General features: G+C 41.3%; 4 protein-coding genes across 23 annotated transcripts; 2 read left to right on the top strand and 2 right to left on the bottom strand.

The window, feature by feature from the left end:
• Positions 1 to 16,726: 16,726 nt before the first annotated feature.
• Positions 16,727 to 64,272, bottom strand: lmo7a (LIM domain 7a). 12 transcript variants are annotated; one of them, XM_044049715.1, is made up of 34 exons: positions 63,677 to 64,271; positions 57,539 to 57,609; positions 55,617 to 55,686; positions 51,036 to 51,142; positions 42,217 to 42,247; positions 41,301 to 41,414; positions 40,114 to 40,324; positions 39,082 to 39,331; positions 38,555 to 38,833; positions 37,787 to 38,110; positions 37,325 to 37,471; positions 36,149 to 36,917; positions 34,684 to 34,712; positions 33,687 to 33,801; positions 32,810 to 32,949; positions 31,707 to 32,382; positions 31,241 to 31,474; positions 30,399 to 30,513; positions 29,086 to 29,247; positions 28,058 to 28,278; positions 27,912 to 27,975; positions 27,590 to 27,646; positions 26,618 to 26,643; positions 26,054 to 26,164; positions 24,412 to 24,507; positions 23,075 to 23,562; positions 22,832 to 22,870; positions 21,643 to 21,698; positions 20,840 to 20,998; positions 20,227 to 20,410; positions 19,640 to 19,957; positions 18,588 to 18,696; positions 18,035 to 18,137; positions 16,727 to 17,955 (listed from the first exon to the last, which is right to left on the bottom strand). In XM_044049715.1, exons 1-34 carry the CDS (start codon positions 63,743 to 63,745, stop codon positions 17,933 to 17,935), a joined length of 5,967 nt encoding a protein of 1,988 aa, XP_043905650.1. In that variant the 5' UTR covers positions 63,746 to 64,271; the 3' UTR covers positions 16,727 to 17,932. The 12 variants fall into 12 exon arrangements, with proteins under 12 accessions (XP_043905650.1, XP_043905569.1, XP_043905565.1 ...); XM_044049634.1 differs by lacking the exons at positions 34,684 to 34,712; positions 36,149 to 36,917; positions 37,325 to 37,471; positions 37,787 to 38,110; positions 38,555 to 38,833 and adding an exon at positions 34,480 to 34,509 and having other exon boundaries at positions 63,677 to 63,754; positions 63,965 to 64,270; XM_044049630.1 differs by lacking the exons at positions 34,684 to 34,712; positions 36,149 to 36,917; positions 37,325 to 37,471; positions 37,787 to 38,110; positions 38,555 to 38,833 and adding an exon at positions 34,480 to 34,509 and having other exon boundaries at positions 63,677 to 64,270.
• Positions 64,273 to 65,939: 1,667 nt separating this feature from the next.
• Positions 65,940 to 70,022, bottom strand: uchl3 (ubiquitin carboxyl-terminal esterase L3 (ubiquitin thiolesterase)). Its single transcript, XM_044020012.1, has 9 exons — positions 69,881 to 70,022; positions 69,690 to 69,701; positions 67,971 to 68,099; positions 67,684 to 67,840; positions 67,346 to 67,431; positions 67,085 to 67,132; positions 66,889 to 66,964; positions 66,717 to 66,775; positions 65,940 to 66,617 (listed from the first exon to the last, which is right to left on the bottom strand). Exons 1-9 carry the CDS (start codon positions 69,920 to 69,922, stop codon positions 66,528 to 66,530), a joined length of 699 nt encoding a protein of 232 aa, XP_043875947.1. The 5' UTR covers positions 69,923 to 70,022; the 3' UTR covers positions 65,940 to 66,527.
• A 462-nt stretch (positions 70,023 to 70,484) lies between these two features.
• Positions 70,485 to 73,676, top strand: commd6 (COMM domain containing 6). Its single transcript, XM_044049887.1, has 7 exons — positions 70,485 to 70,737; positions 71,750 to 71,808; positions 72,173 to 72,238; positions 72,350 to 72,426; positions 72,558 to 72,726; positions 72,827 to 72,979; positions 73,063 to 73,676. Exons 1-7 carry the CDS (start codon positions 70,710 to 70,712, stop codon positions 73,111 to 73,113), a joined length of 603 nt encoding a protein of 200 aa, XP_043905822.1. The 5' UTR covers positions 70,485 to 70,709; the 3' UTR covers positions 73,114 to 73,676.
• A 911-nt stretch (positions 73,677 to 74,587) lies between these two features.
• On the top strand, positions 74,588 to 101,031 carry tbc1d4 (TBC1 domain family, member 4). 9 transcript variants are annotated; one of them, XM_044012889.1, is made up of 25 exons: positions 74,588 to 75,094; positions 75,212 to 75,685; positions 81,163 to 81,291; positions 81,377 to 81,614; positions 81,799 to 82,043; positions 83,080 to 83,169; positions 83,554 to 83,658; positions 83,750 to 83,882; positions 83,984 to 84,075; positions 84,216 to 84,326; positions 84,887 to 85,009; positions 85,626 to 85,685; positions 88,164 to 88,381; positions 88,820 to 88,990; positions 91,892 to 92,049; positions 92,506 to 92,700; positions 93,416 to 93,418; positions 93,817 to 93,978; positions 94,074 to 94,232; positions 94,934 to 95,034; positions 95,137 to 95,280; positions 96,611 to 96,770; positions 96,895 to 97,064; positions 97,883 to 98,059; positions 98,551 to 101,031. In XM_044012889.1, the coding sequence occupies exons 2-25, from the start codon at positions 75,287 to 75,289 to the stop codon at positions 98,779 to 98,781; spliced, it is 3,774 nt and encodes a 1,257-aa protein (XP_043868824.1). In that variant the 5' UTR covers positions 74,588 to 75,094; positions 75,212 to 75,286; the 3' UTR covers positions 98,782 to 101,031. The 9 variants fall into 9 exon arrangements, with proteins under 9 accessions (XP_043868824.1, XP_043868838.1, XP_043868817.1 ...); XM_044012903.1 differs by having other exon boundaries at positions 74,588 to 75,685; positions 88,167 to 88,381; XM_044012882.1 differs by having other exon boundaries at positions 74,588 to 75,685.
• Positions 101,032 to 123,673: the final 22,642 nt, after the last annotated feature.

Raw genomic sequence — 123,673 nt, 5'->3', positions numbered from 1 at the left:
ATGATCAATTTTCTCTCTAATTGATGTTATTTTATTCACAAAAAAGTTCATAAAGTCATCACTGCTCAGTGTTAAAGGAATAGATGGTTCAGTGGAGCTGTGGCTCTGTGTCAGCCTGGCTACAGTGCTGAAAAGAAATCTATGATTATTCTTATTTTCTTCAATTAGAGACGAATAATAGGCAACTCTAGCTTTGTGTAGGGCTTTTTTGTAAGCTAAAAAAACCATCTTTCCAGGCTATATGAAGTTCCTCTAGGTTACTGGAACGCCATTTTCTTTCTAATCTACGTAACGTCTGTTTAAGAGCACGAGTATTGGAGTTCAACCATGTTGCTCGTCTCATCTGATTCACCACTTTCTTTTTCAGAGGGGCAACACAATCTAATGTAGTATGCAGTGAGGCCGCTGTACTATCAACAAGGTTATCTATGAGGGCGGGAGTAAAATCACAAAAGGTACCTTCAGATGTACTGACACATGGCACCGAGTTAAATAAAGGTTGCACTGTCTCTTTGAAAGTATTAAAATCATTATCAGACAGACACCGGCTTTAGCTGTATTTCTTATTTATGTTATTGTAGTTCATTATTGAACAGTTAAATGTGAGTAAATAATGATCAGTAAGGAGTAGGTTTTGAGGAACTATGTTTAAATTATCAATATCAATACCATAAGTTAAAACAAGGTCGAGGGTGTGATTAAGGCAATGAGTTGGTTTATTAACGTGTTGAATAAAACCTATTGATTCCAACAGCGAGTTAAATGCGCAGCTAAGACTATCACGGTCAACATCTACATGGATGTTGAAATCCCCTACAATTATGATTTTGTCTGTTTTAAGCACTAACTCAGATAAGAACTCAGAGAACTCTGATAGGAACTCTGAATAAGGTGCAGGTGGACGATAAACTGTGACTATTATAATTTGTTTCTGTAATTTACAACTAGGATGAGATAGATTAAGAATAAGGCTTTGAAACGATGAATATCCTGGTTTGGGCTTGGGATTGATTAATAATCTAATATTAAAAATGGCTGCTACTCATCCTCCTCGGCCTGAGCTTCTTGAAATATGGGTATTAGCATGAGTGGGTGGAGTTGACTCATTTAGACTGACGTAATCGTCTTCATGAAACCAAGTTTCAGTTACACAGAATAAATCAATACAATTGTCAGAGACAACATCATTTATTAAAACCTTATATTTGATAGTCCACATTTGAAAGTGGTATAATTTGACTCTTCTTAGTTAGAATGTCTAACTCCTCTTCTGTTTGTTATTGGTTTATTTACTTTATTTACTTTAGTTTTTACTTTAGTAAGTCGAGGGCCAGACACAGTCTCAATGGGTTTTTTTCAAGTTGGTGGTGGACAGGACTCTTAGGCTTAATACGACGCCTCTTACTGCGGACAGTCACCCAGCTGCCCTGTTTGTCTCCCGGCTGCACGGGAGCTACCAGGGGAGCTAATGCTATGTGGTCCGCACGACTACTAGGAACTGGCTAACTGATTTAGCTTCTATGGTGCGGAGCCGAGTTTCTACTTCACTAAGCCTCGCCTCCATCCTAGCCAGCAAGCTACATTTTAAGTACTTTTATCGCTAAAGGAGGCAGAGGAGTGACTAAACATGTGGCACACAACACAGGATCAGGCCTTACTATATGGAGTTTGTAATTACTCCCTGTGTGTGCGTGGGTTTTCTGGATTCCTCCAACTCTGTCGCAGCCATCATGTGGAGGAGAAAGAGGTATGAGGTATGACGAATGGATAATAATGAATTGGACATAGAGACATACAGTCATACATTCTAGAAACGTATCGGACATTTTAAAGTAATTACCAAATTGTCCAGCAGAGGGTCAGACTATGCATTGTCACAGCTTGGCTTGCGTACATGCCCTCTTTTCACATCAGTGGACAAGAACAGTGATGTTATGTTTGTTTTGGATGGACAATGGAGGATACAATCAAACCGCAGATTTCCTCTTGAGCGGACAATCAAAACATCAAAGCATCTGTGTGGACATTTTGTTGGATCTACTTCATCGTAGTAACCAACAAATGTTCTGACTCACCTGTTATGTGTGTGCAGAGGGTACAGGACACGGCATATATATTAAAAGATTGATCAAAGATATTATGAATCGACATCAGATCTTTCAAATGAAGACCAATATAGATTTTTTAGCCCAGCTGTTATGAAGTGTGAAGAAACATTGTGGATGATTTCAGAGGAGATTAGACGGCTGTCTGTGATGAGGCAATGTTCATGGTGGATTATAATTTCAAATGGTGGGTTACATGAGACAAGAAGAGGTGAAAGATTTAAGAGCACTGGGGAAAACATTGACAGTTTGGATTTCTCTGACTTTGAGGGGCTGCTGTGGAAGGAACTATAATACATTATTTGATTCATTAATGTGCTTGTTGACTATGTCTTTGTCTTTGGATATCCCATGAGAAATAGATACCTAAACCTGTAAATTATTTCTGATTAATGTGTAAAGGTGGTGTCAGGAACACCACTATACCTTTTTACAGCAAAGTGGTGATCACAGTGAAACAGTTGACATTTATATTATACCACTCCTTGAAATGTAAAGGTCATATGATGCAAAAAAAATTCAATCAATATTAACGCCGGTTGTTTATTCAGAGTTTGGATGGCTGTGAGTGAGTACTGATAACACAACTGGATATTTTGGAAGTATAATGAAATATTATTTCAATTTTTATAGTTCCTGCATGTTCTCCTGCATGAATTTGCGACCTGTCCTGGAAGTACCCTGCCTTTCACGCTATGTGACTGGTACCAGTGCCTCGGCGACCCTCGTGTGGAGCAGTAGAAGATGAATGAATGAATGAATTAATATTATGGTAATTAATTGGTATTATTGGTACTAATTAATGGTAGGTATCCCCCAACAAGGCATGGTATTATTAATTCTTGTTGTTATGGTAATAAATTGATTCCAAAATATATATAGTACACTTTTAGTAAGCTAAAGTAATTTTCATGATCAATCTATTACCTGGATATTACCATGAATACTACAATGTATTACAGTAATAGTCTCTCCTTAGAAATAAGATGTATTAACATAATACTACATCAACATCATGTTGTTACTGCACTGTAATATAAAGTGTTACCAAGAATTTAACTGAAAAGTCAACTTTGTGTTAAATTGTCAGGGTTTTCAACAAAGCAAATTTGCTTATCTTTCCAGTTTGCTCTGTCTTCTCATGACAGAATCCTACCTATATGAACAGGGGACAGTGGGAAAATATGGAGAAACAGGGGATAGAATAAAAAGGTGCTAAGTTCCCAAACTGAGAAGAAAATAAAAATAAGTAATGAATAACTTTTTGTAAATATGTAAATATCTGTCTTCTCGTGGTCCATATTCTTTATCTGACTATTATTCGCTGACATATTCTGGTATATTTGTGCCTCATCTGATAACGTTTAATTGTCTTTTGAAAGGTAGAGCTTCTTTTTTTAAAGGTCACATGCCAAAAGGTTGAAATTCAAGTATTTTCTCTTTATTGCCTTTCTTCTCTTTAGAAACACTTATGTCTATCATCTACTGCTGTCTTCAGGTCCATTAGATATAACTCCATGGGTCGCATTTTTATATTCAACACAATACAATCATCCATCCACCACTGAGATGCCTTGATGTTCATTTGGTCATCACTTATGTCAGGCATCAGGCATCTGTTCTTGCCTTTGTTGTTATCCACTCAACCATGTGCGTGGACCTTGAAGGGTGTGATTTTCCCTCTCTGATCAAAAGCAAGAGTCAGTCATGTGAACACAAAGGTTCACCGACTGCTGGGAACCAGTGTGACAGGAGAAAAGCATCATCATGGTAATATCAACTCTACAGTTTTCAGACACAGACACAGTCACGTATGTTTCTTTAAGATATATTGATAAATCATGAAAACATGTTGCGTTTCTCAAGATCAGTCCATTCATGTTACTGGACTTTTAAACCAACTTAATATAAAGTCTGTGTCTTGATATGCTGATGATCCTTGACTTTTCCATGTTCTACATGACACTGATATATGCATTTACATATGTTTCAATTTACTGTATTTATTGTATGGTGTGAACTGGTGTACGGTATACTTTTGCAAGCCTCAAGGGGACAAGAAACACTTTATAACTAATCCAATCTTGAGTTTCTGAATCCTTAGTGTTATTGAGTTTTTGCTGCATTTTCAAAAATGGCTATGACAAATTAAAAGAGTTTAAATTGTAATTCTAATTATATACAGAATTGTTTTATTTAGGAAAATCTTTTCCTTGCATTAAATTAACTCCACCTGCACAATAGCTGGCATTGCTGTTGCCTACTGCAACAGTGTTCTTACCAATAGATCACATCACATCTGTCTATCTGTCTGTCATAATAGTCCAACAGGTCACCTGACAGGCTTCAAACTTGGCAGGTGACTTACTAAGGGCAGCAGAGTGCAATACTGACTTTGACATTGAATGAATAAGAAATATAAGGAAACAGGTGAGGTTAATGCACGAGTATGCTGTTGAGGAAGCACGTGGATAAATCAAAATCAGTGTCAGCTAAGTATTACCCTCCTCTGCTCATCTTTTCTTGCAGGGAAAGCACAAGATACAAAGGGCATCACTGAGAATCAGTGCTGCAGCTCATTCTCAGCCATATGAGTGGAGCTGTGTCGATTAATTCAGGACAGAGAAGTTGGTCCCCTGTCACCCCAGGCATAATGAAGTCTCAAGCATATCAGGGTGCCCCAGCTGTGACCATGCAGTCTTATCATTTTAGAATCATGTTACACTTTCTGCACTCCTCTTTCTCTTCACTGCCGACTAAAAAAAATGGAACTCCCATTACGAATTTCTTTTTCTTCCTTGGCTGCTAAGCAGTGGAATGAACATATATCAGAGTGCTCTTAAAGGTCATGCAGCAAAATCAAAGATGGCCACATGGAATGTTCTTACACAAAGAGGACAGAAGAAGAAGACATTTTAGGTTATATTGGCTGTTAGACTAGTTGCTATTTAAATGGTGAATGCCGGAAACTGGAGAAGTGAATGACTCTCTGCCCATGAAAGTGCGCGGGTAGATAATCTACGGTTGCAGCAAGAACCCTTCATAGAAGCATCGGGACATGGTCCTTGGCTGGTGGACCATCTACCTCCACCGTCTACTGATCCTGAACTGAAGCACTGAAGGACGTCCCTGTGTGTACGTACATTGTGAACCTGCCCATGTAAGTGCATGAGCCATTTACATAAGCCTATGAAAAAATACTTGGTATATAAACATGCACGTGCACTGTGCTGTGTGCTGCTTTGCACCAGGTATAAAACAGAGCCCCAAGTGTGTCACATTCAAAACTTTCCCTGTGAACATGTGTTTCCCTGTGAAACATGCTTTGATGATCAATGCTCTCCGCTCTACCTGTTCTGTTGTTTGTCTGTCGCTGTAAAGTCTATGAAGCTCCTGGAGCACTGGATGTTCTTTTAACGAGGTACAGTTTGAATGTGGACGTCTAAGAGACTGATGCGTGTGTTGTGCAGTTAAACCCTTACAGTAAATGCCTGCTTCAATCGGTGTGGAAGTCAATTGGATTTGCAGAGACCTAATGACTGGCTTCTGTTTCCTTATACAAACTGTTGCAGGCAATTATGCTGCTTCATTTCCTTTCCCCCCTCCTTTTCCAAGTGATCACATTCAGGTCATATTATTGCCCTAAAATTTCATAGTATAGTGTTCACTGACATAATGACATTAATAATACCAGCAATGTTTTTTATACATATATCTATCTATATCTATCTATCTATCTATCTATCTATCTATCTATCTATCTATATATATATGTATATATATATATACATATGAATATTTTCCTTTTATTAAGGAAAGAAAGCAGCTTTCCTTGTATTTAAAGATGTCTCCAGATACATCCCCTTGCAGTTACAAGGAATCATTTTAGCTACAACGTCTTGATCCTTTATACATTTAGCCATGAAATATTGATCAAGAACAGACAAATGATATGTCACAGACTTTGAAGTGCAGAGGTGGGATAAGATTCATTACTGTGAGTCACTCACGACCTGCTGCTGTTATCAGCAATGATGTTATGTGTTCTGCATTGAAAATGTTTTCTTGAATCACAATAAGATATTTATGCAGATTTAAATAACAGGTACTGATTGGTACTTGGCCGTCAGCTTGGCTCCTTCTCCTCTGATGCCATTAGCAAACAAGAACAATTACATAATAAAGAAATTATGTAATGTACTAATGGCAGTGCCAGCAAATAAAAAAGAGCAGATGTGTCTGTGTCCTCATGCCGTGGTTGTTCTCTGATCTTCGAGGTTTTAAAGAGAGCGGGGCATCAGGTTTTCCCATTGGCCTCCCACCAGCCCATACTGAAGAAAACGGAGATATAGCAACCAGCCTCACGCAGGGTGGACTCATCGCTTCATCCTGTTCACTTAGCCAGCTAATCCTCATCTACCTGAGCAGCCATTGACCCAGTGTTAGACATTCACTATAGGCAGGATAAGGCCAGATGGGATTGCATATTAGTGGTATTGATTACTTATCACATTTGAAGGGGGTTTTTAGGAACACAGAAGGTGGTATTCTGGAGGAATTGCAGCATACAGCAGCTGTGCTCCAGCTGGTAAATCAGCAATAGCCGCTTCGGCATGACCTACAATTATAAAAAGAATCAACCGTCTCAAATCAGAGTTAAATCTGTCTCATAGTAGATGTCAACAGCTGCCACTCCTCAGTCAGTATACCACAGGCTGGCGGGCAGAGATTATTAAAGGGCAGGGGAGGATTAATGAGCACTAAAAAAGAAAGACGCGAACAACACAACACAGTATCGGCTGATCCACCAATGTTTGTTCCTCGCTCTTGTGCACAACATTGCTATGGGAGAAAATGTACTTATATGACTTACAAGTGACTGTAAATTTAACACATACTAAACTTATTATCTGTCAGCAATCCACTTAACCTTACAGTACAGTCATTTTATGATAATATCGTGGCAATAATTTAGTAGTAGGGGGGTAATATTATGGCGATACCATCTTCAAATGAACTTTCTAGCTCGGAAAGAGTTGAGAGAATATTAAATATCGCGATAAAAGCTTGGTAATGACAATTACTCTCAGTGTAACACCTTCCCATGAATTTGAATTACATTTAGTTATTTTTCGCAGACACACCAATTAGTGATAGTGAATTTGACCTCTGCATTTGACTCATCCTTTTTACACACCAGCAGTGAACACACACAAGCCTGGCACGGGAGCAGTGGACAACACTTATCTGCACCCAGGGACCTTCCAGGGATTTGAACCTGTGACCTTCCAGTTACAAGCCCAATTCCTTTACTGTTGGCCATGGGCCACCCAGATGAAAATGTGTTTCTCATCTAACAATCGCAAGTAGTGTTTATATTTTCAAGAAATACTGAACAATTCATTTTTAAAAGGATAGTGTTGTTTCACACTGAGATTAACTATAGGTATTTTCACCATCAGTGGGATTTGCAGAAATACTTGAAGCCATAAAGAGCTAAAGCTCTTGAAAATCAATCAGTGGTTTAGTGAAAAAAAAAAAGCTCTTTAAGTGGCATCCATTATAATAACATGTGGGAGTTTATCACAAACTGCCCGGCTTAGTGCTGCAGTTAATTAAGAAAAGGGATTATTTGTCAAAATAATTTGAACAGAACCAATGGAAGACAGGAGCCACAAGGAAATATTTGGAAGATGTTTCGGATTTGCTGTTTGTCTCAGAGCTGAGGATGTGAATGCTGTCCATACTGTTCGTGATAAGAGTGTAGGGGGGGCTGTGTCGAGGGTCTGGAAGTCAATCCTGTTAAAATCAAACTAAAGACAGAAAATCAACAGGGCTCCAAACATTCCACCTGGTAGCCATGACAACAACAAGGACGAGTTGAGGACTGTAAAGATGTGATGTCATGGAAGTTGATTATATGTTATATATGTTAAGAAGGAAGACAGAACATCAGAGAAAATAAAACTCCTGTTATAATAAAGAAGCCGTCCAATATGATGTAAACCATGCTGATCGTACTGTCTCGTAAATCAATGCAGGTAAATTAAGACTGTTTTATACGTTTTTTTTTTTTTTATCATAACTTGTATATATATGACTAAAAATGTACATACAAATACTTTTCTCGTTGCCTCAATACAAAATGTAAACAACTCTGACATGTTTTAAAGGTCCAGTGTGTGACATTTTGCAGAAATAAGTGACATAAATTGAACATACATATACTTCCAAGTGCATAATCACTCTTAAAAAAACAAAACATAATTTGTTTTTTGTAGCATTGTAATAAGCATTTTATATGTACTTCAGGCAAGGGCCTTGCCTTACAGTGGCTGTCATCTTGTGCTGCCATGTTACTACACCAGCCTGAATGGGCAAACCAGCCAGAGTGAGCATTTCACCTTTTGAAGTGGAAGCGTACTACGCAAATTAAGGAGAATGGCATCCTTTCTGTTATGCAAAGAATTTGAAGTCTCAGATATTCAATATCTGCTAATGCATCCTGCAAAAATGTATTTTACACACTGGACCTTTAAATTTATAAACATGTTAATGGAAGAAACACAATAAAAGTAATATTAAAGTAAACCATCACCTTATACAACTTGATATAAAATGAAAGTTAAAGATAAAATTGATTGCACAACTCTGCTATCAGTCCCATCCATCAAAAGTGTATTCTTTGGGGGAGTTAATCCCAGCTGACATTTGGCAAGAGGCAAGGTACAACCAAAACAGATTGTTATTCTATCACAGGGTCACTATATAGAGACAAACAAGCCTCCATGTTCACTGACAACCATGGTCATCTTAGAGTGGAACATTAACATAACCATGACTCGAATCTGCATGTGTCTAGAAGCTGGAACGCCCAAAGCAAACACACAGAAAGTCTGTAGTCAACCCAGGGCAAAACAAATCATTTAGTGATGAAGTGATTAATTAGTATCTTAGAAGTGAATACCTGCTTTTTCTTCCAAAGATGTTTTTCTCATACAGACAGTGTAGTGGCACATGAAGGGTGCGTGTCACAGGAATGATCCACTCTGCTCAAAACAACTCCTATCTCCTCCACCTAAGGACATAAAGAATCAGCTCAGGAGAGCATGAAATTGAGTTAAGTGACAAACGGGCTTAAGTGATGTTTTCATGATTACCTGGAGCAAATACCCAGGCCATTAAATAAGTTAACAATCCAAACACTCTAATAAGCTTAGCTTTTCTTTTGGCTTTGTGTATGACTCTGGAGCACTTACAGGGTTTAATGGTAAACCAAGGTAATGGCGAGATGGCAAATAGACAATAAAGAAGGAGGATTTATCCATGGCAGCTGGTGGTCGGAGTATATCACCTTGTTTTGCAACCATGGAATTTGTGGTCACATTTATCAACAGTAAAGCAAACTAAGTGAACCTGAACAAGAACACACTGCATTAACTAAACCCTGGTTAAGGCAGAGTGTCCTGGGAGATGTTGATTCAGAGATTATGGTGTGCATATGGACAGAGAGCACGGTGAGACGAGGCATGGGGACTAATAAAGTACAACAGAGTGCACATGATTTACTTTTTGTGCCTTAGGTGCAAAGGCTTTTATTCAGCTCGGTGTATTTTGTAGCAATAGGAAAGCTTTTGTATTCCTACAAAATTAACACTGATATGATAAGCAATGTTATTAAAATTTCATTTCCCTTTGTGTGGACAGCCTTCAGAATGTGAATATGAATGATGAGCATTCATCCAGAACAAACAAATCATCAAACAGTGATGTAGGAGCGCGGGCTTTAGTTAAATCCCTGAGGGGCGCCATGTCCCAGCTCCAGCTTCATTCCCTCCGGACCTACAGTCAAGTATGAATAAAATAGCAGCTGGCGTATCTGTGTCCTTTACGCCTGGGACACGAGGGCTAAAGTTGAAGTCACTGATTTGCAGCCTTAAAGTCCAAATTTAAGCTCTAACACTGAGAGAGGAATATCTGAAGAACGTTTTTGGTTTTTTTCAAACAGCGCAATCGTTACAGTTTGCGTCACCGTCCCTGCTGAGTGGTCTGCTGCTGATCATGGTTCTATAGAATTCTGTTCTCCACAGTAAATGCAGACCTGGTCAAGTATCCGATATGTCACTGACTATTAGGACAATTTCATCCCCTCACTCCTTATTGATGTCCACTTTCATAGCACAGGCACGGAATTGCTGTCGTAATTGTTAATATCAATATATTGACAGTAGCTGAGCTCCTCCATCGTAGCACAGACAAAACAAGGAGCTTTCAGAGCAGGAAATGATGGTTTCTGGAAAGCCATTCACTATGCTGTAATTACAGCTCTGTGAGGAAGATAATGATGTTGAATGGACCCAAACAAAAGACTCGACTGGCAGCTTCATGTTCTTGTGGCGCTTTTCAGATAAAATATTGCCTACCTGCTCTAGTAGCAACAGTGAAGTCCCGTCTCCATTCACTCCATAGTCTTGTGTTTCTTCATGAAGACACAAAGTCAGTGAGATGAGAGGTGAATTTAGCAAGTCAGGAGATTGTTTGATCTGCGGTTGCACAATGAAATACATAATGAGGAAGCTTCTGTCTTTATATGCACTGTGATATTTATAGTTAGCACAAAGTGCTACTGTATACTGGAATGATAAATGATGGTCAAACTCACTCTTGATTTGCCAGAATCACTGACTACCATCGTACCTGAACTTGTCAAGGCCAATCTAAAGTGCATACTGCAGACAAACTAATCATAATCACATTTTTGTGTATATATATTATATGTTTTTTCTTTCTCTTATAATCTTTCCACAGCAGGCAAAAAAGAGACTGTTGTTTGTCACAGCTGCAGAAGGCCAACAGCAGGGCTCTAAAGGAAAAGAAAAAAAAAAGACAAACAGCATGGGGATAATTATAAATATATATCTGTATTGAGAGCATCAATATATTTAGAATTGAATGAAAAGGCAGAAACCAGCTTTTAGCCGAAGCTGGATTTTGATATAATCTCTATTGCACGCAGGTGTAGGTGGACAGAAAATAAATATGGTGTATTTATGGTCGGGCAGCAGGATCTTTGTGCAGACATGCATCTGCATTTGTCTTCACATACACTGTTACATATAAAGAATGGCATTTACTTTTAGTCATAGTTGATAAAATACAAAATACTAGTGTTTTCTACAACAGTGCAGATGAAAATATCACTTTTAACCTATTTAAAATGGGTATACTGGTTTTTTTTTTATTTATATTACTGTTGAGTTATTATCCAGTACTGCATAGTTTACCCTCATACTAAAATACTCAAAATTGTAGTTGTCGAAAATGGTGTGGAAATGATATTCAAAACTAATAATGAATATCAATGAACACCAGTAACTAAATAGTGACATGTAAATATTCAGTTATAGTTATTGCTTTGTTGGTTTGGAAACTCTCCAAGTGGTTATGAGACCCATTGTTAATATTCAAATATTGACTAGCGGAGCTTTAAATGTTTATAGTCTGACTAAAATGAGCAAACCCAAGGATAGTTAGAATTTTTTATTTATTTGGAAGCCTCTGGTGACTATGAGACCATAAGCAGCTGCTTTGTTTGTTTATGCTCTGGGCAGCTGTGCGTGAGTGTGAACCATAACAGTGAGCTGAAACTTCCTAGAAGATTCCATAAAACTGTAGGGCGATGTAGACTTAAAAAAGTCTATACGGGTTGCTATGATCTACCACATCATTCTGAAATATTTAAAAACCAGCCGTGGTATTCAAGTTATGACCCATTGTTGCATTATCTGAGCTGTCAAACCACATCATCTGTTACACTGAGCTCAACATTTGTCATTACATAATCTGCATGACAGCCTGTTCTGTCTAAAGTGGTGGGAGTTCCACAAAAACATCTTATTTCAGGGCAAAAACAATGAAGACACAAATAAACAGTTTAAAACATTTTAGTGTCACGCGTTAAGTGAGACTAAACACAAGAAACAATATACTAACTAACAGATGCAACTGGTGGGGTCACACACTTCTATGAGGAGGTTCAAAAACAACCAAAAACACCAGTCAGACACATGTGGAGCTGCTAAACAAATTAAATAATAAGCAAACAGTGTTAAACAGATACATACCGATCCCTCCATCATATTACAGCCCTCCAAATAAGAAAAAGAAAATTTTAAAGAAAAGTAATATTAAAGACGCAATAGAAGTAATCTCATATCATCAAATCTTATATCGATGTCCATAAGGTGTCACACTTCCATGTCATTGCGATACATTTCCTAAAGCTCATTCAGAAGCTGTTCTTTTGGCGAGTGTCTTAAATGTGCTCCAAGTGCTGCAAACAATATGGATCGACTGGGAAAGTCGAGTACAATACATTTAGTCTTACTGTCACAGAAGGTTTTGTGTGCAGACAGGTCCAGTGTAAAAGTGAGCCCTGCTCTACATTCAAAACATCAGGTTTGCATTCATGCCCTTTCTGTGGAGTAAAATAAAATACAATAAACAGTTTGATTTACATTTGCATATATAAAAAAACAACAACTAATAAACTGTTTGGTTGCAGGTTGCAAAATACGTAAACCCTGAACCATAGAGCATATTTTACTTTGGCAAAAACGTTACATAGCCTGAGGCGATCAATTGGTGTGTCGTGTTTAAAAAAATCATTTGACACAAAGACACTAAATGGTTCTGCTCTTGGTCTGTTTTAATCAAGCTCTTCCAGCCTCAGGTTGGCCTCAGACTATTCAGAGGATTATTGAGTTGCCCATATGGCTACTCAGAGAGACAGAGACAGGGGGGGAGAGAGAGAGAGAGAGACAAAGCTGGGTGCTGGCATTTCTGCATCCAGTGGTGAATAAGTGACTCTCATGCACAGTCACACTCTCCACCACTCCTGAAGGCACACAGGGTGTGACAAATACACACACACAAGCATGCACAACCACATACACACCCGAAAAGCTCTTTGAAGTTAAAAGGGCCAACCAAAAAGTATGCATGTTTTGCACACACACACACGCACTTGCTCGTCTCATGGATATGACACTTACTGCATGTTTAATGGGCCCTTAAACTCACTTACTAACCTCACAGCACATTTTCCACTATATAAATATATATTTCCTTCATATCTATATCTTCATATGGTTGATTGCCCTTAATATATATCAATAATATAATAAATAAAAGCAGAAATATAGGCTAAAGAGTACATTCTTTATAGTACACTTCAGGTTAATGAGGGAAACCTTTGGACTATTATATAAGTCCTATAAAGTGTTGGAATGATGCGTGTGCATGTGTTTCCTTCTCTCAATAATGAAACCTTCATATATGCACATTATACTATTCAACCGACTCTCTCTTGTTGCGTTGGTTTCACCCTATTAACAAAATTCTAACTGTCTCGGTCTCGGACAACATTGTTGAGTAATATACCCTGCTGTAAAACACTATACAATATTTTATTCAGCATGATACAGTAAGTCTTGAAACCTGCATGCATCTTTAAATGGATGAGAATCTTTCTTTTTAAATACAAAATAAAAACTGATTAAGTTGAACAGTGTACGTCTTTGATACAAATGTTTTCTGTGAATGTGGTGTAAATATCCCTAAAATGGCATGAATTGGCTGGTAAAAGACATTTCCGTGTCTGCAGCTCCTGTGATGTGGGCTGGATGTTGTGGGTGGCAGGTACAAACAGGACATCCATTATGCGGTCTGACTCTGTAGTGATGTGTGCAGTGCCAACGTCAAACTGCATCTACAGATTTCAAATCAAGGGCAGATTTGAGAGTGTGTCATCCTGTCTTTTAAACTTACCCCTGAAATTCTAATTAACTTCAATCCTGGGTGACAAGGGGTAGAAGACAGAGGCAGGGGTAATGGGGTAAGAGATGACGTCTCAGGCAGATATATAAAAGTACAAGATATATATACTTTTAAGAGACTGGGAAAGTGGCATGGAACCAAATGTGGATGAATGGTGGCAGAACAAACAGAGCAGGCTGGAAGGAAGCTTGCCGCTTTCATGCTTACAGCTATAAAACACAGGCTTTAAATAGAAATTATGAATGGAGTGTGATGTTGAGGAGGCACGTGGATAAATTAAAATCATTGTCAGCAAATTATTATCTCCCTCTGTACATCTTCCCCTGCTGGAAACACAAAAATTACAAGATGGCCAACGCATCACTGAGAATCACTACTGCAGCTCATGTTCAGCTATGGAGCTGTATAAATTAATTTGAAGACAGAGAAGTTGGTCCCCTGTCACCCCAGGCATAATGAAGTCTGAAGCATATCAGGGTGCTCCAGCTGGGACCATGCAGTCTTATCATTTTACAGTCGTGTAACCCTTTCTACACTGCTCTTTCTCTTCCCTGCCGACTTCAAAATGGAACTCCGGTGGATTTGTTTTTTTTTAGCAGAGACTCTTTTCCTTCCTCAGCTGCTAAAGAGTGGAGCAAAAATAAACCGGGGTGCTCGCTAAGGCCACGCAGTGAAATCACAGATGTTCTCATCCCTGATGCTAACATGGCTGATGGAATCTTCTTACACACAGAGGAGGACAGATGAAGAAGTGTTTTCTTTCGTTGGTTTTTTTCCTCAAATTTGAAGAATGGTTGTGTTGGCTGTTACGACTGTTTGACCCTGTGGATACTGTGACTGCTTTTCAGAACAGTCACAATAGAGTAGCGAAAGAGAGAGAGAGAGAGAGAGAGAGATTGGCAACACTGCTCAAGATGAGTCATGTTTACTAATCACAAAGAAAATTGTGAACCCACTGTAGTCATTTGTGAAGTTGTTACATCTTTTCTGAGGTTAGGGATTCTCCGAAAGGGAATCAAATCTGAAGTTGGAAAATAGCCTCATGGATTCTTACTAATAATCAGAGTTACAGATATACCATTGCGTCTTATACAGTCTTACAATTTTCTTTAATCCCTGAAGTTAATTGAAGTCATGACATAGCTGTGAGCCGTATGCATGGGGCCTGCAAGCCATGGCAACAGGTCTAGTGAGATGGTGTCTGCAGTTACATGACTAATTATAGCTTCAGTTCAAGCTGCAGGTGAATTGGTTTCTGATGGCTTCTCTGAGGTGTAAAAATCTTCCTTCTGAGAGGCAAATCGTGGGAGGTGCAGCGTGCAAAAAAAACTCCATTTTTTCAAAAGACAGAGTTGCAGCCACCAGACAGACCTGTTAATGCGAAGAGTGACTCTGACTGGAGAGTAAAGGAGTAAGTGGTTTTTCTGCTTTAAAAAGGACAGCACTGTGCACTGTACTGTATGTGTTTACCACTGAAAATGTAAGCAATGACCAAGCTGCAGTATGGTCATGATTGTGGATTAGCAGCCTCACTCAAAGCTTGATCTCTCATCCTTAGACAGCTTTTGAGCTCCCTGCCATTTGAGAACATAGAGTTCAAATGTTGACTTTGTTATTATGCAACAATATGTATTCTGAGAATTTACAAACTGTATCTGTCTCTATGTGTCAACATAGAGACAAAATAGATTTGTTTTTGCAAATATTGATTACCTCCACAAAATAGATGGATTTGGGGGTAAAATTCTGAAATTCTAAACACTCAAGCCATAATATAAAACAAATTTTGTATGTTTCTTTTATGAACAAAATCTCTCTAGCCTTTGTGTGTAGGACAGTCTGAAAATCTGGAAGTCGTTAGAGTTAGAAAATGTAGGACGAGTTAAGTTAAGTTAATTTTTTTTTAAGTAATCAGCTGCAATGCAGTGGTTAAACTGTGCAATTTCCTCCATCAAATATTCAAAATTGCATTGTATTTTTACTCCTGGCCACTCCCACTGCCTTCAGATTAAGTTTCAAGCAATTTTCGCTCAGCTCATTCGATAATGAAATCTGTCATTTGTGACTGTAAAATATTATTTAATTAACAAAAAGCTGATGAGAAACTTTCACTGGATTCTTGCTCCTGACCTCCACCATACTGTTCAAGCAATTTTACTATAGAAATAAGGAGTAAATTAATTGTCAGTTTGTCTCACTGTTCAATAATATACGCAATTTCCTACTGTAAAAATATGACTTAAAGATCATTACAGGTTTACTTGATGAAAATCTTAAATCACAGTGCCCCCTTCTGGCCTGTCCAAGTTACACTACCTGAAATAAAAATATTTTATAAGGACTTTAATGGAGCGATGGAGCGTGTTGTTGAGTGTTAGTTTTAAGATAAGGAATGGTCCTTGTGGGCCAGCTGGAAAATCCCCTGAAAAATGGCAAACCTCCTCCATGTGGGCAAACATAAAGAAGCAGAGAGTGAGGAGGATGGAGGACAGAGTACACACATTTAGGATCTTCCATCTGTTTCCCATCATTGGGCCGATCTTGTTATATAGAGCACCTCAGTATGCACACACAAACACACCACCACAAGCCACCTCAAAGCCTTTGCTTAAGGTCGAAAAAATGGGATATTTATCATGGAAGTTTAAAAAATGTGTTATTTCATAGTCATTGCACTCTGCTCTTTGACATTCAGGTCATTCTTGTCTGCTGAACATGAGAATTTAACTTGGTCTTCCACAGGAGTGCAGACAAACATCTAAAAGGAATATCAAATTTTGAGGTTTGCTTCCAGGAGCTGCATTTGCTTCACAACACAGCGCCAATTTATTCTGGGTCCAACATATTTACATATATCGGTTCAGTTCAACTTACTTTCATTTATGGGAAATAAGGACACGTTTTTACCTTGCAGCTCAAATGCAAAACTGTATGCAATTCCCTACTTGTATGAATATGCAGCACTGCACGCTGTATGAATGACAGAGTGAATTAGGAGAATAACCTATCAATGTGAAATGAAATGTAATGTATGCACACTGAATGAAAAATGCATGACAAATTAGCTTTGGAGAACACAAAGCAGGCAGGTCCTCTGAACCTTTGCACAAAAGCTCATTGAAATTCCTTTCATTATGACTGTGGCACTACAGAGAAACAGAGAATTAGAGGGACAGACAGAAAGATGAGCATAATAATTTCAGATAACAGAGGCAGAGAAAACCTTGCATCGTATACCTGAATATTACTACAAAAAAAATAGTAAGAAACACAAGAGGGGCATTTAGTCTTTTTATTTACAAAGGTTACTGTCTGCATATATACAGTATATATATGTATATATATATATATATATACATATATGTACTGTGTATAATGCTCCATCAATCATTGATATCTCCAGACTGAGCAGATGTTTTTAAATACATTTTGAAACAATGCTAATCATCTTAATCTTACTTCTCCCTGTTACAATTGAAAAGGCACATACACATGACAGGAATACTTTAGTTTACAAACGTGTTACTAAACACAAGATTCAGCAGAAAAAAAACAAGCATGAAAACGAGGGGAAGATGAACGAAGGCTTCTCTCTCGGTGTCTCCAAAATCAAACGAGTTACAGTCAAACCAATGCGTAACTTTATAGTCAGTTTATTGCTCGGCTATTTTCATGGCTAACAAACATTTTCAACAAAACTCTGGTGCATGCAGAAGCCTTACACTTTGTGCAGCTGTAATACTTAATAAGATATAAATGTTTTTTAAAGTACTGTAGATAACCTCTTTTGCAAGCTTACCCTCTCAATCACACACTGTCAGAGCATGAACATGATTCTTGCCAATGAGTAACATTGGCAGTTTTCTACACTCAAAAATGGAAGTTATGTCCACGCCAGGCGCTCCAGCTATTAGCAGTGGCTTCACTTTAGTGTTCATGGATTGTTGTCACAAGTAGTTTCTTCATCAATCTGCTGGAGGACACTGACATCACATAGAGGTTGGTTGGCCACCTGAAAGAAAATGAAGCAACATTACACTTAGAGACAAACTGCCGAAAAACTACACATCCTAATGCGGATCAGCACCTACTTTTGAATCGCATGTAGCAGGTGTTACAGTAGAGTTGTTTGTTTCGTATTCTGACTTCAGCGCCAGCTTCCGATCCTCCAAGGTTCGACTTACACTCGATACACTGGGGAAGTTCAGGAAAAAGGGAAAACTGGTCAATTAATGGGAAACTCCATAGCGAAAGGGAAAATCTATAGTGTCCAATCCACAGGAGGAGTGATGAGGAGAGACTTGATTGTATGCACAGAAGGAGATGAAGGAAGGAAGAAGAGAGATAAAAGTCAAGACGGATAACAACTTAGATGCAGGAGACCAAAGTGAAGTGAAAACAAAAGTTTCAAGATGGATCGACAACCGGAATTAAGCCCTGGTAGAAAGAAACAAGGTGAGAGGGTTTTGATAAGTTATACTTTCAGGTTTCTACTTTTCATGACACTAGAAGAAAGCAGGACCTTGAGATTCATTAGGTTAGCAGCAAGAAGAAGAGAGTCTGGCATAATCAAGTTAGTTTTGGAGGATTGGCCAAAATCATGCTGCAGATGTGCTCCGAGGCCGACGGGAGCCCAGCTCTCACCTTAAAACAGCCCAAATGATAACAGAGCCCAAGGGACTCGATGATCATGGCTGCTCCCTTTCCCAGCGGGGTGTCACAGAACGTACAGACTTTCTTGCCACTCACTGACCTGGATTACAGAACGTACAGCCATGATTTGAAAGCCGAGCACAAACGCATGACAAAACACACACACACACTGGTATACAATGGGGTTAAAATGATTATTATACAGCATTTGGATATGGGTCAAATGAGGCGACTGCTAAAGGGGATTTTATTCACTGAATTGTTCGATCACCTAAAATAATTTTGGTAACAATTTGAACATAGAGTGTACACCTTCTATGCCTGACAAAAAAGAGGAAGCAAATATTTATCACTTTAACAAAGAAACACAATCTGCAGAAATGTTTATTACTGTAAGCTGAAGTCTTAAAAACATCAAGATAGACCGTTTATAAAAAGTGGACGTAGTCTTCTGTCCGCTGCTTAAGAACAACAGGTGGCGACTCGGATGGTTGCAAAAGGAACTCAGTTTGAATAGAAATTTGTGGGAAAATGAACCTACTTCTCACTTGATTTACAACATCAGTTAAAATTTTATGGTCATATGAGCATATGAGTGGACACCAGTGTGATTGACAGCTGGTGTCGCCCAGTGGGAGCAGGTGGCGTCTGTGAATTTTCGACGTGAATATCAAAGCTTCAAAACAAGAGTTCACATTGTTATGACGTCACAAATGGTTACCATAGACACAATATTAACAAAGAACCTGTACAAAAAAAAATGACATTCACTGTAGGTGCATATAAACCTGATGAATGTACAATAGAGGGTGATTGTATGGAGCATGTCACATAAATACATATTAAAGTCAACAGCAGTATTGTAGCACATTTAGAATACAATTGGAGAAAAAAAGGATTCAGGATATCCTTTACCAAAAAAAAACTCCCCAACCAGAGTTATGGTTTAATAACACCACCACCACCACTTTGACCCAGTATACCAGTGACAGGAGTGAGGCAGCTTATTGGGGGTGTTAAGCAAAGCAAAGCTGTTCCTTTACCTGCTCCTCTGCTGAGGGACACCTGCCTCAGATGTTGGCTCTGGAGAAGTGGTGGATGATGAAAAGGAGGGTGAGGGTGTCCGCCAGGACCGAAGGGATGAGGAGGTTCCTGCCCCGCTTTGGAGGGAGCCCATGGAGTAGGAGGAGGGCAGAGTGGAGGAAGGCCGCTGGGTCGCTGATCCACTACTGTAAAAAGAGGTGCTGCCTGAAAGGGCAGAGTGGGGCCGAGTGTAGTTTGGGGCGTATGAGTTGCTCCTGGGTGTCCATGATGAGCGCCAGGAGTTATAGGAGGCATCCAAGTTGTCAAGAGACTCGCCTCTGCAAAGCCAACCCACGCCACGCTCGCATTAGCCGGTTAGTTGAGACATTTCATTTGTCTGGCTACCACCTGTGCATTTGGTTTGATATGAAGAAACTAATTGTGTGACCAATTTTCACAAACGCAGCGTGGCAGCCAGACTAACTAATGCCTTCAGTTCAGGTTGACTTTTTAGTAGAATTTTAGTAAAAGCAAACCACCATCCTCGCACCACATAGATGAGATTGTGTGTTTTACCGCTGTATATTCTGGTTAGACTGTGGCGTACCTGCGCATGGGTGGCACGTCACTCTCCTTGTTGCTGGCGAAGCCAGAGGACTGCTGGCGTATCCAGCTGCTGTCCGTCAGCAGCGACGTTTTCTTCTTCATCTCGTTCAGGATCTGCTGCCGCTCCAGCTCAGACTGCGACAGAGCCTGCTGACCTTTCCTTTCATCCAGTCCACTGCCTGTCACTGCACATCGAGAGAGGAGAGATAAACAGAACATTATGCTAGGCGGGATGAAAGGTTTCTTGGAAGTGGGAAGTAAATCACAGCCAGCTGAGGAAATGGAATAAAAATGGGAAGCGGAGGAAAAGCTTGTGATGATGAAGATAGTGTTTTTCCCCCCAAGATTTATAAAAGAATAAGCAGTGGAGCCTATAATATCAACATTCTTCATGTAAAAGTGCATCAGGTCATCAAGAATGCATTCGATCATGGCGAAATCATCCTGCAATCAACCAGCTAGTTGTTTTAGCTGTGTATTGTTTTCAGCTGTAAATCCAACAACTGTAAGTGCGATTTGTTGAAATTTTGTACTCGATTGATCAAAAAAAAAAAAAAAAAAAAAGGGCTTTCAGATTTAAAACGGAGAGGCGGAGCTTCAAGGCCTGAGCACACCTCTCTCTGGCTCCCTGTATCTCATGGCACTGAGGATGTTTCTCCTCTCCATTTCCAGCTGAGATGCAGCTTGCTGACTCTGTGCGTGCCTGTCACACGCAATCCTCAACTGCTCCTCCAGCAGCCAGTGAGCGATACCCCGCGGCTGCACATACACACCTGGTAGTACACGTAAGTTAGTATTATATTGACCCAAAAAGATAAAACATTTGGGTCCAAACAATATCCAAAAACCAATATAACAGTAATAATAATAAAAAAAAAGGTTACTGAATTAATGAGGTAACATATTTATCTCAGCCCACAGTTTAGTCCTTAGTAACCTGTTGATTTTCAGAACATGACTGTGGAGCCAAGGGCCGAGGTTTGAGTATGGATGGTGGGGACCAATATTTGGAGAAAGCCCGATTGTCCTAACTACTATTAGAGACAGGGCAATGTGTAAGAGTGCGCGAATGCTGTAGGAGGAGAGTGAGGGTGAGTGAGCGGATTTTACGACATCAGTGAACGCATCACAACCAAGCAGAAATATCACTGTGAGTCACAGAGGAGACGAGGGCACAGGTGATGTGCTGTTCTGACAACACAGCGGCGAGTTTTTCACACAGGCAAATCTTTTGGCCTTCCCCTTACTCTCTTTCTCTCTTATGCGTAGCATCACTAATGTTTGTCTTCTTGTGCTAAACAAAGAGTGAGCACAGATCTGTGGAGTTGTGCTTGTGTTTGAAGAGAAACATGTGATACTGTTGTACATGTCAATGTAATGTAGTTAAATGAATGAAGAGTAAATTGAGAAGACTGACCTCTCCTCTGAGGTCTTTCTTCTTCATCGAGCTGTGGAGATGATTTGGATTTTATCCTGTCAGAGTAAAAGTAAAATTAAAAAATAACACAAAATGAAAATGCATTGGCAAAATAAATAAACTTATGTTTATATACATTAGATGTGCTGTAGATTTGTATTATTTAATTATTTAATTAAAGCAAATACTATAAAGAACAAGGGAAGACAATGAGCAAGAGCAGCTCAGTATCTAACTAATGTTGTTCAACAAATGCAACAATAATAAAACAATAAAGCTTAAAAGATACTAGGGAAAGCACAACTCAATGCTACCTAATCAATTCTCTTTTTTTTGGGTTACAATGGCACATGACGGAGACTTGATGTACAGTGATGTTTTGGCAGGTTTATATACTTTGGCAGGTTCTATGTAACTCCAGAAAGAACAAACTGTGCTGCCAAGATAAGTCCCTGTGCAGGGAAATGTATAAATAATTCAGAAAAACAAACTGAAAATGTGGGTAAACTAACGTGAAAACAACATTTATTTATTCAAGATTAAAATAAAACCAGTAACATTGTAGAAATGTCACATTTACTAATTGATAGATGTTTTTTAGTTCGCATTTAGCTGTAGTTAAATTGTGAAATTGAAGTGTTTATTGGTGTAAAGTATTTGTCAGACACTTCTAAAATTACAAAATGTGATTTACCATATTTATTTATTCATCACTCTGCATATGAGTGTCCATAGAAACATAGCAATTAACTATGTTTCCTTCCTTTTAATTTGATTCTATTGTTGACGTGTATTCTGCTTATAATGTCTCACATTATAAACTGGGGCCCTATGATTACACATGTATCTCATTCTTCTTACATACTGTCCTGTAATAACATAGTCACTGTAGCACATTGTTATATAGACTCCAAGTAACCATTATTTTCATAATGGATTCATCTGTTGATTATTTTCTCAATTAATTGATAAGTTGTTTGCACCATAAAATGACGTGATGACGTTCTCTTATTATTCAGAGCGGTTGTAATGATTTCTTTGTTATATGGAGCAAAGAAACCAGACAATTTCCATATTTAAAGTATGTGTGATGTAAGAACAGGATAGTTAGTGTCAGTGGTGGTGTAACTGGAAGTAGACAACATGTATTTTTACATAGTGGCTCAAGATGCAAACTTCCTGTACTAACCTGTCTGTATAGGACAGAGGAGGCTGGACATTGGCAGCCCTGTGATGAAGAGCGGAGTGTGGAGACAGGTGGAGGTGGATGACAAAGCACATGCAAACACATTAGTTGCAGTTATGTCCATGCACAGAAAAATAAAGCAGATAAGTGTGTTATTATTAGCATGATTGACAGATGAGGACATGAAAGACACGTGAGTTTTAGTGTTTTTTGGAGAAGAGGAGGAGGAGGAGTGTCTCTACTGACCACTGCTGCTTCTGCTGCTGCTGCTGGAAGGCCCTCTCCCGCTCTCTGCGCTGCTGCTCCACGGCCTCCTGCCGCCTCCTCTCCTCCTCCCTCTCCTCCTCTCTCCTCCTCTGCCATCTCAGCTCTTCTTCTCTCCTCTTTCTCTCCTCCTCCTGCCTCTCTTTCCTCTCCTCCTCCTGCCTCTCTTTTCTCTCCTTCTCTTTCCTCTCCCTCTCCTCTTGGAGACGCTGCAGCTCTTGCGCCTCCTCCTCCTCCCTCTTCCTCCTCTCCTCTGCCTGTCTTTGACGCTCCTGTTCCTCTGCCTGTCGTTGGCGCTCGCGTTCCTCTGCCTGTCGTTGGCGCTCGCGTTCCTCTGCCTGTCGTTGGCGCTCGTGTTCCTCCTTCCTCTTTCTCTCTTCCTCTTCCCACAGAGTAGTTGTGGCCTGGTTGACTTGAGGGAGGGACGAGAATGGGCTGATGCTGCGGCTGTTCCCCTCCAGGCGCCCCAGCTGTCAGACAGGTGAAAGAAAAAGCAAACGTGTTAGAGCATTGATGGCTTTAACTGTTCTCACAACTTTTTTGACCTCTAAGAGGAACTGTGACAAAGATGTAGAAATTTATGTAAACTCCAGTGGTGAGTGTTTTGAAATTCCAATCTGAGGGGAGTTTTTGTTGCAAAACTGTGGACAGAAAATACTTCATCAAAGAAAGAATAGCTGCACTTGCTGACTGTCTCATGTGACTGAACGCTGTTCTACTTTTACTTTCACTTGGTGAAAATCCCAATGGCACATAATTCTATCAAAAATATCAAGTCTCTTTTAGTTATTTTATAGAATTTACAATTTGAGTTCAAAGCATATTGCCACTTTACATAACTTCACTACAGGTCACACAATATTTAGAATGTCAGCACCAGGTAAATCTGATTTACTTTATTGCACACTGGTAGCTGTGTGTTTAATGTGCACTAGCAATTTCATTTACTAGCATATTTTAAAGAAAAAAAACAAACAAAAAAACTGGGAAATCACATTGAGATTAGAATGTCTTTTACATGCTGAATCTAGACCTGGTCAATGCACGTTTAATGAAGACGGGAGAAAAGGTCTCGATAGAGATGAATTAGGCTGCAGCAGGAACCATTGAGAAAAGATTCCTATTTAAAACTCGGCATTCAGAGGTAAGATTACAGTACTCCAGAAAAACACTGGCAGTTTTTCCACGCATTAAAGAACAATTATCAGACAGGCATTTTATAGTCGCAGAATATGTGGCTTTTAAAATTACTCTGGCGACATTTCTCTCTTTTCAACAGTGTAATGTAACAAAAGTTCTTCAGGACAGATGAACGACACCTTTGTTAGCTCTTGTTGGTCCTTGTTCTTGGCAATCTCCTCCTGAGCCTTCTGCCACTCCTCCTGCAACTTCTCCTGGTCACGCTTGTATTTCTCCTGGGCAAAAAAAAAAAAGAAATGGTGGTCAGAGGTCATCCCATTACACATGTATGAGTAACTTACTGAATCAACACCAGAACTCATTCCACATATATTCTAGTGTCCTAAGCACAAACCTTTTTTTAATTAAAGCCCCCTAACCACAAAGGATGTCTTACTAAAAACTACACTACTCATTAAACTCATCAAATTCAAACACAACTTTTACAAATGACACATTCGTAAAGGAACATTTGTATGCATTTTTAAACATTAGTCTCTGCAAACTATTTTAGACTTTGTATCACTACAGCAACTGCTGAATCCACACCTGTGGCCACAGCTCGACGTAGCCACAGCGTTTTCCTTGGTGGCACATACAGGCCTCAAATTTATTTTATGCCAAAAGAAGCAAAAACTATCTTTGTTTTAATATTGATTATCGAAATACGTTCAAGAACAGTAACTTCATTATTTTAGGAGCATTATTTACAGGTTAAGTGAGAGTGTATTTACACTATAGTGCACAGTACCCTACTGTAGTTCAATGGGAAGAAAGCAATACAATAAAGAATAAAAGACAAATCTTTCAAACAAATCTAAGCTCACCTAAATGTTACCTAACCACCCTGAAAGCTGATAAACCCGTAGAATTTTGCCCTAGGCAGGAAAATACTCCTTGGAACATTACAAAATCAGGCCGTTTATCCAACAGGGAGAAAGGAAAACTGGAGGAATAACACAGTTTCGTGGCTACATCAGTGCTCTGTGTGGACACCTCTGATCTCCATCCAGAAATAGACCCTCAGAAAAATGTTTTGACAGGATTCTGCGGTATTTGAGTTGGACACTCGACGGATGGTTTCCTTTCCTGAGCACCAAGTTTTTCTCTTCCCAGCCCATTAGGAAGAGACTCAGATGGGATGGCGTATCGATTTCAAGATGGCTATCAGACCCAGTTAATTTTCAATATGGTTCATTAGGTATTTTCCCTTGTATGAAACACGACTATACACTCAATTTGCAGTTCATTAGGTAAACACATCTGAACAGTCTAAAATAAAGGTTTAAACTGTTTTGGAGCAACACTGAATACATTTGACTTAAATCAACTTAATGAGGTCTCTAGAGTGTATTATAGTACTTACATTTTGTTAACCCTGTTTATGTGAATAGCTGCAGACCAAATATTTCATATGTTCTAGTTTGTATGGCAAATCATAAAAAGTATAATGCATTACAATAAAAATTGTATTTCTCTCTAGTTTACTGTTGTTTCATTTTCTCTTACCTGGACTGGTGCGGCACCTTGAATGTATGCTTGTTTTTGTTTTGTTTTGTTTTGTTTTTTAGATCCCCTGACCAAGTCACCTGCCAAATTTCAAGCCTGTCACGCAAACTGTTGGACAGTTACAGAATACAACCATTCTAAAAACAGTTTCGACAATTACTATAACTGCAATGAAGGACTTTATTGTTTTACAAGCCCCTTAGTTTTAGCTGGGGGTACCTAATGAACTGGCAACCTGTAATGTCATTGCTATACAAGGGAGCCCATTTGTACCTGTAGTTGGCGTTCCTGCTCCTTCTGCCATTTTTCTTGCCTTCTACGTTCCTCCTCTGGGTCCCAGGACCAGCGGCTGGAGGATGAGGGAGTTATTGGAGGAACGGGTATCTAAAGGCAAACAAGACACAAATATATGGTAAATGCAATTGTTTGAATGTTAATTCATCAAGTGTTCAGGCTGCCACACCTGGTTTACTTGTCCTCCACCCGCTTCTGATGATGGTTTTAAAGTCAAGCTTAAAATTGTGAATAAGCTACTGTCCATTTTGCATTGTAACTCTGCTCTTATATTTGTAATACAAGGCAATTTAATGTGTGTCAATTGTAATTGTTTCTATGTAACCCAATGTATTGCATACAACGGTGAGGTCTGCTAAATGACATGTAATGTAATGTAATGTAATATTTATTTATCCACTTTCATTCATAAAATGGGTCCCAGTAGGCAACTAAAAAAGTGACAACTATGAATAAAGTTCATGTGAAATCCTTAATAATAGATGTATGCTTTGTAATAACGGTGCTGCTCTATGCTAAACAAAAACTGTCAAAACTACTCACCTCTGGCAACACAGCCTCTGATCCTCCTTGAGAATAAAGAAAATCACTCAGTCAACACGTAAGCACCAGAATGTAAATATACAAATCAACTGAGAGGTATCTGTATCACAAAATGGCTTATTAAAGTTTTATGTCGAGCATCACTTAATCACTGAAAATGACATTTAAAATCAAATAATTGATGTTTCCCAATAAGCCTCAGACAGCAAAGGTCAAGATCACACCCCACTGTTGACATTTGCATTAGATGCCACACTTATAGCTCTGAATATGAAATTCAATAAACTGATTGTGAGGACAAGACTGAGCAAACACACACATCAGCAGCATGCATAAAGATGCACAAAAGGTTGGGCACTCTGAAAAAATAACAGAGGCTTCAATGCATGCATGCCAAGGAAGCAACAGGAATGCTTTAAAATTCATGCACAAGAGTGAAAACTATAACCATGTATTAAGCCACTCAAAAACACCACAAACACAGTAGGACTTTAAGAAATGTATTTGTGGTTGGTACACTGGGATTATGTTTGACATTCTGGCCAGACTTTGGACTAGACTATTTTCTCTAAATCTCTCTTCTCGCTCCAGAAGTCGGACTGCTTTGGTTTGAACAGTATGTCAGTGTCCAGTTGTACCAAATGAAGGTAAATTAGTCACTGCACATTCAACCCTCTTTACCACAGAGGAAGACCAGCGCACTGACACTGGAACCTGAGCCACCTGAAGGAGGGAAGGGTCACAGCACAAGGATTAAGCTCTGGCACCAGAAAAGGAAAAGCCATGAAGGATCTCAACATATTTATAAATTGGTTCCTTATCCATTGAACATGAAGCAGTTTGCATGCAAGAGAAAATCCATTTGGAACTCTTCAGTGACACAAAAGCACAGATAATCCAGCCAACAGATAACACAGAGGGAGTATTCATGATTGAGATTACCCCGCCCTTCTTTCAATCAATGCTTTTTACCTGTTTCAAAAAACTCTGACCTCCGTTTTAAGTTTTTCAAAGATATGGGTTCTGACTCTACATGAGGAATGGAAAAGCACAGCAAAGATTAAGTATAACCAGGGGAGATATCATCTGTATACAATCTAAACATTTAAAAACAAATAACTGTTACAGCACTTGTTGGTGTATCAATTGTATAAACATCCATGAATGTTATCCACACCAATCTAACACTATTCAACAAACTGACACCCTCCAGGTATATTTTTGTATTCAGAACAGAAACAGACTTCAAGATCAATTTCATAACCTTTCTGAGTGTGTGCTGTCTGCTGTTTACCTTTGTTCCTCATGGTCACAGACTTCTCATGGAAACTTCCATTAACCCTGTTGGAAGCCAAATCCTGTAGAGAGACATGGCAGGATGTCGGCTCATTAAAAAGGTACATGACTGCGAACAAAGATGGGGATGAAAACTGATCAAACCTGAGTCAACCTGGGTGATTCGAGGTCACTTACGATGAGGACTGGGTTAGCGGGACCCTCTTTGGACTGCAGCGTTCCCGTGGAGATGCGTGAGGTGAAATCAAGGCTGGGGTTTATGATGTTTGTATCAGGGGAACCTAGAAGTATTGGATGATCCGTACTGGTCAGATTGATGGTCTTATGGCTTTTAAATGGCAGGGAAAGTTGATTTCTGTCCCAGTCTGCGTGCAGACAATGCAGTGACAAATAGTATGATGTACAGTATTTACGCACATAAAACCATATGATTTAGTGCATTTGTGTTTGTTAGCGTACATGTGAAATATCCCATTTGACGGGAGCACGGGACAAGGTTGTTGTTATGGTGTTGTCACAGACAGCAGCAGGGGGTGACACAGAACCCACCTTCCCAAGCCATGCAGCTTATTTAAGCTTTTGTAAACCCACACAGTGATTCTAACAGGCTCACAACCACTGGACGCCACTAAACTATTTTAACCAGTGCTGTGTGTTAGTTCAGGTGAACAACTCTGGGTAGTTTATTATTTTTACAAGGTGACACTGACATAGTAAGCCTGTTATACTAACACTGTGAAAACAGCACACTCACAGGACCATGGCCCTGAGCTGGGTTAGTTCTTCACAAGGAAAACACCACATGAGTAGAGATAGGAATACTTATGAGGAGAAAAAAAAACACACAGACAAAAAACAGTAGAAATACAAGAGAAAATAGAAGAAAAAAAAATACACATGAGACACAAACGCCTCAGAGGTCAACACAATAACAGTTTCCCTCATCAGTAAAGAAAAAAAAACAATGATGCAGGTCCTTCACCCAGTTTACTGTCGTGAGATCATTCATGGATGATTTCACAATAGTTTACGGACCAATTTAAAGTGTCAAAACTGTTTAGCAACACAAGCAGCATAAGCAGCACTGTCACTCCAGGAATGCAACCCTTAAATTGGTGCAATCTAATCTCACACACACACACACACGCATGCACAGTGTTCAAATGACTCACTGTTTTGGCCATGACGGCGAATATCCATGACCAGACTGCCCTCCTGGATCGCTTCCTCCATGTAGGCCTTCCAGTCTGTGTAGCTCATTTCTGCCACCTTGTGCCTGTTCACCGTCAGCACCTCATCACCGACCTGAAGCCGGCACATCTCAGCTGGGCTGCCTGCTCAAGGCACAGTGGGAACCGGTCATTAGCAGCATGAAAGGTGTCACAGGTTCCACGGCTGAAACTATGAATTTGTCCATCACAGTATTCTTATAGCATATAAATGAAATGAATGTCTATCTCAGTACACATACACATAAGAGATGCAGTCGGACTCACAGTGGAACAGCTTAATACGACATGAACAACACATCCCTGTAAATGCTTTTAGATTCACTTGAACAGGGAAATTGTGTGATGTACAGTCATACTGTGGCAAATGCTGAACAATATAAAAGCTACACACACTCTTTACTTGATACTTTTAGAGCTAACATTCTGTCGTTATTAATTTATTTTATTATTATTGTTATTATTATTATTATTATTATTATTTGTTTATTATTAACGCGGCATTTCACATCATAACTTTGCAGTGCATTGCTTACATGTTCAGTTGGTGATATCACTAATTCACCTACAGTGGAACTTTTTTTTATACACATTGTATTAAAATTGATACTACTTGTTATTACCCTTTTAATGTAGGTCTGTCTGACCTGAGTGAGTAGGTAATAGAATTGTCCATTTAGTTATTGTTGGTCTGAACTGCTGTGGCTGAGATTGATTTGCACACGGTGGTGTGCGTATTTGTGGTCTTTAAGCTAGATCAGAGGTAAGAGGAAAACACATTGCACCTCTTTATTGTTTTTCTTTGCAAAGGACAGCAGCTGAAATTCTACCAGCTGGCTTACACAGAAACACAACACAATGTAGGAATTGACGTGACACAGTGGAACACACAACTTTAACAACCACAGTTTGGTTTAAATACACTAACGAGTTCATGTGTGTGTGTTGCTAGATGATGTATGGTACTGAAATACACGCTGCAACTCTAACCAATGCTGCAATGTGGAGGTGGAGAATCTCAGTAGAAAGAGAGACTCAGCCTCAGCAGATCTGACCCAGATAGATGTTGCCCTATAAAGATGTTGCCCTAAATCTGGCAATGCCACTGGAAAGGACTGGAAAACATGCTGACAACTAACCAGCAGAGCCTTGCTGTGAAATGTGATAGTTTCCAAAAATACTACTGAGGTTTAAAATCGCCAGATTGTCTGATTTGGAAGATGAATAAACAGCTACCATCTTGTCGCTGCTGTTACCTGACTGTATGGATGTGACATGAGCACCGGTCGAGTCCCAGGCTGCCTGGAAGCCAAAGTCTCTGCTGCTGTTGGGCTTCTGGTTCAGGTTAATCCGCATCTCACAGTAGTTTTCCTATAAAATGAACACCAAAACTGGTGAGTATAGAAACTATGTTTTCCTTACCTTTGAGGGGAGATACAATGTCAGTTTGTGTATATTATATAGCAAATTATATGTATTTCATGGGGCTGATTCTAAAGGTTTTGTTGTTGGTAAAGGGTTAGGTTAGTTATGGGTTAGTTAGGAGTATTTTTTTCTCCTTTATATAAACCTATAGTCTGGCCATACATTTTTATTACTAACTAAACAAAACAAATATACAGAACATGTATCAACAAAATCTATATCATTGCCAAACACCTTTGTATTCATTGCAATTATTGACATGAAATAAAAAATACAATTTCAGCCAAACACATTTTTCTGTAAAATAAAACTTTTCATATTGACAAGCACAATTGCAGATATACCAATATGTCTGTGAAAGGTTAATTTCAGCCATTTTATCAGCCAATGACTCAGTCGGGGTGTGAATGTAGGTCTGCTTGGGCCAAAAACCCTTGCAATAATCATCAATGGCTGATGATGAACCTGTTGCTATTTCAGAAGTGCAGCACAGGAAATTATATGAAAAGGCAGAGGGATAAGTCCGTCTTTATTTTGGATTTGTTAAAAATATGCAAGGTCACTATAAGTCATTCATAGAATTCATGAAGAAAAGCTCTATTATATTTAAGCGCATTATAAATAAGCAATATAAAAGGCTGATCTGTTTGGTCAACGCTGGGAAATGACATACCTGGCTGTTGTCTTTGGCTCGAGCAGGACTGACTGGAGCATCACTCTTGACTGGAGGAGGGACAGGTGAGAGACTCTGAGTCTCCGCCGCCTCCTCCTCCTCGTCTTCACTGCTATGGGCTGAGCTGGACTGAGCCTCATCCTCCGAGGTCATGAACTGCTGATAGCGGCTCGGCACAGATGACTTCTTAGAAACACTGGCGTCACCATTGACACGTTTGTGTGAGTCGTCCGTCTGTGAGGGATCGATGCAGAGTTACAGGAAAACAGATGACAAACAACATAGGGCTGATAGTAAAAGTTATTTCCTGTAGATTAGTAATCAGTAATCAGATTGTATTGTTATGTAACAAATATCTTTGTATCTGCAATCAAACATTTAATATTGCCAAACTAATGCCCTCTAGATGCTCATTCATCTGTGTTAGTAGTTTCTATTTAATTGCAAAATATTATCTATTACTCACTGTGGAGCTTCTGGAAAGAGAAGAGATGCGGGAGGTCCCGAAGGGCCTTGGTGCGACAACTGAGGTCAAACGTGCGCTATCCAATCTCTGGTAGCTCCTAGGGAGGGAGGCGGACACCCGAGACACCCCGGGAGGTTTGGGTTCCATCGAGCTGAGCTGCGGTTGTTGTTTGTACAGAAAACCAGAGGAGGGGGCCTCCACCTTGGTCTGTGAGCTCAACAATGGGCCCCTTGGCTCTGGCACCTTTTGCAGGGAGCTGGAAGAGGAGACAATGGTGGTGGTTTCCTCTGTCTTGGTTGTTCTGGAGTATTCTGAGACTGGGCTCTTTTCTAAAGGTACATCTGCAGCACGCTGGGAGCTGCGGCTGTAGGAAATGAGACTGGGAGTGATGGCGGTCGTGGTGTCGCTGCCTGCAGGGCTATCCAAAATGTTGATTTCCTGTTTTGTGGGTGGGAAAGCGGCTCTGCCAGGGGCTGGGACAGCAGCAAAGGGTTCTTCTTCTTTTAGAGAAGGCTGGGATGGTTCAGATGAATAGTAAGGAGTGTCAATAGTGTAGCTCCTGGGAGGAAGGGTACGGGTACGAGGGGCAATGACAGGTCCGTCAAATACGTCGTCGTTGTCCGGGTAAGAGAGAGATCCAAGACGACTGCCAATGCTGTTTCTGCTTTTATTTTCTCTGCGGACCAGACAGAGGAAATGGAATAGGAAAATATGAACAGTGACGGATAAAATTAAAAACAAAGATCATCATCGGATACAGGGAGGTAGATGCAAAAAAGGGGAGGCTGGCAGTTTACAATGCATGATGACATTACACTTTCACACTGACTCTCCTCCATTCTCTCCTGCACAAAGAATCCCTTAGTATGTTTGTACTTGCAATACTTCTCATTCACAGCTTTTTCTTAAATTACCTTAGCAAAGGGTCCACCTCTGAAGGTACAATGGGTATAAAGAGGAAGACATTCAGTGCCTTTTGTCTTACTTAGTAAAACCATTGTCAGAAATTAAGAAAACATATTTCTATAGGATTGCATCAATAAATAATGTAAACTTGTCAATGCATTGCCAAAACGACTTGCTCAGGTACTTTTTCTTCTTACCTCTCCTCTTGCATCTCCTTGAAGGTCTTGGACCTTCTGTTACCGCTGACGGTAATCTGCTCTATCTTCTCACGCTCCTCTTTTTTCTTCACTATATCAGAGTTGACACTCTTGCGCCGGGTCTTCCATTTGCTCAAGTCCTGAAGCGAAAGTAAACCCACATCACCTCATGCATGAATTTATACTTGTTCAGTTTTGACTTGGATAAAACGGACTGGTTGAGAGGGACACAGACAGACAGAAAAGGAGAAAGGGTTGCATCTGAAGGTGTTCTATTTGAGTGCTTTAAGCTCCTCCCGGCTCACCTCCCCTGTGTATTAGGCACTGTGTGACCTAAATGCTGCTTTCAGGCTCCATTATTTTGCCATGACACCAATAAGACTTCTGATAAACAAACATACTGTATGCACATGCAGATAACTGTATATATTACTCTGTATATTATCTAAAAACAAGCACCTATAAGAGATCATTAGTGTTTAAACTGGAGCACTGCTGCACCAGACTTGATTTTATATGGACTAACTCACATAATCTAACATTATTACATCCTAATACCATATCGCAGCAATCGTATGTGATGTTTCCTGTCTCAGACACTGTGATTTGGAAACGAGGACAGGCCACAGCTATGGGGCAGCGCTGCGCCAATCAGTGTCTGCCTCGGTCTCTTGCCTCTATCTAAACACCGTTCATTTAATTTCACTGCTGCCATGACCGTCACACACATCCCACATATCATGAGCTCACTTTTCACTTCAACCTCATCCCTGATGGGAACCAAACTTCTTCCCAGTCATCTTTCTCCCAGTGTCAGCTTGTCATGATTAGTGTAAGAAGAATGGTGCAAAGCGAAACACATATCAGTTACACTCACATCCTGCCACTTATCGTCACTCTCCTTTATCTGCTCTCGGAACTTCTGCAGCTCCTCATAGCGTGCTTGCCGGAGGATGGCTGTGTCAGTCTGGATATCACTTGTTGATTTACTCCTGCGAGGAAGTTGAAAATAATCTTGACAAAAGATCTTCAGCCTCTGAGAGTTAAAGGTGTGGTTTAGTTTGCATATCACGGCAAACTTATCTATACATGTATACATGCACCATTTCTTACAACTACATCACAGAAAATATTAAAATAGATCCCAGCTTTTACATCCCATCCACTTATCTGGAACTGCTGCTGAAATAAGTTGAATTAAATCTTAGTTAGTTCACACGTGTTAGTTCACAAAAACACCACAAAAGTCAACCAGAAAAACTGTGGAGTGTAAGCTCAGTGGGTTAGTAACACACATCACAGCCTTTCCCATCATGCAAAGGAGCAAAGTCACTTACCTGAACATGTATCACCTCGCTATTAAAATTCTAAGACCACTGTTTAGTTGTAACTCTCTGGGACATGCTGCAGTTTAGGTACATGACTCATCCTTTTGCTTTGTTTATTTGTCAATTCAGCCTTTGTTGTACTGTACACCCCACCCCCAAACTCCCATCTCCACCCTGAACTTGGCCCGGTACCATACAATACACGTTGTTTCTGTGTCAGCGTTTAGCAGTTAGAGAGTGGGAACAGAGCAGCACAAAAGCAGGAGGGAGCAGGGGTGAGACTGTAAGAGACCATGAGCAAATGCAAACGTGCCACATTCCTGGGAGCCCGGATCAACTCACCCGTCGATACTCTCTTCCATTTGTTGTTGTCTAGGAAACCAGAGAGAACCACATACAACAAAAATCACATCACTGCAGATTGTTGTTGTTTTTCGACACCGAGTCTGATTGAACTGGCTGAGAGCACAATTCCAATTAGTGACTCCTAGACTCGGTGAACCCACCTGTCTGATAGACGTTGAATATGATTCTATGATACACAGCTTTTCCTGGTCAGAGCAGTTCTTTTCGCTCTCTCACTACTGTTGGGAAGTGTTTGATAATGATAAGGAACTCTCATATATAAGGTCTTAAAGTTACAGAATGTTATGCATATATATACCTGTATAGAGTACAAGTATTACAATGTTTCTGTAAGTGTATGTAAATCCAGCCAAAACATGACACTGCTGGTTTCCACTTCTAAAGAATTGGTTTCCCTCTAAAGAGTATAAAGTTCAAGGTGTGTACAACAGTAGAGCACTTTCAGTGCAGTATCACCTTTCCTTTCCCTGACATTTGACTGGAGTTGAGTGAACATGTATCTTTCCCAAAACAAAGCTGCCTTTCTGGAGACTCCAACATGATGTCACTGGGACTGTGGGTTTACATACAGTATGGATGTGAAGTAAATCCAGATGGACTTGACTTTGGTTAAATGGTTGCTTTGTGAGTGCCTGTGTGTGTCTGTACATGTGCAAACACGGTAGCCCAGATTTGTGTCCTGGTTACTATGGACTCCACCAGTCACACCTTCATTCAAAGACCTGGGGAATTTCTATAGGTTTGATGTCGACTCAGCAGACAAGGGCACATTAAATTGCGCTGCTTGGTGCAGTCAGTGTTCGGGACCTTATGTTTCGATATTGCTCAGTCTTTCCACACTATCATGCTGATGCACTTTGAGCCTTACATGTCAGTGTGAAGTTCCATTGGCTGAGAAAACAACACTGTACTCATGGTACAGTGGAGTTCAACAAATGGCCAGTTCAATGCAATGCATGACAAGAGCGTAAAGTCTATTCTCGTCTTTATTGGACATGAATCTTTTTTTTTTTTTCCAATCACAGGCAAACTCGGTCTGAAAAGAAAACCAAAATAAAATACAGAATTTGGGTCTGTTAAACATTACTAATCCTGAATCATGGATTTGATGCTGTTTTGCTTATAAATCACACTTCAAAATACACAACAGGGGTTTGTTTGATGTGCAGTCCAGATATCTACTCTCCACATTTACAATCCATGTGTTTGTATGGTAAAATATACCACAACAACAACACACCAACACTTCATTTCCTTTCATCACAGTTTCTGTTCTGACTGGAACAAACCCTCTTTCGATTCTAAACACCAGACATTTAAAACAAGTTCACGGTGACTTAATCCCCAAGTGAATTTCACCACATTTGCTTCACTGTGATTCACTGTTCACTGTTCAACTCTGATCCAGTGAATGGAAATGTTACGGATTAGTTTCCAGAAACAAGAGTTTAAATTTTGTATAACTCTCATTTCTAACTGTGACGCCCTTAAAAACATGCTGTCCAGACTAATTCAGGATCACACAGAAAATATGTCAAGACTGAAATAAATTGAAATAATAAGAAGGAAAGTAGGAGAATCATTCCACAAAATTAGGAGAAGCTAACAGGCACTGTCACGTGTGTTTCTAGAGCTTAAGAGCAGCTAGCCTTTCAACCATAAGCTTCTTCTTATATCTTAGCTGACTGGCTTTCCTGATATCCTGCCACCTCTGCAGGTCTCCTTCGCTACAGGAAGAAGGCACTGAGGGAGCCTGATTGGCTGATGAGCTATGATCAGAAAAGGCTCCGAGTTTACGAACCAGCATGTCATCTGTTTTAGGATGCGTCTCATTCTCGACCTGGTTGTCTTTATTTGTGGGTTCTCTCTGTGTCAGAGGACACGGGAGGCAGAGGAGTCTGGCTTTGAGATCGGGGGGCAGAGCCCATGGCTCTGGGATGGGCATAGGGGCGTAATTGTCGGGGGCTCCAGAGAGCGGCCTTTGTCGCTGAGCTTGCTCGGTTTTCTCCTTACGATACACCACGTCGTCCTGTTCAATGTCGGGGAACTCGTTCTCTTCGGTGTTGCCGCGGCTGTGTTGCTGGGTGATGATGTTGAGTTGCGGCTCAGATGAGTAGCGATGGCGTTTCTTGGACAGCTGAGTCTTCGTCATAGCCAGGTCTGTGTTGGACTGGAAAGCCAGGGTCCGCCTGGCAAACATGTCATCATTCTCCAAGTCGGGGGGAATGCTCTCATAATTAAAGGGATCTGGGGGCTCACGGGGGTCATTGCGCCCCAGGAGATGCCACTTTTCACCTTTGACCAGCTTGGGACCTGAGGTGGGGTCCACTGGGGCAAACACTAGAGGGGGAGGTGGTAACAGAGGGGGCTGTATCTCTGGGAGCTGTTGGGGAGTGTGTGGTAGGTTGTGAGGACTGCAGGTCAGGTGGAAGGAGAGAAAAGTACAGAGAGGTGATGAGTGCATGCATGTGAACTGGATCAAAGAGCATTAAGAGGAGGAAAAGATACAAGAGGCAGCAATAGTGGTGGTATTTGATTCAAAAAGATCAAATTCAGACTATTACAATCACTCTGCTATGAAATAAGCTGGAAATCAAGAAGAATATTGCTGACATGCAGCCTATTTTCTACTGAGGTCAGTTCAAGCAAACTGCTTCATGGAGCATGTTAGGGCCACTCCAGCTGCTTATCTGTGTATTCTATCATCATTAGTGTGTCATTAGAAAGCAGCTCATCAGAAAGGAGACAATTATGTTTCTCCTGTCAAATCTGAATGCTCTAAATCATTCCCTCATTGTCACAATCATGCAGCTGTATCGACCTTTTCCCCACAACGAGGGTGGTGTGAGTCGAGGCCTTATGTGTGTGGGAGTGAGAGGGAGAGGGGCCGCAGGAAGAGGGAGCAGAGGAGGGCCGAGGACTGACGTCACAGTCAGAATCGTCTGACGAAGAACTCGTCTTCTTATGGCTACAGCAGCGTTGGCCAAGGGACACAAGGAGGAAGAGGGGAAAGGGGAAAGACAGGAGGCAGAAGCAGGGAAAGAGAAAGAAAAATAAGACTTTATACAGAAAAAGTAGTTTATCATAGGACACTACATTTCAAATCTTTAAGTATGAAGGTTGAACTGGCATGCATGTAAGAGTACAGCAGAATTCAAGGTTGCACAAGAAGCAGAAAATTGGTAAACCATAAAGTGTGTATGTGCATACAGTGTGTTTGTAGACAGCATCAAGGCTATGTGTACATTTACAGTATCTGCTGTGTTTTAATTCCCTCACACACCTGAGGCCTTGCATCTTTTTATACCAGGGTCTCCTCTGAGAGCCCATTTTGATCTTCTGTATGTGATCATCCTCCTCAGGCGTCCAGAACTTTGGGAGGAACTTGTCATAAGATATGTTGGCAGCAGGCTCAGGTTTGACACCCATCTTTCGGCTGTACAGATCGTCCTGGACTGGGTCAGCATAGCCCACCTCATCATCATCGTCATCAGAGTCATCGTAAATCTCCTTGAACAGACTGTCAGTGCACACAGCTCCGCGTTGGTCCATCTTCACGGAGCCGTGCTGGGGAGGCAGTGTTTCCCCGGTGCTGATGTTGCTGCTGCTGCTCAAGAGAGACAGCCAACCACATATGTCAACATTTCTTTTCAGCAGCACAAAAAGTCACGCAAAGAGACGAACATTCCATGAGCACAACAACCTCACATCAAAAGACGGGAGACTTAGCACACCAATGCAAGCTCCAAACCAAATGGTGAAGGAGGCGGAAAATGATTGGAGCGGCTACGTTACCAACTCAAATCGCTCCTCCAAGCTCAAAAAACGCACACAGAGCAAACAATGACATGCTGCAGCTAAACTTCAACAAAATGCAAACAGAAACCAACAAACTAAGAACTTTGCAGCACTGTTAGATACATCACACTGAGACCCAAGATGTGGCTCATGGTTACCATCAACCATGCAAAATGAGGGTAAGAGAAGCGATCTAGTTTGATGTCATCAGGCAAGCAAATCAAAGTCACACCGCAGCTTCATGTTCTCTGACCTGAGGCAGGTCACATTCTGTTGAGTGGCCACACTGGGACCCACTGTGACCTTTGGCCAGGGGGCCCTCGCACCCTGAGCTGCCCCTCCGCCTGCCAGGTGGCTGAAGGGCACGGCGAAGTTGGTGGGCAGAGCCGGGGAGGGGCTGTGGAAGCGTCTACTGGCCAAATCATCCAGAACAAGATCTGGATCCGGCCGGTCTATGTCCGATTCACTGCCACTCTCGTACTCATAGGCCCACTGCTCATGAGCTGTAGGCAAGGTGCTCTGGGATGCTTGACTGTTTCCGCAGCAGTCAGAGGAAAGTGTCGCAGCAAAATGACGCACAACACCGCCGGCCATTTGCAGACAACACAACAGCATCATGAACAGCAACAGGAGAAGACAAAGTCAAACACAGCCACAGTGTGAATTATAAGCACAAACGATGGATTTTGTGTGAAACTGGCACTTTCATTAATAAGCAGAGATTAGAGAGAGCACCTTCAAACAGATCAGAGTGCATACTATCATGTATTGTACCAGTACCTGGTGAGTCTGCCATCATCCTCGGTGTAAATGGGGTTGGCCCAGCTGCGCCGATTGTCGTCATTGCGTTCGGCCCGTTTCTTCCGCAGGGGAGCAGGGACGTAAGCTGTAGATTTGTCCTTAGTGGGCAGGAACTGGTTAAACTGGGCGGCGGTCTTGGGCGTGATGACAACTGACCGGCGGTAACTGAGGGTGTCCTTGTTCCCAGCCATGCTGTAGATAGAGTCTGCCTCAGTGTCACTGCAACAACCTGGAGTATGGAAGAAGGACAGGAGAGCAAAGGGACAAGGCATGTGTGAGACGTGATATGTTATGTGGGAAATGTAGAGAAGGAAGACGCGTTTGAACGCTGTGAAAAAAGGACAAATGTGGGGAGAACGCAGACAATAGAGAGGGGAGTGTGTTGTGTGTTCTGGCGAGACTTTAAAGGAGTAACATGGGGTACAGGGTGGGGAGGAGAGCTCTCTTTCCTCACTTACAAGCTGGTGTCGACAACTGTGGAATGTCCCACTGCTCTCTGTGTATGAATACAGAGGGTTGCTCTGAGATCACTGACAAGCACTTCACTTCTTTAAAGCAAAGTCTACTTCCGTCTGTGAAGCAACACAGGTTTTAGTGATAATTTAATTCTCCTGTCAATGGGACTTGGGTGAACATACAGTGAAAATACTGCCTTTCAAACGCACACCACTAGATGGCGAGAGGCATTTGTTTTGATAGATGGGAGTCAACTCGCTGGCTCTGATGCAGCATTTCTGCCCTGCTGAAATATTTGAAGTTCAGAACAGAGGAAATGGATTATATTGTACTGATTCAGAAATACAACTTCAGAAAATGGGAACACTTTAATAACAATCTACAGAAAGGATGTGAGAGGACATCTCCAGTAACACACATTTGCACAACAGAAACATCACATGTCTTGTCTTAAATGTAATAAAGCCAACTTTAGGTGGGCAATATAGTACAAGGAAGAGCTGCAGAAATCCTTAAACATTGCACAAAATCTGCAAAGGACATGACGTCTCCTACCCTCACTGCTGCCTTTAAGAGTGGTGTCAGAGGAGATGCTGTGAGGTCGGGAACCCAAAGAGTCCAAACTGTCCAGGGAGTCGTCGCTCCTGTGTCCGCCTCCTCCGCCTCCTCTCAGTTGGTAGAGCTCCTCTCGCTCTGAGTACCAGCTATCTCCAAAACCGCTGTCCCTGACGTTGCTGCCTTTCTGAGTGGACGACTCCTGCAGAGCCTTTCATACACACACAAACACACAGTCAGATAATTGGGAGCCAATTACAATATTTAACTCCACTGTGTGTGGTGTGCATGAGAGATCTCCCAGAGTGTGAAGTCTGAGCTGTCTGGGCTTCTCATTCTTGCAGACTCAGTTACTGTAAACAAACACTGTTATACTGTATATAAGGTCTATAAGGGGGGAAGCTTGCTCCATTTTAAATGGAATAATCTCAGTGTTTTCTATTTACTGCCATTTCTGTCATAACAAACAGAGTAATGCTCCATGCGACCTTGATGACTGTGTTTACTGCATGGAAAGAATGTCATTGTATGTAAACACATACCCTTAACCAGTAAGGCTACAAACAAGCAAAAACTTGTCAGCCACTATAAAAGAAAATCATTTTCAGATCTGTAATCCACCGGGTTCTACCAGACAATACAAGTCCACAAACTAAATCCAGCCTGAGCCTATGCCACTGAACTTGGATTATCATGGCTAAATGTACAAGACATGCCGTAATCAAGTGCTATTACTGTAAAATCCCCGCTGTTGGTTGAATTATAGAGGCCTTGCACGCCACCACCTATAAATCTATGTGAATGCAAAGTGCCAAATTCAACACTGGCATGAGGAGAGGGGAGGAAACGTGCTTCCTCAAGAAAAGACATGGTAACTATGTGAACTGTGCTCTGTGCTGTAAACAAGATTAAAATAGCTGAGTCAAGGGATCAGATCTTTTATGACTTAATGTAGCTTTGGTTTTAGTGGCAAGAAATATGTGGCCCCTCAGCCTATCACACTCATTCCTCCCCACATAGTCCAAATACCAGGGAGGATACAGAAATGTACTGTGCAAAGGTTATAAAAGACAATTTCATTCATGCTATTTTGGGTTTCTAAGAGGAAAATAAATTAAGCTTTTGTTTCATGACACCACAGATAAGGCAGCTCAAAGTGCAGTATAAGTTAACTACTCACTTCTTACCTTGTAAAGTGCTGTACCCAATAATCCTTCAAAGGCCTTGAAGTTCAGGTAAGGCCCATCATAGGAATTGTCGCACTGAGCTTTTCTACCAAGCCAGTAAATGGAGATCAACACCTTAAGAAAGGGAATAAAACATCTTATTAGTCATCCCTTTATCCTTAGTGGGGAATGCTGTGTGCAGCAGGTGTTACAAAATGAAAGCTGTAACTCTCCTGCGACACAGTACATATCACGCAGTGCCAGGCTCTTGTGTCCAGGCTCATCCAGAATACTCTGTGTGCTGTTTGTGTGTGTATTATTAGGTTGGCTGGGAATATGTAACACACTGGTGCAAGCAAACATCTCTGCATTGATCATGCTGGTCCCCTATTACACACAAAACCGGCAAGTCAGCACTTTGATTTTATGTCACGCAAGTTGAAAGATAATTACCGCTGCTGTTGGAGCGTACAGCGGACACATGCAGGAAAACAACTGAAGCTGTGACGAGCGCGTTTCCTGCAAAGACTTCATTTGCAGTTGGAAACTAAATCTGGACAATGAGTCATGTTCCTGAATCGTTCTAACTATGAATTTAAAGGCAAGACCTTAAAACCAAAACTAAATGAGGGAGAAGGCATCATGCTCAAATACAGTACATTTGGCCAATCCAGTTGAACAGAAGATTTCAACAAAATGTGTTTTGTATCTGTATCTATATCTTTAACTGAATATTGGAGATGAACAATCTCTTTTTTTAAATGTATTACTCAGTATTTATTGTGCAAGTGTGCAGGGACATGTGAACGTGAGTTGTAATTTCAACACTCTACAGTTACATGTCACTCATGAGGACTGTAAAATGTGCTAAATGTCATTGTTTCTGAAATACCCCTGATGATAAAGAAAGACAAAAAGAGAGAGAGACATCACTTACATTTTTCAGCCTCCTGTCAGTCTCCTGGTGCCTGGAAGAGTAAGAGCAGAAAACAGACGTATAAGTGAATGAGAGGAAATGACAATAAAAGAATAGAGGGCATTGGTTCTGGGTCTATGTGCTTCAGCTGTGAAAGAGCTGGAAAGTGAGAGCACAATCCAGCCCACACACACACACAAAGGCAGAGGGCAAAAACAAATGTACATTTCCGAAAGGAGAAAAAAAGAAGTGGGGTTGAACGTTTGTGTGCTTTTCTACCCACTAATCACAAACCCAAGCGATTGTAAAAACATTTAGCTCAAGTTTATGGGGAGAAAAAGCACTCTAGTGTTTGACTCTAAACTAATGATAAAACTACTATAATAACTGAAAATGTGACATCTGTGAAACAAACACAAGGCCCTACTGTTTGAGTACCACAGTGTTAAGCTTCTACCTAAGGGCCATACAGAATTTCAGTCATATTTCTGGGGTTTGACAGTTGACCTGGCAGCCTCTAAATCACTTTCCCACGGAAATATTCTTGCTTCTATGAGACCAAACAATGCCCGGAGTCTCCACCTGCCAGACTGACATTACATTTCTCATGTGTACACTACCTGTCACCTAAATTGAGTGTAGTGTCTATTTAAAGGCACACGATAAAACAAACAGTGCATACAGTGATCATAGCAGTGACAGAGGAAGATGTACATCCTCGACACATTCCTCCTATGTGTAATGTGTAATATCTGCACTGCCACTGAACATATGAACACTTGATTTGGTAAACCTTATACTGTCTGGCAATCAAATATGTTCCAGCAAGCTGCTTGAATCAAGGCATGGGGAAATTATAAACATAAAAAAACAACTTTTAAGACTTTTTAGACTCTTTTAGATCAAACTAGATTAATTATTTTTTGGCTTGTGACTTCTTGGCACAATTGTTTCATGTAGAATACTTTTAAAATGAGTAACTGTTTGAGGCTCAGACAGGTCAACTTGCTCAATATTGTCTTACATTATATTTAGAGGTTAAATGATATTGGCAGTTCTTTGGTCAATGCATTCGAAATAGGGGCAGTGGATGAACAATATATGATACTGACGTTTTTTGGGCCAGTTTTCTTGTTTTTCCTCCATCTCATAAAAATATGTAAGTTTAATGAAAAAGAGATACAACTGCTCAACTTATTTTTATTAATATCTCAACAAAATCTTAATTGAACAAAATGCATGGTCCGGATGCCTGAGCTGCACTTACATTACATTTTTAATGTTTAATGTTAATACCTAATTCATAAAGTCAATATTATTAGATAAATTGAATAGGTAATCAAAAAAACAACAACTAAACTTTGTCAAATAAAAGTTAGGAGGAAAAAAATAAAGTTTTTAGTGCACTAAGAAGCGTTTCAACAAAAATGTGTATACAAAAATGTAATACTTGATCAACATGAACTAATTAAAAGAAATAATCAGCTGATGCCAATTATTAAAACAGTATTACTCATTCCTTTTTGTACTTGATGCTGGTTTTGTGTTTATTATTTGGCCACATGGATGTAGTGGAACTACATTCATTTCATGATGAGTGGTACATTAAAGTCGTTTACATATGCTGCATACACTCGCAGCTGTTACAGAGCAGCATCATATTCTCTGTCTTTTAGCCGCGTACTTGGTCTCTTAACACTAAATGAACCATTACGCTCAACAGCTAGTACTTATTGTGGTTGTCTGCTGGTCGGTGCAGAGCAGGTGGTACACGATGCATTCTTTAAGTGATTATTACTGCAGCCTTAAAGGAATATTTTTACATTGCTCTCCTGGTGCCTTCACATATGAAAGAATTTGAGCATTTCTTCCACCACCGACACTTAAACTAGATGGGACGTCGATCAACTTTCCCACCATTAAGCGTCATCTCACACCAGGGGTTTCCAACACTCCAATTCCCAATGGTAAAAACTGAAATGGGCGTTTACCAATTTGCGAATTTATAGACCCAGTAAAAGCAGAATCAGAAATAAATGCCCTCTTTTGTGTGGCTTGGCACATAGGCACAAAGTGCATAAGATTGACGTAGTGATAGCCAGGTCCAGAAAATAAGAAGCTGTCTACCAACACTACAAACCACATTGCTTCACTTTATGCTCATTTATGGCTGTAGGGGTGATTACTGAACAGAGAGAAAAAAATAAAAGGGACTCTTTTTCAGGCCTTAGGAGCCTCCGGACATTACTGCAGCCTGTTGGAATCAGCTGAGAGCTCATATGATTGAGCACAACCTCCAACAACATGCCATGCAACTGAAGTTCCAATGAGTACAGGTTAGGAATAGCAGCAACATTTGGATTACATTGATGTTTTGACATGTAATGTGCAGGTTGAATGAGGCAGACATTTGTGTCTGGACAAATAGAGAAATTAAAGCATTTAGAAATATAATACATTAGAACATAATGAAATGTCTTGGTTTGAGATGATTAGAAAAACAATAACTTTACCTGAAACCTTTGGTATGATATTAACACTTTATATAACTTGCTGGTAGTTTCAGTTGTAACTGATGTTGTGTGTTGCTGACGTTACTCCATTCTGCCCACTCACCAAACATAAAAAGTGTAAGGACGCAAACGATTTCTTTAAACATAAACTTGCATAGTGCTGCTTTAAAGATGGGATTTTGGCATGTTTATGTTTCGTTTTCAAATGGAATACAGACAGTTCACAGGTCAGTAAATGGCTGACCCCTTTTTGAACGTATGTACATACATACTGTACACTACGTATACAAAGGAAACCTTCCCATTTGACAAAGTAGCATGACTATTCATCATGCTCATAAGACATTCATTATCATTCATTATATTAATTATTAGTCATGTTTTTTCACATTTCAAAGGTAAAAGCAAAAATACTCATGCGATTCCATCAGAACAGAAAATATCTGACAAATAGCTGCTCAAATGTGACAAAACTTAGATGACTAAAATTTAACATAGTTAATTTATGAAAAACAGATCGAAACTATATATATTTTACCATAACAAGTTTCTAATTGCATGGCCAAATAATTTGATTTACCCTGAAGCTGTCAAGTACTGTGTGTTCTGCCAATGCAAACCAGAGATACAAAGAAAGATGTGTGACTGAATATTCAAATGTTAGACAAGTAACTTCTTCATCTGAGCCAAAGTTAATGATTGTTTTTCCCCAATTTCATTCATGTCACATCACACTCATCGTCACGTGGCGAGACAAAATTTGCAGTTGAACAATGAACTGACACCACAGGATATCACTCTATCCATGTATATTCATCGGAAACATCAAAACAGCGACTGCATCCTTAATAATAAAGAGACGACAAACACATTCTTTCTCTATCGAAGCCTTCAGTTAATGAGTGTGCATCAGAACCATACCTCTGCAATGAAGATCGGGAGATGCAATATCCTTCAATCATCAGTTGTGTGTGAGACAGTGTCGGGCATCATTGTGTGATACTCATCGCAGACACTGCAGTCTCTGTGAGCGTTGACACAGGGAGAGACTGGCATTTTGCTCTCCGAGTCATCTCCAGAGCACAACTATAACCCTTGTATTGGCCTTTTACAGCCAGGGCCGTGTCCAGGGTGAAGAAAGTTTATTGGCTGTTCATCATCGTCGCACAATCTAACCACAGTTGACTTAACGCTGCACTGAGAAGTGATGGCAGCAGTGTCGCATATTATAACGTGAAGCCATGGTGTGAGGTGCCAGCTCATCGAGCCACACCCAGGAAATGAACACACAGGGCAGTAGTCTTCTTTGAGGTAACTCTACAATATGCACAAGTACAAAGGCTGCTGAATAAATTCTGATAAGACGCTGTATAGTTTGTCATGTTTGTCTGTAGGAAACAGTACATTCCTTCATGTAATTCAAATATTTAGTTTGATCCGCTGCCAGGCATGTTATTACATAATCCAAATCATGTAATCATATCAAAGAGCCACTCCTCGACCTCTATTCTGTGGTAAGGGTCACGAGCAAGAAGATTTTGATGTATATGCCCTTATCAGGCAGTTTCCTTTTTTAAAGTTTGGGGAGTTGTCAACCCATGTCAATAATTTGCTCAATCAAACGGCAGGAACGAGTGAGACTTTGGACTCAGCTCAGCGGGGGATTTGTTCAGTCAGTTAGTGGAGGTCGTGAAGGAAAATCTGGGTGCATACCAAATGACTTCATTACAATCAAAGGTCTTGTGTTCAAGAATAATTACTCGAATAAGTAAATTAAAGCAGCAAAAATGTCTTTTTTTTGGTACTGCTGTGAAAACAGCACTGGCATATCATCACTGGATTGATTTGGAGTCATCGGGCTCAGATAATATAAGTCAAATGTTCACGTTTTGCTCTGGCTTGTGGGCTCAAACAACGTCTGAGTGGAATTACATGACTTACTATGTCTGTCTTGTGGTCTGGTGCTGCCCTTGCAGGTGGTGGTCAGTGGGTTTTGTAGAGCTAGGTCACTGAAAACAGCTGCCTGTTGCACCCAGAAATAACGCCATGGGAGCAGTGAGTGAGAATGAGCTGAAACAGTGAAGTGTTAAACAGCTAAACACTATAAATCTCTGGAAAGCTGGGGACAGTCACAGGTGACAGTTCTCAAAATGCTCGTCACTATGAGACAACCTCATTCACACTGTCACATGATTATTTTATCACTTAGATGATTTGCCTGTGTCTTTGTCAGCATGGTAACGCAAAATGTACTAAAAAATGTACTTAACACTACGATTTTTCCACTTACTTGAATATTGTGAGATCAAGAACTAATGCTAAGAGCATTATGAAAGTATAAATGTAAAGTGGGTGCAGCTCCTGATCAGATCCAGATTCATGTTGACTGAGGTGTGTGCTCTTGGTGCTCTTTCCAGTTAGAAAAACATTAATTACTCAGTATCGGTTGCAGTGTTATGACTTTATGTATCACAAAGTGAATCATTATTAACATTAACATTTCAGCAGTGGTTTATTGTTAATGCAGCTGATTCAGATGGAGTTCATTTCACGTCTTTTATAACGGATGGGGTGTTAACAATATAACTGTAATTCATATTTCAAAGGAATGTTTTGGTAAATGTAAAAAAACAAAGTTTGTTGTTCAGACATGATATGCAGTGATTCCTCTGGTCATTGTATCTCACATATTGGAAAAGGCTGAGTAAGCATGAGGACTCCTCAGCAGCTACACTGTGACAGCATAATGTGTAACAGAATAACAGCATCTGCATCCTTGGTTCGACAAGCACTGCAATTTCCAGCTGCAATGCCAGATGTCCCATTTGAGTGTAAGCTCTGTGACAAATGGTACTTGTTACACTTGTAGAGGTCAAGTGTGAAGTAATCTACTGACATTTAATGTCATTAAGGACAAAACTATGTGCTTTGGAGTTGTGATCCGACTCCAGCCTGGATACCAAGCCCACAGGATTACCCAGCAGCAGTTTTAGGGTCTAAAGGAAGTGAATAGAGTTAGATAGAGGACTAAAATATTCAATGATGATTCATCTACGCTACAAACGAACAAGGGTTTCGTCAAAGTGGCCAGTGAATCATAAACACCAATGACAAATCAGATTCAGTCATTTTCAGTCTTATTTCAGACTGTACTGTACTATAGTTCATTGACATGTGTGTAGTGAAAGGAAATCTTCTAGAACACACGTCTCTGTAACTCAACAGAAACAGCCTGTCATGTTTTTTATGACAGATCAGATACTGAATCTGCTTGAAAGTGATAAACGTTGTTATCAGAGAGCGCGTTTCACAACACAAAGCAAAAGAGCAATATGCATCACAGATGGTGTCGGGGCCAATAAGACAACACTTGTAAAGCTCAAAGGTCACAGCAGACATTCAATAATATTTTATGGCTGTGGAGACAAACCAGGCTGGAATGAATTATTTGATAGTGTTCCTGGTGAATGTACAGTATGTGGCTAAAAACGTATCTATATTTCAAATAGAAATTCTCAATATGTAAAAACGTCAGATGATAAATCTAATCCTGCATTAGTTAGATGGCTTCTTTCATTTATGTCAATTAAACAGTGTATGAATTAATATGTTTATGGATATGTTATTGTTTGGTCCACAGATGGCCATTTCCCTAAACCCAAAAATGGGGGATATTTTAAGAATGTGATAATGAATTAACTGACTAATAGTCTACATAGCAACTGACGTATCTCAGTTCATTAATAACTTGACTCTTTGTTTTAGCAACAGTATGTTTCAAAAATAGAGGGACATTTGATTAAAACCAACACACACACACACAAAAGGGGAAGTTAATGACAAAAAAGGTATTCCTAACAGTTGCTTTATACTGCATAAAGACAAAATCTATAAATAGCCCCTATGGAAACCTCCATAAAGCACTAGCAGGACAACAACCGCACTTTTGCTGAAACAGGGAACAGGGAAGCTGAGCAAAAGCACCTGTCAGACTGGGTTTATGGGAGTGGCAGTTCGATACACACGAGAAGCAAAGACAGCTGACAGAAACTACTTTCTCCCTCGCTTTGTGCTGTGTTCATTTGCCTAGACTCTGATAAGTAACAGTGAAAAGCTTTCACTGGTTGGATGTCTGCAGCCTTGTTTGGGATTATCTCCTCAAGTTACTCACTGTGTGCCATCAGTTATAAATACTGTAGCTGGGGAACCACATAATTGTGCCCACAAACACAAACACCTCCACAATGTTATGTCTTTGTGCAAAAAAGGGAAAAAGAGAATAGGCTGGATTTGAAAACAAAAACACTAACATATTCTCAAGACTGACTCCGGAAGAAAACAGTGACAGCTCCCACAGGTTCAGCAGAAAATGAAAAACATGCACCTGTTGAGCATGTTTGTGGTGAGTATAATGTGCTGCAACCGCAATTAACGACACACAATGTGCTCTATGTCTTCTAAATACCCGGCCGCCACAGAAATGAAGATAAAGATAAACAAATAAAGGGCAGTGCATGTGACACTTTACTTGTGACACTTTAATTAAGGCTAATGCACAGCAACAAAGAATCAGGTCATCTTCAGTGTGTCTGAGACACAAGCGGGTGTGAGCCATGATTTTGTGGTCTATGGTTCCTGGGTACAGAGGCAGTGAGGCAGCGAGTGAGAGGAGGAGACAAGGAAACTTCCTAAAACAGACCTAGTGGATACACTATTTGTTTTTACAGACACAGTTTCCCAGGGCCTTAAATAATCAGCCTTAGTCTTATGATTCATGAACACACATTTACCTTATTGCTGTGTTTTATGCATAACTGTAATGGTTCTTTTTCATTTTGATTGAAATGTTCTGGTGACATGTACTAGTTGCTGACGCTGTGAGTCACACCCACGTGTGTCTCTGTACTAACAGAGCCTCAGGCTGAAACATGCTCTTTCCTTTATATTAGCTAATTAAAAGGTCTTTTGTGAAAGGACCACAGCCTCATTTAAACTCTCACATGTATACACACAAACACAGGTGGGGGAGAATGTACTAGGAGGAGACTACAAACTATTAAAAGCTCCTCTTTTATGGGCCCTGATACCATTCCAATCAATCCTGCCTGTCAAAGTGACTCCCAGGTCCTAAAAATAGGACTTTGAGCCCCATCTGACCAAACCCCCACACGCAAGCAGACAGGGTGGACAAGAGCTGAGCTATAGTAGTAGTAGTATTTGGAATTTGGTTTTGCTTATTTGAAAGATTAGATGCAGACAAACAGAAAAACACAAACACTGAGTGAAATAAACTAAGTCATTTGTTGTAATTCTATATCTCATGGCAAGTTTTTGTGAGCTTTCCAACTAAAGTATGTCTTTAAGTATTGTTTCTCCACATTCAGAAAGACATTTACTGACAATATCTAGTTTGAGATTATGTGGGGGTTAAATGTCTGATAAGGCCCAGAGTGTGAGGGTCTATAAAAGATTATCTTTGCATTTACAACACTGAGACAGACATTTAGCAGATGATATTGCTGTGAAGCGGGAAGAGGACAAGCTTCGATAAGATATGTTTATTCAGTTCATATTCCATGTGTATGTACATCAACCACTGAGAATGTCTTTAAGACAGATGTAACAGAGTAATTACTGACCAGCACTTTTTACACACTGTGTTGCACAGCCATAGGGAGTTTATCAAAGTGGATGGACTATGCTCTACCTAAAGGCACACCTGTGCAAAAACTGAACAGGTTGTTCTACATACTGCATGCCTCTATGCTTAGCATGCAATTAAGTCAGGAGCATAAAGTGGAAAAAAACAACAAACACTATGAATGCACCATGAAACAACTGAAGGAAGTTACTTTGAAAACCAAGTGAATTTGATCAGATATTATTCACTCACACCAGAGACTCAGGCACTCTGAACATTCTTTGTTATACAGAGAAATACATACATGTAGTGCTGTACTTCAGCAGCACCATGAGAATACTGTACATTCAAACTGAAAATAGCACTGACCTTTTTTTAAGACCTGCAGTTAACTTGAATCATGCCTCACATGAGGAGACATGTGCTCTAAGTGTGTGTGTGTGTGTGATTGAAACGTGTAAACACTGATCTTAACTATGTAAATGAATGGAAGCAGGCGACAACATCAAAAAACTGGTTTCATTTATGTGGCTGACTGACATGCAACCATGGCTGGTTTAAAATCTGTCCCATCAGTAACGTGTTTTAAAGGGTCAAAAATGTATCATGGTTTGGTCTGCGTTTAAAAATATGGATTGATCTCAGGGTGTTAGTTGTAGACTAACTGTTTTAGATTTGAAACTTACTTGACTGTAACTCTTGTGGATAAGTCCTGAAGATCTCCGGGGTGAAAGAGCTGTGCTTCTTTTAATCCAAGCTTCCCACAGGCCCTGAGGAAGACGTTGAGGTTGTCCTGGACACAGATAAAGTGGCGATGAGAGTCATCTACCTTCAGAAGCAAATAATAATCACTCAAGTGTTCTCTGACAGGGATGGCAGGGACACAGCCTACAACTCATTGCTTCCAAAGTTCATATCACGAGAGAACAGACAAATGGGGAGGAGCGTGTGTGTAGCAAATAAGAAGTGACCCAGTGCCGAGTGCACACAAACACACACACACACAAGCAGGAGGGAGAGGCTGCGTGACAAGAGCTGACTGACAGCAGCAAAGCCACCTGTGGGCTGGGTTTGGGTGGGGCAAAGTCAAAACCTGGAAGAGTGACATCATAGCTTTGCACAAGTCCCACCCAACCGGCCATGCGAGTGCAAAAATGACAAACACAGGAGCACATTGCCTGCTGTCGTCTCGTTCTTCTCACACCCTGAAACTGTTCCCTCCCTACCCTGCCAAGCCCTTTTCTCGAGAATACCTGAGGAATCTATGAGGTGGTGGAGTATTTTGGAGACATTTGGTTGCTATGAAACATGAAGCCAAGTGATAGAAACTGACAAATATTTCCCTGAAGCAAGTCAAGAGGACATGGGAGTGGAAGGACAGTTTCCCTCTAATGCTATATCACTCATTTCATTTAGCCTAAAATTCAAACATATGTGTGCACAACAAACGTGTGGGTGAAATGAAAATACATTTTGCCCCATAAATATACACACATGTCATGGACTTCAAACAAATCGGAACCACCAATCCAGGGTTATGACTCTTTTCAGTAGTAATCCCAACTGTCATGTTTATAAGTCTGCACTTCCCATTGGGATAGCACTTCTTAAAAGGGGTTTCACATAATGACACATGGTTTCAACATGGGCTGGAATAATTAAGGGGTAGCTTGTTCTATATTTAAATGTCAAACATGCTTATTAGCAAATGGTAGGAGAGAGCTGACCTCTGAGTGCAGGCATCGTTTGCGAGCAGCTTTGCCTGTCCTTCAGTGGCACAATGCCGGGCCCTACAGGTCACTGTGGGCCCCTACAGGTCAAGGATCAACACCCCTCTCTTTTGTGAGGAGCCACTGGGGTCACTGTTTATTCGTTTTGACGCAGTAAAGATTTTCTCCCATCCTGTGATGTCTAATTAAAGGCATAAATTCAGTTTGTTTGATAAGCAGGTACATGTTACATGATTCAAGTATACATTTTCACAGTAAGCTTCAATGCACAACCTTGTTATTTAATGCAAACAGCAGGTAAAAGACAACAGATGCGGCTGTTGCTTACATGACGTCCTCCCTAACTCGCCTTACCTCAGAATGTAGACTAACAAGTCAGTGGTAACATTACCAGTAACTTTTAAGTACCGCTAATCTGCATGTTAAATATGATTATAACATTACAGCCTTGGGTATCAACGTCGTTTAACCTCAAAGAGCAATACGCACAAACTAAAAGCCCAACAGTCAGTCCCAGGACATGCAGAGACAATGACGTTGAAAGAATGTTATGATGACTTTTACTTACATATAATCCTGCTAAATATGCTGTACCCATCCATGAGCCTCTAATCCTCTCATGCAGAACGCTGATTTAAGCAATTAACACTAATAAAAGGAAAGATTTGACTCAAAGGGTGTCTGACTTGATATAAAAGGGACAAAAGTGACTTTGTTATGACCTCTGTCCATGACATGCATGCTCTAAAATTACCATCAGCTGACCCCTAGCACCAAGCAAAGCTGTTGCTAAAATATCAGGCTGCACATGTTCCAGTCCTGTCACAGCAAACTGAGAAGAGATGGAATAGTTATGAAACAGGCTCAATAACATGATCCCACTGAAGAGTCCGGTCCAGTCATAACTCGCACTCATGCAACACAAGCACAGTAACAAAGTATGGTAAAGTGCCTGTCACTGCACAGATGATTACACAGATATTTAGACGAGTACAGACTCCCTCAGGGCCATTGGAACTGCTTATCACCCCCCACTGCTCTTTAAACTTAAAAAAGGCTTGGTGTATGTGGGAGCATCTAGAATGATCTAAATTACAGCATATTTACAGTGCGCAGAGACTCCTTTCCTCCAACTTTAAGCTTTAGTGTGTTACCTCTATCGCCCCCAGTGGAATTCAGAGTAATTGCCAAAAAAGTGTGTGGTCTCAAAGACCCTGACATCTATGACTCAGCTTTTCTCTACGAAGCCGTCTTCTGTAAGTGTGTTTCTACAGTACTTTGGCATATTATATGATATATGTCGGTTTTTTATCTCGTTTGGACTGCATGTAGGACATGTATTTGGAGCTGTGTGGTGAAGGAAACAGCAGCAGCTATGATGGCACATGCAGGTATACGGAGTGAAGCAGATTTTCAGGAAGAAAAGCAATGCGGTGGGCAGAGCAGGTACTTTAAGCATTAAACTCCCCTTCTGAAACTTTCTATGGCCACTTCCTTTGTTTTCAGCCATAATGCTGGTGTGTGGTGCTGTTTTGCTGTGTGCCTCTACCATCTAGCCTTCTCAGTTGTGACATAAAATGCGTCACTCTGCGTGCAGAGCAAAACAACAAACAAACAAGCAAACAAAAAAACGCACTATACTAAGAAACCCAGTGAGAGATGTGTGAGGCTACTTAATGAGCAGTGTAAACTAAATGTGTTGTGTAAACAGGTTTTAACACACTTTTGTTTTACATTTAAATTGTACATGCTACTGCTTTAAGCCCAGTGGACCTCAAAGTCAGGCCATCACTTACATATCAGCTTCCTGTCCATCACTAGTAAAAACAGAACCTGGCATGAACCAGGCTGCCATGACTCAAACCCACAGCACACAATGATCAACAACAGGCAGAAAAGTATGCTAAAGTGAAGCCAGAAAATAGGCCTGAGTCTGGAGTCCAAGTTGCTAAATATTCCACAAAACCAGAGATTTCCATTTTTTCCCCTGTTTCCCAAACTGGGCTGTCCTCTGCCAGAGCTAAAGCCATGGTATGGAGTTGGAAAGCTGAGAAAAGCAAAACAAATACACAACTGTTATGAGCATAATGTTAGAAAATGCTCAAATCTGAGTATTAAATAAAGCGTGTCTGCAAGAACCCTTTCCCTAGTAGGTCTTCTACATCTGTAACAGTCCTCTTGTTGTTAAGATTTTTCTTGCCAGTGACTTTTTTTCCCGTTCCCTTCCTCTCGGATAAAGTTTAGTGGAGACACATACAACATACATTAAGACAAATTCTATGCAACACTCCATGTTATTTGGGGATGAATGTCTAAACACATACATTAATGGTTGATTTATTTTGGAATTCCAAAGAGTAAAAAATGAATTCCTCATTCCTCATCTGTATATACATAGATGAGTTGAAGAGGACCGAGCAATCTTGACTACTTTGGGGAAAGAGCTTTTCTCACAGCAGAGAGAGAGAGAGAGTGAGTGAGTAATGTTTGTTTGGAAAGCTCTCTGCTTTTCTCCATGTGGTTGGCAGTAACTGATAGCCGCAAGCCAACCAGGAGCCTTCATATTTGCGGGAGAATTTATGATCAAGTGGCTTAAAGTTTATGTCCAAGTTTCGGAAATGCTACACCAGTGCTACTGATGGAGGAGATACTTTACCTCATTACCTCAGCAGGTGCTCAGCCTGTTATTTTACTGGTAGTCTAAAACAAACTGGCATGGGTTTGATTTATGTCATAACATAGATAGCATGGTGTACAATGTTTGGTGCTGAAAATACTATGTTTGCTGTTTACATCTAGTCTGGTGCCAGCCTGTTTCTTCTACTGCCAAACATGTTGAGTGTTAGTGATCCCACCAACACAAGCTCTTCAGGTTAGAGTTGGGGTTCTCTATAATTCCTCAAGGCAGCTGGACTCAATTACTACCACAAGAGAGAACTTTGTGAGAGATGGGTTTAAGGTAAGGTTTTCAAACCCTCTACTTCCCGAGAACTTGTCTGCAGACACTCCCTAAACATTTATTTCAACTGAGTCACCATGGCCTCGAATGGCTGGGCCACGAGCTGATTCAAAGACAGCGCCAAGAATAAAAAGGTTTGATTAAATAACACCTAACATGAAGCAAACTCCTTTGTCTCCTCATCACTCATCAAAAACACAAATACCATACCAAAGTTTTAATTGAATGCTGCCTCAAGCATGGCACACATCATCTTCAGGGTGCACTCAAATGCCAACAGTGGCCTTTCAAGCCGCATGTTCACTGAACTTATTAGTGTGGACGAATATGAGGAGCGACAAGCCACTGAGGCAAACACCCTCTTTCAGTGGCAGCTGTGCCTCAAACCTGTCACCACTCAGCTCAGTTGCCTCCTCTTTTACAGCATCTTCTCACATCTCAACAAACATGGGAACATGTTATAATGAGAGGTTAAACTTGCCTTATGAAAATTAGGAAGAACTGCTGTAATATCTTTAAATGCAATGTCCCATGTCTCACATTTAGGGCAAAAACAAAACAGAAAGAAGACAATTTACCAGTCCGGCGATAGGTGTGGGCAGCCGGTTAATCCTCTTTATGATACCAGGCCTTATCTTGTTGATCAGCCTGTGTGCAGACGAAAGAGACAGAACATTATGGAAACAGAAAGAGAGTACAGTGAAAGCAACTGGTCATTGTCTAGACTGGGGTAACTAGTGAGAAAGGAACAAAAAGTGTTGCAAAGCCTGGGTGTTGTGTGTTTATGGCTCGGTTTAATGGTCGCCACCTGGCTCCAGTTTAGTAAATGGCCTGTGCCCGCACCAACATGTAAACACACTGGGCCTTGTGCTCCTAAAATATACCCTCTGTTTCCACTGAAACAACCCCAAACAATCCTCGGGCCACCACATATCAACCCAGGAACACAGTTTGGATTGTTGATGCATTCATTGCACTTTCTTGTATTTAAAGGGCATCAAAAACGTTTCTTCAAAAACACTTTTGCATCAAAGGTATTTCTTAAATAATGAAAGCAATCCTTTGCAATACTGCACTGCAAAACAACTCCAGTATTTGACCACTAAAATGACTAAGAATCACTCTCGGAATGATTATTACTATTTGTTGATTATTTTCTTGATTAATAACCTGGTCTGTAAGACATCACTTATTGTTTTCAGCTCTAACTTAACGCCATTGTGGCATTTATAACATGACATGTATTATTGGTTGCTAATAACAGATTAGCAGACAGTATTCAATGATTTCATTCTTAATGGTTAGTTTACAAACTAACTCTACTGTGTAACATTTCAATAAAATGTTATACAGAACATTGAAAGTTGATCACATGTTTTGCACAAAAAAGTACCATTTGTAAAGTAAAGAAAAGTACAATTATAGTACAAAAATCAACATGAGACTCCACAGTTTGTTAAGGTTTGTGTTCTGTGCAGCTGTTTCAGCAGGTGGACTGACGTAGGACAAAACGTAGGACAAGACGTTAAGCAAGAAAGAAAAGACTAGCTGTCTCTTTCACTGCTGTGAAATAATTTAAACTAATAAGATAAGTAGGATACAATTATGTGCAGGATCCACACTAAACATCACTTTCTAAGTAGTTGTGACAAGTTAATCACGACACAATGGAAATGGAGGCTGAATATCTAGGTGATATTGATTTAATCCTGTCTCTCTCTCTTCCTCGTGCTGAGAAATAAATGGACAGCTCCCTAAATGAACAGGAGCAGAGTGCGGAGCCAGGCTCAAATCAGCAGAACGAGGCGCTTCTTCTCTGAACTGATGCTAACGGGGGTTTAGAAGCTGGACCACTGGTAATTACGGCTACCTGCTGATTCGTGCAAATCACATCATTGTGTCCATCGAGCAGTGTTGCCCACATACAACTGTACAAACAAGATACACGGATGACGATACATTTCTCTCACACACACACAAAAAGAAGCCACAATTCCACAATGCTTGTTGTTGTTGAATCACTGTGAAAGTTAATTCTGTTTCAGGAAATTTCTTCCTCCAGCTCATCAGAACTCTTGATGCACCCAGCGTAATGAGAAAGCAGGGTGCCCCGGCTTTCCAACGTGGTTTCAGCTGGAGCCTTTCCATTCACGACACAGCTTTTCACAGCTTTAATTAAAGTAAGAATGGCGATGTGCCCATCCACAGATTTGTAACATCTGTTAAACAGACAACACAACTCGTCTTGAAATAGATCACACTGTATATTCACAAACAAGACCACAGAGGGCAGATCTGACACTGCAAACATCAAATAGCGACATAATACAACCTCTACTGTGTTGTCTCAGAACAGTGGCTGACAAACAAACCCCGGCAAGGGGTCTGTCTGGGAAATATCAGTAACACTTACGTCGGAGCGCAGACCTGGAGGAGAGAAGAGGGCTTCTATATAAATGAGTGGTATAAGTGAGGTGCCAGAGGAAAGTGGAGAACTTACTCGCACAGCAGCACGCCATTCTCCAGTGCTGATCGGAAGTTGTTGCTCCCAAATTTTTTCTTGGTTACTCCCTGGAAAAAAGGGATACAAAAACAGTGGGTGAAATAGCAAGAAGGGTTGGTTGAGGAGAGGAGGCGGGGGTTTGTGTGTGTGTGTATGTGATTGTGTATGTGTGGTGTGGTTTGGTGGGAAGGCTGGAGAAGAAAGGTAGGATGTTGAGAACAGTAGGAGAGGAAGTAAGAGGTATTTCCTCCTGAGTTCCAGCAGAGTCTCCGGGATATAGTTAAGTGCAGACCTTCAGGTATTCCTCAGGTTTAATTCCTCTCACTTTAATGCTAATAAGCTCCTGGTAAACAGGAGGGCAATGACAGAAGTGTGCAGGAGCTAGACAGGCAGCACAAACCACAAGGCTATGGTAGCATCTGGAGCGCTGGAGGAACATAACGCTGTGTTACAGCCTCATGCCTTTCCCATGATCTCAAACCACCAAAAGCCATTATGGGGGCAAACATGTGGGACACACACACAGTGTGCATGAGGTGAAGGTAAATACACACATGCATGCAAACAACATGCACATACACAATCTCTATAAGGTAACAATATGTTATAACGCTTTCATGTGAAACCACAAGTTTGTGGAATATTACATTCATTTGAAGGCCGCTCCTTAACAGAGCTTCCTGTTTTGTTTTGCTGGAATGTTTCCACAATCAACTACTTGAACACATGGTACCTGAGCAACCGAATCCAACACAAACACGGCAGTTACGAGTGTACACTGAAAAGACAGCATACATCTAAGTGTGCAGCAATGTTCTCTTCTTGAATGCAGTATATAATTTTACCAGTTATGCACAATTTGTGTTTTAACATGTTCCGTGATTTGTTTTCCCCCCGTAAATTGACAATCCCACAAATTGTCTAGAGACTTATCAAAAACATCGTGGATGTGGATCTATACCAAACACCAATGACTTGGTCTGTGGGTCAATTTCCCAATTATGTCTCACTGAAACCATTTTCTTGGGATATTTGGCTAAAGCTTGACGTCCTCTGCAGAGGTTGTGACTACACAAGCAGCCATATTGTCATATCATCTTTGGCTGCAGAACAGTTGCTGGGTGAGCATGTAAATTATTGTTGTAACACGTCTATATGGAAATATAGAATTTGCATAACAAACGGGGCAGATGGATACACATTGTGCACTGTGAGAATATAGTAAGAGAGAAGAGCTGTTATTAATGCACGCACGCATGCGTGTCCACAGACATGAAAGAAAACAGGTTGGACAGGTTGTGCCAACCAAATTGTTCAAATGTCCCTTGGTTCAAGGATTTTGTCCCCTTTGTTCCTTTCTCTTCAAAGGAAAGGGGATAAAAATCTGGGACAATTGGTGTCATCGCTAAGTATAGACCACCATTATGAAGAAGTCAGGAGAAACCAGAGCAATGGGATAGACAGCCACTGAGGGGGAAAGTATTATTGTTATTAGTTTCACCTCAGAACACAACCCGGATAATCTGAGATGGGCAAGGCCTTAAATACCCATCATTCCAAGAGAATTAGACCATGCTATAAAAGATGAATAAGAGTTAAGCTTTTTATACAGTACTTGTTTGTACTATGCTACAATTGTAAAGTACAATGCACAATGTGATTACGCCAATGTTGGGAAATACTTGTTTTTGTTTATTAAACATACAAAAGGTCTGGGCCAACACCTCTTTCACTGACAAGAAAATACAATGATTCCTATTAGAACACAAGCACACAGACTACACCACTCACACACATACCAAACACGCTTTATACAGTACAGTGCATTATCAGTGAGACACTGCAGTTGGCATAAGAAATCCTGACCCCTACTGTTCTATGTGTGGCTAGGACTCACACGCACGCAGCAAACAATGCAGCTGATATTACAGGTGGAAAATGCAGAATAGGTTGAATTCCCTCTGAATAAAGGTGCTTTTGAGTCTTTTTTCTTCATGTTTTCATATCAAAGTTGCACCAACCAAGCAGAATGAATGGTCTAATTGAGAAATTATCTCCCAGCCCACGTGTGGAAGGTGGGACTTGACTTGGCACTAACCTGGCTATATCAGAATCCTTTATCTTCTCTATCTTCAACATTACAGGAATTAACTCACCTCCGATCCAGCCAACTGTACCCCCCCCCCGACTCTGTCATGTGGACTAACAACTCTAATCTGCAGCAACATACTGCTGCCCTGATTTAACAGGGAGATTTGAGGCAGGAGCAGATATTTCAAAAACAGCTCGCCTTCCAGCAGGAACCCACCCTAGCTCTCCCCTCAAGAATGTGTTGGATCTCATGATGACTGCCCACCCCCCACCCCCCGCTCCCTACACACACATTAAATAATTGAAATGTGGTCCTCTGTCCTGATACATGTGTGAAATCAATTATTATTGTGGCGATCCAAGAACGGTGTCTTGGTGGAACACAAATAATCAAAGAGTGTCTGGTTCTGTGACCACAGCTATTGTTTATTCATGCTGGGCACTGAGGCAAATCAGTATTCAAGGTTTGTGCGGATGCAGCCCTACCCACCACAAATTATTGTTGCTAAAATTCTTTGTTCCTCCTGCTGGAGATCGGGAGCATGGGTCAACAGAGGGCAACATGGATATTATCCAACTACTTCAGAGTTCTGACTCAAGACAAACACAACACTGTGGAAGCCAACGGTGAAAATCCGGCATATCAGAATAACACAGCTACATCAACATGGTGTGCCGTGTCCTGCTTCACGTGTGAACGTTTGCATTCATGTTGCCTCGTTTCTCACTGTTCTGTCTATGAAAAGATGGTGTTACAATGAGGTGGATAATGATCAGTGCATCAGTCAACTTGGGCAGAAAGAAACACAGGCCAACAAAAGCAACCCACAAGTGCTGACTGCAGGAGCAACAGGACCTGAGAGGAGTGTGGAAAAAATGGTTTGAGTAAATGTATAAATGGTGGTTAACTGAAATGGCAAATATATCCATCCATCCATCATCTACCGCTGTATCCTCCACCAGAGGGTCGCGGGGGGTGCTGTGCCAATCTCAGCAGACATAGGGTGATAGACGGAGTACACCCTGGACAGTTCGCCAGTCCATCGCATGGCCACACACATAGAGACAAACAACCATTCACTCGCACACTTACACCTACGGCCAAACTCATCCCCATATTGCATGTTTTTGGACTGGGGGAGGACGCTGGAGAACCAGGAGAGCACCCACACACACACGGGGAGAACATGCAAACTCCATGCAGAAAGGCCCTTGTTCCAACCGGGGCTCGTACCCGGGTCTACTTCCTGCAAAGGCAAGAGTGCTAACCACTACTTTAATTATGTCCATCATTTGCAAACAAACCAATATGATAATAATTAAACATGAAGAGAATTTTGTTAGTGGAGACCAGATGATGAACATGTTGTATAAAATACTGTATACAGTGGAGCTTTTTGAGCATGAAGACATGTTGACTTCTTCCATGGTTTTTTTATCATTGTAAATTAAATACATTTGGGTAATGGTCCATTGGTTGAGAGGGTATCACATGGAAATCAAGTCAAATATTACACAAAAGTAAGAATGCCATTGCACGGTCTCTTTGCTGTGCACATGGACTTCTTGTATAACAAATATTGAGAATATTTATTAGCTGCAGCCAAAATACTGAAACGTGTACTTAATCAAAAGGTAGAAACATGCGAACTATAGGTTCCTTAACAGCATGCATGAAAATAATAACGAATCAGGGAGTTAGGCTCTTTGTTACATTAGTAAACACAACAGAAGCAAAACACCTACATAATCACACAGGATTGAGTTACCTGTGATTAACTGCTTTGTTCCTGAATATGTGAGAAACATAATCTGGTCCCTTTCAAAGAGCCACAAACGCACGCACAGGAGCAAAATCTAAAGGCACAGCTGACATCTTATACAGATTACAAGCTGTGTTGTTACACGACCTTCCAGCACATCATTGGCTGAAGTGAAGCTCTACTTTCAAACCTGTTCAAAGAGGTATTCTGAGAATTCTCGGCAACACCTAAATGAATGGCTCTTTGAGAAAACAAATTCTTGCCCATCGCAGGCTACACGGAAAAACTGGTATGGTGTGTCTGACACTGTTTCCAGTGCTTGTTTGCTCAACCAACATTGGTAAAACCCATTAAGTGACACTGACGCAGACTTATGAAAATATAATCGGCACTTATTTAATCATTAATTATCTAGGCCGAGGAGGTTCTGTGTTTGAGAGCAGCACAACTCAAAAAGTAAAGGACAGATTTGTCCTTTTCCGGGGATGTGGGGACCGCTTTTGTTTTTTTAAAGACAATTGATAACCATGCAAGATCTTCTGACCCGCAGGTTGTATATTAATCACAGCCACTTGTTGCTGATTGTCACAACAGCCACACTTGTAGCCCTCTCATTACTTTAACAAGGCCCTCTATTATTCCACTCCAGGCCGAGCGGTCACAGAACACAGCGCCCAGTGCTGCCGACGGCCGACCAGCTCCGAGGGGGGCTATGTTCACAGCCATGGCAGCTAATGCAGGAATGTGTCCATGTGACAGGCTCCAGACCATTTAGTTTAGCTTTTAACAGCACCAACCTCACCATGTACACATGCCTCTGTTTAAAGTGCTGTGGAGCCAAGCAGCGTGTTAATCAGTCAGTGGTTAGATCCACAAGACTTTCTCTTTGAGGGGGGGGAAACTGTTCGCCCCGTGCCACAGCATGGTGTCAGATTGCCTTTGTATTTCCTCTCTGACAGACCCCTCATACATGTACCGCTAAAACAGTACCTTCATGTCACATACGTTTACATACAGTATACCTCTCTCAGCTCTCTTTCCTCAGGCTTCCTACCCCTGCCTGAGATTACACCCCCACCATCAGCTAAAGCCACTACTACAATGAGCCAGTGTGTGAGTGTGTGAGACACTGATGTCACATCGAAAGCATTCAGATTCACCCCTCATGAAATGAGAACAATATTTGTTTAGTTACAGCCGCGCGGCAGCTCCACACCACCCTGCTGCGGAGAGACGTTGTGAAATGAGGAAACATCATTTTGTCCGCTTGTAAAAGAGAAACGAGAGAATGAGTGTCTGGCTGGAGTCTGCATGGAAACTTTGGATAATTTGACATTTGAAAAGTAAATGAGAGGGACTGTTATTAAAGGGCTGGTGGGTGGTTTTTCTGCGTCGCTAGTCATTTTACACTTTCACTGCCGCATTGGTGGTCACATTATGACCATAAAGAAACTTGTTTTGCTTTAGAAAAGAAATCACCTGTTGAAATCTCTACCCTGTGTATTACACATTTCACAGAAATGATCATAAACATTCTTTGTGCTTTAATGTGGTTCATCTGTTTTGTTTTTCGATTCATTACTCGCACTTAAAACAGCCTTTTCGACTCACTTGCTGAAACCATATGAAACACTAACTCATACTGCACATTCATCATTTCATGAACGTACAGTAGGTTGATCAGTTCTAATGAGTCCTTCACTAGCTGATAGTAAGTGGAGCCTGAAAGCCCCAGGGGTGATAAGAAGAAAGTGATGAGCAGGTCTAGGCAAGATCTGACAATAGTAATGAATTAGGTGACAGACATGTTCTTGTATTGTGACGACAGAGACGGAGGAGATAAGGAGGAATGGGCGAAAATGCTCAGAGGAGCCAATAGATTTCTTGTAGCCAAAAAAAAAAGACAGGACAGATTTATCTCAGCAGTTACCTGAGACATGACGTGAGGTTAAAGGTGACACAGATGCCTCCATACCTTCATTGGTGGAGGGGGCTATTATCTGGAGCTGGAGGGCAAGCAGCTGAGGAACCTGATCAGCTTTCAGCCATAAATTTAAGCAGTGTGGGGTGTCCTGAAAGTCAAACTCAGCTACTTTCCCCCCAAAGCTTTCCTGAGTATACTCACTTTAATCAAATGTGAGTGGATAAAAGCCTCTAAAACGGAGGCAAAGTGGAAACATCACTTTACAGTGATCACGAACAGAAGCCAGTTTCGTCTCTTTATATTTTGTACATGCATTTGCAAACAGTAAAAAAGTAAAAGCTTGAGATTTGTACTCACCTCGATCCATCGCTGCGCCTCCACGAAGGCTTCGTCGCAGCTGATGTTGGACTGTTCGCGCCACTCCATCACAGAGAACTATTATCCGAGTAATGTCCGTGTGACACAAATGGAAGGACAATTTCAAACAAACAGCGCACTTAAAACTCCCTCAAGCCACAGGTGATCACACAGCTCATTCATGAAATATGCCTCCTATTGTTCATTTCCAGCAGCTCATCAAAAGAATGAATGCAAGGTGTTAACACAGTCGTGCATTCCTCTTCACATCATCTCGCAGCCTCTCACCTGCCTTTTTCTTTCATCCGACACACCTGAGGTTCACAGTCTTTTGTTGTTTGGCAACCTGCGCGCAGTTTACTCCACCTTTACCCGGGCTCACCTCGTCTGCTGGAGGAGATTCGCTCTCCGTAAGGTTTAAGTTGCGGGAGTTTAGAGGTTGTGGGTTTCCAAAGCGAGGCCCGTGGACCACCCGCAGTCCACCTTCAACACAGTCGACTGCACTGTTAACTTCCCCTCTCTGGAAGATTCATTTGAATCCTGGTTTTCTCTGCAGCCACAATTGCAGACTGGATGCACAATAGTGTAAATCTACACCGAAGGATAATAAGAAGCAGCATCAACAACAATCTCAGACTACAATACAACCACTAAAAATAACAACATAAACAAGTGACCACTAAACACAAACGTCTATGAGGGGGGAAAAAAGTTAATGAGTGCCTGTGCAAACTTCTACATGAAGTCCTGCTCTGTCTACTGTCCTACACCGCCACCCAGTGGTAGACATGGTGCATTACTGGCTTTGAAAAACAATACACAAAATGCAAAAAGCACAGTATTAGTAAGATGAATCTTTAATTTAGAGAACAGTGCAAAACAGGCATGGCACCAGGGTGAAGTGATTGGGACCTCTAAAAAAAATAATATATTAATACATTATATCAAATAAATAGCTCAGAGAGGCTAATTGACATTAGAATAGTGTTTCAAAGTTACATACACATGAACTGGAGTACAGGCCACTTAGTAAGAATATAAATGTAGCACAGTATTAAATATTATGTTGCATCTATTAAAGGATTTTGGTCAAAATCAGCAGAGTAAAAGCTGCTTGTCATTCACATTCCTCCTCCGTTCCATTTCAGGACAACACTGCAGACATGCAGTCACACAAATTGTAGTATCCAATAGTTTTGTTGTAATAAAAATGTTCTATAGATGCATAAAGCTTAAAAAGAGGGGCCAGAAACTCCCTGTGACCCCTCACAGCTTTGGCCCAGTGCAAAGTGATACAATGATAGGCTATTTAGTCAGTTCGGTTACTGTACTTCTACTTCTACTGGTTTTTCCTGCTACTTAATTACATTCAATCTGACGGTGATGTGTTGCAGATTGAAAATACTCACTATAGTGATTACAAGGGGACAAACTGCAAAACAGAATGATGTTTTATGGATAAAAAAAATCATGAAGGCTAATATGGTAGCTTAAAATAATACAACAGGGTTAAAGAGGGATTTTCAGCACAATGGGGACTTATGTTGCTGCTAAAAGAAATTAAGTTATCAAGAATGAATGTTTTATTCTTAATTTAACTTAAATTATTACACCACTGTCCTATGAGCAGTCTCTCAAGAGGTTGGCATGAGTATTTGTCAGTGAGAGTATTCTTGTGAAGCAGCGACAGCACATAAACGCAAACAGCCTGCATGAGTATATAAACCCGGGTATTAAAACCCCAGATGTGTGTACAAGTCTACCTTAAGAACTGTAAATAGAGGCTTTAAATATAAATAAATCTGTTATTTTGTTAATCTATTTAAAAATAAATAAATACACATACAAACTACTAACAAGTTTTTATTTTATGGAAAAGTGAATGCATTTGTTTACTGGTGTATTAACAAAAACATTAGCTTACATAAAATTAACATTTTAAGAGTGTGCCATAGTATTTTTTGGGTTCACAGCGCACAAGGTGCAGAGGACCCTATTGAAACTTAAGTAGTTATTCTTTTTCTTCTTTTAACTCGAAATGAATCACATTTGAGGGCCTAAACATGCCCCTAAACCCATGGATGAGTGTAACTGCATCAGATCTGGTTTAAAATTGCTTTCATGTTCCACTAGGTCTAGTATGTTTTCTCTAACATACACCGGACTAGTATACACCTACCTGTCAAACACAAAAAAGTAAACCAATACACATTTCCAAACAAAAAGATACTTGTGTCACACAAATGACCAGTGAAAGAAATGGTTTAATAAATGTGCCTTTTATTTGACAGAATTTTCAACTCTTGTAACAAAAATGTAGGCACAAACCACAGAGATCTTCAGTCTGCATTTAGAGCGTGCCAGACCATGTCGGAGACATTTTAATTTATTTAATGTTTTCATAACACCGCAAACACTCTGTTCAATTTCAAAGCAAGGAACAAAATGAAACAAAACTTGTTTCTTCAGGCAGTATGGACATGGTCAGAAATTTGATCTACTACAAACTATATGCATCTTTAACTCAGAGTAAAAAGAAGTTGACTTCCCTCTGTGAAATGATACAACTGCTAAATTTTCATTTTAGTGCATTGTGATTTTTTTTAACACTGAATAATTGGAACATTTTTGTGTTAGCAAAATTTACTTTGAGTAATATGTTGCACAGCAGCACCAATTTCATCTAATGAACAAAAAAAAAGGATAAGTGCTTTAGAATGATATCCCTGACATCTGACCATTTCCCCCATATTACCTCCTTAAGTACTTTGAAGAAACATTTACTTTCCACTAAAGTCAGCACTTGAGAATGTTTGGCAGTAATGGTTTCTTTGCTTTCTCTGGAGTTTCCTCAGTCTGAATTTTTGGAAAGGGCAATGATGGTGAAATGAACCTCCTGTGGGTCCCGAGCCATGAAGATCTTACACACATCTACAGCATCCTGCAGTGCAATCAAGCACAAGAAGAAAGTGATGATTCTACAACTCTGCATAAATATATTTTAATGTAGACATGTCTGTTTTATTCTGTGATGTCATACCTCAAGGAAAGTATCCTCTGAAGTTTTCTTGTGGATAATAGGGAAAGGCTTCCGGCCATCTAGGTATTAAAAAAACAGCTACTTCAACCTGAGTTTTCAAGTTTGCTTCTAAAGGTTTTTACCATCAACAACATGATAAAGGACAGTATATATGTAGTTGTGGTCAACTCACCAAGTTCATATAACTGTCCACCAATATTCACAAAAGCTACAAAGTGTAGATTCACTTTCTCATCCAAGCTCGGAGCCTAACTCGAACAAGAAACAAACATGTTGGCCCGAGGTCATGTGCTTTTACATGAGAAAACGTGGGGCTTTTTGGCCAGAAGCAAACTCAGAACACAGGTTAAGTAAAACTCAATACAAACCTCAGTCTGTCCCTCTTGTGCACTTGATTCATGTGTAACACGTATAGTCTGAAAGACAAAGATATTTACTTATGTCTCATAATAAAGATGTTGCACAACAGCTGGTAAACCTCTTTGCAGTCATTACATATTCCAATTCTTCCGTCATAAAAGAGATTACTTTGCTTCTTTACTGACAGACTGAAAAAGAAAACATTAGCGGAGTCTTTCACGGGTATGTCTCACTGACTACTTCTCTTTACTCTGCAGTGTTTTTCCTACCTCATCTTTTTCCAGGAAGACGGCCTTTTCCTCTGGGGTCATTTTCGAGGTTTGTTCAATAAACTTCTTCAGGGAAGAATCCGGCTCTGAGGAGAAAGAACAAACAGAAAAATAAATGTAGGAAAAACGGTCCACAGACAAAAATGTATTTGGATTATGTGAAATGTTTTCCTGGTCTTCACAATACAATTATTGATTTGAAGTATAACAAACACAAGATAGTGTTATATCACCAATTGACCGAAATTCTAACCCTCACATGGTACAGCCTGCAATAATATAACCTCATTTGTTGCTGTGAAGTTGTCAACATTGAAATCTCTCTCGTCTTTACTTGCCGAATTCCAGATGTGCCTGGTTGTTTGCCACTGCATGAATTAACCCAATTGTTCCGCAGGCATTTCCAATAGTTTGCTTCATGAAGTAGGCATCAGGTGAAATCTCCTGTCCCTGAGCCTTGAGCTTCTCCTCCTCCTCTTGCTTGAATGCTTCATACTGAACAGAAACATAGAAGAGAAATATTTCCTGAACATACTCATGTGAAATAACATGAAGACACCCAAGCCTGCATAACTGACACACAGAAGATGCATTTTACACCAAGGATGTAAGGAATTTAAAGTACCTTCTCGGTCACTGGGAAAAGGAGTAGCAGTGCACACACAGGTCTCGGCACCAAGCTGAGAAGCTCAGGCTCCAGTCCATACACATCTCCAAACTGCCAGGATGATCTCATTCCCAAACAACTAACAAACTGCACAAGAGTGGAGAGTAAATGTGGATGCATACAAAGGCATAAAGCTGACATAATATCTAAAAGACACATTTACCTCAAGGTGAAGTAATGTTGGCTTCTGATTATCATTTAAAAAATGATTCCAACCTAACCGAAAATGTTTCTCTAACAAAAATATTAAACTGTAAAGAAAAACATTGATCTGTACTAAACGATCAGCCATTGGAAAAAATACTTTACTCCTCTCTCTCCATAATAAAGCAAAACTGTGAGTAACTTAATAGAAGATTAATTGTTCCCAACAGTGTTTTAAGTAAATCATAAGTTTTTAAAGTAATGGTGGGAAAAACTTTGATACACCCAAGTAAATATTGTTTTATTTATGATTGAAAAATATGTCGACTAAGTTTCCAGTTTATTAAATGAATACATACAATACTAATAGAAGACTCCTACAATAAATCCTTCCCAAAAATGTGAAGGGTTTTGTTGAAACTGTTAAAAGAATAGTTACGAATATTGGTGGTGATTTTTCTTGCATTTCTGTTAGTGATGGGACGATACCACTTCTTTGTGTCCAATACACAACCCCGCTACTGAGATTAGTCCAATACAGTAAGACCATTTATGAACTATGAAGCTGTTACAACATTTGTGCCGAGTCAGTTCAATGACATAATTCCCCAATGGTGTAACAAATATTGTTTTCCCAAAAGGAAGAAACAAACAGCCCAAACATGACTCAGCTAAAATTTTTTTGATGATTTTTATTAACATTTCTACAGTATGTAAAGCATGCGATATATAGGATTTTTGGATTGTATCTTTCTATTTAACTCGGTCTGATATCCGATCCGATGAGTTCATGATTTAATGTGGGACAATTGTTACAGAAAAGAAGCACTTAAACGTGTACCCAATACATTGACAACAGGACAATGTTGATGGTAGGCATGAGACAACACAAAAATATTATTGTTATTGTAATAACTGTAAAACTGTGCTAAATACTTTTTCATGCTTTGACACAAAATAATAATGATTTTCTTCATTCCCAATTTTCCCAATAATAAAATTCAACTTACTGCAGGTTTCCATTGCATTGTGCAATATTATATATTATCTTTTCATTGTGTACAAATCAAACTCTCCTCATTAATACCACATTGCTTTCTTCTAGTGTACCTGACCAATAATGCTTTAAAGTCTTTTGTCTATGATACCACAGTGGGAACAATACAACCTCCTCAATCTCAGTTTATATCAAGTAACTTTACTCTTCTACTAATCGTTATCTAATTGTTATTCTTTACTGCAGATCATAGAGCAACCGCATGAAACACAGTCAACCAAAGATCTATTTACAGCACGCGGGCTGCTAGAAATACATTCTAGTGACGGTTATGTCACTTTCCTCAAGTACTGTCCATTATCGTTGTGTTTATCTGTCAGCAGGAATTTTATTTCGTAAATTGTAATATTTAATAGCAACGTTAACCTGGATGTAGAATCGCTGCTGCAGGGTAGGCCCTGTGCCCCCCGTCTGCACGCCACACTGCCTTCGATTATTCAATCAATTGGTGTCACAATCAGTAAGAACAAACTCACCTTTGTCATTACCTGAAAAGAACAAAGAAAAGACAAAGGTCAGTAAACTGCTGTTTACATTCAGTGAAGCAAACACAACCAGCTACAGCTTTGTTCTAACAGTTAGCATAAGCTAGCCGGCAGGCGGCCCACACATGTTTGTGTATGAATTAATTCGACATGAACGAGTCAGAAATATCAACAGTACATACTTCTGGATTAGACTCCAGAGGCAGCCATCGTGGAGGGGCCATTTGAAGTAAGGTCAGGTGTTTCAGGAGTCTTCCAGGAGTGAGCTGAAACTGATTTACACTAAAGTCAGTTTGACAACTGCAAATCACTTCCGCGTCTGGAAATGCCACTCTGACATTTCGGAAAACGCGGGGGCGCTTGATTATTTAAAAGCGATAAACACACTGCGATAAGACGGTCACAGCAAAACGCTGTATTCAATGAATATTTAGAACTAATAAAAATCTATTTAAATGCTTTTAAATGGTTCTTTATTAGCTGAATTAAATATTTCATAAAGGGACACCAACATTATCCAAATAATAGTGGATCAGTCCAGGGTCAGGGGCGTGTTTTAGAATGAATCCCAACAACTGTATTTTCTCCATTCTGTGTTTCTTGCGGATACCCAAAAGTCGATATTTTTTATATTGTACGTACAGAGTAACATTATCCTGTGCGTTCTAATTACCTGGGTAAATGGAAATAATGTTATAGTCCAGTATGAGGCTCACATGCAGTACCTGCAAGACCCACAAGGGGTCCACTGCTATGTCTGAGGAAGAGCATACCTCCGATACTGTAGATAGCGCTGTGAGCCTTTTACAAAATGCAACTTAAAACAAAGAAGAAGACACAGCTGTATGGGTCGGAAGTCGGTCTGTGTGCATAAGGCTGACATCTTCAATAATATGACGATCAAAATAGAGCATAAAGTTTTGCTTTAAGGTCCGTCCAGGTTGTCTGATCTCGCTAAACTCCGATTTTACAAAGCCGCCACTGTGACGACAACACTAACCGAGAGAGAACATGCCAGCAGCAGAAGAGGATTCACATGGTAGGTTTTCAAAATGTGGAACAAAATAACCACTGCAGATTGTAGTTTTACCGGAAAGATTAACAGGCTATACTATACTTTTTTTCACCGTATGAAATTCAGAGACTTGAAACTTACTTGATAACGTTAGCATTGAGTCTTCTTTACAAATGAATCCAAATTACAGGCCTACATGAAGTCTTTAAAACTTATAAAAGGACCAAAGCCCTGATATTAGACGATATTAGAACGCCCCCCATGTTTTAGAAAGCTCAGTTGTATGTCCCTCACATGTTATTTGTTTTATTTAGTGTATTGTATGTTATTTGTCTGTGTACTATTCCCTCTGATGCTGTTGTACATTATCAGTCAAAAATGCCATGTTCGATGTTTTCAATGTACATGCTGTGCAACAAATTAAAGCAAACACAAAACAAAACTTGTTATGTTAGCTGAGTGAAAACATTTGACTACTTACTTGACTTTAATCTAAATCCTAGATGTTACCTCTGCTAAATATAATTGCAGACTCTGACAGAGCCCTGTATTAATAACAACTAATTCCTTTATTGTCATTGCACAGTGTACAATGGAATCAACTAGTTCTCTGGTAATAATCAACAGTTAGTAAGAGGACAGACAATAATCAGTCTGCTAAAACAACAAGTTAATTTCGGTAAAACGGCCAGTATAAAAAGGTTTCAATAAATATTTTTTGTGCAATTTAGACACTGTGTGGGATTTTCCATCGATCCTATCACATCTGTGTGGGTAATTTGTTTAATCAAGATTTTGCTGTATTTAATCTATCTTATTCTTCTGTCTTGCTGTACCATTTATACTATCCTTCTATTGCTGTCCTGAATATTTGTTAGGAATTTTATTGTATAAGGCATTTTACTGAGAAATTGTTTGGCCAAAAGGAACTGACGACTTTGGACTGATACATTAATGTATAATTTGCTTTTATGAAGAGGATAGGTGAAACATGGCAAATCCTCTGATCAGTGATTTGCTTCACTGTGTATTTCAGGCACCATCAAAGTTGTGGACAACATTTGTAGGATTTCTCCTGATCTGTTAGCTGAAGCAGTGAGTATGAGAATGTGCTGTGTCAATTTTGTTAAAGTTGTATTCTGCTGACTAAAGTATTTTAACAAAAATGAATATGAATAATTATTTAATCATGTGTGTGATATACAAAAGAGAAATACAGTGATGTTTTTAGCCTCTAGTATTTGTTTCATTGCCATAAGCACACATGATTCAGGCTTCTACACACTTCACATTTTTAAGCATTTGCTATGGGCCGAAGGTCAAGTGGAGCAAACCTTGGAGTGAGATAAACAACTGGATATGAAATAGTAGCCATGCACTGTACAATTTGCACAAGATGAATTATTGGTGCCATAGAGGTTCCACTCTTCTCCTGATAACTAATCTTTAATCTCCACAGTGTCAGCCCATTCTGACTTATCTTCAGGGGCAGACGAGAGGAGTTGATTCAGCTGAATTGTCTGATGTGAGTCAGTATTTCTGTGGAATTCCTCTTTTTTTTTTTGTTAACTCATAATAACCCATCATCCGAAGTTCCTCTTTCATGGCATGTTTATGTTTTTGTTCCTCTGAGCAGACATTTCAGAGAGCTGGAGTCAGACTTGACCATGAAGCTCTGCATAGTATGATCAGATTTCTGCTGTTGACATTCAGGTATCTTTCATTCAAATGTTTCACTCCTCACAGTTTGTTGATTGTCTTTTTATACCACCAAAGGCCAAATCATTCATACACAAGGACAAAGTTGGACTGTAAGACTTGAGAGTTAACATTTATATCACCAGGTCAGCTGGGAAAAACAACCTCTCTGGGGATGACCTTGTGTCCAGGCTTGAAGAAGGAAGTAACAACTGGTCCAAAGCTTCCCTTCAGGTGGTACACAGGTTGTGGAGTGCACATGGCACATTGGTACATGCTCAGCAGGAGGTTCACGCCATGCTCAGCATTGGCCAGGTATGTACAATTTTAATGAAGGAAAGTAGTTACTCATTTTCTAATGTTTTTTGCTGGTGACCTTCATGCGTAAAATGTTTGTTTTGCTGTTTCTGTCTAGTTAGTGGACATGCAGTGGAAGCTTGGTATGGCAGTGAGCTCAGACACCTGCCGATCACTCAACTCCCCATATGTGTGTCTTCTGCTGAAGATCGTTGAGCCCTCGGGTCATATTTGTCAGAAGTCTTTTGAGATGACCATTCCACAATTCCAGGTCTGTGTTTATTGATGTGAATGTAATGCTAGTGTCATTTATCACTGGCTTGATTATGAAATTGTTTTTTTTATAATCTGCAGAATTTACACAAGCAGTTCAAGGAGATGGCAGCTGTTATGGACACTGTATGAGGGCTGGAAAGTGTGTGCTGCAATTATTTCCCAGTTTACATGTAACCAATGTTTGTCTGCTGGCTGCCACTAAATGTGTTTACAAATAATGACAAATGTCGGTTTGACCTTACGTTTTTATATATATATATTGGAAAATCTCACAAATAATAAGTTATTCTTCAGACTCCTACTCCTGAATGGCTGTTGTCACTTTAAATGCCAACAGTGTAACTGAAAACGTCTTGTTAACTAATCCAGGTATCAGAAAAGTAATGCATACTTGCACTGCTAATACTACAAAACAATGTCAAACCTATCTGTGCTCCATTTAGTCAATGCTTAAATAATGCCCCAACACTGATAAAGTCTGTCTTTGTACTTTTTAAGCATTATTATAATAATTACATCATAATGTTACTGGTTTGTGGTGCTTTGTTTTGACACTAGCCCAATATATGTTGTATGCTATAGTTTGAAATCATGTGTAAAGTTTCATATCTGCTTTGCAGCTGAGTTATTAGTTTGAAAGGCTTGTGAAGTAAAATGAACTTTAAAAAATAAAAATAACATTAATGTCTACATTTTTTGTGTTACCACTGTGCCTGAATTAACCTTTGACTTTATTTTTATTCCATCCTGACTTTGATTTGTGAAGTAATAAATAAAATGTGAACAATCGTTGCTTAATTATTTGATCACAGCTTCAGTGCAAATCAAAGTAAAAACAATCATACCCAAATAAATAATTTTTTTTCATGTCTGATACCAATATCACAACCAACTGATATGTCTTTTACCCATTTCAAACAACTGAGCTGTTCACAACACACATTCAGAAACAGTTTAGCAGCCCTCACTCTCATACTGTGTGTGTGTATCTTTCACGTGATATTTGTCGTATGGACTGAAGGATTTTACTTACTTTTTCCTATATCTGATCCAGTGATTTTTGAACAGTTATTGGGCTGAAAGTGTGCGTTGGTTTGGCTTAGGCCAAACAGAATTTGGATGTGAAGTCTATGTGTGTTCTGTTGCAGAGGTAAGTTTGTGCATTGCAGATTTACTGTCTTTGTAGTTGTCTATAGTGAAACTGTGATGATTTGTGTGGTTTGGTTTCATGTGGCACAGCTGCTACTTTGGGGGAGGGGTCGATTTATTGCGTTTGATGGATGGATGTCCTCTAGTATTTGAAGCATATCAGATGTGATTATAACTGCTCAAAATCCCAAACGAAATCAGCAGCAACCTGTTTGTAAACAGTTTGCCTTGGTGGGTCATTGCACAACATACAGTGCATGTATTTATTCTGTAGCAAGGGCTTGCCTTCGCGACCCCTGCTGGTAGAAAGTATGGGCCCCATATGTGTTGCAAACACTTTCCATAGAAGACACTTTCCAGTTATTATGCACAGTGAGGAGGGGCGGAGCCTCTATCTGTCACGTTTCACACAGCGGCTCTGCCCCGCCCACTCCTCCAGCACATGGGATGTTTGGGGCGCGTCGTCAGCGCGCACAGGCACAGCCGCTCCACCTCCAAGGCTCTGTGGAAGAAAGGAACACATGCGGGAGGTAGCACTAAACAAGCATTAAATGTATGTATTTTTATACTACATTTGAAAAAAGGGAGGTGCGGCTGTGAACGCTAAGCTGTGTTTGCATGAGGATTTTAGTGCAGGGAGCGTGTGAATGCGTGGCTTCCTTGGCTGTGCGCTGCTGCGCGTAGAGGGAGCAACGTCAAAAGAAGAAATCAAATCTGTGGGCGACTGTTGTTTACACAGGAGCTCTTGAGGTTCAGAGCCACAGTTTAGCAAGCAAGCAAGCCTGGCTGGGACTTACAGTAACAGGGCTGTTTGACTCTGTGTCCAATGCAAACAGAGCCAACAGAGACGCGCTACAAACTACACGCACACACAGCCTTGGAGGTGCATTTGGTAAAAAAAGACATTTCCAGAGAAGGAGAAGATTTCGGAGAACATGAAGAGTTGCAGTTGATCGTGAGGGTGAGCACATGCTGTGCACGTAGCCGATCGTTGCCTTGAGTGAACTTTTTGTTTTGTGGATGCGGACATGAAAACTGTCGTAAACTAATAACAAACTGCGCCTGGCCTTGCTTGCAGGGGATGGTACCTCGGTGTTGTCCTTTTTAAAACAGTCTTTTAGTTCCACAAAGCCGTCAGCGAGGAAAGTCGGACATGGAGAGTCCGCAGGAGAAGGAGAACAGTCCCCCGAAGTCGGAGCGGAGCTACGCGCTCAGTTACATCGGCTGGTCGTCGCTGGACAGGCGGACCACCCTGCCCATGCTACCGTGGCTGGTGGCAGAGATCCGCAGGAAGAGCGAGAGGGGCGACTGCGGCAACGTGGTGCAGCCGAGAGAGGTCAACTTGATCCTTAACCCCCCCTTCGTGCGCTGCGTCCCCTCGAGCAGCAACAACTCCTCCGTATTCATCTTTGAGCACAAAGCGCAGCTCATCTCTCGCTTCATCCACAACAGCAATGATCTCACTTACTTCGCCTATCTCCTGCGGGGCCAGCCCGACAACCCCGAGTCCGAGATGTCCTGCCATGTCTTTAAGGCCGGCGAACCCAACCAGGTAGGCCTTTCTGCCCTTGTGCCAGAAAAAAAATACCCACACTGCACCACCGGTCCACGGAGCCAGAACTGGTTTTATTGCCACGTGCGCATTAACATACTTTGGCACTTTAGTACAACAGTAGAACATGCACATCTTTATGAACAGATAAACAGACGCGCCTCCAATCGTACAAGAAAGACTGGAGGGGAAAAAAAAGCACGAGTATTATAAAAAATACTTTTATAGTGGTGAGGTTATGACGTTACACTCAGGTGCAGACTGTGTGATGCACTGACTGTCTACTGAAAGTGTAAACAAAAAACAAAGGAAAGCCTGAGCTCAAATGTCCTCGAGATTACCACTATGTCATTTAATCTCAAATACTGTAGATTAGTCAACAGCCCAAACATGTTTGCTTTGGTATTAAGTATTTAGGCCACCATTCAGTGATAAATGGAGCAGCTTGTTTTGTCTTTTTTCCCCTGTGTTTTTGGTCTCCTCTGTTTAGGGTCTCTGGTTGATGCCCGTGGTGTGATAACAACAATATTGAGTCAGCATATTTACATGCTGATCAGCATGCCAGTCTTGAGTAATAAAGCAAGATGGTTTCAAAATCAGGAAGGTGGGACTTGAGACTGTGCAGTCTTTCCTGAGGTCAAGCTGAATGTGTGTGACATAGTGAGATGTCTGCTTATGTGTGTGAGAGTTTGTGGAAGTGAATCAGAAACACAGTTTTCGCGTGTCAAGAGACGAATCCTGAAGTGCTGGTTTTAGTGCGTACGTGATTCCTAATTCACCGCACTTGTTCACGTTGGCTCTTTTCATTTTCCAGGAAAACCTTAACAGATAACAAACACGTATCGTGTGTTGTGCTTACGTTGTGCATCAATCTCAAACATGCCTTTGTTGTATCATGTTTCTTGTGGTATGTGCAGGGAAGGAGCAGCGCCACTCTGCTAGGATTACAGCAGTCAGAGAGAGATCTTGAACATACCCCATTCAGCGTACGCATTACGCAACAAAAACTGGTTTGACAGCCAGCAAGCTAGGAACATGTGTAAGGTAGACCATGTGGAATGCATGGGTTATTGTAGCAACACTCTGCTGCCGTATGCACAGCACCCTGCTGCAATCACTCTTGATGATTTGATTATTTGCAAAGTATTCACTGTTAATAACACACCCATTCACATTGTGCATCTGTGGATTGGTTCTATTCTATTATCCTCACTGAGTTTCAAAACATGATTGAAATATTGCTTTGTGTCTACACTGACAGGTTTGTTTTCAAATCTATTCTTAGCTGTTGATATGACAGGGATGCATAGTGCAAACCCAGACAGAGAGAGAGAGAGAGAGAGCGACGTGGGGCATGATGTGAAAGGTTAAAATGAGATGACAAATGATGTCTTCTGGAACAGACGAGCTGAGCTGGTATTATTTTGCATGGAAATAATAAGAAAAAAGACTTTAACAAAGCAAAGTCTGTGTGTAAACAGTGTGAGTGGTTCTTTGTTTGAAACATGCCGCATCGAAAATCAAGTCGCACTTCATCAACCTGAAGAACTCTTGTATATTTTATTTAAGCAAGTGCTCTACATCATGGGTAGTGTAAAAACGTGACACTTTTCTTAAGAATTAAATCACAGGGATAGTCATATACTGTCCGTCCTACTACTTCAGTGTGATTCAACACAGCATGAACCCTTACCTTTGCTCTCACTTGGAAATAGACCATCTCTGACTGGGTGACCCTGTGCTGGCTCACAAGTGTTAATCACACTAATGGACATTTAGTGACACTTAAATGTCCAAATCTGAATGTGGGAAATGTCTTTTTGCCATAAAACCTAGCTGGGATGAATACTCATTATTACTCACCTCTACACTTCACTCTAAATCTCAGAAGAAATGATGTCTTCCATTTTATAACACGGCCATGTTATCATAAGACACGAAATACTCTTTTCTCTGTACCTTGCCATTGCATGGTGTGTATAGGCTTGGTCTTTGCTGCACCTGTGTCAGTAAGCACGCATAGCCCAGCCTCCGCCTGTTAACATGAAACTATTTCTTGCCAAACAAGCTAATAAACACCATTGAGTTGTGCTGACATCTGTAACAGTGAATCGCATATTCTCCCAACCTTCACCAGTCAAGGATGCAATAACTTTGAATTAAAGCAATTACTTGTGTTTTCTTCTATATTATCACAAAACACTACAAGGTAGAGGTAGAAGTTGAAGGGGAAAGAAGTGGACAAGAGAGGCAAAGGAAAGAAAACACTCACTAACTGCCATAAAACATGAAAAACAAACAAAGGAAACACTGTCACTTTCAACTCTTTGCGTTATTTGCATTTGACATGCTTTTCTTAGGTTTGATTAGTGAGTTCTGAAACAAAGTTTTAACTTAAACTTACCCTCTTTGGTCGGTTTACTGCTATTGTAAGTGAATGGCTTTCTTACTTTTGTTATAACATAATAACACATGTATTTGAGGTTGGAAGTACAGTACTGTGCAAGCGATTTTTATCGCGTAAAAGCTTTGTTGTTTTTATATCGGTTCAATCCTGTGATCATTGGCATTTGAATTGGAATGATGCGACTGAAAGTTGGTTCTGTGTATACAGTATATTATGTGTATGTAATGCTTAAGCATGTCTTGAAACACATATGACCTTTTCACTTTTTCACAGCAGATATTTGTTGACATGAAAACAGTAGGACAACAACGTGTTAACATTAAACATTAATTATTGTTCCGCTCCAGGTTTAAGAGAGCCGGGGTCGTGCTATTGTTCAAGTGTAAAGGTATATCACACTAAATATTTGACAATTTAACCTATGGAAACATTTTCCCCAAATATGCTGCATACATTCTAATGAAGTGACTGAGGAATAACTTGTACTGTAATTACAGCGCCGCAAAACCAATACATCTAATGACTTTAGCACGCTATTGTGAATGAAAAGACAGTGTGTGTCCCTGCTGCTGTCTTCACGAGGCAGTGATTTGCAGTTATGATATGAGCTCCCGCCCTGCTTTGTTCTGACTGAGGCACTCACTTCGCCTTCAGGCACATGGAACAGCAAAGAACGTCATGCTGCTGCCATTATGAGTAGTGAGGTTCGGATATGAACATGTGACCACAGTATTGAGTGTTTTTAGAATCAAGAGGTCCGAGCACATAAAGACATTTATGTGTACTCAACTAAAGCGACAGCATTTATCAGGGTTACACCTAAAGTCTTATCAGCATCTTATTTATACTTTTTTTTTTTACAGTTGAAATGTGGCTTTTAACGTTTGTAAAGCTGTATTTTGTCTGTCAGTGATTTTCTCTGTCTTTTATTTACTCCATATTGCTCAGCTCTGACCTCTATTTCAGTTTTTATCTTTTGATATGGCTTGGTTGACACAGTTAACCCGAGTGTCTATGACCGAAGCCTTGTTAGGTCTCGTTGCAGATGCTATGCAGGACGGGTGTGTTGAGGACTCGCTGTTACCCTGTGGTTTTACTTGATGGTGCCGCGTGAGATAAACAGAGCTACGTGGCAGCTGCTGTTTGATCAGATACCATTAAGGGCCTATTGAAGGGAGGTTTGACATTACTTGAGCCATGCGGTGCTCGGGACTCTCCCAGCTCATAGAGGACAATCCTTGTGATTGTCTGCCTCTAAGCTCCAACACTGGTGTTTATAGACATGCTTTCAATCAAACCAGTCAGTGCCTCTGATATCATTTTAGAAAGCCAAGCGATGATAAGTGACAATGAATCTGCATGATGAAACATGGGGTTTGAAAATGTTTGCAGTGGGAAAACACAGGCTTTCCTTTATAGGAGTGTTCTCCCTGTCTCAGATAAACACCTTTACTGGATCTAGACTACAAATAATTAATTGGATCAAATGGTACTTTGGTGTTGCCTTACTCATGTATTATCCAGCAGTTTCTTTAAATGTTAAGATGGCTCCGTTATATTTTCCCTACAGGACTTAAGCCTATCACATGACAGAGCAGACAGTGCAGCTGTGATTCTCAGCCACCAAGGCCTCGGAAAATTCCTTGACCTACACTAGTGTTAGTGTCTGAGAATTATTGTAACACGGTTCAAGGTTATTTGCAGACAGCAATACATTTGCTCTTTGTTAGGACATCAGTTCCACCGGTCAGAGGTCTGTTTGGGTCAAAAGAAAGCCTGAGTATGTATTACCAACAACCCCTACCTCCCCTGCCATTTTCTTCATCTCAGTACAGTCCTCTGTCACCAGCCATGCAGGCCTCAACCCTTGGGAAAGCATGAACTTGGAAAATGGAACATTAAAATAGCTCCTGCAGCCAAAGTACAAATATGGCGGGTGGCTATTTCATGCTCGTGTCTCGAGCATGAACTATGAAGAGCAGGGTTGGTCTTTGTTGGGATGTTTTGTTTGTTTTACAATCCATCCTTCCCTGTTTGTCTGTCCTCTCGCTTCTGTGCATTTTTTTTCCTGGGTCCCACCTCTAAAGTAGTTTGTTACGTAACTTTCCTCCCTAGTCCACTTAAAAAAAAACATTTGCTCAACAGTCATTATGCAGCTGTTATCACATACAATAGACGTGTGCACTGTTTGCTGTCACTGCTCATTGTTTTAAACACAGTATGTGCCTGACCTTGGCGGTGCCTTTTCGGGAGCTGCGTGCCAATTGTTGTTTAAGTGCAGCTGAGATCCAGTTCGCCCTGTCTTCAGACCTTTTCCTGTTACTCTCAGTTGTAAAGGTGAAGGATGGATTGGCCTCAAGTGTTGCTTCACAGTTTGCTTTTGTTTTCTGTCATGACTTGTTTTTTCTCCATGGATGTGCATTACTTTCACGGTGCTTGCTGTTCCTGTGCCTGACACAGTGGAGCAGAAACAGGATTTCTTTTTTTATCCTGCAGTGAGGGTGTGGGCGTTCCCACATTATACTGTGTCTTACAGTCCCAACATAAAGTCAGTCAATCATATCTTTTGTTGTAATGACCCATGTGACCCACACTGATATGATGGCAGAGCTGGGCAATGATTCAATAACAGCAATTATCACAATATCTTCAATTGCAGTATCATAAAACTTCATCATGTATCGCTATTGTGTTTAAGCATTGCACAAACTCATAGTATTTTACATAATAGTTATGCCGAATGTGTCACTTTATGTTTGGGAAGTGTTTTTTTATTGCCCATAAAGAAGTTTAAAAATGAACTGGTTTGATCAGGTTGCACCCAGGAGCATTGTATTGATTCAATGTGACACTTATTGCAGTAATTATTAATATTGGGTGTTCTGAACAGTTTTTGATCTTAGAAAGAATTTTGACCATACTGCCCAACAATTTAATAGTTATGTGGGTCTTGTGTTGTTCAGTTGTAGACTCCCCTGACATTTGGTTCCACTTCTCATTTGTTCTAATTTTCCATTTTGTATGTCTTCCTAGTCGTCATATCCCATTGTTCCTCTCGTGTTTTGTACAGGTCGCAGAGGTGATCACCAGTATTCGCCAAGTGTCCAAATCAGCCCTGAAGGAAAATGCCAAGCCCAAACAGGAAGCTGAGGAGGCCTTCTACAACTCCCAGAAGTATGAAGTGCTTTACTGTGGCAAGGTAAACACTAATGCATAATGATATTCTTTGTCTTCCTTTAACAAAGTCATTGAGTAACAGCTATTGGATTAAATGCAATTTCCAGGTTACGGTTGCACACAAGAAGGCTGCGTCCACGCTCATTGACGATTGCATCGATAAGTTTCGTCAGCATGAGCTTGAGCGCAAGCGCCTCCGCCTGCTCAATGGTCAGCGAGCGTCCATGGACGGTGCCCCTGTGGAGCTCCTCATGGCGAGCGAAGGAGACCCACTCTCCTCTGCTCTGGCTGAGAGTACGGAAGGCCAAGAAGTTCCTGGAGTGGAGGACGTAAGCGGAGGTGAAGGTAAAGACCTAGTAAAAAGCATGGATGAAATAATGCAAGAGGCTGAATCGGCAGGAAGCTGTAGTTATTAATACCCAGCACTAATCACACCGTTGCTGTTGTTAATACGTGTCAGGCTTTCCATTCTGGCACATCAGAAACACAGGTCAGTCAGTCAGGCACTTTGTATCTGCTGGATCCACAGGTAGAGTCATCACCAGCAGTGCCAGTCCGAGCAGTCTGCGAGGAGCGTTCCCCGAGTGCATCCTGGAGGACTCCGGATTTGAGGAGCCTCAGGAGTTCCGCACACGCTGCAGCAGCCTGGCAGGGAGTCTGCAGAGGAAGCCGGGGGAGGGCGTCATCATGGCTCCCATGCGGCGCAGACATGCCAGTGCACCAAACAATGTTCAGCCGTCTGATGCGGACAAGAACCGTACCATGCTCTTCCAGGTAAAAGAAGTCAAGAAACAATGCTTGGTTGCATTTTGCTGCCGCCTTGATATCAGAATGTGCTCAGAGTTATCTGATCTCCAAGTTCAGCTGCAGTAGACTTTACTCTGTTTACACTTAGAAGTTCTTTAATCACAGTCATTAAAACTTGTGGTGTAGGATGCACTCGGGTATCTTGACTGGACCAAGGGATCTATTATATTTGAATTACAGTAATTGCAGTGAAGTAATTGAAGTATCCTGTGTGATTGTAATATATATGAAAACCATAGAATTTAAAGTTGTACTAAGTCTTGTTCTTTTAGGATTTACTCCCATGCCAAAATGCACGGTTAGGTTTATAGGCACAACTATAAATACACTCTTTTGTCAATTATATGAAGGTGTTGTTTTTTTTTCTCACAGCTGCCGAGTCATAAATTGTCTTGAAGAACTTATCTGTTGCACCAGAAAACTAAAGGCCTGCAGGCCTCAGGGCTGCTTACCGTTGAAACCCCTCCCTGCATTTGCTTCAGCCTGTGAGCTTTTTGCTGCAGCAAATCATTTTTATGTGCACGTGGCTGGCAGCCATAACACAGAGACTAGCTCGGTCCCGTGTTACTGCCTCAGTTAAAGAGGCTGTAACTCCTGCGTCAGAATTTGGGACTTGAGTGCTACTCCAGTGAAAACGTAAGGCTGCCACGCTTTATGTAAAGCATGCGGGCTGCAGAGTGAGGCAGCTGCCATTCCTCTCACAGCATGCCCATTTACCCATGAAGCTAATTTTAAAAACTAGAGCACGGCACTCAATATGATACTCCACACAGCAGTCAATTATGGGAAAAATCATTGGCGCACACTTGATGACCTTGATTTTTGAGTGTGAGTGTGTTTATGTCTGTTACTGAAAGTGTTTGAGAATACCCAGAGTCACGTCACACCTGTATACTCCACGCCATGATCTATGAAGAGTATTAAAATGTTGCTGTGTTGTGTTCGCACTTGTCCTTGGACGAGACGATTCTGTCTGACTAACATTTACTCTTGCACTTCACAGGTGGGACGCTTTGAAGTCAACCTCATAAGTCCAGACAGTAAGACAGTGGTGCTGGAGAAGAACTTCAAAGATATCTCATCCTGCTGTCATGTCAGTTTATTTTTACTTGCTGTGTGTTTACACTAAAAGCCTCTCTCTCTCTCTCTCTTATTCTCTCTCTCCCTCTCATCTCAGCTCCAGTCCCAATCTGACTAATTTGATGCATCTGACATTAGTGTCTCTCAGTTTTTCCATTTAAGGCCAAATGAGATTTTTCTCAGTTATGTTGATATATGCTCATTTATTACAGGCCCATCTCTTTTAAAATGGCGCTCATAAAGATAATGTAGAGTCTAATATGAGCAAAGTGGTCATTTCTCTAATTAAATGGACTGTGGAATATGGAGATGGAGCGATGACTTGAATGATTTTCATTGCACAAAATTATGACCTGAGGTTTATTCTGGCTTCCTGTTTGTCTTGACTTTGATACAGGGCATCAAGCATACCGACCATTTTGGATTCATCTGCAGGGACCAGTCCGAGTCTGGTCCCAGTCAGTATATTTGCTTTGTTTTTCAGTGTGCCAGTGAGTCATTGGTGAGTTACTCAATAGGTGGAAATGAATGTTATTTTAACGCTTTCTATTAGCCTAATATCTTTTTTTATTCAAGTCTGTGTTGCTTTTCAGGTGGATGAGGTGATGCTGACACTGAAGCAGGCCTTCACTACAGCAGCAACCTTACAGAGCAGCAAAACCCCGATCCAGCTCTGTGAAACCTGCCCCATGCATAAACTGCACAAGCTCTGTGAGCGAATTGAAGGTTAGACCACATAAACACATCCAACACTCTGGCTTCACTCACTGAATATATTGATGGCGTGGTCTGTTTCTCAGAGTTAAAGCCAGCTCTTGTGTTTCTAGGTCTTTACCCACCCAGAGCAAAGCTGTCCATCCAAAAGTATCTCTCCCAGCTGACGGATAATGAGCAGGTTGAGATTTTTGAGAGAATTCAGGTAAGGTTTGGCTCTGTTTAGTGAGAGTACACTCTGTCCGATACTCCAGTGAACTATTAACACAGTATTAGTGACTGATTGAAAAAAAGGTTTGGTTTTGTTTTTAAAATACAGCTGTTGCATCTGATTTTTTTCTGCAGAAACTGAAGCCCGGGTCGGACCAGGAAGAGAATGAGCTGGTGATTTTCCATCTGCGGCAGCTTTGTGGGACCAAACAAAAGTCCCACCTTCACATTGGTGAATCCCCTCAGGTAAACGTGCTTTCCTGTAAACAATGAAAAACCATCACCATTTATTTTTGAGTTTTCCAAGCTTGACCAGAACCTGAGAGGGTACTAACCAGACCCAAGTCTAATGCAGTTAATCTTAGCTGATGTTATAACCATTGTTATATATGTTGTTTTCCCAGATTACAGACATGCAGATTAAATGTCATTATTTGTCAATATACACATAGATTATACAAATGAAAAGCCCTTTTGACTAAACCTGACATGGACCTGAATATCATTTCAGATTATTTGTCCAACCCTGGTCAGGCAGGACCTGCCTGGATCAACCTCCCTCAGACTCTCATGTGTAGAATGCCAATCAGTTGAATTAATTTTTCATTCCATAACATGGCAATTATAAAAATGTATCATGATTTAACCTGAGGGGTTTATGGTAAATGTTATTACTGAAATGGCATTAATCACTTACTACTGTGTTGGTGCTCTGAGTTTGTATTTTTCATAGTCATCAAAGGCACATTTTATACTCATTATACCTGTGCTGATTTTCCTTTTGTCCTCTTGTTCTCATCCATCAGAATGCAGCAAACTGCTCGGCAGCAGGCGATGGCTCAGCCACCGGCAGTCGCTTTAAACTTGATATTCTGAAGAATAAAGCACGCACCTCCCTCACCAACTCCCTAGAGAATATTTTTACAAGGGTGAGTCTTGAGGAGAGAGGTTTTTTTGTTGTTGTTGTTTTTTTTTTAAATGTATCTTCTACCCCCCACATTTAGTTGCTCTTAAATTCCCTTCTGTCATCTTTATCATGACCCTGCCTCTCGCCCCGTGTCAGCTGGGATTGGCTCCAGCTCCTCCCTGCAATCCTCAGAGGTTAGGTGTCATAGATAAGGAATAAAATGATCTTCACCACAGCTGTCTTTTGTCTTCACCCCAGACAGACACCAGTTAAATGACTGTGTACCTGAGTTTATCTTCCTGCACAGTCTTTGTACCAGTCTCTGTTTCCGTGTCACTGTCATCCAGGGGATTGGGATTGACCCATATCTGCCAGTAGAATAATTCCTCAGTCAAAGATTCCAGGGTGCCATCTGTTATTGTCTCAGCAACTCCTCCTCACACTGTCACAGTTCACATTGTCAAGATATATGTACCACGTATGTGGATATGTATATACAGTATAGTGTGTTTTTATCTTTTGATTGGTTGTTTAGTCAATAGCAACAATTGTCAGAAATCTCTAATTTATTTATTAATCTTTTAATTTTATATATTCATCTATCTTGTTTTAATTTTGTTTATTGTCTTTATCACCAGGGTGCCAACCGAATGCGGGGCCGCCTGGGAAGCATGGGAAGCATTAGCAGTTTTGACAGAGTAAGTTTGGTTCAGGACGAACAAGGGAATTTCTAGAGATTCATTTGCAGGACTCTGGGAATTCTCACTTTTAAGCAGTTGACAGCAGTGTTCTTCTCACATGGATACATGAAAACACACTGCATGGGTTCACGTTGAAGCTGTATTGGCCAAAAGGCAGTGTGTTTGTAGAAGTGTCAGTGAACCATTTAGGGTTGTAGGCTCCAGTCTGTCACTCCTGTGGAGAATGTGGAGCAGTGGTGTGATGTTGTACCTCTGACTCCTCATCAGTCATGGCGAGGTCAAGATTCAGACTTAATGGATGGTTTCAAAGAAAAAACATAGGTCAAACTATGCAAGAGAGCATATATTCTGATTTACCTTCTGTAACCACAATTCAACCCTTTCTCTAACTCCACTGATTCAGTTGTGATATATTATAAATCCAGGCAAGTGTGTGTTACACTTGTCAAACAATTGTCAAATGAGTTCACATAAAGCCGATTAAGTCTCAGCTCCACATGAATCTATCTCTGCACTTCTCAGTAAGTGGCGTTTAGATCTTGTGTGGCCCGGCCACATTCTCATGCTACATACATGTTTTATGTCAAAAGACATCATGCTTGAGAAGAGAGACAGGTCGGAGTAAATTTCAGAAGTGAATTCAGAGGAGAAAGGCTTCTTGCCCCCACCTGCCCTTGCACCGCTGGTGTATACACACAAACACTCCCTTGATCAGGTCTGATAGTATTGCTTGACAGAGCCTGTTTTCAGATGAAGGACGCAGCATACGAGTAATGTTACAGCATTCCTGCTCACAGAGACCAAACGGGGAGAATAATATCAACAACAATCATCAAAACATCAAAACCTAGTAGCAGCTCATAGTTGTTGTAATCATCATCGACAACTGCTGCAATTACAACAATCCCTCTGACACGAAAGGCTTAACATATATATTTTAAATGTCTAACCAGACATTTTGATGTGTCACCTGCTCATTATGTTAAAAACACACACAGAGGCAAAGAGAAAATGGGCTCGCCGAGCTGTCATAAGGCTTGTGATTTGCCTTGTGCAGTCAGTCAGTCAGTCAGTCAGTCGTGTTATGTCAGATTTACTTAGGAACCACTTATGAACCATCAAGCAAACGATTTAAACATCCTTCAAGCAGCAGGCACTTCCAAGTGTTGGAGGATTTTATTAACCTTGTTACAGCTGCTGCACTTCCTGCTTTAACCAAACACAGTATTTGCCTCTCCAGATTTACAAAAGTTATATGAACTAGTCATAGCCACACACAACTATGAAGAGCTAAAGCAAATGTCATAGGCCATCTGTGCAACTTGAAGACATCCATCGCTCTTCTGACATTTTTCTGACATGTAGAGTCAACGATCACCAAGGAGTCTCTGACATCTTCACCCTCATGTTTCACCTGTTTTCCCCCCCTTTGTTCAATTCTCGACAAACAGAGGAATGTTGTTTGTCAAGAATTAAGCAAATAAGTAGTCATCTGGGGATAATATCAGGATACTGATGGCCCAGCAGGCAGGAAATTCAAGTCAGGATGTCCATTTTTGTGTCTGCTGAGCCATGCCTGTCCTGGCTTCCTCTTCTTTGCCTTGTCATAGGACACAACACACTGATTATGAACCTCTTCATCTTATCAGCGCTTCCAAACATGAACACATTTCATGTTAGCGTTTCAGCAAACAGTCAAATTAAAATGTAATGTAGATGATAAATTAAGAAACCCACTTGCAGTCTGGAGTGAGAGATTTTAAAATGCCCTTTTTGCATATCGGTGCAAGGAGCTCAAGTGTCGCTGAACCCCTCCTGTCATGGGGTATCAGAGAGAGGGAGGGCTCTAAAAGCATGATGGGAGGGGACTGATGTGGCGTTGACGTGCTCAGATCCTCCCCACCAATAGTATGTGACGCCCCAAGTCACAGGACATTGTCCATTAGAATACAATAGATGTGGAAGTCGCAGCAGTAGGCGTGAGGCAATAGTGTGAGAGTGTTGAGTGGAAAGTTGAACCTGGAATGAGTCCTGCTCTGGGGTTTCCTTGGTTAGGTGAGTGCAGACCTGTAACTTGAGTGTTTGTTTAACGTCAGTCTCTGGAATTCAATGAGCTGTATATGAGCGGTGTGTAGTTTGTGTTATACATTGCAACTGATATATATGTATATATGTACATATATGTGTGTATAAATATATATAATTATATACATGTATAGCAATGTAATATTTAACAAGTGTTTGTTTTCTGTCCATTAAGACCTTTAAAACCGCAATTAAGTGGTTTCTTAATCTTTCTCTCAATCTTTGATTATGTGACATTATTCCTTTTCAGTAATTAATTTCAATATTGACTGATTTGAAAATCTTTTGTCTTGATATTGTTTTTGGCTGTATCGTCCAGCCCTAATCCGGTCATTTGCGTCCGTCTCGCTCATGCACTGATGTTTCTCTCCTCTCATTTCTCCTCTTCAGCAGGATGAGGAGTCCCCTGGTCACTCCCCTCCAGGTTCCCCTCCCGCCTTCCCTGACGACGACCCAGAAGCCGGTCAGCAGTTCCGTCGCCGTGCCCACACCTTCAGTCATCCACCCGTGAAGAAGCGCATCTCCTTCGAGGGACAGCCAAGCGGCCAGAGCAAACCGGCTCCACTTCACCGACAACACTCTGTTAACCCAGAGCTGCTGCAGAGCAGGTAACTCACACTTCAGCTGTCACTCACTGCATCGCTAGTTTGGGGGAAAAAGGAATGATCCATGCAGATGATGCATCTCTTTAGCAAAGCTGTAGGAGTTGATCTTTTGCTTGTTTTGTTTGACGATATGGCTAATGCTAACTTTGCTCCAAAAAACAAAAAAAATCTGAACCCGTTGCTTTTCTTTTGATCACTAACTAAATCTTTAGTTGACCTTTTGTTACACACACACACACACACACTATAGTCTGTTAGCAGCACTTTGTTTAGTTCAAAATCTCTTTACCCCCTGCTCCCCTGTCCTAGAACAATAGCATCACAAGTTTCCTGTCTCTGTTTTGATCCCTCCTTGTTTTGCTGTTCTCCGACCAGAAGCCTTTTTTCTTTTGTGTAATGCTTGTTTTTCGTTTGTGGGCATTTCATGTTTGGTTCGCCCAGTCCCGCGGCGGTCACGAGAACGCGCAGCGTTTCGGAGAGCGAGTCCTCCTTCAGCCTCCCCTCCTCCTTCTCCGCTCCCACTTTCCTGAAAAGCTTTTACCAGGGTTCCCTGGGTTCCCTGGGCTCCCTGGGCTCCCTGAGCTCCCTGGCAGACAGTGGGAGCCTCAAGAGGTGAGAGGGGGGTTCTCAGACAAACCCCCCTGCTATGACCCGAATGCACCGGCCCAGGACTTGATCAAGGGGATGAGATTGGTGGGAAGGGCGAAGTTTTCTTTGCTGGAATGTTTGGCTGTCAAATCTTTTAACATCTAGCTTTTTTTTTGTCTCTGTATCCTTGTACTTTCCTCCCGTTTATCCACAGCAACGTTTTATGTGAAAAAGCACTTTCCATCTATTCTTTTTTCCGTACATTGTCTCTGTAGCTGGACACGCCCTCTTCCTGTTTCTCTCACAATAGAAGAGGATGCTGATACACCTCTCCTGCCGCATTTGCATGTGAATTTCCTTTTTTTTGTGCATGCAAAAATTGAAATGATTTAATATCACTTTACAGCATTTATTCATTTATTTAGTGTTTATTTAATAGGAGCGGATACAATAACACAGAAAATTGCACAGCTGATCAGATGTTGTGTATCACAGCATTTGTGCGCATTTGTAATTTCCAGTGCTCGTCCTTAGAAGTGCCTGCCAGTATACAATGTATATATGTATATATACAGTATATATGTATACAATATGTGTATATTTGTGTATGTATATATATATATATATATATATATACATACATATATAGAGATGTATATATACTGTATATATGTATAAAATATGTGTATATTTGTGTGTATTTATATATGTATATATATAAAATTAGCTAAATTGCTTTTCTTAAAATGGTGTTGCAGAGTAACTGCTCTGTACACAAGAGCAACACTGGCCCATAGTTGGTAGTTCTGTTCCATTTTGAGCTCAGTTGCCAGTGTGTTCCATTCATTTAGCTCCCTTGATAGAACTGGACATGGTTGTTTTCCAGTACGATACATTTTACGACAGTAGAATTCCTGGTGGACAATCAAAGAACCTGAAGAGGACACTTGCCATTGAGATTGGCGTTTGCAAATGTAGTGTAGTTGTCAAAACCTAGCGTGTTCAGGTTTTTCGGGATGTGACAGTGGTGTGATCTTATTGGGCTTTTGTCCAATATTTATGGCGTGATTTTATAGCCTCTGCAGGCGTTTAATCACTGATGAACCTACCTTTGACCACGAGGTAACGCTCACTGATAAAAATCATTGCTTGTGTAGCATACACATTTTTAAATGTAAGAGTCTCTGATTTGTCAAAACCTATACAAATGTATAACACTTCTATCAGTTTACACTCTTGGCATCACCTTTCTCCACCCGTGGCATTCAGCTTTCCATTGACTCACTACACTAAGTGTCCTCCTGCTGTTTCAGTTCAGTGATGGAAAATCATTTCAAAGGTTGCCTTCATTGTTCCGCTGCACTAATTAACCAACTGTGACACACCGGGGTGAGGCTGCACGTGTCTCCTCTCTTTGGACTGCCTTCACTGGGTCCATGTGTCTGGATGACTGATATGAAAGGTTAACGCTTTCAATATGAATGAGATTCAGTGGTAAAATGTCATTTTCACATTACAAGGGACAGCAGCGTGGTCTCCTGAGCTTTTGCATTGATCACAATGCAAAATAGCATGAAATGCTCTTTTGACACACGGTTCCTGCGATGATACGTAAAAACAGGTTTGAAAACCAAGATGTTGAAAAGGATATGTAAATCCAAACAAGCCAGCTTGTTTCACAGTCTGGTTTGCTTTCCGCTGCAGTGTGAGATAACTTTATCCCAGTGACTTTTCAGCGACTCTCTTTGTTAATAACAGGAGATCCCAATGAGAGGCATCAAGTAAAACAGCTGCAGGAGCAAAATTGTTGCTCCTGTGCCATTTAACTTGATCGGAGGTCACTTCCTGTTTTTCACTGCCCACATGATCAGACAAGCATTTGCGTGCTGACCAAGCTTGTTATCCACGGTTACTATCAACTGAACCCAGCAAGTGACACAACAGCCTTGTTTATTTAAATGGAGAGGGAAGAACACAATCTAAAACATTGAAGTATATGCAGGACCCAAAATGTCATTATACTATTCAAGCTGAAACCAGATCAGATCAGACAACATTTTTGTGTTTATTTATAGAAATACATGATATTGCACATATGTATCATTTTATTGGTGTTTATACGCTGCTCTACAAAAAGGTACAAAACAGGTTGGACATTAATATCTCAAAGGGAGCATTGGTTTATGATATCTAACACAATTATGGGGGTTTGTGCTGTCATTTGTACTTTTTTTTATTATTTTTGGGTGTAGCGTGGCTAGTTGCATGACATTTGCCTCACACTTGTGCTTTAACCTTCCACTTCCACCCCACTCAACACTTATAGAATAGAGCAGCACACTTGTATTACGTAAACACAAGTAGCTGTTTAGTTTAACAAACCCTCACATATGGCAAAGCTCTTAAGTGTGGTTGTTGTGTATCACAAATGGCCCTTTTTGTGACTTAAAAATACATTTTAATCTCGTGTGAAGGTTTTTGTGAATTGGTCAAGCTCAGCACATGATGACTCAATATATGAAACAGTGGTGAGACTAACAGCTCTTTGGCCACGTTTTCTCCTTAATAAATAATAGCACCTTCTTTTCCAGCCGACGGAAAAGCATGCATGTACCTCAGCCGTGGCTGTTTGTTGTTATTGACTTACTAATTGTGAATTCTGCCTCATTAACATTGATATTGGGAACCAGTCAATACATGTTTTTCATGTGTTGATCTCGGCTGTTTCTCATCAGCTTGGAGAAGCTGAGATGTGAAGCGTGTATAAGGTTTCTTGTGCTGGAGATTAAATGTACTGTACAGTATGAGTGCTTGTGTGCTGAAGGATGAGTCTGTGTGTGTGTGTGTGTGTGCGCGTGTGCGTGTGTGTGCTGAAGGAGTGTTGATGTAAGACGACCCCTGACGCTGCTGCACTCTCTCTCACAGCAATGGCGAAGGCAGGAATAGGAGGTTGTCTGGCTGCAGCAGCGACTCTGTAACTGGATTCCTCCCTGCGACCCCACGCAGGGTTTCCTGGAGACAGAGGATCTTCCTGAGGGTCGCGTCACCCATGAACAAGCCCTCTGCATCCATGCAGCACCCAGGTCTGGTAACACAATCCCCCTAAGCAGTTCAGCACAACACAGAGGCAGAATGAATATGCTCTGAATAAACTAAAAGGGCATGGGAAGCGAGCACAGGGCAGAGGGTGCACTTAAGTTCTGTGGAAAAGATCATTTCTAAAATAACCTTCTTGTACCTGTATACTGTAAGCGCTAAGGGATGAAAGAAATGCAGTATTTTCACATTTAGTCTCTATTTAATAAACACTGATGAAGCAACTTTCTTCATTTGCCAGTTTCTAAATGTCTTTCTGTTTATTTAGCATTATAATAATGAGGTTTATCAAAGGTTGAAATTAACTGCTTCTGCAGGAAACAGTAGCAGTGTAGTTCTACAGGCGTGGGATGTGGACTCATTATTTTAAATTAAACATTATCAATAGATAATGATTTAAAATAGTGAGTTAAAAAATATATATATTTCTCCTGATGTTCTAGAGCTGTTGCCTCTCTCTCCTCGGGACCTGGACTCAAGCCTTGACCCTTTCGGTCATCTCCTGTCAACAAGAGTTGACCTCTCTTCCGGGGAGAGGCCTAAGAGGACAGCGGCTGACTACAGGGCCCTCTGGAAGACTGCCATCCACCAGCAGATCCTTCTGCTGCGCATGGAGAAGGAAAACCAGAGACTGGAGGGTGAGTATCACTCACTGCTGTGCACATAAAAAAAAGGAAAAAAAGAACATATCCTCACTCGGGTCACATGAAAGTTGTACCGGAAGAACACAATGTCTTTGTCTTGTTGTTATTAGATTATTCTTTGCTCTGTTTTCCTGCAGACACTGGTTGTGTTTGTAATCTGTCATGAGATTGTACTGAAATCTGCTCACACTGGCTTGTATTGTTGACATTTCATCAACACTGAACAGTCTTGGTACTTCATGAGAGTGGACATGGATCAAAGGCTCAGCATTTTCTCAACATTTTAATTTCTGTTGATCTCGATGTCAAATGTTGTCTTGTTTTGTACGACAGTAGCAACAGCAACAGTAACCGCTATGAATTCAGAGTTCCGAGAGAACCATTTGTCTCCATGCAGTTAAACAAGACTGAAGCAATATTTAATTAGCCACTTAATTATAAAAAGTTGATCTTTAAAAGGAAGCAGGGTGATATTATACACCTCGTCTGTAACATAAGACTGTAATATGTGAGTCTGTGCCACAGCCTGAAAGGCACTAGGGGGTGCAATAACATCTCACCACATCTCAGAGAGGAGATGATGATTTCTTTTTTTGCTTTGTTTAGCCTTCATGATTTCCAATACCAACACATCTCTCTCCCTTTATGTGTTACTATGACACCAATGCTGGTCTGAGGACCTAACTGTGAAAAACATTTTATTCCATAGAAGGTAAGTGATGTAAAAGAAGAATTTGTTATTAGAGGCAGAGGGTTGGCATGGCTGTGGGTGTCAATCTTTACGGTTAATTTCAGCTTATTTTTAAATTGTGCATGTTCAGGGACAATCATACTTTACGGTGTATTTGTTACTTTTGTCCTTTGTGGCTCTCACCACTTTCTAAATGTAGCCTCTTCCCGACTTTGGCATAACAGAGGTGTATTTTTTACGTGGCTTGTGTTTACACCCTTCGATTTCCATGGCAACTGGTGACAGAAGATGCTGCTCTCAAATTTCGTCTCTTACTATTACAGCCTCCTTTGATGGTCTTGATTTTCTGGTACACAAAACACAAGCTGAAATGGACAAAGCAGTATTAAATGTGTTCAACTCCCGTGACTGTATTGCAGCGAGCAGAGATGAGCTGCACATCCGCAAGATGAAGCTGAACTACCAGGAAGTGGGCCAGTGCTCCAAAGATGCACAGGCATTGTGGGAGAGGAAACTGACAGCCCCAGGCAGAACAACAGTCCCCCAAGACAAGGAAGCGATGTATCATGCGCTGTGCCAAGGTGAAAAAGTGAGAGAAGTGGGTGATCCCTGCTGAAGCAATACACGTGTGTGGTAGTTCTGAATGGGCATATGCAATTGTCGTGTTTGTGTGCAGGTATTCCCAAGGGCAGGCGTGGGGAGGTGTGGTTGCTCTTCTCCCATCAGCACCGGCTGCGTCACAGGCTGCCTCAGCGTCAGCACGCACCCGACACTCACTACCATGACCTGCTGAAGCAGCTCACTGCACAGCAGCACGCTATTCTGGTGGATCTAGGTATGCATGCAATTTTAAAAAAGGGGGTCCCTACTTTTAAAGTTTAAAGGGAAATTATTGAGGTGATGATGTGCATGTCTTTTTAGCCTCTGCAATATCATATTTGTTAAATATTTAGTTTGATGCAGTATGCACAGATTTATTGGACACATTTCCGAATTGGCTGATAGTCGCCGCGTTGACTGTCATTGACATTGGTCAGCACTGACAAAAATGTTGATCTGAGTTATTTTTGGGGTCAGGAGTTGTACAATTTAATTTGTGAATTTAGTCTTCAAAAGACTTTAAAACAGTGCAGTATTTACTTATTTTTTAAATGAACATGTGTTCCTGCGTTCGTGCCAAAAAGAAAACAACAACAAAAAGTTGACAATCTTAAAAAAATTACGGTAATGAAGTAAACTTACTAAGGTATATGAAGACAACTTGCTTACTTACTTTTGTTTAACTTAATGAAATCATTAATCATCATCAATCAGTCAACAGCTTTCTGTGTTCAGTGTGGTTTAGGGTTATGGTTATCAGCCATATCATTAGTTTAAATATCTGTGTGGGCCCAGATTTTCACAACCACACATCATTGCATCACTAGTTTAGTAGTTATTCATCTTCCTTATACTTGTTAACTACAGAAACAACTGCATCATGTTGAAAAGCCTGCAGAAATATCTTGACCTAATATCTCTTGCCTCATTCTTCAGGCAGGACCTTCCCCACCCACCAGTACTTCTCAGCCCAGCTGGGTGCAGGGCAGCTTTCCCTTTACAACCTCCTAAAAGCCTACTCTCTGCTGGATACAGAGGTACAAACTCTAATCCTGTTACCTTTCCCCACTGTAAATCACTGTTAAGCCATGGTGTTGGTAGTTTCACAAAAGCTGTTTTTTTTCCTCTGTGCCACACAGGTTGGCTACTGCCAGGGTATCAGCTTTGTGGCTGGAGTGCTGCTGCTGCACATGAGTGAAGAACAGGCTTTTGACATGTTGAAGTTCCTCATGTATGACCTCGGCATCAGACGCCAGTTCAGGCCTGACATGGTCTCTTTGCAGGTGAGTGCACACATAAGGATGGATAAACCATTTAAAAATGGGTTTAGCTAAACAACCATCCTCATTTATTTTCTGCAAGAAAGGGTGGTTCTCTTGTACGTATGTATTGTGATTCTGTGGGTATAAATACACAGATTTTTCAGCTTTCATGCTTTGGTACCTTCCCTTGTGGTAGTTCGGTCGTGTAAATATCCCATGGAAGTCAAAGCAAACGCACAAACAGGCACAAACTGAGGAGGAAATATAGGACCTGTTGTCCTCCATTGTCCTCGCACCGGTACGACGCCACACTATGGGGCCATCAGGGACAAATGAAGTTACTGTTGAAACACAATCCTTATCGATGGCTTTACCATTCCTAACTGTACCATATTATACAAACTGAACTGTTCTATGATGGCAGCCATACTTCTGCCACTGCCATGTCTCCTCCCACTTAGTGTAAACAGATCTGTCACTAACCAGGAAGTGAAGCAAATAATTATCACATTTCACAAAAAGAACAGTTGTGTCATACTTTTTTTTTTCCTTTAATTACTAGTTCAGGAACTATTTAAGCTCCAAAGTTTGAAACATTTTAAATGATGCACCAGTATCCCAAACATTACACAAAGAAAGAACTCCATAGATGTTTTCGCCAAGTAGCTGGCCTCTCCTCTGTGTCGGTTTGTTAGTCAGTGACAGCAAACAGCAGTCAAGTGTCTCCACCTCTCACCGAAACCACACCTGCATGCCTGCTCAGCTTGAGTTAAACATCAGCTGACCTCACCAGGGCTGAGAGCATCAGCAGGCGTGGTAATGTTTAATCTGATCCAGGTAACCATTTAGCCGTGCAGTGAGCTCCCGCTTCTGTCGACACTGCAGTTGAACCCTTTGTAGAGCCGTGCAGAGTTGGCAAACGCAGGAGGGATTTTTGTGTGGTGGTTGAGTACGAAGACGTAAAGGTAGTACTTGTGTGTGTGTGTGTGTGTGTGTGTTTGTGTGTGTTACTTTATAACTGGCAGGAAACTGTAAGAATGATAACGGACTAATTTAGGCTTGACCTAACTTCTGCTTCTCTTTTCAGGATCACAGTTTACTGATCACTGTATGTTGTGAAAGACTTATTGCAGCTTAGTAAGTGCTTGGCCTTGATACTTGCTTGAGCAAGTCTCTAAAACAACACACTAAAGTTCCATTTGACAGCTTGTAATTCTTAGTTCTCCCTTTATACTCTCTCCCCTGCAAGTCCTGATAGACCAGTTTGTTCTAGCAGAGCATGTTTTGACCTGTTTGTGTGTTAGTCTGTGAATGTTTATGCCTTGTGTTGGCTGTGTGTGTGTTATCCCAGGTTCAGATGTACCAGCTCTCCAGACTGCTCCACGACTACCACCGCGACTTGTACAATCACTTCGAGGAGTACGAGATCTGCCCGAGCCTCTACGCAGCACCTTGGTTCCTCACCCTCTTCGCCTCACAGTTCCCCCTGGGCTTTGTGTCCCGCATCTTTGGTATATTCTTAGAACAATGACTCCTGTGTTTGCTCACACACGAAAGCTTATCAGTACATTAGCAGAGGTTTATACTTAAACAAGTTGTTGTTTGTTAAACTGATACATGTTCTTGTTTGTTTAGATTTTGTATTTGCCCAGGGGACTGAAGTCATCTTTAAAGTGGCTCTGTGTCTGCTGAGGAGCCATGAGGGGGAGATAGTGGAGTGTGACACCTTTGAGAGCATCGTGGACTACCTGAAAATTACACTTCCCAACCTCACTCAGACACAGATGGAGGAGACAATTGCAAAGGTACAAAGTGCAATGGCTTCAAAATAATGAATCCCTGTGTAATATGTAATCCATATTGCATGATTGACCACTGGTTAAAAGTTGCTCACTACTTTGATTGTGGAAGATTTCCGTCACTATATTATAAACCAACTCATATACTGTTGTAGTTAAGTTGAGTTGATGTCATTTTACGACAAAGCTTTAAATCTTCTTGGTTTACGATCACCAACTGCACTGACACATTCACATTGGCCTAATATGGAGAGCAGATCAAATGCATAACAAAAATATTATTAATAACGGTTTTTAGTTTTTCAAATATTTATTTGCATGTTATTTAGTGCAATAGTCAAGATAATATCAAGCAAAAAATGCGTAGTCCGTAATTTTGCTTTTCCAACCCTGCAAAATCTTGTTATGTCTTCATAATGACAACAAAAACTTCTTGATTCTTGATCTAGTTCGCATCACATTTAGGTATCTGGATTTTGAAAAAAAAAATTCATATATTATTGAATTTATTACAATATTACAAATACTTAAATACCTATCAGTGCTGGGGATTGTAGTTTTTTTGTCTTTTTAAAACTGGGATTAATAGACAGATAGTATCTGGCCGCAAATGTAGCGTTGTAGTATTTAGAGTAGAAGGACAGTGTAATTGTTATTATTATTATTATTGTTATTGTAATGAATGAATGTGTCATTCAGTGTATCAACATGCCATAGACAGGTGTTTGAAAATGCAGAATATGTTATCTTAAACTTTCAGTACGGTCTCATTTCCCCTTTAAACACATGGACTTATTACTTTATGATGAACTCGTGTTTGCCAGGCAATGGAGATGGACATCTCCAAGCAGCTACATGCCTATGAGGTGGAGTACCAAGTCCTTCAGGATGAGATGATAGAAGCCGGGCCGTTGCCTGATGACTGCGACCGGCTAGACAAACTAGAGAAGACAAATGCTCAGTTGAAGAAACAGAACATGGACCTGCTCGAAAAACTTCAGGTGAGAAAGAACTTAATAGTCTCTATAGACTATAATCTGCCTCCTTCCACATCTCTACCCTGTCTGAAACATCACTGTCTGTGATTTTGGGGAATGGCGGCAATTTTCATATAAAAGTTAACTTGAAATGATATATTATATATTTGTTTTAAAGTGATGTGGGAAGTACAGTAGTGCCTCAAACTACCAATAGGTGGTGCTAAAACCCAATAAAAATGTTAGGCAGACAAAGGACTCAACACTTCATGTGTCCAAAATGCCTATATTATTTTAAACAGAATGAATAATACTACAAGTTAAGTCAAATATCACTTGTCTCATAACAATTAAAGGATTGATTTGCACTGATCTATGAAAATTGAATAACGTGTGCACCATCATGGAACAGGTTATTCACATAAGTTACCATCTCTCTATACTAACCACAATCAGGTTTCTACCTTTATGTTTACACTCTGTTTTCACTGAGGTACGATGTTTGTGTCCTTCAGGCTGCAAGGCAGAAGATCCAGACGCTGGAGACAAGCGTGGAGAGTCTTCTTTCTCGGGAGAGCAAAATGAAGCACATGATTCGCACTCTGGAGCAGGAGAGAACAGGTTACCAGAAGACCATTGAACGCATGCGCTCGTGCCTTCCCCCAGACACCCTGACAGATGTGGAGATGACCCACATCAAAACTGGACCCAACGGGAAAGCCAAAACTGCAGCCAAGAAGCCCTGATGGCGAACAGGGGGCTGGCTGCTCCGGTCAAGTGAACTAATGGAGACTGCTTTAGTGGAAGGATGCTGAGTTCCACAGCTTTTGTTGTGCTGCTTCACAAGAGCAGCGGTGTTTTGTAAAGAAAAAAAGAAAGAAAAAGAAACAAAGAAATGTATGACGTCTGGGCTTGAGATGAGCAGACTGTATTGGAAAAACAGTGATATTTGTTAGCAGATAATAGAGCAGTGGGAAGATGGTTTGAGTGATTAGTGAACAGACTGTTCCATCAGTGCATTAGAGCTGCTGCTGCTCTGTCTCATCTTCTTTCTCTGCCAGTTTGAAGGTGAGATGGACAACATCCTTCTCTATTCAGGTCTCCTGGTAATTTTTACGACACTGACATAAGTGTCTGCCTCTGCAAATCTTTTTGAGCACTGCCCTTGTGTGCTCACTACCAGTTTCAAAAGCAGCATAAAAGCAGCGAGCAGAAGTCGGCAAACAGTCCTTTGGACTTCAGGTTCAACGTATATAGCCATTACCGGTGTGCAGAATCCTGAACTCGAGACCTGTTATGTTATTTTTGTGGCTTTTTAACTTGAGTCTGTGATGGAAACTCAGGTTAATCACATTGCTTTATTCCTTTTTACTCACTTGAATTACAGTATTTGTGAATGTAATTTCCCCTCAAAGATCATCATGAGTATATTTCGTTTTTCACCGCAGAGGCGTTGCCTGGGCACACGTCTTCCGTGTTACACTTTCAGCCGGTACACAGTATCTTCTGCAGATCATCTCCCAGCACCCACACCACTGCCACCACGTGAGAGACCTTAAGAACTTGCACATGTTGCTTTGAAGGAGGAACTGTTTTTTCCCGACCTCAGACAGGATGTGACGTCGCCTGCCTTCTCAGTTTCCTGTGTGACTGACCGCGGTGTCACCTCGCTTTAGCGCCATGTCCAGACACAGAGTTGACACTCCCCACCAGGCACCGAGAAACAAGCGAAAGGTTAGAAGCGATCTGAATGCGGCGTCCATCACATTCTCCTGGTCTGAAAGCCTTCGACGCGTCGTCTTTGTCGACCCAAGATTTTTAACACATCACATATCAGCAGTTGCATTGTTGTTAGTCATGTGTGCAACTATGTACAAAAGATTAGTGGAGAGCCTGCAAAGGAAACAAGTCATGTAAAGACATTTCAGCTTCCTTTTGAGAAACTCATTTATGTATGGAGTATGTGTGTAAACAAGACACACATACACACACACACACACACAGCAGTGAACTGCCTGAGTGCAGGAGCAGACAGTTTAAATGAATTCAAAGAGCTGTCCCTGGCTTAGTTTTGTTTTATCTCACCTCTGTGTCTGACTCACCAATAGTCGTCAGTAATAGCCAGTTCTGATTGAAAGCAAAAGTGTCCAGAGCTTTCATAAAACACTTGAACATCTAAACCAAGGTGAAGTGAAAATGAAAGTCGTCACACACACACAGTGTCTGCCAGTCTTCCTGTTGTTGGTGACAAGATGTGGTGACACACTCACGTCTATGTCAGTGAAGTGCTTTCTTAATCGTGCGTCCTTTGCTGTGCAGTGCAACGTGTTTGTGCATATGTGCACATACTTTTGCAAAGACTATTGAGGATTATTGACCCGAGTTTAATAGATTGATGAATCCAGCCCGATGTTCTCTGTCTCGGTTGAAATGACGATTTATTTGACACTGTTAAAGTTTGCACCTCTGCACAGCAGGGATTCTCTCAACAGTTTGGAGGGTGAAACATATCAAGACGAAAATGGAACTGACCGCTCTCCTGCTTATTTGTGCATTGGAGAAATTGTCCATTAAACCAAAGATATGGTTGTTTTTTAAAATCGAAAAAGAATAAATTAACCGAGACTGCTGTGATTTAGTGAATGTTTTTGTCACTACACCTGTTCAGCCTCTGTTAGTTTGTACCAAGAGAAATGTTTGGGGAAAAGAAAAAGAAATAGTGTCAGAAAAGCCCATCAGTTGACTTGTTTACTCCACATTACCCAATGTTTATTTCTTCTTGGCTCATTGTTCCGTGCCAACAGTGAGCTTTTGTTAGCCTTTATTCCCCGTTTATCATATAATTGTGTTGATATCTAATGTGACACACTTGATCACAGTCAGTGAAGGGTCTTTGTTTTAGATCTGGTGCTCCGAGTCCTGACTCGTGTCAGTCAACATGAGGGCTACACAGAGGAACTGTCGTGATTCCTTCAATAAACCTCACCTCGTCTTTTTTTCTGTCTTGTGTCTGAAAGTCCTTTTTGCCCAAAGAAGTCATGTTTCCTCTATTGGACATCAAGGTGAACGTGTAGGAAATGGAGCCTTGAGCAGTGTTGATGCATTCTTACATAAAAGGCTTTTATAGTTGTATAGTTGTCTATTTAAATGTTTGTTTTGTTAATGCCTTGGGGAAAGAGAAGGACATTCTCACATTTTCAGGTGTATCTGAAACGTCCTACCTAGTAAATGAAATCATTTCAAATGAATGACTTTTGATAAGACTGTTTGTTAATTGGATTAAATAAAGATATCGCTGATTCATGGAAATCGGTTGGACGTGCATCAGTGATACCTAACCCTACTCAAACATAATGGATTATTTATTTTTTTAAAGCTGCATTGTGTGATTTAAATATAATGCCCTTGCATTCAAAACATCGTCAAATGAGTGCACACAATGCTGATTAAACCTATCAGCTCCACAGGTCTCTCTGTGTGTGTTCCTTCCTCAACATAGCGGTGATTTGTGTCTGTGGTGACACAGCGTTATACATCACAACAGCTACACTAGAAACACCAGTCAGTGAACCTTAGGTTAAGGAATTCACACAGTTCTCTGAAACATGAGTTGGATAGCGATGTCATTTCATTAAAGTGCAGGCTCACTAGAGGTGTCTGGTAACTGTGTGGCTTAAAGATATATACAATTGTGCCAGATAAATGGTAAAAATGCTAAAATGAATTATGTCTGATACGGCTATAAGAATTGGACAAAGGAGAAGAAACTGGAGAGATAGATAAATGGTTAAAACGGTGAAACAAAAGTAAAACAGTGACATGGTTTGAAACATTCAGCTTCTGTTCTGAAGTGGGATTAAGATTTATCTTTATTGCCTCAATTGGGGCAAAACTATAGATAGGGTTGACTGTGGTTTAGTGGTTGAGCGAGTCACCTTTTAACTGAAGGTCGAGGGTTCTATTCTGCTAGTCGCTAGGCAAGACACTAAACCCCACATTGCTCCTGTGTATGAGTGGGTGTGAACAAAGATGCACCGAATCAGATTTGATTGGCCTTCATTGAGTAGAAGAGCACTATAATTAGACAGAGTATATAAAGGTGTATATGTGTATAGTCGCTAATAAAATAAAAAAGTTTATATAGCCTTAGAATAAGCCTTTTGTCTGTACTTTAGGCAAGGGACTGGTTTTACAGAGTCCCCCATCTTTTACCACCATATTTCTACAGTAGCTTTAATGACCAGAGAGTGTGTTCCACATTTTGAAATGGAAAGTTTACTACACAAACATGCGAAAGCCACTGTAGTTTCCCGGTGCACTCGTGAATAGAAGTGTTCCACCTGTTTGTCATTCATTTTCACACACTGGACTGTTAAAACAACAATGAGCAGTATCAGTGATGGGTGCTAGAAATAATCTGTAGGTTGGTAAAGAAGACAATTTTTATTTGATAAACCACTGATGCAGATGCCATTCGTAAGCCTTGGTTTAATCCATATACTCTGTAGGGATATGAATCAAAGTGAGTGCCCAGTTACTGCACCATCAGCCAAGGAGGGGCTTTGAAAGATAACAGCCATAGGACCAGTCATTGTTTTCCAAGGAGGTTCTTACCCAGAAAGGACTGCTGAATGTTGCTCTGATCAGCCACTGCCAAGCCTGGAGCTTGTCACACATAAGACACACAAATGACCGCCAACCAGGAGCCTATCGCACACTAAACAAAAGGGGCCACATTCCTTGCGTATTCCCACACGGAGACACATCCTGCAGCAGGGGAAGAGTGGGATACTGAGATTCCACTGGGGGTTGGCTCAGAACGACACTTCCTCTGCCGAGGGCCTTATCAGCTGTGTTTGTGTTCTCTTTTCCCCCCACTCCCTCTCTCTGTTTTCAGTATCTTCACCCTTCAATCCATCTTTATCTCTTCTCATCCTTCTCACTAGACGTGTAAGGTTGAAGTTTTGGTATAATATTTGCCGTGCTGTGTAGTAGTACAATGATGCAGCTGTGAAGATGTCCAGACAGGTCTTTCTGTGGACGATAATAAAAACACTAACTGACGAGTATCAGGAAAAAAAACACGCAGACAGGCTTCTATGAGACATTTGTGTGTGTGTGTCTTAAGGGCATTGGACCACGGTCTCAGCAGAAAGGGAGGAGTAGATGACAGTGTGAGTGGGTTGCTAGTGAAGGAGTGAGGGGGTTGAGAAGAGAGAGTAGGGGAGGAGGAGGAGGAGGAAGGAGGTTAGAAAGGGTCCTCCTGCCTTATATGGGAATTCAACTGCTCTACTTGTGGCGCAGTTTAAAAGCTGGAGTTAATTCAGCAGAAAACAGTTCGGTGCAAAGCATTACAGGTCATGTAATGTTGTGCAGCTGCTCAGCTTTTACTTCGCATAACTTGAATCTGCAATTCAAAGTCATGACATGATTTGGAGGCAAAAACCTGTAACATAAACATTACACACACAGGCAGAGATACATAAGCACTCTTTGGCTCATCTGAGCGGCACTGGACTTGCAAGTCAGACAGAAACTGGGAGGCAGTGGATTGGGAGGATGCTGGGATGTGAAGGTTTGGAGGTGATGGGGGAAACAGCTGGAGGGGTGGGATAGAGGCTCAGATGGGCTGAGCTGAGCCCAGAGAGAGGAGCTGGCTCCCCTGAGGCCAGGAACACACACGAGCACTGTATGCACACACACTGTTCACCACATTTCATAGTTTAGCTGTGCCTTGATTTCTCTCCCCATCTTTGCAGAGGAACCAGCTGCCCCAGCTCTTTCAGAACTCTGTCCTTTCCCTCTCGAAAGCTGTGAAATAAACTCTTCACTGAAGCTGCCTCGGATTCCAATCAGCTTTTCACAATGCTCAGCCATGCACACGTGTGCACCAAGACACCAGCACACTGACATGTTTTGGTTAGCACAGTGACAGATTTGCTTCCTACAGAGTGCTTTTTCTCTCTCTGTACCTGTCATGGATGTAGCTGCCAGAGGGGCTGATGGTACACGGCCACGGACAGGGGCGACAGAAGGAATAGGGAATAGGGCAGTAATGAAGCCACAGTAGACACACACACACACAAATGTGTATTCCCATGACTAGTCCAGTCCATTGCTTTGGTTCTTTCCACCAAGAGCAGCAAGAACCCACAGACACTGCCTGGAGAATCTTGTGATTAATAACATGCTTGTCATGTCGACACTTAAAAGAGACACTCTTCCCCTCCTTACCTCCACTCCTAGTCTGTCGGCCATCTAGCAGACAGACTAGCGAAAATCGCCCGGGGTCAGCTGAAACACATGCTGGGGACTGCGGCACGACTTACCCGGTCCAGTCTTTCATTCATCTGTGAAGCCTCTGGAGGCCTGAAAACAAACGCACACACTATTCTTATGTTAGAAATACACACAAATACACACAATTGTGACAGATGTGCACAACCCATGGCCAACCTCAATTTCACTTAGGTGTTTGTGCTACGTGGCTGCTCCAGATATTCTGCACAGAGTGACTTTACACTTTTGTACCTCAAACACACACACACACACTCACTTTGCTGCAGTTCCTAACAGACTACATTTTGAATTCAAAAGTCCAAGCCCCTTTCTTCAGACTTCCCTCTGCAGCTACGCCTCCAGAGCACAGGAACGCGCAACGAACGCGGATTTACGAGCACTGTGCAGCATCGGTAACTTTCTGTACATTTCAAGGTTTTTGGATACTCGTTCAAATGACAATGTGATGCCGAAAAACAACAAATACTCTCAAAAAGATCACAAAGACACAAAGTTAACCATCAAGCAATACTATCAGATTTGACTGAGGGAGCATCTGTGTGTATACAGCAGCAGCACTGGGGCGGTGGGGGCCAAGAAGCATTTATCGCCTCAAACTGCTCAATGACTAGATTTTTTGAGCAGTAGAATTCCCGCCTGAATTTTTCCTTGCGTTTGTGTTGCGTGTCAGACTCCAACCTGTTTGCTGTCGTCTCACTTTTTTCTCGCAATGCTGCCGTTGCCTTCTGTCGTCACATGAAGCAAATAACTTACTGGGCAACTCAAGATCCAATCAGTGTGAATGTACTGAGAAACAGAGAGAGAGAGCAAGAGAGTGGAGCTGATAGGCTTAATCAGCATTGTGTGAACTCATTTCACAATGATTTGAATGTAACGGACATTTGCTTATATTTAAAACGTATACTCACTGCAGTTTAAAGTCTCGAGTTTTATGATCTTATGTAATAGAAATGATCAGAGTAGAGGCTTTGTGCCTGAGCCCCTTTCTAATCTCATTATCCACTAGTTCTGCCCAGCCCACATCACCTCATCAATGATTACGACAAACAGGCAAAAGGAGGAGAAAGAGACAGTGAGAGACAAAGAGCGTGCTGGCAGGCTGGAGAGAGGGGGTGGTCAGACAGACAAGGAGTGAGTCAGACATGCACATATACTCCTACATTGTGGTCCATGCAATAAAAGTGCAAATAATATGTACAGAACAAACGCATATAGATAGTGATAGAGCTGGCTTTATCTGCTAGTGTGCTCGGGGGTTAAGCCCTGTAAGACCTGCAGAGTGTATGATGTCAGCAACAAGGGACTCTGGGTGTGAGGTGAGGTCAGAGAAGTGCTGCACTTATGACATCATGTGCGGAGTGTACGCACAGCCCCTTTTCACAGGGCCACTTAGGGCAAAAACACAAAGACGAGGTGGTGGGCAGAGCCTGCATGTGTATGACTCAGTGCACTCTGGACACATTCTTACGTCAGCCACTGGAAACTCAGTGCAAGAGAAGTGAGTTCGCCAAGCTGGTTTAATAGTCCACCACCACTTTTTTTCAAAATTACAATCTCCCAGAGCATTGCTGGGTTTTGCGATATTATATTCCTCTCCACCACCCAGCTGTTCCTGTGAGCACAGACCAACACACTGGGTTGTATTATGCTCATCTGACATTACTGAAGTTGGGAGGGGAGACAGCTGTACTTGTGTGGCCCTGGGCGCACCCGTCATTAATGCCAGCCTCACTCCCCTCTCCCTCCATCCTTCCCTTGTTCCAGATCTCTCTTGCTCCCTGCTACATTGTTCACAAAACAACACCATGCCCTTTTATAATATTTGCTGACCTATTTCCTGCCAGTCTCCCAATCTGTTCATCCATCTAAGCAAGGTGCTGCACCCTTGCACATGTTTACCACCCCACTATCTGCCACCAAAGTACCCAGTCGTGTGTTGATAAAAAGCTGTGTGCTGTGCGCTTGCCACTCTGGAGTAGATCATTTCCAAATCGGTTCAAACTAGGTTCAGAGCTAATGGTTTGTCCACACTCTAATGCGAGCAAGACATAATAAACAGCCTGCTTTTCTAAGGTCTGTTTGTCGATCAGTACTTTTTCTACAGCCGTCTCTGTTTACCTTTTCACTGCCTCCCTGCAACTCACACAGCATATTTCTTGTCACAGTTTTCAGAAAGAAAAACCAGGAGCATAATATAAAGTAGTCTTTACTTTAAGAAAGGAAATAAAGTACAAAGGAGCTGAGGCAAGGTCTTAAATGGCTTGGATCTGAGCACTGGAAAGAAAAGACATGTGGTATTAAAGAAAATTTGGTTAAGAGCAAATAGATACACACCAAAATACCAGGGAGCTGAAGTGGGGAACAGGTGAGTATGGAGGAGGAGGAGCAGGTCAGGTGACTGCACTAAAGGAGAATGTAGGCAGGTGGAAATAATGGATCTGGATTTTAGCACATATGTACAAATACTAGGGCTTATGGATGAGCAAAATGAAACTCAAAGGCGTTTCTAAACTCCAGCCCTGTACCTCTTTATCTATTCCTTGTGATACATCCTGTGGTGCTTCGAGGTTGATTTCCCACAGTGTATCATTAACATTTTCTCTCTCGTCCTGGTTAACCCCAGTGAGTACATTCTGCTGTTTGAGACAGAGGAGACTCGGGGCGCTGCCCTCAGTGGAGTGGGACTGAGGTTTCACCGGAGATCATAACTACATCCTTATTGGCCTCTGAAGTGATACTGTAACATCAGCACGTCCCTCTTTAGACTACACCAATATTTCCTCATGCTTTGCTCCCCATTACACGGCCGTGTCTCTCAGACCTTTATTTTTAGGTCTGTGCACAGACAAGATCCTGTAGAGGTGTCAAAGAAAATGACATGACGCGCATCTCACAACCCTGCACCTTCCATGTGACACAACACCAGTGACAGACAAGAATGCACATGCCATACTGTCACTGTGGATGCGGATGATATGACCCAATACAGTGCTGGATTTCTTTTTACTGCCGATGAGATGCTTTCATGCCTCCAGGGGAAGGGAAAGATAATCTTTGTGCATAAAATAAAAGAATCTGTCGACTTCCTCTAAAAGTGTGTCTAATCACAATGAGTGAGGTGTAATTAATGTTTCACTGGTGCGCTGTGTATGTGCAGTTGAGGGCCGTGGGTGAGAGGATGTAGTGTGCGGTCTCTCTAACAAGCTCCCACTCACCCTAGTGGAGGCAGGCAGGGAAGGCTGGAGTGACTGTGAGGCTGTTAGAGCAAGTGGGTTGCGTTGGATGTGTCCATGTCTATGTGTGTGTGTGCATGCTTGACACTGTGTGTGTATTAGTGTGTGAAAAGTGCGCATGTGTGTCCTTTTGTGTGTGCTGTACTGGGATGTGGAAATTGAATGGAGCCTTTCAGTTCTACTGCTCGTCTCCCCGGGGGTGAGAGACTGGTTGCCATGGTTATCCTGGAATCCTGCCGCTAATGGGTGGGAGTTTGTGTAGCTCTGGCAACCTGGCCTGTCTAGGGTGGAATACGTGTGTGCGTGTGTGTGTGTGTGTGTGTGAGTGTGTGTGTATGTGGGGGGGTTGTTGGGTGGAGGCAACATTCTAGGACAGAGGAGGTCACATTTGTGGGAGCAAAAGCTTTCATTCCTGTATGCAAACACAGACTTTTGTCATGTATGTGTATTTACACTGTACCATACACATTTCTCATTCTGATCATGACACTTTCATGTCCACTGGCAAATCTGGGTGCTTCAAATCAATAGCACACTACAGCTTCTTATGAAAATTTCCCGCTAAATGTACTTTACTGTATCTCCTATTAGGCATTAATCGTCCCAAAACTCTTTAATTTACTCCCCAGAGAAAGTCAATTTTATAAAAAACTTAATAAAGGAGTGTTGTATAATTGTATGTCTAAAATATAGTGCAATGATACAGGTGCACATCTTTTTTTCTTTTCTTTTACCTTAGGTTGGTGGGGGTTCCGAACAGGGCACAAAGACCCCACTGAACAGGAACACAGTGGTTTGTGAGTAATGAAAATCTCTACACAGACCAGATTTGTGTTAGACAATGCACTGTACTTTTACACAGACTGTTTACTAAACTCAATTCCAGACCTGATTATTGGCCATAAAAGAGATGCACAATGTGTACACATCTACAGTAAAACGACACGCTAATTAGGTTGTGGTATTTAAATTGAATAATGAATTGGATACAGATCACTTCATGCACAGCATTCGAGGCAATGCTTATTGTTCATATAATACACACTCATGATATGCAATGTGAACAGATAATCCTGGTTTTCCTATTCCCAGTGTTCTGGTAGTATAAGGGATCAGTCGCCGCTACAGTCACACAGATGTCTTGGCTCCTGTTCCTTTTGGAAGACTGATCCATACTCTGCATGAACCCCCGTGGATTTAAATCAACTTGGCTCTGGAATTTACTCCCCACCATTCCAGCCATTATGTATGGCCAATTCACACTAACCTGGAAACATTAGGAAATAGGTTTCTCTTGTACCAGATCCAACACGCATAAAAATAGAAAATCCAGGCTGAAGCAATACTGTGGTTATGATCGCGCATGATACTGCTTTGAAATGGAGACAAGGGGCCCAGTGATGAAATCATCTGTTAAGAAACTTGTATGCATGTGCTGTATGTATAGTATGTTCTTATAATGCAGAGACTGAGCGATGTGGGCTGGACAAGTGTTTTAATCTAGCAGGCCATGGGGGTAGAAGGCCCTGGTAGAATCCCCCCGATTTAGAGCTAAGTTATATAATTAAATAAACATTTCCAACTCTGCTGTTGAAGTCCAGCCACTGGCCATGATCAGCATTTCAGTTGTATTAAAGCTACTGGAAAAGTTTAAGCAGCTATCACATATTTTGGATGATTAATGGTGATTTATGAAGGAGCTGCGGAACACAAGAGGTTCTATTTTGTTGGTGCTTTTAATCTCCTCTGCTCACGTTTAGATGACCACTGTGCATGCTTACTCTGCCTATGTCGTGTCGGGTGAATATTTGACCATCTTATGTAATGCATTCCTTTTCAGTGTGCCGCTATACCAGCACGCAAAGGAGCAGTGACAGTACTTTTAACAGATTTACCACAGACTACACCAACATCAGTTTCATAGCATTCTCTCATTAAAATCCCAGAAACCCTCTAACCAGGTCACTATGAAAGTTTCCTCTAATCCTTTATTTTGTATGCTCCCTTCTCCCCAAACCTTTTTTTTTAATATTTCCACTCACTAGCCCAGACAGCCTTAGCCTTGACTCGGGGCCACCCCATGCTCTCACTGTCCAACTATTTAACTAACCGCAGTGAAACAGCTTTAATTTCAGCTTACTGCTCGGCCTGACTGAATGCAGCATCGCTTGGGGGTCTTTCTGGAAAGCCGTGGTATGGGGCCCAACAGGCAGACAGGCAGAGAAGGGAGAACAACAGCAGTGTGCAGTTAGATCTCAGAGACCCCAGGGACACATATATCAGTCAGACCAGCCTCCCCCAGGAGTCATTCAGTTAGTTATGGCTCTTTTAAATGCTTCTCTGCACCTCTGCTCAATACACGGAGGTGAGAGTTATTGGATAGCCAATTGTCAGTGGCTGGATAAAAACCCCATTAAGGACTCAACGTCTTCCGAGAGAGTTGAGTGTATTGTCTGCTGTACTTGTTTGTTTTGTTTTTTTTGTTTTTTTTACAGTATGTTAAAAAAACCAAACTAGGACGAAGCAGAAGGTTTGCAACCAAAACATTACAGACGAAAATTAGACCTGGGTCTGTCTATTATCACCAGTAAATTAAACCTGCTGTGCTTTCATTACCTTAGAATGAACAAGTCCTCTTCAGTGAAGTCGATCATGTTGTACTGTCATGTTTGTCTGCAAAGTCGACAGACTGGTTGCAAGATTTACTCCTTGATGCTACTAAATCCCACACAGTGGCCCTTGAAGTAGTTTCAGAAGTTGCGAGGTGTATAAGAACAGTTCAACATTTTAGGAAATATGCACATTTACCTCCTTGCACTGAGTTAGACGACAGGAATCATACTACACTGGGAAATGCCACAGCATCACGAGTAACCAAAAACAAAAAACAATTTGTGATTTTTTTATTTTTTTTAATCTTATATTTCAGTTAGTATTATATGGTGGAACAAAAAGTGAGGAGTTCATCTACAAGCTAAGGTGTGTGTGTGTGCCTGAAAGAGAGAGAGAGAGAGAGTGTTTTTGCTGACACAGTAGACTGTGGATTTGTCTGGATGAAGGGGAATACATTTATGGTTTTTGAGGAGTGAGGACCCACACCAGCCACCCTAGGGTCTTGTTATCCTCTCCTATGCTTGTGCTCTTGGGGGCGACTTTAATGAATGCTCCTGTTCCAGCCTTCTTCTGGCTCCAGTTAGGCTATATACAGGACTGGCCCCCACCTCCTCCTCACTGATTGTGCCTGCCCGCATGGTCTTTCCACAGCAAGACTGGAGAGTAAGATGGAGTCAGAGAGGAGGCCTGGTGATAGAACTGAATAATTGATGTGAGGTGTTCACTTGGGAACACCTCAAGAGTTTGAACACACACACTGACCACAATTTATGAACTTGTGCTAAGATGGCACATTAAAACTTTGCCACAGCAAAGATTACTTCACTATTACTGATTATATGACCTGTATGATAATAGAAATGGATGTGAACTGCATCTTGACTGATAAGAGACATCCAGCATAGCTATTGTGTTGGTAGAGCCAAGCAACAAGTGTCGGGCACCTCCTACTAACTCACGAGTAACAGGAGTTGACAGAGCAAAACAGCCGAGAAACACGAGACAGTAACATGAGGTGAAAAAAATGCTACAACATGATAGTCCCCTTTTATGATATTATGATAAAAAAAAGCCAAAAGCAAGTCTCACAAATGTTCTCAATAAAAGGTCTGTGCACTGTAGCTGAGGAAAAAATGGTTCATTTATAAAGTCAAGTGAGAGGTGAAGCAACAACAGCTGTTGACAGTTTCATATTTTGAAAGACAAAAGAATAAAAGATGTTTACACATTAGGCAGTGGATCTCCACTAAAAGGAGATTGAAATGTGTCAACACGCATTAAACATGCTTGTACAGCATTTGGTAAAATGTTGTAGTTGTAGTGCATGGAATGAAAAGTACAATGATGTATCGTTCCTGCTGCATGTCTGTTTTCCCCCCTGTATTTTTAGGGCAAGGGTAACAACACTGTTTGTCATGTACTGTACATGGATGTGTGTGTGCGCCTTTGAATGAGGAGGAAGGCCCAGAAAACTAACACCTCTGGAATGCCCCCTGCAGAGTGAGGACTTCAGGGTTGGATGTGTGTTTATGAGAGCGTTTTGGCAGGAGGACGCAGGGACCCGGTCCAGAATAACGGAACAGCAGTGGAATGTGGTCCAGCAGGGAATATCCTGAGTCAAACACAAGGAGGCCGTGGGGTCTGAGGAGGAGCATTTTGTGGCAGGACTTTTTATAAACTGTATTTTTTTTTAGTTTTAGGATAGATGAGACTCAGTGGTGTCTGTTGTGCGGCTGACAGGATACATGGATGCCTGCAATTGGGTTTTTATTTGTCTCTTTTCATTTCACACCACAACTGAATTAGAAGACCATGTCCCATGGAATATATCTCAAACCTGTGACTCATTCACTGAAAATCTCTATCCAAATGTGAGAGCCTCAACTGTGGCGGTGTTGAAGTCACAGTGAATATGAAGTGTTAGTGTTTCTCTCCAGGCTGTGCATTAGGCCGGATGCCATGCACCTTCGCCCACATGCCTCCCACGACCCAGCGCCCGTATATACAGGGCAGAATCCGAGCCCAAGCTGCAAGCAGGCAGATAAAGACAATCTCATTGATGTATGAGCAGCTCACTGGTAAAAAAGAGACATCTCTGACACAACCGTGCTTGCAATACCCTTGCTACGGAATCAGATTAACGACGGCAAAAACACTGTGCTAAGGCTTGAAGGCGTAGAGTCATCGTTTGCATATACATATCAGGCAGCTATGGTGAATGTATGTGCGTACATGGCAGTGAACCTGGTTGCTTGCCATAAACCTCAAACCGAAACACTGACAAGCAGCTCAATCTATCAGTTCCTTCAGGAACCACGTCTATGCTTGTAATGACATAAATATGCACTGTGGAGACTATGAATGGCATGTTCCGCCCACAATGTAGTCTAGAGACTACAGCCTTAATACTTGATGGTATTTCTCTTCTGTCGAGAAAACATTCAACAAAAAAACCTAATGATAATCTTTTGGGACATCAAAGGGACATTTTATGCTTTTTTTTAATCCACATTGTGAATCTACAACTTCACAGTACCACCCACATCACACCAAAGGACATTTGACGAAGACAACCAGCATTCCTGCGTCGTATTACGAATGCCAAATTTGCTCTCGGAAGTATTCCACCTGTTTTGTCTGTGTTTTTATTGAAAAATGTGCAAGATTGGCGCCATGTGATGAGTAACGGATGAGTGCGAAATAAGGCTGGGCTGCTCGTGAGCAGCTCATATGCTTTTTCTCCCCTCTCTCCCTCCTTGTCTGTTTCCTCTCACTCTCTTTGTCGTTACTGTTTTCTCTGGCTCGGTCTCTGCCAGACCTCTACTTTACCACAGCCCCTCCTCCTTCGCCTCCTCCCCGAAACCAACTCCTTGGCAACCAGTTGCAGCGTCTCCTAGAAAGGTAGACAGCCTCTCTGTGGTGCCACAGCAACCCAATGCAACATCAGACAGTGAAGCATGCTACATTATTAACCAGGAAAAGCCAAGAGGGGCTGTCGAGGACCAGATCATGGAGAGAAAGGAGAGAGTGACAGGGAGAGAGTGAGAAAGAGACATGGGTGAAGGGAGGTAGACAGCCTTCTAGTCTAAACTGCTGTTTGTTGCAGTACAAACTTCTGAGAGGGAAGGACTGGATATGCATGACCATACGCATAAGCACAGAGAAGCATGCAGTAGTATGCAGAGTGCGAGCAAGTAAGAGAGAAAGTGTCTGTGTGTGTGTGAGAGAGAGACAGAGAGAGACAGAGAGAGAGAGTCATTTTGAAGCGGTTACATTCAGCCAAATCCACAGGGGGATCAATAAGGAACATCTGGGTCTGGGGTGGACAGGGCGGCTTTTGTTTGCTGGGAGTACATTGGCCTGACACCTCACCCAGATTCTCTCTGGGTTTCTACACAGGAGGAGGGAGGGATGGAGGGAGGGAAGTGAGGAGAAATTGCTGGGGGTGCGATCAGGGAGGGAAAGGTGTTTGCTCTTCTGTTTTGTCTCTTCCAAGACCAAAGATATAACCAAGAGTGCTCACATTAAATTGTGAGAAAGTTTTATTCTATTTTAAGATACAAATAACACTGTTTTCCTCTAAAATATATTCTGCTGTGCAACAAAAGATGATTCAGTGTCTTAATCATTACGTGTCAGGGGTCAGTGATATGCAAAAGCAATGGGATGATATTTTGCCTAAAAATGCAAAGCAAGTTCAGGCTGAAGTTGTATCTGCAAATGTCATGACCCACTGTAAAATACAGACACTGATGTCACAAGATGAAAAATCAGTCGACATACACTTTTTACAATTTAGGGAAAATGGACGTGTGAACCATGTTCTATGACATAATGATCAAACAGTTCTCTGTGTAGGACACATACGAGGTAATAAAGGGAAATTATTTGCAGAATGAGTGAGCAATGATATTACTGTCAGTGATGATGATGATGATACGAATGTCCAAAAGCTCAATGAACTTCTCACCGTTGTCAGTATTGACTACATATTATCATGGCGAGTAATGAACGAGTGACCAATGAACACAGCTGTTCGTCTCTGCTGTTACTTTGTGACGAGCTGATTAGACACTTGTTTATGAATATGGGGCAGGGAGGACAGCATTTGAAGCTTGGACGTGGGATGTCCTCCTTGACCCAGTGGAGGTGGTGGGAGAGAGGAAAGTGGAGAGTTTCTCCCATCACATGCACAGGCAGCTCCTTCAGTAAAAGACTGATACATCCTAACACTGTTCCTCCTGCTGCTGATTGACTGAACAACAAGCTCTAATCTTAGTAGCCCACACAAAATTTGTCTTATGTTCTCTGCTCAAGTTGCATAAATTCTGGTGACTCACTGTCTATTTTATATGTTATTATAGTTTTTATTATCTTATTCTATTTTTGTATATTGTTGACATGCTAATATGTATTACTTTTACGTTTGAGTGTATTTGCTACTGTTACAGCAAAACTTATCTTATGATGTGTGATGTCCTGTAAGACAAACCCTCAGGATTAGGTTAAATAGTTGAATCATCTCCTGTATAATTATCAGAGGGGAACATGGGAAATGAAGGTTTGCGTTTGTGAATTATTTGCTTTATAATTCAGCCTCAGAACAGACAAACAAACAAACAGGAAATATTGTTTGAGTAAAAAGATGCACTGTCAGAATAATGACAACCTGTTTTTCTCAATGTTGGAGCCATGTGAGCCACATAAACGACATTAACTTGGGCAAATTGAAGTACATCTTTTAATAAACTGAATGTGAATGTATTATTAAAAGCTTCTTGAAGAAATTAGGGAAGTTCACAGATTAATCCTTGAAATGTGCTGGAGAGCTGCACAACAACAAAAGAGAAACATCACCTATTCTTCATCAGACAGTTGAGTCTCTGGCAGCTCACTCTACTTTATGTTCCTGGAGATTAATGCACTCTCCTCACTCTGCTCTGCACTTTAAACAGCAGGAAACACACAAATGTTGAAATGTTGAAATGGAGAGACAGACACAGGGAGCACAAATAGAGGCTGAGCGGGACTGAAATGGGCAAAAAAGTAGAGATGAGATGAGAGAGAGGTTGAAGTAGAGAGAGAGGGAGAGAAAAGAGAAAGCTAAAAAGAGAAGAGTTGGAGGGTGGTTGAATTGGAGGGAGGGAGAGACACAGACAGAGAGAGAGAGAGCGAGAGAGAGAGGGGGGGGAGCAAGAGGAGAGGTAATGAGGCCAGTGACTGGCTTTACACCTCGTCTCTGTGGAAACTAATTGGGAGAGAGCTGGAGGGCACTAATTTGAGCACTCTGCTGGGTAAATGTAGTGCAACGAACTATGAAGGGTAAATCAATGTTCTACCTCTACCCTACACCTCACTTTCTCTCTTTCTACACCTTAATACTCCCCCACCCATTTTTGTTTCCTTATAAAAATTCAATTGAATTCTGCTCTGCTTGTGGGCATGAAGGTATTGACCTGGGTAGATGTCATGTGTGCTGATGAGGCACGACTCACCAGAGAGGAGAGTGCAGCTAGTTAGCCGGAGAAAAAAAATACATGGAATCATTGGAACTTAGCGGTGCAGTGTGTGTGTTGTTGTTGGTTTCGTGAACAGAGACAATGTAATATTATTGGTATGCGGCGTCCTTCATCTGCAAACAAGCTCCGTCACGTCAGTAAAATCAGACCTGACTGAGGGAGCATTTGTGTGTGTACAGCAGCAGCACAGGGGCGGGTGCTTCTGCATTCACTTCTGACACTTTTAATGGAGTGTTTCCTAGTGTTTTTAGTCATACCCAAGCTGCTTGCAGCCTTCTAGTGCCATGTTGCTGTTTCCTCCATCTGTTGTGACATAAAACAAAACACTTCCCATGTGAACTCACTTTAAAATGGTTTGGGAGTAAGAGAAATCGAAAGGTTACACACTACTTTTAAGATTGTGATTCAATCCAAGTGGCTGTTGTTCCTGTTCTGCTTTACTGGACTGTACATGCGCTGTATGATCCACCAGTTCACTTCACAATGAGGATACATTTTATTCCCACAGTGGCACGAACGTAATGATCGAAATGCAGCTCTGCTTACTTGTAGAGCATTGTGTACAGAGTGTGTGTTCTGTTCTCTCCCAGGGTGGTATGTTGTCTGATGGGAGGAAAGGAAGCAGAATGTATAGTAACCCCCTGTGGTGAGCCCAAGGGTGACAGAATAGGGAGCCAGAATTTGAGTCTTAAGGGGAATTATCCTCACCCTCAGGCGTGGGGATATAACAGGCTTTTCAGCCTCACATAAGAAAAGAGCCCTGCTCTCGTCAACATACACAGTAAGATTCAACAAAAGAAAACAAAGACTGCGCTTTGTGCTTTAACAGAAAAAAAGGAGATTTCAGTGCTTGTTATTCACCAGAAACAGTAGTTTTGATTTTAGGTTTATGCACGTGGCTTTATTTGCTGGGGAAAATTACATTAAAGGGATAAAATGAAGTAGTTGCCTTTGAGGATGAGTGAGTTTGTGTGTGTTTGTCTAACTCCACCTTCCATTATTGTACTTGGGAGGATGCTGATCTGCTCTGCTCAGCACCATCTGCCCCCCTTCTCTTAGCGACTGTGCCTTGCAGCTCGGCCCCCTGGGAAATAGCTGTGGATAAGTTATTCAATTAGAGGGGCATTATTGGCCCGCTCTCTCCGAGGACAGAGCTGATGATGCTGTGATTATACCGCTCTGCATTCCTTTATGGCTCAGCACCCTGTCTGTGTGTGTGTGTGTGTGTGCACATATGCACTTTTGGTTGTGTGTTTCTGGGTATGTGTGTAACTGCAAATCAACAAATAATGTGTGTGGGGTGAGTGGATGTGGAAAGAAGGTGGGGGTTAAAGAACAGGGCTCACACAGGGAGACTTCATTTGAGTTAGAGTAGAAATACACAGTCACACGAACACATATGGGCTGACCACGCATCATCTCAGAGAGAATGGAGCCATGACACTTCTGAGTGACTAATCAGTGCGATATGGAGTGTGTCTGCAGAGACTTCCACTGGCTTTTAAATGTCCTCTCATTGCAGAAGCAATCTCAGCAGTAGACGTGTTACCATTCAGTAAATTATCATCATGATTTCATGATTATGGTGAGCAACTGTTAAAAGAGTGCTCCAACACTTTGATCTATTTATTTTTTAGAATAATATCTAGTCGACGGAAGTGATATTATCAATGCCCTACTGCAGCACTAAATGATTTTTTTAAGAAAAGTAGCTGCCATCAGATTATGATTTCAATGCAATTTGCAAAAGCCAAAGGTGTCAATAAAATGACAAAAAGGATTCTTAATGACCTGTTTTCTATGTTTGATCTATTACCTTCAGGCAGATGTTATAGAGTGAGAACTGTAAACCAACCGTCTCATTTATTCCCACGTCTAACACTCTACAAGAACAGAACTCTGAAATGTTTCTGAATAAACGTTGTTACTTTACTGGTTTGTTTTACAGTGTTTACTGTGTTTTATATAGATCTGGTCTCGCCTACATTTTTATGTGCTTTTAGGGTGGATGCAATACCTATTTACAGGGCAGGAGTGATATTACTTTTTGTGAATTATACATCTTTTCTTAGCTTTTTATTTTCTCTATTGGATTCTCTATTTTCTCTGTGGGCACAGTAAATAATATTTCATTTATTTCACCTCTCATCCAAGAGGCTGCAAAGATCATCAAACTTAAAGGAATACTTCACTGATTTGCTTTTAACTTTGTATTACTAGTTTTCATTCTTTTTTTTGTTACGTGCCCACCAGTAGGGGCACGGGACCTCATTCCCAGAAGGTAAACAGTGTCCGCCATCTTTGCTAACAGTTACGCTAACAGGACCAAGTGTCACAGGTGGGCACGTAACAAAGAATAAAACTCAGTGAAAAGTTTGGGAAGCACATTTTTTCAAAAAATACTACCCCTATTCTAGTAATACAAAGCTAAATGCAAATCGGTGAAGTATTCCTTTAACTCAAGCAAGTCTATTCACCCAAAACTATCTGTTGATAGTGTGCTGACTGAGAACCTGGTTGCATTCTGCCATAATATCTGATCTTACAATACACTTTTTGTCCCTACATAATTATTCAACCTTTTTGTTTTAATCACAGAAATATATCCACATTTGAATCAGTAAATAAAAGGTTTACTGTAATCTCTCCGTTACCCTTTCTGTCATGGGTTTCTTTCAATTGGTGGGTAGCACTGATGACTCGTATTAATAAGGTTCCATGTTTGAATCCTGGTTCAACAGGGGCTTTCTTTTCTCTGTGTTCTCCCACAGTCCAAAGACATGACAACAAGACAATATTAACAGGAAGCTGGTAAACTTCAAGATTATGAAGGGCTTTGTGTGTGATGAGGAAGATCTTAAACTGGATGCATACATAACCATGCACAATAGATACAGATAAACAATTCACTTAATGCATCCAGGCATGCGGATGTAGTTCACCTCAGTCCGCATAATAAACTGATTAAGGCTCAAATATAAGCTTGAAACAAACAAACTTACTGGTGAAAGCATGGTCTTGGAAACAAAGGGAATATGTCTGAACACACCCAGGCTGAATATAACCTCCCCGCACAAAACTCCTCCCCTGGGAACACAGGTAGCCCTCCCAACTGCTCAGTGATAGATCACCGAGATTTTAGGTTTTGTGGTCAGAACATGGACAGCACACTGCTTGAGAAGATATGGATGAGACACATTTCCGTCCAATGGAGAGGGCTTCACAAACCCCAAATCCAAACACATCTCGTCTCTGCGGACCAGTGAGGTGGTCTTTAAAGTGCTGCCATGATGGGTCTACCCTATCTGCCCAGTGCAGACCCACAGATGCCCTCCCGTGGGGGACAGCCTGGAGGAGAGCAGGGCAGCGGGCCTGGAGCCTCATCTGCTCTGCCCAGAATACAAATAGGTCAGTGTATGTTGGGAAGGGAGGGGCGTGGAGACACACACACACACACACACACACACACACATACTGACCATGAACAAGAAGGGGTCCTGCCAGCTGAATTCCTCCATTGGCCGTGATGGGAAGGGCCATCTGGTATCAATGTGGGGAAGTCAAGCAAGCTTGTGCACACATTCACACACTCACATGCACACGCGCAAACACATGCACACTCACACGCGCACCTGAACATCGTTTCAGTGACCTTTCATTCAGAGTCTACTACATGCAATAGTCTTTCATCTTTAACACTACTCCGCTCGGACAGATGCAGTATGTCTAACACGCAGCTGTCTGTAGACTGACTCACGCAAACAAACATCATGTCCGCTGAATAAAACATCCTATCCTTGTAATTACCTAATGTGTTTGCTTCTGCATTTTTACCCTGAATTATTCATGAACTATCCTCTTTTTTAAACCCATGAAACATTTAAACTGCACTGAGTGTTGCAGAGAAAGGTCTTTGTTGCAGGGTTTCTTACTGATTTACATGGTACATTTTACAAAGGATCAAAGTAAACTACTCAAGCCAACTCAGCATCAGTGCAGTTCTATGGTACCTAAAGGTCCATTGTGTACAAATGTAAACAAATTGTCGTCCGTTGCCCCAGAATGAGGCTTTTACCTTTAAATCAGTAGCCAGGCCAGCTCTACAGAGGCTGCCATTTTTGGATCACCATGTCTTTACAGTTGACAAACTTCTTTTGAGATTTGATGCTAACTGAAGGCCACTTCTCCAGCACACTTGAAAAGGTAGTCTGAGTTGAGGTACATTCAGCTGCAACAGGTAACTTCCCCAATAAATGCTGGTGAATTTTACTCACTGAACTTTTAAAGCTATTTTCTTGATGATGTGTATTTCAGAGAAATCTTTAGCGAGAGAAACCTGAAACTGCAAGTCCTCTAAAATCCAGTAGATCTGAATTCCAAACACGCTGGACAATGTTTAATCCATATTTTGACTCTGCGTTTACGGCTAATTCAATTTTTGTTTCTCCGTTCTCAATCTTCCAGATTTCTCCTGTTTTGGAAATTCCTGGATGTAAGAAAAAGTTTAGCCTGGATAAAAATAGACATTGTTTGTCTGTGATGTAATCCTGGCTATATTCTGAAGTTTTCTTTTTGCTGTTGGTGCCGGCTCAACATATCGCTGAAAAGGGAAACTGATTTACTTTGGCTCAATAACAAAACCCTGGCCTGATGAGGGAAGGCTTGCACAGAGTAAATCAAGTAGAAAATAAGCTGGGCTGAATTATTTTCAAAAGCCAGCACGCTATTAAGCCCAAGCAGGCTCATGGCAGCAGCTCATGAAAAGAAAACATTTCAGGGTTTTCCATCATACAATGTCGTGTTCTTAATATCAGCAACTCTTGGCAGAGACTTCAACTTAGAGGACACCAAGCGCTCAACACCAGCCTCATGCAGAGGTGTAGGGAAACATGTGAAGCACAAAAAGTGCACAAGACCCCTGATGTATATTAACTCTACACTCACTTCACTAGGTACACCAGTGCTTGTTAATGCAAATATCAATCAGCCAATCACATGGCAGCTACTCAGTGTATCAAGGCATGTAGACATGGTCACAACGACCTCCGAAAGTGCAAACTGTTCAAGGAAAGGTGACTTGAAGCGACTTTGAACATGGCATGGTTGGTGGTGCCGGATGGGATGTTCACACACAACCATCTCTAGAGTTTACACAGAATGGTTCGAAAAGGAGAAGATATCCAGTGAGCAGCGGTTCTCTGACCACAAATGCCTTGTTGGTTTTAGAGGTCAGAGAAGAATGACCAGACTGGTTCAAGATGATAAAGGCAAGAGTAACTGAAATAATCACTCCTTACACCCAAGATTATCACTGAATAGACATTGATAGACACCCCTGCCACTTTAATGGCCTGTGCTTATGCCAGTGGCAATGTATGGGCGAGGAGAGTTGATAAGGTCTGTATGAACACTTGTTCATGTACTTTGTGTTGATATGGCAGACACTAAACAAGTCAAAGCGATCGACCTGTAAATTAACCTTAGAAATCACATTTAGCAGTGAGCTTGGAACATGGAATTGATTTGTCTCCCAGACATTCACACCTTCTCAGAGAGACGCTGCCATTTAAACTATTACAAATTGAGTCTTCCCCTCCTTCACTTGCTTTGCTGAGATACGTTCTGCACCATGGCTCACAAATATCTCAAGCATCCTTGTCTCTGCCCACCACAGTCTTATGTCTGGGGAAAAAAAAAATCATTTGTTGTGCAGCAATCTGCATCTTTTGGATTAACACCCCCATTCTACTTCCTTGGTGTGCCCCCGCCTCACCTCTCTTTCTTCCTCCTTCTCTTTCTACACACATCCATCTCTATGATTATTTAAACGGGTGCCAGAAAAACACTGTGACCCATCTAATTTGGGCTGTGTGAGAGCATAGAGAGGAGAGAGGGGCCCTGCAATTCTCCACACTCCCTTTTTACTGAGCGGGGAAGTGGCGGGTGAGAGAGAAGCTGTTGCCATGGCTACATGCTGGCAGCTTCTGTCCTTGTATTTGGAGAGCACTAGCTGTTCCTTCTCTACTCAACTCCTGGGAGGGAGGAGAGGGGAGGGAGGGAGGGAGGTGAGGGAGGAGGACGAGGTGAGGAGAGGAAGGAGGTGAAGCAGGGTGGGTGGGTGTGTGTGCGAGTGGGTGGGTGAGGGAGTCAGGGAGGGTTTGAGCTGTCAAAGGGGAACAACACGAGGTCTCTCCGCCACAAAACCAAAGGGCTGCTGGCTGGGAAAAGAGCAACAAAAGAGTAACGCTGGGGACTCTGGTGGCTGATTACACACACACACACATGCTAGTTTTGATGACAGGCTTGACAGCAGCAGGGTTGTGTGGAGGAGTGGCGGTGTGTAATTGCTCCAGTGCTGCCATACAATCCAGGTGTCTCCATTGCCCGTATGAGGAGACTCATCTCTCAGCCACTCCTCACTGTATACTCTGGTTTAAAAATTCAGAATACAGCAACATAAAGCATACCATAATCTAATTTTCTCACCTAAACATGTTTGATTCACGTCCTGCCACTGATGCCACGGTGAAAGTTTCCACAAGGTGTTCACTCTGTGGCTCTGCTGCTGTTTCAATCGCAATCACTCATTGCAGCACCTCTCGAGTGTGCATACGTGAGTAAGGTATTTCAGGATGACTGCAGTGTCACAGGCTCCACCCTGGGTCCAGCCACCTTGTAAAATGATCTCGGTAACAGATAGCGATGGAATGGACACAATACGGAGCAAGCACTTTTAAAACACACAAGTCTCCTTGTTACTTTTCAAGCTTCTCTTTCATCCACTTAAGCTGCAGCAACTAATGTAACATTACTTTGTCAACTAATCCAATCTACTGTGTTTCTGCTTCGTTTCCTTCTTGTGTGGAGAGTGAAAAGTGTGAGATGCTTCGAACAGTCAGCCTTCCTCCAATGTGTCCTTACAGCTTGCTTTTTTGCGACCGTGTTTGTCTCTGTATTGGTGCTAAAGTTCATTGCAGGGGTGTGTTTGTGTGTGCGTGTGCGCAAGGGCTTTGCGGTTGCTATTAGACACAGCGTGCTGAGGCCCCGGTGGTCATGCTGAAGCGTCCCCCTCCCGCCCCCACAACCCCACCCCCCCCTGGCAGGAGGCTGACCTTGGCAGGGCCTGACAGAGAGCTGGCCTGGGGGGAGATGCACGGAGCTCCACGCCAGCCCACTGAGCCAACCCACTGAGCCAACCCACTCAGTCTGTGCAGGTGTACTGACGCCTGGACAAACACACACACACACACACACACATGCAATGTACACACCAACACACTTGCATGCATAGCCACTAGACCAGGGGAGGCCCCCCGAGCAAGCAGATGTCCTACCCATCCATTTTTCAGTGTTATTACCTTCTTTTGGATTTCTCATGGTCATTCTTGTTTCTCTCCATTCTGTCGTGTAGTTCTACCTCTAACTGTCTCTTCTAGCTCCGTTTAACTTCTTTATTTCATTTAAACTGACAGCATTCTTTTGCATAGTGCAAAATAACAGACCATAGGAATGTGCTTAAATCAAACTTGCAGTAATTTCTATAGCATCTCAGTTATTCAGCACAATTAACAGGATTCGTGAGCTGTGTTTCACAACATACAGTGCTACATCCTTGGAAGTTGCATATATTTTTAGTAAATGACCCATGTGCACCAATAAATAGATTTATAAATGTATATACTGTGTATATATATATATGGATCAATAATTCATACAGCTCTCTTTACCAGTGTGCATTACTATTGTATCCATATAGCAGAATATTGTATGACTTAAGTGAGACCTGTTCATCTGGGAGCTTCTAACATGAAGGTCTCACTGGAGGTTTAGACCTAAGCCAAACCTATCAGCTGCATACTGATACGTTGGAGCAGATACTCTTGAGTTATACACTGCAGCCATCTCCTTGTCTAAATCCCTAGCCTGCATAATTTACTGTAAAAATCCAGAGATCTGTTCTTGTTTTTTTTGTA

The sequence above is a fragment of the Solea senegalensis genome, linkage group LG2 (genome assembly GCF_019176455.1).
Source record: "Solea senegalensis isolate Sse05_10M linkage group LG2, IFAPA_SoseM_1, whole genome shotgun sequence".
NCBI lineage: Eukaryota > Metazoa > Chordata > Actinopteri > Pleuronectiformes > Soleidae > Solea > Solea senegalensis.
The sequence above is the reverse complement of the archived record's forward strand: the minus strand, read 5'-3'. Positions and strand labels throughout refer to the sequence as shown.

Coding starts and splice junctions, on each gene's coding strand:
- commd6 (XM_044049887.1), top strand. CDS start 70,710: ATGCCAGCAGCAGAAGAGGATTCACATG. Junction 70,738..71,749: donor AGCAGAAGAGGATTCACATG/GTAGGTTTTCAA, acceptor TGTGTATTTCAG/GCACCATCAAAGTTGTGGAC. Junction 72,980..73,062: donor TGACCATTCCACAATTCCAG/GTCTGTGTTTAT, acceptor TATAATCTGCAG/AATTTACACAAGCAGTTCAA.
- tbc1d4 (XM_044012889.1), top strand. CDS start 75,287: ATGGAGAGTCCGCAGGAGAAGGAGAACAGTCCCCCGAAGTCGGAGCGG. Junction 84,327..84,886: donor ACATTGGTGAATCCCCTCAG/GTAAACGTGCTT, acceptor CTCATCCATCAG/AATGCAGCAAACTGCTCGGC. Junction 94,233..94,933: donor CGCTATTCTGGTGGATCTAG/GTATGCATGCAA, acceptor CTCATTCTTCAG/GCAGGACCTTCCCCACCCAC.
- lmo7a (XM_044049715.1), bottom strand. CDS start 63,745: ATGGAGTGGCGCGAACAGTCCAACATCAGCTGCGACGAAGCCTTCGTG. Junction 20,411..20,839: donor ATACAGGGAGCCAGAGAGAG/GTGTGCTCAGGC, acceptor CTCGATGTGCAG/TGACAGGCAGTGGACTGGAT. Junction 19,958..20,226: donor GACGTGCCACCCATGCGCAG/GTACGCCACAGT, acceptor TTGGCTTTGCAG/AGGCGAGTCTCTTGACAACT.
- uchl3 (XM_044020012.1), bottom strand. CDS start 69,922: ATGGCCCCTCCACGATGGCTGCCTCTGGAGTCTAATCCAGAA. Junction 66,965..67,084: donor CACAAGAGGGACAGACTGAG/GTTTGTATTGAG, acceptor TGTTCGAGTTAG/GCTCCGAGCTTGGATGAGAA. Junction 66,776..66,888: donor TGGACAGTTATATGAACTTG/GTGAGTTGACCA, acceptor TTTAATACCTAG/ATGGCCGGAAGCCTTTCCCT.